At 38.5% G+C, this 108,188-nt stretch overlaps 1 protein-coding gene across 3 annotated transcripts; it reads left to right on the top strand.

The window, feature by feature from the left end:
• The first annotated feature begins 1,825 nt into the window (after window positions 1–1,825).
• Window positions 1,826–102,416, top strand: WWC3 (WWC family member 3). 3 transcript variants are annotated; one of them, XM_084227184.1, is made up of 23 exons: window positions 1,826–2,216; window positions 40,325–40,434; window positions 45,175–45,378; window positions 48,453–48,529; window positions 50,667–50,746; window positions 56,880–57,009; window positions 62,433–62,582; window positions 64,586–64,659; window positions 73,617–73,859; window positions 76,785–76,874; window positions 78,024–78,598; window positions 84,510–84,630; window positions 85,391–85,465; window positions 86,493–86,579; window positions 88,921–89,113; window positions 92,738–92,905; window positions 93,503–93,654; window positions 94,326–94,485; window positions 95,617–95,781; window positions 96,899–96,991; window positions 98,016–98,243; window positions 98,991–99,118; window positions 99,927–102,416. In XM_084227184.1, the coding sequence occupies exons 1-23, from the start codon at window positions 2,008–2,010 to the stop codon at window positions 99,991–99,993; spliced, it is 3,579 nt and encodes a 1,192-aa protein (XP_084083310.1). In that variant the 5' UTR covers window positions 1,826–2,007; the 3' UTR covers window positions 99,994–102,416. The 3 variants fall into 3 exon arrangements, with proteins under 3 accessions (XP_084083310.1, XP_084083309.1, XP_084083308.1); XM_084227183.1 differs by having other exon boundaries at window positions 1,893–2,216; window positions 84,510–84,558; XM_084227182.1 differs by having other exon boundaries at window positions 1,893–2,216; window positions 92,738–92,887.
• The last annotated feature ends 5,772 nt before the right edge of the window (window positions 102,417–108,188 follow it).

Genomic DNA, 108,188 nt, shown 5'->3' with positions numbered 1-108,188 from the left:
AGCAGTTTGAGGTTTTTCTGAAACAAAAAAAAATCCATCGTCTCCAAAGGGTAATACAGACATGGGCCATTTAGAATGCCTACCTCTGCTAAACAAAACTTCTGAAAATCTGGGAGACATACTTAAAATAATAGAAGCTGCAACCACCAAAAAATAGCTTGTACTGTGCCTTAACTCTGCCCTCTTTGAAATACTCTTCAAAAACATCTGTAGCACAGAAACAGCACCTTGCTCCTGGAGATACTACAGAACTCTTGGGTCCACATGAGATGGCCTGACAAGTGTTTGCAGAAGTAAACTCTGTTGAGATGAGCTGATGCAAACATAAGCTGTTATGCTTATAAATATCAGATCTACAGCCTTGCATTTGCTAAATTTTACAGCTTTACTACATTTTTAATCTACTTCACGTTTGCTCTCAGAGCTTCCTACACGGCTTTGCATTCATCACTAAACCCCCCTATTACTCTATTGCACCTCACGGCTGACAGTAACCCTGCTAAGAAAACTACAGTCCACTGCTATTGAAATAACCTACAAGACATAAGTAGAAAGTCAGATCTATTCTATTATCCATGCTGCCTCTCTCATGCACTGCTTTTGGATAACCAGTGGGTTTTTTTTTGGGGGGGGGGGGGGGGGATTGGGTGGAAGAGAAAGTTCTAAGAAGTCAGGAGCAAAAGTCCTCTAATTTCCTGCACTTATAACCATACTGCAGCAATTAATGTTCATAGAGATGTAATTTAAAACGGTGAATGCAAGTGAAACATAATTGGAATTGCAATATAATCCCTGGCAGGGTATTGCCAATTTCAAGGGGCTGAGTTAAGATTGTTTGAGAATATATTGTTAACCCCCTAGTTTTCAGAAGCTTAGGCTGCATTACCTTAACTCTTTATTTCCAGATTTTTAAAGGTTTAGCTGAAGGCAGCATCCTGCCAAGGCAGAGAGTTCCATATACCAGTTTTTAACCCTTTTTTAACAAAGTTTAATGGAATGTATTTCTAGATGATAGCTGGAACTCTGCATTACAGTCTCCAGCAGGCTCAGGTCAAATCAGATACGGCTGGTTTCTGCTCTACAGAACAGGGTTAAAGGACCAAGTCAAGATGTCAAGCAAACCATATCTGTAATTTTCCACCCTCCATTATCCGACCATGGATACAGCATGATCTCCGTGACTCGTGTGGTCTCCAGGACCACTCCACCAACATCTTTTGAGCCTCTCTAGTGGACTCCCATGCCTTTCCCATGTCCCTGCGCACATCGTGATTGCTCAGCACCTCCGAGGCATTTCTGGCGGGCACCGGGAAAAAAGATAACCCAGCGAGGGCCGGGCATGGCTCCCCTTTTCCTTCACTCCCCCCGGCACCCCACGGGCCGTGGCAGAGCCGAGGCCCCGAGGCAGGACAGGACGGGCCCCGGCAGGGCCTCAGCCTCCTTTCCCCGGGCCCGGGGCGGAAGGCAGCCGCCCTCTCCCAGAGCCGACGTGTCTGGGTCTAGGCCCGGCTTCCGCGGCGCGGGGTGCGGCCGGGCCGGGCCCCGCCGCTTCCCCCGTGCCCCACAGAACGGGCCGGGGCGGGAGGGCTCCGCGGCGTGGGAACAGCCGGGCGGGGCGGAGGGAGGGAAGATGGCCGGGGCAGGCGCCGGGCGGCAGGCGGCGGCGGGGCGCTGCTGACCGGCGGGCGGGGGCGCTCGGGCCGGGATCGGGGGCTGGGAGCCGGGGCGGCGCGGGGCAGGTCCCGGGCGGGGTTAGGAAGCGCGGCGGGGCTGGTCCCGGCTTGGAGCGGGGCTGGCGCGGGGGAGGATGAGCTCGGCGCGGCGCAGCCGGAGCCGCCCGAGTCCCGCTCCCTGCGGGGCCGCCTGTTAGTGCTGGAGGAGGAAGAGGAGGAGGAGGCGGCGGCGGCGGGCGGCCGCGGCCCGGACGGGACTGGAGCTGCCCCGGCGGCGGGCGGGGAGCGGCTTTCGGCCGGAGCAGGGCGGCGGCGGCCCGGTGGCGGAGCGGCCATGCCGTGGTTGAGCGGCGGGCGGCGGCGGCGGCAGCAGCAGGCGGCGGCGGGACAGGGCGGCGGGCCGGCAGCGGGCGGACAGCGGGGCCGGGAGAGCTCGGAGCTGCCGCTGCCCGCCGGCTGGGAGGAAGCGAGGGACTTCGACGGGCGAGTTTTTTACATCGACCACAACACCCGGCAGACCTCGTGGATCGACCCCCGGGACAGGTACGAGTGAGATCCGGGAGGAAAGAGGGCCTGAGCCCCGTTCACCCGGGGCCGGGCCTATCGGCGACATTTTTCTTCCCTCGTCCGCGGACGCCGGCAGGGTGTGGGCGGCCGGGCCGGCCGTGCCGCGGCCGGCGGGGCAGTCGGAGGCTTCGGGTCGGCGGCCCAGGGTGAGGGGTCTGTCACACCGGCCCTCCGCTGCCCATCGTGGGGGCAGAGCCTCTACCCTTGCTGCTGATGGGTTTGTCGGAAGTGTTTAATGCTACATCTGATCCAGAAAAAAAGAATTGAGGCTTTCTGCCCCCCACCTCCCCGTGGTGGGTGCCCGGACTAAGCGTTGTCTCAGTGCGGGGGGAGATGGGGAGGTAGGAGTGCTGACACCGCCTGTGTTTATACTGCTCGCGTACGGGACCAGCCCCGCTGTAACCGAGCGGCTTGGCCATCCTGATTTATTAGCCGGGCTGAACTAATTGGCAGCAGCAGGCTGGAGGCATGCTGGAGTAATTTGGTAGATTACCTCCTCATAAAAGATAACGCTGCGTGGAGGTAAGCAAACTGGGAAATTCCTGCACTTAATTTGACAAATACGCGGTCTGCTGCAAATTAGCAGCAAAAATCTGCAGCTGCGTGGTGTCCGGGGCAGCGTCTGCACGGCCCGGCGGTGCGTGGGGAGACCGAGTTAGGCCTTTTCTTCTCACTTAGGGTGAATAAATACGGGCAGGTCTTACTGCTGTATCAGAAATGCTTTATAAGCAGTGTTTAGGCGTCGTGGCTGAAGTCTGGTGGAAGCGTGGGCTTTGCTGCGGATGCTGCCCAGTAAAGGACGACCTCGCTTCAAAGCGGTCGCCTAAAAATTTCCACGCGGAGTTAGTGGACGCAAGTGTCAGTATTTTAGGTGTCTGCGAAATAAGAAACATATGTCTCTATGTATGCTTTTCTATATTAAACAATGTTTTTATAGTAAGTGAAAGTTGGACAAGGACAGTTTGAACCTCAGCCAGAGAGAGCTACCTTGCCAGAAGTATGCCTGGAATGTTAAGCAGGCCACAGAAACATTAAGCGCAGTCTGGGTTAAAGACTGTAGTAATTTGAGAGATTCCTGTCGTTTTGCACGACAATGCATAATTGTTTAAATGGCCTAAATATTTACCTACCGGATAATGTTTTATCTCATTATGTGAACGCACTTATGCATGCACGTAGTTTTTTTGCTGAGATGTTAAGTATTTGTTAATATGCTTTAGATAGCACATTTTTTTCAAAGTCTGAATGCATGTACACTTCGTTAGGTTAATTTGAATACCGTGTTGTAAAGGTAATCGATGTCTGTTGCTTCTCTGCATTTCATCCTTTCCATTAAATTTCAGAGTATGCGGTTTTGTCTTCTGTAGTATCTTCTATACAGACAATAAAAGAAATTATTAGCCATTTGCTACAGTGTTAAAATTGAGCTACTGTTCAACTTATGTAATATTGCTAAAATTATGGCTCCATGTTTGGAAGAAATAATTGAAATGCCACACGTTGCTTGAAATTTTGTCTAAATACTTCACTCCAAGGTTTAAACTTAGATCTGTTTTTCACATTGGTTAAGGACAGGCAGTAGAGCAAAGATTGAGACATTTGCATTGGGGCAGATAGAAAAGAGATGCTGTTTTCATGAGCATGTTATCAGTAGTTTGTAGAGAATTCAAGTAGCAGGAGCTGGTTCTATGACTGCAGAGTTAATCTCTGGTTGAGAATAGACTACTGTTGTTATTTTAGTGAGATGTCTGGGTTTTGCATGGCAGAAAGCGACCGGTCTTTTTGGGTTTCATTGCAGTTATTCAGATTCCCAGAAAAGTAGGAAAGGATCAAGGTAGTTGTTTTCTGAGGAAGTTTGGGAAGGAAAGGTAAGAGCAGCAATGAAGTAGTATTGAAGCTATATTTTTGCAAAAATTGATTAACCTACTTGTGTTATATATACCTCAGTATTATGAGTTAGGCATAGAGTGACAGAGTTCAGCCCCCCATTTCTGTGTTTGGGTGGTTTTATTTCTACCCAGGAAGAATTGGACAAAGACCTCAGGCCATGCTGCACTTGATCAAGGGCTCTGAGAATCAGCACCTCCAAGCTTTCCTATGGCTAGTAGTCTCTAAGCACCCCCCAGGCTCCTCTTTCCATCTAGCTGGCACTCAGTAGTTTGTTTTTTGTTTTTCTTTTCAGGACTCCCCCTGAGATTTCTGAGCCTTTTGTATAGTTTGGTTAGTGAATTTGATTTGAAATAATTATTCAATTAAAAATCCCACCACAAAACAAAACAAATTTCCCACCCCTGCCCCAATGTTTTTCCCCATTGAAGCCAAAAAGACAAAGAAATGCTAATTGGAGAAGTGCTCTATAAAGGAGTTTGGGAAGGAAAAGATGATGAGTGTAAGGGGGGCAAGTCAGAATAATGAAGACTGAGAAGGGAAAAAGGACTCACAAGTGGTTACCTTATGATTTTCTGTGGTAAGAAAAACGAGGTGAAAGTGATAAAATGAGCAGATTTGGGAAGGATGTTATCTTCAGTATCGAATCAGTGGTTAGGTTCTGGAGGATACTGTGTTGCTCTGCATGGGTTGTGTGTAATGAATGGATTGAGGATGGTTGTTTGGCTGATCCTGTAGATCTCAGAAGGCGATTCAGTGCGTGTTTTCATCTCGTGGTAGTAGTCATCTTTTATCTTAATAGATTGTAAATTCTTCAAGGCAGGGAACTACCTTTTTATCTTGTGTTTGCACAGTACTTGCTACATTGAGATTCTGTTCAATAATGGGATTGTAAATGAATTTATAAAAGACTGTGTTTGTGGTTGATATTGATGATCCTTATGGCACCAGAGATCTTATTACTGTTGCTGTTTGTTACAAGACTGTTTTCAAGTGATTAGGGCTTAGAAAAAAATCTTGGAGTTTGGCAAAAGCTTTTGAGCTCATGAATCTTGCTAGATTTGCTGTATGTGGAAACTTCACCTAAAATACAGCGTTGGTATTTTTTAATAACTAGGGAAGATGGAGTCTTTCAGCTTCTTAATGTGACTTGTCCTGGTGGTTTAAAGATTTGAATCATATTCTTTTGGAGTGAGGATTTTAGACTTAAGAGGTGTAGGAGTGTTTTTGCATGGAGAAATCACCCATTTGGACCAGTTGGGGAAGAATGATAAAATCAGTATGGGCTTGGTGAAGACCTAGGTTTTAGCAGCTGCATGTAACTTCCTGCAACATGGACTGCTGGTACTGGGGAGTTTTTCTGTCCTATGTCCTCATTAGCATGCTAATTCTGAGGCCTGATTGTTGACTGATGTGAGCACAGGAGGAAAACCCTGGCCTTGTAGAAGAGGTGGGTTGGAACAAGGAGTGTGGGATCAAATGGGGTTGGCCCTGGAATTTGACAGAGAAGGGGGGAAATTTGGTATGTTTTGAAAGCAAAGCAGTCAGGAGCTAGGGATAGGGAGAGTGTGAATGGCACCTGAAGTCTGGGAAGAAATAAGTAGGGGAACTGGACTGAAAACCAGTAGAGCAGGGAGCAACAGGTAAAGAGAAACTGGTCTGGTGAGGGTTCAGGGTGTGAGGCTGTCAGCTCTTTTCTGTACAGGGAACCCTGAGGGAAAAGAAGAAACACTGGGTTTGGATGAGGAATCTTCAGGGTGAGCAAACACCACGAGGGGCAGTATGCAAAGTCTAGGTGAAGAAGGGAAGATGACTTGAAGGTGAAATGTAAGAACTATGTGTGAGATGTGAGTATGGGGGTCGAGAAATGTAAGATGTGCTGGACAAGGAGATTATTGAAAAGTCAGAATTGTAGAGACTGGAAATAAGTAGGGAAGGCTAATGGGTTTAAAACAAGGAGTCAGCTTGCCAAAGTCACTAGTGGCAGGTATCTGTTGTTAGGAGTGCAGAGTAGAAATATTTAAGTGAGTACTGGGCAGGAAAGTCCAGAAGTGCTGACTGCTTTTTGCTGAACTATTTCAGGACTCCTTAGTCTCATAATTTGTTTGATTTTAGCAAGTGTCTGTATTACCCAGTTGGTTGACTTCTCCTGTTGGGTGAGACAAGTCTGCTACTACTTTTGTGGCCTCAGTTATGACAAGTGGCACAACAGGGTGTTTAAACACGTGCTGATGCAAAGCTGCATATTGTGGTTTCTCTTTCCCCAGACTGGCTTTATGAAGGAATAAGAAATTGTAAGTAAGAAGCCTAAATAAAAAGCATATTCATGTCAGATATTCAAATCTAGAAATTTCCAGACTTTGGGTCCCTTAGCTACTGCTTGTTTCATATTAAAAGAGCATTTTTAGTGACAAATTATTTTCTCATAAATTTTCTTGCCTTATTTGACACATGTAAAGGAGCAACTCTGAGGGCAGATGGGAGAGCTGTGAAGTGATGAGAATTGCTTCTGGAGTTTTTTGCCCAAATTGGAAGATGGGCCTTTAGTGAGGCAAGGGGTCTTTTAACGTGCCACCATGAGATAAGGTTAGAAAGTCAGTGACCACTTTGTCAAGGCAAGAGGATATTTCCTAGTGTATTGGAATTTACCTGTACAGTTGGCAGTATTCAGCAATCCAAAGACAATCATAAGAAGCATTAAATTTTTTTCAAAACCAACATTTTTCTGGGTCTGCCTTAAACCCCTATACTGAGGGTTGTAATTAGTGACATTCATTATTAGAATTCCAGTACTTATATTCCAAAACATCAGACAGATGAAGGCAGCACCATAGTTAGTACCACTGCTATTCTTGAATGTCGCCTTCAGGTTTGTGTAAGTTTTCAGACTTTTCTGGTCTACTTCCTGTTGTGTTTTGATATTCAACTCCGTCAACTCATAGCTTTGTTTTGAGCTAATACCATTTGTGGAATGGGAAGAAAACAAAGTGGTTGTTGATCATTACTTTAGTCTTCCCTCAGAAAATGTTTCAATGACTGGACAAACTTAAATTATATGTTGTATTTGACTATGATGTAGGTTGTTAATATAAAACATAAAATGAAACCTGTAAGGTACAGAAATGTATTTCTGGAAGTGATTCTTTGAAAATGTTTGAAGTGGAGCAGAACTGTTGAATGCTAATTTGGTTGTGATTTTATAAATTTGCTTTCTAAGCTGTTGTTACCAAGCTCACAAGAGATGAAGAAGCTTGGAAAGAAAAAAAAAGAGATGTTGAATGAGTATAGATCTGGAAAATATGTTCTCTCATGAGAGGAAAGGAGTTGAATTTATTCAGTTGAAGAGGTGTTTAAGAAGTGATTTGAGTACTGTTCATAAAAAGTGATGATACCAGAGACTTCAGAAGTATTTTCTTTGGTAGATTTGTAATAGCATCTGATAGACAGAAGTTAATACGAGAAATATGCTATTATTTTAATCGTAGTAGATATTAGATGTCAGAGTAGTTTTTCCACTTCTTTACTCTGTAGCTGAAATCACCTATTTTTTCCCCCTATTTAAGTCAGTTGTCATTTGAAGTCTCATTTTTATGACCATCAATTTTTACTGCGTCCATTGCATGTTATAGCATTTAAAATATATGTAGCCAAGTATATCTCATAAGGGTTGGCAGAGCAGCCATCCTTTCATTAGAAAGTGGAGAGCTGCTCTATTTGGTTGTTTCTCTTTATGTACCCAGTAAGAAATCCTATTTATTGTCATTACTTCAGGCATCTAGGTCACAGCAGTTGCATCGTTTGATTACCTCAAGTTGGCAATACAGTGGACTTGATAGAATTTATATAAAAAGCATTGCATATAAAACAGTATTTGGGATCCAGATGTTTTGAATTTTCTTTGTAAATGTCAAGCCTGGATGCAGCCACAGCGTGGATGGGAAACCTGTGCAGCTGTGTAGACTGCTCGCCTGACATGTGACTGGGAATACATGCTTCAGCAAATGGTGTTGAGAAAGGGCTGCAGCGCCCTGAGCCTCTCTGGGCAATGTGCGCATATTTGTGCTTTAGCTCTTGCTCAGATAAATTCAGTAGTATTTTTAAGGGCATGCTGTAGCTGACACTTGTTTTGAAAGCTTCACATGTATATATGCCATGATAGATCTACTTCTCTGCCTTTCATGAGGGAGATGCATTCATTTTTTTTTTTTCATCCTATCTGGTAGGTCTTCAGACTGATATTTAACTTCATATTGTGTGTGAATCCCATGAAAATGTTTCTGATTAAGAATGCATGAAGACACAAGCATCCTAGAATTAATGTTACTTGGTATTACCTATGCCCTTCAAGCTGAGTCTTTTGTTTGATTGGTAAATTCGGATTAGGTGTTAACTTGTTACAATGTTAATCAGCTGAGTCATGGTAAATACTTCTAAATTACTGCTTTTCCCCCTCTCCTCCCTTAATCTCACCTGTCTAATTTAAATGTTTTAAAAAAGTAACGTGACTTCAGATTTATATTGCTGCTGGAAAAGCAGTGCCTGTATGAAGTGAGTATTCATGATTTCTTGTGATTTAGCATTGTTATAAATAAGTGCTACATCTCCAATCACTGAGTATTATAAATGTTTTTAGTAGTTTTTCAGTGTCTTGAAAAGTAGAGGTAGAAGACATCCACTGATTCTTTCTAAGATGAAAGGTTTTCTTTATAGTACAATAATTGTGATTTACGTTTTATTTAATTGGCTTTTGCTAGTTAAAATACATATCCTTTGAAAATCTGGTTTAGGCAGCCTAAAATTTCAAGACCTAATGCGTGTGTACTAAAGCATCAAAACATCTATTGAGCCACAGAAATCTCATTAACAAAAACAGCCACTGCTGTTAAGCTTCTTGACATTTGTTAAAGGTGAAGGGGTTTTTTGTGTGTGGAATTTCTACCTCTTAATGGAAGTATTTTCAGCAATTAGATATGTAATGTAGACGCCTGCCTTATTGTACTTGTGTGCATGCTAGAAAGGACTAAATTAGCAGTTGTGTCTTGAATGTGTTGCAGCAATGTGGTGGCACATGTTATGAGGGCTGTTTCTTGAAGGCTTCTGTGACATGGTATTGACTCACATCTGTGTTGGTTCTTGCAAATTAAGAAACCCTGTTCTGTTGGAACTTGTTTGTGCTTGAAACTGTCAGAGAAGGTACTTTGCTATTTTTATATATATAAATTAGTGTGTATCTAAGTTGGTAAAGACATAGTCGTTGTATTTATTGTAATTAAGCTGCACCATGCATTGTAAAAAGAAAATTGGGTGTTTGCATTAGCATATGTTCTAAAGAGTATGGGGAGGGAAGTCTCTGCTTTTCAGGATCTGCACATGTGAGAATGAAAGATTTGAAATGTCAGATGGCTAGGGCTGGGGTTTAAGTTCTATTATCTGGAGAAAAAAATCCTATTTAGGCTCCGATGCTAGTGATTAGTTTGAGAGATAACAACGTCATGTTTTTAGCAAATATAAATATAGTGACAATGCTGTGTAAACATAAGAACAAATGACTTGTAGGCAGTAAAAAAACTTAGAAACTTATCTGTAGTAGAGCCCTGTTAACAAACTTCACAGAGGTGCCTGTTAAATATAATGTTCATTTATAATTTTGTGTTGTTTGTTGGAAGGTAGAGCTTTGTGAAGTTGTAGGTGAGGCCATACAGGAGTATTTAGTTGATACATTGTTGAAAAAAGTAAAACTTTTCTGCCTACAGTTAAAAATAGAACTTCCTGAATATCTTATCTGCTGCAGATGTGACAGTTCACATTCACCAGCAAAGTCAGCCAGTATTGCAGCTTTTAAGTAATCTTCAGCTTGTTTCTGGTTGAAAGAAGCACGCTAGAGAAAACACGCTCTAGGTATTTTTCCTACCTCATTGCCTGCTGTGGCAGGGCAGGGAGCACGCTCAGCAAGGTTTGGCAATACAGTGCTCTTGAGCTAATAATTCACTGCTGCCAAAACCAGTAATGTCCTCCCTGCCAAACCACATGGTCTCACCCCTCTCTTGCACTGGTACTCTTGCTTATGTGACCTTGCAGTAAGAAAAATGAGAAAAAAACCCAACCCCAAGCAGTATTCCATGTCTCTTTTTTGGGGAAGGGTAGTGTTCAGCTGGTTTAGTTCCCTAAGCTGACTTAACCTTTGGGGCAGATGGGTATTTAAGTGGTTTATGTCAATTAAGTTGGATTCAATAAGGAATTGGATTAGGCAAAAGTGATGAGTCAGTTTAAAACCTTCTTTGAGTAAATCCTCTTTGTGAATGGCAGGCTTGACTACTGATTTTTAAAATATTCCCATAGTAAAACAACACAGCTTCAAAGTTACCTTTTAAAAGGAGGGAATCAGTTCTCAGACATAAGGTGGATGCTTAAAGGCCAACAGAAGGAAAATAGGTGTCCGAGTCAGTTTTTTAGAGTAGCAGCAGTCAAGTGGACATTATGAGGTGATAGAGGTGCAAGTAGCAGAACCAATTTGGGGACTGAGCTTGTGGTATCATCAGCAGCTTGGTGAAGTCAGTGGTGAAACTGCCATTGCTGACAGGGAACAAAGTTGATGTGTGAGGAAATTGGACCAGATGTGTGTTTGGGAAGCGTGTCAGAGAAGTGAATATAAGTTCAGGTAGGTGTGGGAAGGATCTTGACAGTGGAGCACCTCCAAGGAAGATCTCAGTCGGGTGTAGAAGTGTAGGGTGTGACTGAGGAAAGGATGGAGCATGAAAAGCGTGTCAAGGTAACAACAAAAACCACAGAGCAGCTATTTGGGTGACACCAAAAGGTGGTTTTGTCACAGTGTTTGGAGTGAGAACTCATCAAAAGATCATTACAGTGCATATGGGAAATTTTTTAAGGGAGGTGAGTGTGTACAGGTGGAAATTGCCAGGTCATAGAGGAGGAGGTTGTAAATATTAGGATTAGATGAACAAGATTTTTATCTTTGCTTGTGGAGAGGACCAGGGACTCTGATGATGTGTTTTTTTTTTCCTTGATACCAATCTAGCCTATTTTGTGAGAGTAAATTCTTCAATTCTTAGCTAGTCATTAGTATCAAGGAATGGGGGTGTAGGCTTTGTTCTGCCATGGTACACGGTCTTGATCATTTCTTTTTCTGTCCCAAATAGGAAAATAATTTGGACTTAGTACAGGGAGAGTGTGCTAAAAGCCATTTAATACTGTAACCCACCTGGTGAGGCTTGCTCTAGGTACATGTTGCGTGATCAAATAAGCTGTAATGTTTCTCTACTTTTCTGTGAGTGTTGGCCGGAGTAGGGAAAAGCCTTTTGCACCCAGTGATGAGCTTGGTGGTCTCCCCGTGGTTTGCAGGATGAAGGCAGTTCTGTGCTGTACTGTTCACTCTTTGGCTGAAGGAGCTGGTTGCCATCAAGGGCTGAGTTAGTAAATAATCAAAACCTAAAGCAACTACATTTTTTTATTTTTGTTTTCAAAGACTTTTCTATTTCAGTATATTTAATTGGCAGTGGGACAAAAATAAAGTGCAGCGATATCAACACCCTTGAACCAGCAACAGAGAATCAAAGGCTATCTTTCATAGCGCTCTGAAAGAGTTATTTTCAAGATGAAATATCTATGGAGAATCTTGTTGAAACTATTTTGACTTATATTGCACTTAGGCTGAAACTCTTTTGCACAATGAGTGATTAGGGTTCTTTATGGCAAAATGCAAAGTTTGGTATTGAAGCTGAAAATGTATAATATTTCAAAATTGATTTATTTAATGTTGTATTGCAGTTTAAACAGCTAAAAATAAGACTTGCAAAAAGCAGTAATGCACAACATTTTCTTAGAAAGCGGGACCTATCCATGTTTGGGAAAGCAGCTGAAGTACTGCATAATTATCTAATTCTATAGCATAAACAAATTGTGACCCACTTCTCAAAGGTGGAGACAGTCCAAAGTTACTTGACTTGAGCAGCAATTCTATGAGTGCTTGAAAGAGAATTACAGAATAAAAAGTGTGCTACATTTTTTTTGGTTTTTTTTTTTGGGCAGTGTAGGGACAGTTAGGAGATGGAGAAGGAAGAATGTGTGTTTGGAAATAACTGTTTGAACACTTGTGTGTCTTTTGCTTCCCCCAGATTACATCTTTTGGATAAGACTAAGAATCACAGTATTAAAGATATGACAAGGCACATAGGTAAAAATTCTTCAACCCCAAACTTCAGAATAAGTTAACCACAAAACCCAAGAAATAATTGATTTAATGACCATCATGCCTTCTGGATCAAAGATTACTTTTAGTAGTGTCTAAATAGCCTTTAACACTATAATTGATGATTAACACAACTTAACCTGATGATCATCTGTTAGAGATAGCATAACTGACCTCTATTTCATATAGTTAAAAAAAAAAATTGGAGGAAATGGTTGGAGATGAAACTGCAATAGGTAATTTGTCAAAATTTGGTTTAAAAACATGTATATTCATATTATATATTTGTATATATTTGTTTTCAACTGTATGCAGTGTACTGATTGGCAACATTTGAAAAAAAGTGTATATTACTCTGTGTTGGTTTGACTGGTCTTATTTTTGCTTTTCTGCCAGCTCATAGTTTATTCAAGGGAAAGCCTAGTGGTGCTCTTGTGGTTATGGGTGTACTGAGATTTGTGATAAACAAGCACCATGTGCTCAAGACTCTGCATGGGCGTTTGAATACTACTTTTGTGCTTAATGTAGCTGCTCAGTTGTGACAAATTATAGAATTATTTTTTTAGAATAATGTTTACTAGTACCAGCTTGCAGAAAAATGGTTAAAAATGCTGTACTATGAAATGATGGGCTTGTTTCTTGCTTTTCTTCGAGATTCCTCTCAAGTAATCAAATGCAATCCATGCCTCAATAGACGTACACCTGTGAGCTTCCACTTTGTTAATTTGATAATGCTTTGCAGGCTGAATTTTTCTATTAAAAGTACTTTGAAAATCCATTGTAGACTGTTTCTTAATTGCAATTTGATTTTGATGCTTATGTCTCATCTGTATGGCAAAAGACATAGTTTTAACTAGATCTCCATATTTCGCAAAGGTTTTAAAAAATAATTTTCCCCAGAAGGAAAGCAAAAGCATTTTAATTAAAAATGGTAAGGTTTTTTTTTTCAGCTGTATTTTGTATTTGGACCGGTTACCATCATTTTGTGTTGGTTGTCGGGGAGCTTTGGGAGTAAATGTCATGTCATAAAGAGGAATATCTGTTTTGAAAACTTTTTAGATTTCACACAATTCTCAGTCCTTGGAAATGCAGCTTAATGCATGCATGGTCCAATACTTTAATGTCCTTGTTTATAGCTAGGACTGCAGAAGGAAGCAACTCCCCAGTTACCTGCATTACTGCAGGCTGCAGCACGTATTGGAGTTCAAGAAATGAGATTTTTTATGCCTTTTGCCTTAGTCAAGGGAAGCATGTAGGGAGGTGGAAGGAGAGGTCCTAGAACTTGCCTTCATCTCTTCTTTTGTGTTGCTTGTATTTAATAATCTTTGTATATTGGGTCTTGTGTACTGATGGACCTAAACAGCTTCTTGATTTCTCATAACACTGTGTAATGCACTAAATTTAAGTAGTGTTTTCTTTGATCTTAGTGAATGGGTAGTTTCAGCTAAGTACCTTGGAACTGATCTGCAGTGTGAGTATGATTACTGTTATTGAAGTGTGTTACTTAATGTCTTCTATTCAGGAGCATGATGATGTTGTTGAGGGAATAATTAAGTGCTGATATTTGTCTTTAGCAGAGTTAAAGTGGTAGGTTGGTATATTTTGGTGTGTTCTCTATGGCTTTGGTGGGTTGTTCTGTTTTGGTGTTTTTTTTTTTTTTTTTTAATAGAGTACTGCTACAATTTTTTTCCCCAAGAAATTGTGAAATAAACCCTTTAATTTTTGCTAAATAAAATCTTTCCCTTTAGCCTATTTTTGGAGTAAACTGTCAAGAAGTTTATGATCAGGCTGACTCTTGGATTCTGATAGATTGATGGTGCAATGAAAATACTGTATTTCCAGTCCCAGGAATTATTTTCTTACTGTAAAATAAGCTACTTTGTAAATTCCTGGTTGTCATCTTTGGTAGTTTTCTGTATACACTTACATGAAGTTTTGGTGAAATACTAGAAACTTCTTCAGTTGGACATGATAGAAGGCGTTTGGAGCAAAGAGCATTTTTAATCCATAAACAAGTATCCAAACACAATTGTGTAGGAAGGAGTATGTGAGTGGTCTGTACCATGTCATTCAATCACCTGAAGTTTCAGGCAACTTACCATCTACAATATTTGTTTATGGCTATAATCTCAGTGCTTCTCTTAGTAAACATAATTCTGATTTTACATCTGGAAGGTTGGAGTTGAGAAATGTTTGTGGGGAGTGATCCATGGAAGGTTTTCTGAGCCATGATTAGTTTTGTGGTTTTTTTGTTGGTTTCAGTTTTTAAAGAAAAGTCATAGTAGTGTTTCCTGTAATTGGCTGTAAATGTCACTCAGAACATCCTTATTCTTTGTACTGAATCTGTTCTTAGGGATTCAAGGCCTTTTAGGAGATTACCAGCCACCTTAATTTTTAATATATTTCCAGAAATGGCTTCTGGAAGTTTTGGCATAGATTTTGATATCCGAACTTTTTGTCTTCTTGGAGTCATGTGCTTAGAAAAAGGACTTAAGTTTTCTCAGAAGAAAATATAAAAAACCTGGAACATTTCATAGAACTTAGATGTAAACTTGTTTTAATGCTAAACTGGATTATAGGGTGCTTTTTAAAATTACTTAATAAAAGACAAAACAGCAGGTGATTCATATGAATTGAGATATATGTATTTTTTTTAAAACTAGTGTTCATAAAATTTGTCATGTTCGGGAAATGGGCTAAATGTTTGGGAAATGGGCTAAATAAAACTCCAGTGATTGTGGAAAGTAGTTCTAGTGTGCAAACTTCTCCCGCTGAAATACCAATACTTGTATGTAGAGTGAGCTCTCTTGTAATATTGTGTTAGGGAAATATTTCTGGGAGTAATCTTGTGTATCTGTCCGTGCCTCTTGAGGGCTTCTGTTCGGTTACAGTGATGATGTAGCTGATCTTCTCCGGACATCTGCCTGCTAGGAGTGAGATGTGTCCTCTGCACTGTCTCATAATCTGCCAACAGCCCAGAGGCACCACTGCACTTTCATTACTCTTGATGGGACTCCGTTTGGATTCTTGAGTTAAAGACTTTCTTTTTCTGTTTTCTGACTTGTAGAAAAATTTTTGGCCCTTACCTGTTTCTTTTGGAATAAAGTATCTGAAAGGGAATATTGGTAATTTATTTTCTTCTAATGTGGAATGGGTTCAGAATTTTTAAAAAGTTTTGTTGCTTTAAAATATAGCTGCCTCATTTTATCATTAAAACATACTGCAATAAATTTCTGGAATATCTCCTTTGGGGTAATTATGTTTGGTATGTGAACATCTGGAGTTTTTGAAGTTTTGCACATATGACTGTTTGCTCACATGGTCCTTAAGATATTTGTTTTATTCTTTCTGAAGTGACTTGATAAAGAAAAACATGTTCATTTTTTACTTGAATCACAACTGTAAGTTTATTTTCTTTACATTTGGAATCTATGGAGCATTTATAAAAGGCTTTTCTGTTCTCTTTAAAATACAAATTACCCTGTGTCCAAAACTCTGATTCCATTTGGAACACCCTGAAAATGCAGGTAGTGTCCTAAATGTGGAAATTTTCTCCCTACCCTCCAGTCCTTGAATATGGTTCTTTAAAATGCAAGTATTTTGCGATCCTGTGTTCATTTTTTTTTCTGTCTTTTGCCTTTTTATGGATGTGCTCAGAAGCTTATTTTTCAAAGTGGATGAAGATTTAAATACTAATACCTATATCCAGAAATTTCTAGGTTTTCTGTAAAGAAAAAACCCAGATGTTATACAGACTAATGGCCCCTTAATGTAATATTAGTATGTGATGTTAGAAGTGAATCAGTTCCGCTTTATTGTGATTTCTTTCTCAAATTAGTTATATATTTTTTTCCTCCCCATTAGCGAAGATGGTCAGTTGTTCAGATTTTTACGATAATAATTTCAAAATAGTTATGAGAGCACTTCAGTAAAAGAATTTTTAACTGTTTTAAGGTACTACACTTGGTAGAATTTAAAATACATGAGCTTTGTTGTGCTTTGGGGTTTAAGTGTTTGGGGTTTTGTTTCTTTTAGAAGATGGAAATCTGTGCTATGAATAGAGTGCTATTACAGAAGATTTTCCTTGAGTCCATGTTATACTCATTTTATAAACTCTGTGTATGCTAGCAGGCACACTTAAAATGTTGGGGGTTTTTTTTCATGGCAAAAATAGCTTGCAGCTTATTGAAAAACAAGGCAGACCTGTGCCTCAAAATCCAAATGAAACTGCTGCTTGGATGAGGCTCTAAAGAGGGCATTTATATGTTGTGGAATGAATGGCATGCCTGCGCTAACTCCCGCAGGCCGGATATTTCCAAGGTATGCGCTTTTTCCCCTTTGGATCTGAAGGTTTCTCCCTTGGCAAGGTCTGAAGGACCCCTGGCCTTTGTGGGGAGGATGAGGTGGGGAGTGGGGCTGGCAGGGGAAAAGTAAAATGAGCAAGGTGACTGTATGTGTGTGATGCTTTTTTTTTTTTTTTTTTTAATTTTCCACCCAGACTGCCCTTTTTGTGCTTTGTGAGCTTGTTGTTTCTCTAATCATTGTTCTTTGAACAGTGTAGTTAGGAATTTCCTGTTCACGTTTTACTACAATGGTTTGTTTAAAATGATAGACCGCAGTCTTTCCTGACCTAAAACTAGATTAGCCTTGAATGTCGAAAAGAAGTTGGACAAATAAAGAGGATAGGCTGTATTTGCTTATGTCATGGAGAGAGGCCTTTTAACCATGGTCTCAGTTGTATCAAATACCACAAGTCATGTTTCTTAAATATTTATTAAGACAAATAAACATAGTTATTGTATGAACTGGCAGGTTTCCAAATTTTTGTCTCTTTGATTCTCATGGGTGGGTTGCTTTTAATCAGGAGAAGTATTATTTAGTCAAGACTGATATCTACTGGATTACTGAATCCAGCCATAGCTCAGTTTTCTCTTCTCCTTTGATTTGTTACATTTTTGAAATGCAACAAAATAAGCCTCAGGAAAGTTGAAGTTTTAAAATACTAAGCAGCAAATTTTGGGAAATACATTGTGTGCCTGTGATAAGGAAAGTTTAGTATAGCCTTTGTATGTACTGCCGTATGATTGCTTTCAGATTTTGGAGGAAAAAATATCCCAAGACCAGCAGTTTTAGATGTACCATGAATTGTAGTATCCTTATTATGCAATTTATGTTTATTTAGAGCAGCTTCCTTGTATAACACTGCTAATCTGTGTCAATAGGGCACACCTATAATGATGGAACAGTACAGGTGGTAAGGCTATTGATTTTTATCTGGAAAGATATAAAATTTCAGTGTTAAAAGCAATATATGACCTTGACTTTGGGCTTCTATTTTACAGAAAAATACTGTATCATAAATAATAGTATGGTGTGATACAAAAATTTTATTCTGTTTTGGGGGAACGGCATATTGAGCTGCCTGAGTTGGGTACTGAAGTCATCAGTGACAAGTGTCAAGCTCATGTACACTTTGTACATTGCTCTTGGGTATTTTTAATGCAAGATTGGCTGTGATCATGTGCATGTGAAATTCTGGTAAACCTGCTAAATCACTTTTTCAAGATGGCAGATGTCAGATTTGTAAGGTTGTGGAGTCTCAAGCTGATATGATACACAGACATGTCATTACAAGGGTGTTGCCAGTTAAAATACTCAGCTGTTATGGTATTTCCAGCTTAGCATCTAACTTTGTTCCATGCAGCAAATAGTCACATAAATAGGTCTAACTGTGGATTTTTAAAGGAAATATTTAATGTATTTTTAAAGAAAATAACATTTGGAAGGAAAAATATTTGGGTAGCTTGTCTAGGGTAGGGCAGGGAGATGCCTTGCAGGGTACAGAGTTTGATGTGCTGAAGAAGTTCTCAGTAGATGTTATATGGAAAATGTTACTGTTTATAGAAATCAGGTATTTCCGTGAGTACCGGAACTGGTGAAGCTTGGCTTCCTGTGGGTTTGAGTCTTATGACCAATTGACTTTGGAGTCTGGGAAGGTGAAAGTCCTTGGATGCTTTTTGCTCTTTGTTTGGGCTATTTGCATTCACTTGCTCCTGAGCAGATTTTCTGATACCTGGTTAGGTGTGAACATACATTTCTCACTTTCCATTAGACCTCCTACTTTCATAAACTTTCATAGGTATTTGAATTATGTAGGGGGTTTCCCTAAAATTTGAAAACTCATCAATGGGAAAAAAACCCCAAATAGATTTAATTATTGTGTTATTAATGAAAATCACATATCTTTTATAGGAGATGGGACTATGAGCCCTTGATTTCTTTTTTTTTTTTAATGACCCTGCTGTCAGCTAATTTTTAGTAGCCTGTTTTGTTTGAAAACAGAGCCAGTTTCTAAAAACCAAGTGATGCTTTTACCTATTAAATAGTAGAAATACATTTTGAGATTAGTGTGCCAGGTTTTGTGGTACAGACTTGGACCTTAATAATTCTGTGTGTATGTGCAGTGGATGCACTATTCATGCACAAATGAAACAAAGCATTAGATTTAATTTTCCAGTGTAGCTGTTAGGCTCAGTTGTATGTGCTTGTCGTGGTTTGAGAGGAAGTAGGTTTTTTTGGGATGCTTAAACCAATAGGTGCTCAGATTTGAATATTGGCACTTGGTGTGGCCACTGAGGACGTGGATACACAGGGGGGTTAAAAGCTGAGAACTCCCGGGGAAAACTGTCTTGGTTCCGGTCCGTGAAAGAAGTCAGAGCTCCCCTGCCCAGCTCCGAGCTGGGCAGGCAAGGGGAAGCCACGAGGTTGAGGTAGACCTGGGGCCTTGACAGAGAAGGGAGGAGAAGGCCCAGCAGGATAGAAGGGTGAAGGAACCCTGAAAGCCATCGGGCAGCCCCTGAGAGAGAGAGAGAGGGAGAGAGAGCTGGTGTCTGTGCCTGTGCCACCTTGAGATTTGATAGCATGGCCAGCCGAGAAGGAGAAGGGGGGTGCAGTGAGAAGGTGCCCAGCAGGGCAGCTGTGGGAGTTCTGGACAGGCAGAGCCTGAGACTTTTAACCCTTTTTTGGATGATGGGAACCTTACAAATGCTGATTCCTCCTGGAGTCGAATGAGAAGAGAGATATAGATGAAATAACAGGAAATAGGCAAGTGTGATGGAAGTCCGTGCAAGTGAAAGATGTCAGAAGAGTTGAGAAGAATCATGGTTGGAAGGAGGTGATGGAGTGGCCTTTGCCTGGACTTTTCTTGTATAGTTATGGGCAGAGCCACTTTTCCTGTGACACAGAGACTGCATTTAAGGGAGGAGCAATAGCTGAGAGCCAAGAGAGTGCAGTGATGTGATGTGAAGGAGTGGCGGGAACAGAGACGACGGGCGAGGAGGGTGGTGGTGGTGCCCTCCGTCTCCAGGGAAGAAGAGGAACATCTCTGTTCTCGAGACCCCTTGGCCCCAGGGGGTGAAATTTGGGGGGACAGGTGTCCCAAAGGTGAGAGACTGTGCTTTTTTGGAACTGGGCAAGGCACCCTTGAAAAGGAAAACCTTAGAAGCAGCTCTGGTCCATGCACAGTGGTGAGAGCACTGGGCATGGAAGGAAGATGTCACAATGGCAGATGATCTCCAGAGGGGAGGCCATGTGTGACAGGGAAACACAAGAGGTTTCAACTGTGTTTCCAGGGGAAGCCCATGGTGCAAGAGGGACTCCTCTCTCCTTGATGAACTGAGAATTGATTATCTAAAAGATGGTGATGGCCTGAGAGTTGATGATCTGAGGGGTGGACAGATTGGCAATTTGGTGGGGGAGGAGGAGGAATGTGATATGTAAGGTTTTCATTCCAAATTCTGTATGTTTCTCTTTATATATAGTTGTAGGTTAATAAAGTTCTTCCCTTTTTATTTCTAAGCTGGAGCCTGCTTTGCTCTATTTTCTGATCACATCTCACAGCAGACACCAAGGAAGAAGTATTTTCTGGGGGCACTGGCATTGTGCCAGGCTCAAACCGTGACAGTGCTTTTAGGTTTCTTTTCCTATATGCATGAGCAAAAAGTGTGATCTTTAGTAGAGAGCCAGAGTCCTGCTGAAGGTTTATCATTGAGATTCCTGCTGCTAATGTACCTCCTGGAGCTGTTAGTAGTCTTTGTTTTGTTCATAAGTATCAGAGATGTATTGTGTGAAATACTGTCAAGGGCAGTGGTTGCCATTGGTTTCACTGTCAGCAAAAATTGTTCACTTTAGTTTTGACATTTGTGAAGCGCAGGTTTTCTACCTGGAAAAGCTCAGTAAGTTAAGGTATGAGTAAACAGGGCCCTCAATCTTCTGTATGAATGCTTTTTGTGTAGCAACACAGGTGAGTAGTTTATTCCACTAGATGAAGTAAGTGAGGTGAATAAGGTGAATAAGCAATTTCATTATGAGACGCTGTCAGTTGTGTCTAAATGCGATGTTGCAGATTTGGCTCATGCTTTGAGCTGGTTGTGAGCCAGTGGCTGTGGTTAATTCATCACCAGACCTGAGCTAACAAGCCCTGTGTAGGTTAGGTTATATTAGATGGAGCTCTGTGCCACGCTGAAGGAGCTGGAAGCTGCACTCATGGGAGCCACGGCAAAGCTGCTTTGAGTCTGCTGGAAACATCCTGTGTAGACAAATGTAGAAATGTTTGTGTGAGGTAAATAATTTATAATATGAATTTACAGTACCTTTACTGTAATGTTACTTTCTTTACAGAAGTCAGTCAATATTACTTTGTGAAAGCTGTAGGCTCTAGTTATTTCTTCTGGGGTTGTATTTATAAATAATGCATAAAATATATATTATCATAGGATATATCACCAGTGTTAAATGGATTGATAATGTTCTTGCCTCTTGATTTACAGTAGTACAGCATCTTATATATAATAAAGTTATCTTAAGCAAAGATCTTTGAAATAAAGCCATGACTTCATTAATATTTCTAATATGATCAAATCACTTGGAAGGCTAAGTTGAGTCTTCCCACTCCTGTGCCCTGAAAGGAGGTGGAGAAGCATGTGCCGCGATGCAGCACAGCGATGCTGCCATGGTGCTCACAGAGATGCTGCTGGAGCTCACCATCCTTCTATGGAACAGGCTGGCTGTGGCTCTGATGGGCTTAGACTGCTCCCAGTACTGTGAGAATGCGTTTATGTGCTTACAGGAAAGAAGAATGCCAGAGAAGAAAATGGAGACAATACTATGAAAGTATTTTTGTCATTATTTGGATAGTTGTATATTGTGTACAGTCAAAATTTACCCTCACAAAAGCTTGCAGTTGGCAGCAATGTAAAGGGAACAGTGCACTCTGTGCCATTAATATGTGTGTGCATGGGAGAGCACATGCCTGATCTAAAAGGTGTGTTTGAGAATGCTTTTGTAGTTCTCTTGTTTTGGAAATTGAAGATCAAAGCAATGTAGGTTCAAAACAACAGAACAATGTGCTGGGCTTAATTGTACAAAATGCATGAGGATGAACTGTTACTGAGGGCAAGGCAAGTTCATTTTCATGGTTACTTTTGAGAGAAACAAGAAATTAATTTTATTTTTATGGTGGATTTCTGAAGACAATTATTTCTTTTTTTCTTCTCAACATTGATTTTGGTGGATGCTAAAAATTGCTGGAAGAACTTATCCATTCTTACAATATATTTAATGCCTATTAAATTAAATCATGTGTTAGAACAAGCTACTATTTGAAACGGCATTTGTGTAATTAGTTTTCCTTTTTAATACCAATTAGAGTCCATAAACTTTTTTTTGCTTACTTTTATGCTGTTCTTGGATTGCCTAAGTTGTTACATTATGAAATTGTTTTGGCTCAGTTGTCAATAAATTGTGTATTATCCTTTTAAGTATTCTGAGTTTGTATTATGGCAACAGCAATGTTACCCTGTCCTCTGCTTCTGTTAGCACTCATTTTCTACCAAGAAGAAAAGTGTCCCTTTTATGTGTTTGCTGGAATTTTGAGAAATGCAGATTACTCAATCAGTGGAAATGTGTGTTTGTACGTGGGTGTCTTCCCTCGGCATCACTTTAGTGCCACCTCTGAAAGCAGTGTGGTCCAGAGATGTCTTAGGTGGTTGATGCGTTGCCTTGCATGGTCCTCTCTTTGGAGAGTTTGGGCTTTGGTTTGTGGGGAGTGTGTGGGATTGGTATTCTTGCCCAAATCAGCATTCCACTTGAGACTTGACGGGTGTTTTAAATTGGTATATTTGTTAATGCTTCTTTGTTGAGAGGAGTTAGAGAAAACTGTCTCCATAAAACTAATTTTTAAAGAAATTAGAAGTATTAAGTCATTGTGAGTAAGATTCACTGCTCAGTTTATGGCCAGAGGGTAGGAGGGGGCCTAAACCAGTCATATCTGTAAAATTCAGGCTTTCACTAACATGCAGCACAGCAACAGGGTTTAACTGGATATGCAGTGATGTTCCTTGCCTCAGAAGGCTGTTGTGAAAACCAAATGAAGATGACCAGATAGGCTGAGAAGACTTGCTGCAGAATAGTTGTTAGAAACACCTTGTCAGTTGCATGGGGAAGGAATAGATTTAATGCAATATGATAATAATTTATTTAACTGGTGATATTTTCATTATATTCTAATCAGAATTTGAGGGCAAAAACTTCCTTGTCAGGGAAGTAAACTTGAGGACATTAAAAACTTAGGTCTTTTGACTACGATGAAGAATAGGGAAGGGATGAACGTTTGCTTGTCTTACGGCTTCTGTCCTTAGTAGTTCCTTGTTGTGCTGTGGTAGTATGAATTCAGAAAACCAAATCCTGTGAATAAGAAGTCTTTTGGATTTCATGCTCTGGGAGGAGCAGAGAGTGGCTATGTATGTAAGCATCTGGGTTCACTTATGGAAGTAAGGCCTGCAGAAGAAAGCTAGACGAAGGATGATGGCAGAAGAGAGGCTTTCCTGGCAGCAGCAGTCTAGGAAATGGTGAGAAAATCTCTTCAAATTATTTGTTCAGTTGTGGCATAAGCTACAGGATGGGGGAGGAAAGAGGGACTGCTCCTGTTTCTTTTTCCACAGCTGTCTTGGAGAGGTTTTCTTCTTGCTTAATAGATAATGTTGAAAGGTTTTTAGAGAATGACAGAACATGAAATTGTGTGGAGAAGGGAATGTAAGAGTCATTACCATGTTTTTCTGGGATTTCCCTGTCAGGCTTGTGCGCTGCCTTCCCATACGCCATAGTTTCCCTTTCAGTTCACTCAGGTTTCCTAATAGCGTTTGGGAAGCGGGGGTAAGTTTTGAAGTCCTGCTCTGTTAAACACACTTGAGTCACAAATTTTTCAGTGCACATCTGGAATAGTAGTTGTGGTTCAGTTTGCTTCATGCCCTCCTTTTACTGGATCTCCTGAAGCATTGCTCATCAGTCCAGCTAAGCAAGCAGGCTTAGAACACTTCTGAAAACTGTGGATTTTTTTCTCTTTCAGGTTACTCAGAGATTGAGTCAGTAGATCTTTCAGTGACTGGAAATAGCTAGTATTGTCGGGAAAAGTTTGTTACCTATCTAAAATTTTGCTGATTAGCTCCTAAGTCTAGGAGACAGTCCTGCCTACCATCCTCACTTCAGAGATGGGGTGGGGGAGGGGGGGGGGGGTTAGGGGCATTGATGGTTAACTCTTGCATATGAATAGTTTTGAAGAAAATAGGTGCATTGGGGTTAAAGAAACTGAAACTTTATATGCTTCCTCTGCTAGTAACATAGAAGGCTTGAAATGCAGGGAACAGTTACTCTGACAAGATTTTGCATAATTTCTGTGATTAAATAATTTTCTGTATTTTAAGTAAAGGAAACGTATGTCCCTTCTGCTAGAACTTAGAATTCTAGTATGTCAGACGTAAACCCCATTTCTCTTCTGAATGCATCTGTCCAACCTGCTTGTTACTTAGTACCAGACAAACCTCATGGAAATGCAGATGCTTTTCTTTACCTAATTCAGTTTTTCCTGCTGCTCATTTAATCTGCATTTCTGATGTCTTTGTGGCTTTTCTGCGGTTGCATGTGAGCAAGTGCTTTCTGTATTAGACTTGATCTTATATGAGTAAAAGAAGAGAAGCTGGGAAGAGATTTAAATTGCAATTTCTATGGAAAAATAGTGTTTAGGGAATATATAGTTGAGGATATGACTTAAAACACAGTAGCTTGTTTCATTTGCACACTTTTTTTTAATGATCAGTCAATCATTTAATGTATTTTAGTAGTTAATTTCCTTAATGAAAATCTAGTTATTTCCTGCACAACTCTTGTGCTTGGGTTTATTTGTTTTTTTTTTTAACAATGTTAACAGGTAAATGGATTAATTAGTTGATTCCCAAACATGTTATCTGTGTCATTATCTTATCTTAGGTCTTATCCTTTCATGAGCACTGGAGGAAGTATTCATATTGGGGATTACTCTTCCAGGAGGCTACAGTACCACTCTCTAGCAATGCATATTCAGAGGTGCTTTTGAGGTTTTAGTTTTTCATTTGCTGTATACTTTTAAAATAGATTATGTTCTTCCAAACTTTAGAAGGCTCTTTAACCTATGGATCCTGGTGCCTCATTGTTTTCTTCCTGAGAAGTTTTTGTGATGCATCTGTGTGTTTTTTTCATGTTTATTAATATTGCATAGCCAAGCATGGACCAAGCATTGTAAAATGCCAGAATTCATGTCTGCATTGTCATTGTTGTGAAACTGTTTTTATGTGGCTGTTCTGATTTTTATCTGGGTGAGTTTTTTTGTTCTTCTTTCTTCCCCCCTGCCCCCCAACTTGAGTGAGGCTTAGTGCAAGTTAGGCTAGTAGTTTGTTACGAATAGTAGATCTTGCTCACCTCATGCCTTTTCTGCATTGCCTCTCTGCTCATCTGATAGCAAAATAAACTCCATTCAGTATCCTGGGACACCCCCCTCCCCCCAACTAATTACTACTTTCCCCTTTCTCCATTGCTTTTTTTTAAGTTCTGGTGAGTTGAAGCATACCTACTCTTAGTTTACTGGTCAGATGAGTGTTAGAAGTAGCTGTGCTATGGGGTGATGGGATTGTGCAGATTTGGGCAGTGGAGGTGGACACATTGGAAGGCAGCAGGGATCTCTCCAGTTCAGTGGTACCAAGCTGTTAATTGAGCTTGGATACAAAGCTGCAGGTGTTATTTATGGTATAGTTGGAGAGCACAGAAGAGAACAGTGCTATGAGCAGTGTCAGAGCTGACGGATGTAGAGGCTACTTTGTTTCCCCATCCAGCCAGATTGGCTGTGGCCTGTTCGCACTGCTGCTGGTCGGTCCCTTCTGCTTGAGCTCTGCTGTTAATCTTTCTCCTTGAGTATCCTACTTCTCTCTCTGTGCTTCCTTGGAGCATTCATTGCTTTCTGATTGGCACTGCCTCTTCTTCCAGCATCTGGTTCCCATGTTCCTCATTCTTTTGTATCCCTTTGTGTCTGCTTCCTTTTTTTCCTCCATGATGTTCAGGTTCTAATAGGTTGTAGTGAGACTGGAAGGAGAAACTGACTTTAGTCTCTCCCTGGAAGGAGTAGGGTTGTACTGGAATTGTTTTTCTGGAGCTGCTCCTTGCAAAAACGAGGAGCAATCCTCTTGGATGTCCTGGAACGCTGGAGTTAAATGTCTGTGTGGCCAAGAGAGATCCTGACAGGCTGGAATGCGTTCAGTGGAGATTAAATCTGCAAAGACCTGAGCTTCTGCGCTTCACAGAGTTATGATGAGCATGTTTAACAATGTTTCCCCCTTCAACTCCCTTGTACCTTCATCAGGCTTGAATGTTTTTCCTTGGAAGTAGTAGGATATCTGCAGAATTCAGGTCCCAAGGTTAGCCGTGCTGAGATTCTGTGAGATTGATACAAGAATAGAAGCAGGGGGGTGGGGAGGGACTGGACAGCGTTTTTCCTGTGCTTCATTGTTTCAACTGGCAGAGCTGTTTTAATTGACTCTTACAAGAGATGAGAAGGAGACACACCCTCAGGAGGGAGAACTTCAGCCAAGGCAACTCTAGCAGAATAAAGAGCAATAAAAAAATTGCCTAATGAGGGAATGCCTAACGAAGCATACCAGACTTCATAATGAATGGGTGGCACTGCTTTATAGTAATGTGCAGATGATACAAAATCATATTGCAGCAGACTTTAGATTCATGCTACTTTTTGGTTGTTGATAGTGCTTCCAGATAAAGAATTTAGATGTTTATTCTGCAAGGTACATTTTTTCAATATTTACAAACACTTCTGTTGTCACTATGGAAGGTATGCTCTAGGTCACCTATGAGGTTGGGCTAGGTGCAAGGATTACCAGCTGAAGTTTTGTGGCTTGTAGTATGCAGGAGTTGAATTAGATGATGACAGTGACTTTCTCACCTTGAAATAATGACCCGGACAACTGGGGCCACTCTGTGCTGCCGTGGTGGAACTTTGGGGCTTCCTGTGGCTGAGTTCCTCAAAGGCTCAGGGCAGGGAGGGAGGGAGCTGAAGCTGTCTTTCTACAGCTCTTAAGCTTTGCTTCCTAGTAGTGGAGCTGCTTTTGGATATGGTGAACTGAGCACTGTGCACTGAAAATATCTGCATTTACTAAGTGCAAAGGAATGCATAAATATAGAAAAATATGTCAGTACAGCTTATTCCCAAAATATGTTACTATGTGGTGCAAGGGAACTTTGGGTGAGCAACTTCCAAAAGGAGACTTTGGAAGAGATACCTCCCACTTCTAGAGAGGCTTGTCATTTCCAAATGATAATAATAATGCAGACCACAGAAGCCAGTTTCCTGAGTTGCTGTAAATGTGTGTTTTTAACACTCCTTTTCTAACACAAATGTAGGAAGCTGGCAAAGTAGCTATTTCAGTGCTCTAGAAAAGTTTAAAGTGAAATAATCTAAGGAAACGGAAGCCTCTATTTTTAACCTTCTCCGTCATGGGAGATGGGGCGGAAGAAGAGGAGGCCATCTGCTGTTGAAGGTTCTTCAACATCTTACTGTAAATTTAATCAAATTTCTACTGCTGTTTTAATGAAGAGGTATTTGTTGATGTTATGTTCAAATTAAGATCACTGTAGGTTTGATGGCATGGTCAGTCTTCTATAATTGTGCTTTTTCTCCTGTTTACTGGTTTTTACTTTCCCATTTTCTGGTATATGTGAAATTTTATACAGTAAAATAACTCCCAACACTGCTTGTGCTGTTTTATGGTTTATTTTCATATATTAAAAAAAAAAATTCTGAGAGTTTTTTTGCATTGGTTTTGAGCAGATTCTTCTAAGGTTTTTTTTTTTCATACTGCATTATTATAATTCATTAGAAGTACATTATTTCACTGTATTTCTCTGGATTTTTTCATGAAGTATTTTTTCTTCTTGTATATACATAAAAGCATGAAGTTATGAGTAATTCCTCTTATTGCTTATTGGGAACTTTATTAGTCTAACTGGAAGCTCAGATATAATACATTGTACAACTACTGGCAACCATAGAAGTAATAGCATCAAAATTTGTAAGTTCAACCTCTTAAAAATGTTCAGAACCTTATGTTCACATGAACATAAATCTGTAAAACTGACTTTGGGATAGATTACAAAATTACTAATATTGATTGGGGAATATACTGCATTAATTTGCAAGGTCAGCATTAAGGAAGACTGTGGAAAGCAGGTGTATTTGGAGAATGATAATAATAGTAGGAAAATTGCTTATTGGGAGAACAGGGGCTGGGCTAGGTTTTCCTAAAAGCTTGAAAGTTACTGTCTGACAAGGGTGCTAACCTGGAGTGTGGAAGCACTCCTAAGACTTTAAGTGCATGTCTTAGAGATTCTTCTCCACAACATCTGTGTTAACATTATATATATGTAGATAACATGAATTTCTGTTTGTGGCTGGTAGATTGGGGCTGTTGAGAATCAAAACTTTAGGAATTACATAAATGAACGTGTTATAAAGTGTAAATAACTTGACAGCTGTATCTGTATTTTAAAGGCAAAGAGGGAGCTGTGGAGAAGGAAGTGTAGCAAGGCTGCAAATCGTTGGAGAACCATTGCTTTTTACCTTAGGCAGTTATTTGGCTTAAAGAAATGATTTTACTTTGCAGGGGGGTTGTTGCTCCATTGGTATAAAAGCAGCAAAGGTTTTAGGGCGATGAATTTTCTTCTGTTAGGTCTCCTGATTATGTTTGGAAAATTAGACACATTTTAAGCACAGTTCTCTTTAATGGGTTTATTTTTAGACCACTTCTAATAGGTAATCATTAACTGTTTTTGTAATGCCACTTAAAATATGGAGCTTTGAAATAAATGGGTATTGAGGATGCTAACATATACAATAGTCACTAATCACCACTTCTAGGCAGCTGAAACATGCATCCATTTATGCTTGACCGAGGGTCTGTTACTCCTGGAAGGGTGGAAAAACCTTAAGTAATGAGGTGAGTGCTGGAGATCAGTGCTTGCGAGAAATGGACTCTGAAACCCAAAAGCATCAAAGATCTTGTCAATGTATTTCCACTTCAGTTGCTTAGTGCTACATCAGGCTTAGTAACTGTTCGGGCAAGTGATCGAAACAGTGCCCTTGGATGCAGTGTGCACGTCACGGTGGTTGCCCTCTTTCACCCTCACATAAAGTATTGCTTCATTAATGTAGTTCCGAACTTAAGAAGAGGAGCAGTCTGGAAAGCCTTCCTTGCAAATCTGCAGTGCAGCTTGGGCAGGGGGCTGCTGCTGTGCAGTGTAATGTCCTCTCTGGTTGCAGGTTTCCCTCTGTGCTCATGGGCTCCCACTCCACTGAGGGGAGCTTGGAGCCAGAGCTGTGGCCTTTTACAAGGCAGAATTTCTCTGCTTTAGAAAGAAGTCAGTGCGTGACAGCTCAGTAGCATGTTAGAAGATATAACATAGAAATGGTACAAAAGAGTCCATAAAATTTCCAGGAATGTGATAATTGAATATGTTTGAGAAATGCCATATGTGGTACTTTTAGGAAAAATACAGGACGAGCATAACGGATTTGCAAGTGTGATGGAAGTCAAGGAGGAGAAAAGCTGTTTTGAAAGATTTAATGAGAAACTCTTGTCTTGAATTTCTAATATTAGCTGGCATTGTAGACTTTTCTGGGTGTGAGGCCTTTGTTTACTGTTTTACCTCACAATTTGTTTTGAATAGGATATATGTGAAGTCATGGTATGCATATTCTTTTGGCACTTATCTACACATCACTTTGTTCCAAGACTTGAAAAAAACGGTCTCTTGAATATGTATTATTCCAACTTTTTTTTTTTTTTTTTTTACTCAGGCCAGTTGCATTTACTTTTTCCTCCCATTGTTTGTCAATTTCTGCTTAATTTCTGTAGAAATGGTTTCTGGTAACTTTCAACATACATTACCTTTCAACATACATTTTCTTTTTTATTAATATAATTGAATAATACTTGTTGGTGCAAATACTTTTATGAAAATAATTTCAGAAAACCTTAATTGAATATACTCCAAGTATAGTAAGTTTTTTGAGGATTGGGGCTTAAAATATTTTAAAACATCAAATTAACTAAATTTTCACTGAGAGTAGTGCTAGCTTTGTTTGTGCATATAGGCACATGGATGTCTGTTTCTATTGTCATTAAACTTCAATTTACCTGTAGGGGAACATTGTTTCTTTCACACTACAAAAATAAAAAATCCCTTTAGCTGATGTTTGTTGGCATGTTTTCAGAATGTTGGACCTTTAGTGTATGAAAGAGATTTTCACAGTGTCATGGAATATGCTGAGTTGGAAGGGACCCACAACTGGATTTTAGAGTCCAGCTCTCAGCCTTGCACAGAACTATCTCCAAGAGTCACACCATGTGCCCAAGAGTATTGTCCAAATGCTTCTTGAACTGTGTCAGGCTTCATGCTGTGACCACTTCCCTGGGGAGCCTGTTCCAGTGACCAACCACCCTCAGAGGGAACCTTTTCCTAATATCCAACCTAAACCTCCCCTGATGAAACTTCAGGGCATTCCTTTGGGTTCTGTCACTGATTACCACAGGGAAGAGATCAGTTCCTGCCCATCATCTTCCCCTTACTATGAAGCTGTACACTGCAGTGAGGCCTCCCCTCAGTCTCCTCTTCTCCAGACTGAACAGACCAAGTGACCTCAGCTTCTTCTCATATGGCTTCTCCTCAAGGCCCTTCACTGTCTTTGTTGCCCTTCTTTAGATGCTTGCTAATATCTTTCTTACATTGCAGACCCAAAACTGCCCCCTGCACTCAAGGTGAGGCACCATAGAGCAGAGCAGATCAATCCCCTCCCTTGCCCAGCTGGCCATGCTGTGCCTGATGCCCCCCAGGACAGGGTTGGCCCTCCTGGCTGCCAGGGCACTGCTGACTTTTATTCAAGTTGTCGTTGACCCGAGGCCCCAGGTGCCTTTCCACAGTACCACTCTCCAGCCTCTTGTTCCCCAGTCTGTCCCTACATCCAGGGTTGCCCCATCCCAGGTGCAGAATCTGGCACTTTCCTTTGTTGAACTTCATACAGTTGGTGATTGCCCATCTCTCCGAATTTGTCAAGGTCTCTGCAGGGTCTCCCTGTCTTTGAGGGAGTCAGCAGCTCCTCCTGGTTTTGTATTGTCTGCGAACTTGATTGTATCCCTTCCAGTCCTGCATCCATTGGGTTGTAATTGCATTTATACTTCAAGATTCTGAAGTTAATCTCTATGCATCTTCTACTACTTGCCTTCTAGTAAGCCCAAAGGCTACCAGCTAATGTAAGATTTTCTGTGTTGCTAAGACTTGTTGAAAGTGGTTTAAAGAGTTCACAAAAATTTTTCATGGTGCTTTCTTTATTGAAGAATGTCTAAGTTAAGCTTCAGTCATTTAAAACTTGAATGGTGTTTGGACCATTAAATCAATACATTGTGTGGACAAATCACTTGTGTGTGTGTGTGTATGTGTGCACATATACGTATATGCACACACACATATATTTAGTTATTTCCAATCTGGGTAATTGGTAAAGAAGAATGATAAATTTAAGGGAGAGGAACACCTTCAGCGGTGAAGAGATAGCCATTATAAATGTAGAGAAACTTGAATTACCATTGGCTGTTAGAAAGTTGTAGAAAAACCTTTGTTATAATGTTTGGGCCAATCACGTAGATGTCAAAATTTTGAAGAAAAGTTTAGTCTAGCAAGGTCAGACTTGAAGGTAACAAGATAGTTAATGCTGGTGTAATCTTTCTGGATATAGGACATCTGAGGTTTGCAAGAGAGTATAGTAGGTGGGCAGACAGTTTTGAAGAACTTTACACTTCTCTACTGCACTAGTAAGCAGTACCAGTGACAGCCAGACATTTTAATAAACTGGTAGTGAAAGCGGCAATGTAATAGTGAGGATGTTCTAATCTGTTTTGGTGTGAACTTCAAATGATCATGCAAGAGTCCTCAGGAAGTATCCAGCTGCATGATAGTGTCTTGCATCATTTAAGACCATTTTACTTCTTACTGAGATGTAAAGCTTCTTTTGTTCCTTTTATTCTAACATGTGGAGCTTCATGGACTTGAATTTGGAGTTTTATGTCCCATTTTTCTGCTGAGGACCGTTTTCCTGTCTGCTACATTTTCTTCCTGCTTTGAACTCCTCCCTTGATTCTTGTTCATGTGCAAAATGCTTATTACTAAGAACTTGCTGGTAAGATCTTGCCAGATGCACTTTTTCACCTTTGCTCGGGTGACTTCCATTAGGAAAGTGCAGGTGTTTCCTCCTCGTCTGATAGTTGCGTACAGAAGTTGTGACCGGCAGTTGGAAGTGAATATTTTCTGTGTATAGGCATACACTTACACACAAGCACATGTACACATACATACATACATACATACATACATACATACATACATACATACATACATACACATACATACACTCCTCTGTGTAAGGGTGAAGCACTTACCACCTCTCCCAGTGACTCTTCTACAATGGTTTTGTTACCTGATGGGCAGGATCGTGGTCAAATAAGCTAGCTGCAAATTTATATTCTCAAACCAGAGGAATCTTTGCAAAACTAAGGTTACAACTGTCAGGCAGTTTCTTAGACAGGACTGAACATAGAAATCGGTTTTAGTATATTCTGAGGACATAGAAATATGACAGCTGGATGACTTGCTTGTCTCCAAGAGAAGGTTGCAGAGTTGTGATTTGCAGGATGGAAGAAATAAATGGATAACTATGTGCCTGGCCTTTACTTACTGGGACCTTGATTATCAATCAGATGTAGTTGAAAAATGCACAGATTTTGGAGAAAAGTTATAATGTTGGTTCAGAATCAGTGAAACTAGAGAACTGCATACTTGCTTGCTCCAAAGCTGTGCTGTGTCTAGACACATGTAATGGCATGTTAGGCTTCTTACACAAATGGAAGAATTCAGATTGCTTCTCGAATTTTGAAATTCACTGTTAAATTTTCTTTATCATTTAGTTAAGGCTTTTGATTCTTACTAATTGGGTTTTAGGGTTTTTTTTGGAGTCTCACACATTACGGAAGTCCTTGAGAAGATCTTGTAAATATTTAGAGATTTTTGAGTAGCACTGGCAAAAGAAAATTGTAAATATTTTGCATGTTACTCTTTCTAGCAAAGAGCATATTCAATATGAAGGTGGAATTTGAAATCAGAAACTGTAGTTTCCTAATTTCCCCTCCTTAGCTGTCTTATTTGCCACACATCCCCACTGTTTTCCTCTTACAGTTTATACCCGGCTTCCATATATACTTTTATCTATGTTCTGATCTAGATGTCAAGTCATCTGCTGTCCAGTCTGCTTTTCTTCAGCCAGACCCTCCAGCAATTGTCTTTACCCCACTGTTAATCTTAGGATTTGGCTGGTGACGTTGTACAGTTGCTGGTCACTTCAGGCTATCTATGTGTACACAACAAAATAAGTTTTAAAGCATTCATGGACAGTCCTACTTAATCCCTCTGTCCATTTTTTACTGTTTATCCTCTTAAAAAAACCACAATAAATTGCAGATACAAAAATAGTTTTCTTAAAAGCATTGACTTTTAACCTGGCTATGATTTTTGAGAAAGGCATTTTCATTGTGTACATGAAATATTTTCAACAAGTATGTCCCATAATATTTGTGTTCTGATTTTGGATATGGATCATAGCTGCTGTTAAGAAATGAATAGCTGCTGGAAGACTTGGCTGCTTGTGTGGAACTGTTTCAGCAGTTCCTGAGCAGCCAGACAAGTTATGCGAGAGCTGCAGTTGGACATAGCATTTTATGTTTCAACATACTAAGCCAGTAGTTTTCAGCTGTTTTGCTTTTGGGGATTATGAGAAAGAGCAAAAACCAAAGTGTGTTATTTGACTATTGGTGCTTGCTAGTAAATGTTTATTTTTTTCTAGAATAGTGAAAGATAAGAGAGTGTCCTTGGGTGCATTTCTTAGAGGTGCTTATAGACAATGTAAGCTGCTATTACTTCTTGTATGTCAACAAATCATATAGGTTTTCTCTTAGCTGTGTAACTTTGCATACATTTTGAATCACAAAATCTCATTGTTCAGATTTTAAATTAAAAAAATGTCCTGATAGTGATCATACATTTTCCTCACACTTCAAGATGCTGATTTATTACTGTACAAATGGCTAGCTAGTGCCATCCTGTGCCTTGTGTTCTGCACATTGATTTGTGCTGTGTTGGCTTGTAAATTGAAGCAAATATGCTGATTGGACAGTATTAACACTCTGTCTATTTGCTGTAGAGAAAAAAAAAAGAAAATAATGAAATATAATAATAATAATAACATAAATAGATGCAAAATACAGTGTGGTCTTAAAAAGACTGAATTTCAAGTGACCTTTAGAAGAGTTGGTGCTGCAATTTCCTTGCTGCAGGGAACCTTTTTTTTTCCCAAGGAAATGTATCCCAGCAATGGCTCTGAACACGTTACTGTCTTTAACTTTGTCCTGAGCACACAATTTCATTTATGTAAGTTTCAGTCTGTCTATCTGTATTGTGGATTTATTTTAAGGAACCATTTAGTAGATGTTCAGTGAGTTATTTTATTCAGAGACTGAGGTTAAATCACGGAGTAAAATTAAGCTACATAAGTTGGATTAAGAAAAAGGTTAAAAGAAACTTGTATCTTGAAAAAATACATATACTTTGGTGAACTTTGTTGTACTTTTGACTAAGCAGATGGTATGTAATTTGCCAAACTTTATTTCAAAATCCAGTTCGTTTTTATGACTTGGCTGCTTGCAGAGAGCTGAGTGGATGGAGGACAGACGAGGGCTAAAACCATGGTTTACTCCAGTGCTGCAATAGTGGATCTGGAGCTCATGGTGGCATTTGCTGCGAGCAGCCCGTGCCCGACTGGCGTGCGCTGCCCGGGGTGAGGCTGCGGGCGTCTGACTGGTGCCTGTTCCTGCCCTGCGGAGGAAGCTGCTTCCCTCGGCAGCTGGCCAGTGTGTGCCTGCCGTGTGCCTGCCCTGCTTGGGGCAGTGTGTGCCTGCCCTCCTTGGGGCAGTGGCTTTGGGCAGTGTGTCCCTGCCCTGTCCCTGCCCTGTCCCTGCCTTGTCCCTGCCCTGCTTGGGGCAGTGTGTCCCTGCCCTGTCCCTGCCGTGTCCCTGCCCTGCTTTGGGCCGTGTGTCCCTGCCGTGTCCCTGCCCTGCTTTGGGCCGTGTGTCCCTGCTGTGTCCCTGCCCTGCTTTGGGCCGTGTGTCCCTGCTGTGTCCCTGCCCTGCTTTGGGCCGTGTGTCCCTGCCCTGTCCCTGCCCTGCTTTGGGCAGTGTGTCCCTGCCGTGTCCCTGCCCTGCTTTGGGCAGTGTGTCCCTGCCGTGTCCCTGCCCTGCTTTGGGCAGTGTGTCCCTGCCGTGTCCCTGCCCTGCTCGGGGCAGTGCCTGTTGGGGAGGACAGCCTGCTCGGAGTCATGGCCCAGTTGTGACCCTCTCTGTCACAGAGACGGTCTTGCTGCCCAGGCCAGAGCTGTGGTGGTGGAAGATGTCGAAGTGCTTCCAGGACTGCAGTGTAACTTTTAAAAACAACATAATAACAATCCTCCCGTTCTCCCCCTCAGTGTAAGCAGCTCTTCTTGCCAGTGTCTGTGAAACAACAAAAGAAGAATCTTCCATTCCTTCTCAGTTTCTTGGTTAGGTTTGTTTGGGATTTTTTTTTTCTCCCTCTCTGTGCAGTTGGAGGGAAATAAGAATCATGGTACAAGACAAGAGGGTTAGTTGAACTTTATAACAATATCTGTAACTTAAATTCACATTTGAAAGGAGGTAAGAAAAAAAAAACATTGAAAGCTTTAAAGTGTGTGCATGATTTCTCATTTTGCCTTTTCTCTTTCCTTGTGACACTTCTGTAATATACTTGGCGTAATACTTTCCTTGGAGAAACTCTTGCTAGATTTACCAGATTACTAATTCTTTTCTAGTTATTCTGTTACTAATTTTTAAATTGCATTGTGTTCTTCAGATCTCTAATGTGAATTAACGCAGTTTCCTAGTAAATTAGTAATACATTGTAGATCATTGTATCTGCATTTGTCAGACAAAAACATCTATCCCATTAGATGACAATTCAGACTGAGATGAGGTTTAAGGAAATTTTTCTCCTAGTTGTTTGTGGAGGTGTATCAAATTTTGTTATTTTGTTATATTTTTGCTGCCATTGGACCTGACCAAAATCAGAAACAAAATTAAAAACACTGTTGACAGCTGCTATTCTTGCATCCTTCTCTCTCTCTGTCTCCTACAGACAGTGACTTTTGTTCAGAACTCAGTGGTTCTTTTTCATAATTAGCCCTCATGGTTAATGCTTTCCTCTTAATCAAGGCCCACTTTGAAAGGTGTGGTGACCTTGTTTGTAATTTAGGTGTCTAGGCATTGTTTAAAGGAGGGCAACTGGTTTACAACAGTTTCTACTTTGGAACACCTTTTCAATTTCCTGTTCAAGATCTTGGAAAAACAGGCTGTGTTTGTCTTTATTTAGTTCCTCCCAGGGGAAGTTTTACTCAATTAGACCTAGGGATTTCAAGCAGCCAGGGTCCTTTAATGTGGCATCGGGGCCATGGGAAGACTGAGGATCTTATCTAATATTTTCCAAAGCCTTGTGCTTATAGTGATCTGGTTCTGGTTTTGAAGGTCTATGACAATGGTTTTGAAGGTCCATGACAATGAAATTGCCCTATTCTATCTGTGAAACTGTGCTTTGGAGATGTGAAGTATGTCTTTCCTTTGGACCGAGAAGCTTTTCTTTAGAGTTTGAGGTTTTCTGTGAGTTTTTTCTGGGGGAGGAAGAGGGGGTCGAAATTAGATGCTGTTAATAATGTCTCTGAAGCTGAAAGCACTTTTGAAGTAAATTATCTAAAATGGTATTTATCCGTTATCTTTTAATGCCTTTTCTTCTCCCTATCCAGTTCCATGAACTGATGCATTCAAGAAATACTTGTTTTGCTGCCACATATTCAGAAAGCTGTAATAATGTGTTGTGGAATCCTTTGTGTTGTAGTGGATAAAGATACAAAATATGTATGCAAGGAGGAGAAAAAACTTATTTTACCGTTTGATTTCTGTATTCTAACTGTTAAGCTTGGTAATTGATGCAGAGAAAATGTGAATAAACTTGCATTTTCAGATGTGTCTGTTGGATTGCGTGCAAATACCCGGCTTTTATTTCTTCTTGATGAAAACATATAATTTGGGCAGAGTCAGAAGTGACAGATCCGAGGTGCATGACATTGCTCAGAGATTTCTCTCTGGGCTTGATATGCTGTATTTGGATTATGAAAGCTTTCTGATGTGGTTCTGTATTTGCTTCTGAAGGGTTTCAGAGTCACAAAAGATTGGGTGCCTGAGGATTGAAGAGCATCATTACTTTTGGAAAGGATAAAGTCATTTAATCTGATGTTAAGGTTGGTTTTTTGATCTGTGCAGAATTGGTCCCCATGGAGAATTGTTACTTGTTCCTGGTCTATAGGTGCAGTAGCTGCAAAAACTTAATGCCATGAACTGGTCCCAGAGGATTTTCATCTTCAGCTGAAAGTTCAGAACCTTCTTATTAGTGTCTGCCAGTTGTTTTGGGGCAAACAGGATGTGATCATGGGTGAGTGTGTTAGTTACTGTTTAGTACCCTGATCAGATAAATGCCTTAATTTTTCTTTCCTGTGAATAGCCCAGTTCAGGACAGCCCTCTTTTTGTTTCATCAAAGATGGCAGCATTTTTCTTGTGTCTTTGTGTTTATAATGCTTTGAAAAGTTTTTCATTTTTATTTCAATACTTTGAAATGTTTTAACTGATGTACCTTGTACAGTTCTTTATAAAAAAGTAGAAAAGATCTCTTTATATTTTATAGACCTTAAGCTAATTAAGAACAAACCCAGAGGGTGAAGCAGTATTTACAGAAGATACTTAATTTCAGCAGTCAACTGCTGTAATTTGTGGCTGACCTCCACTGTAGATATCTGCATCTCTTCTATTTTGTCTTAGTTTCCTTAACTGACTAGAAACAAATCTTGTCCTCAGAGTTGTGCTGGTTAAACCAGGAAGGTATTTTTTCAGTTCACTTTGTCAAAGCAGTGCAAAAAACAGGCATAAACTTCCAACTCTTAGTTTTGTGTCCTTGGCTGAAAGTCCAACTACATAGGTCTAAATGTGACTGGATTGAGTCAGTATGACATTGTGCTTTGTCTGAAGGGAATCCAATTTGGAGCAACTTTGATTATAGTTTAAAAAGAGCAACATCAACTTAATAATGCTCTGAATATCTGGAAGGCAGCTTTTTATGTGTTGGGGTTTTTTTTCCTACACGTTTTCCTTCAAAACTATTAATTAAACTGTTCACACATGCTTTTATAATGCTGTAATGAAAACTGGTTAGACCAGATGCATTGGTTTTCTTCAGTCTCCCTTTTCCAAAAAGTGAACATTGTCCTTGTCCTGCAAGTCTGAGTCCTGGCAGGATCACAGAGAGCATTGAATTAAAGTTTTTGTAGTGTGAAAGGTTAGAGTATCATGTGCAGGTTTTATTTATGAATAAAGGGTGAGGGTATGTTTGTGTAAAGGCAAGCAAGTCTCATAACTCATTCCAAAGAAAATCTTGTCTATAGTGCGGTAATTTAGGACCTGATGTCTAGACTACTTTGAGAAATTGTAAACATTATGTCTTCAGAACAAGACTATGGGAGTGCAAGAAAAAAATGCTGCACTTTGTATGTTTAATATTTGACTGAATTCCAGGGAGATCAGGAGTATTTTGGCAATATTTGGTCTGCCTGACTCCTAGATGAATTAATGAGAGTGCTTATGTCAGTTCCTAGTAACATTTTCTTTCTTGAATAGAGTGTCTCTGGATTTGCATAATTACATGATGTAAACAACATATTTGTCAGTAATGGAAAATTTTTACTTTAAATAGTGGTGCGCAAGTTTATGTACATCTTTTTTGTTAAACTGTTTATACATGTTGGAGAATCAACCAAGTAGGATCAAGCTGTTATTTGACCTGGGTAGCTTCATCTTCCTACTGTTGTGCAGAGCTGTTGAAACACAACATTGAAACGAGTAAGGGTATTTTAAAAATTATTCTGTTACAGGTAATTTTGAACACTGTAATCTCAGTCACTGTAAAATAGTTTCAGGAGGCAGGTAAATACAGTTCTTCTGTTTGCTGTGTGCAAAGTTTTGTGTTGTTTGTTGGTGGTTGAATGGTGTGCTTACTGCACCATTGGGCTAGCTAGAATGTAGCTGTAGTAGTATTTCCATTATTTTAAGTCTTGACCACTGGATTGTTCTGGTTTGTTTTATTTTGGGGTGGAAGAGCTCAGACAAAGTTACTGTGCTATACAGGTGTTATCAGATGAAGGGCAGTTATGAGTCCTGATGGTCTCTCCATTTAGCAGTGTATTGGTAAGCATAGTCCAAATCTGGTGTTAGAAGACCTTAATTGGGTATTATAACATACAAGTGGAACTACAACAAACAGTATAATGCTATAGATTATGCTCAGCTTAAGTCAGTCCCTAAATTAATGCATGTATTTAATGTTTGCAAAGTTGTTATGTTGTAGGTATTAGAAGTGCCTCAAAAAATATGTGAGAAAGATCTGGTATCTATATCCCATGTGTACTTGAAATTACTTTATTAGTAGCTTTTCAGTAAATGAATTTTGTGACAGCTTTTAGAGGAAAACATTATCCTAGGGGTTAAGTAAAGATTAAAATGAATATTTGGGCAATGAACATGATTAGACTGAACATAAAAGCTTTTATATTTATATAATTTATTCTTCCTAGTTTTTTTATATACCTTGCTGTTCTAGAGCAGTGTTGGTTTAGAGTCTTTCTGTATAATATGGAACAGAGTACTTTCAGTGTCCTTGTCAATACTGACATGGCTGTTCCAGTTTTCTATTACCCACTGATCTATTAAGACTTTGTCTAGCAAGGGCTGTGATATTTTAAGCTGCTAGATAGTAATGCTGTTACTTATTAAATACTATTTCTGGTCTAATAGCTTCAGAATTTCTCAGAGACATTTGTTTGTCTCTTCCTTTTGAGGGAAAGGAAGTAATTTGGACATGTCTGGACCAAGAAAATATCATTAATTGTTGGAAATGTATAATTGAAAAGAGGAAGTCTGTTATAAGGTTCTGTCTTGAATTTTGTGGGGTTTTTTTGTAAAAGACAAACAATTTTGCTACATTGCCACCTAAAGAAGTTAAAACCTATAAAGCTTCTAGTAGTTTCAGCAGTGGTGAACTCTAGCTTCACATTTCTTTCTTTGCAGTATGGGAGAAGAACTGGCAGGACTGCATGCCATTATAATTAAATTGTTATACATAGAAACTAGAGGGGAGAAGCTTGTCTTACCTGTTTGGGGAGTATCTGTCAGCATATTTAAATGAAAATTTATTTTGAAACTGTATGTTTGTAATTATCAGCACATTCCTAAGTAGCATAACTAGTTTTTGATCAACTGGCTCAGGTATCTTCAAAACATGTAATAACATTCATTGCATTGTAAACTTTGCACCTTTTTGTATTTATTTGTGTTATTTTTATTTTTACAGGATTACAAAGCCACTGACGTTTGCTGACTGTGTTGGTGATGAGCTTCCTTTAGGATGGGAAACTGTTTACGATCAACAGATTGGAGTTTATTATATGGACCACATAAATCGTGAGTAGAGATGTGATTGTTTTGAGGAATGCTAACAAGCTGGTGTTTCCTCTTGCCACTAACTTTGCTTCCTATACCATTATACACCTTGTGCTACAGTGAGAAAATGGATGCAAATAATTTCTTGCTGAATGTTTCCTTATCTTTCATATGGGGGCAAAATTGTAAAAAATTCCACTTGTAAAGAATTTTGCAACCTATAATTGAACAGTAGTGTATCAAAATATTTTGGTTTGCTTGGTCATACTGTGAAGTATTAGTAATTTTGTTGCTGCTTTTTGTCATATATCAGAAAGACTTTTGTGTTATATTTTTACATTTCCTATTTTTCCTGTCATCCATAGTTTACTCTTCTGCATTGAAAACCAAAATACATTCTGAGAGAAGTGTGCTGATTTTTGATCAGAAGCACTGTGAAATACAGTAATCTCATTCTTGCTTAAGCAATATATATTTTATATTTTAATACAGTACAACATGCTATCAAAAAGACAACAGATGTTGTCTTTTCCTTTTGGAAACTAATTTTGAACACTTTCCCTTTTGGACTATTGCTGAGCTTTGTATCATCACTGTGGCACATTTGCCAGTTCTACTTTTAAAAAAATGTCTTTATAGCTTTGTACTGCTGCTGCTGTTACTGTTGTGCTATCATTAAGCTTCTTATCACCATTGAGTGAATGCTTTCAGATTGTGGGAATTGGCAGTTGGTGGGACTAAGAAAAGAAGAAAGTAGTTACATGGGCTATCACAACAGTGGTAAATAGTATAATCTGAAAAACCAACCTCAATACTATCTACTTGAAATCTAGTCAATTAAAAAATGAAAGTGTAATAATAATTTTGGGCTTCCAGCCATCATTGGAATTACTTGTGTATTGTGGTTTCACAATTACTTGCTTTAAAAAACCTAAACAACAGAGTAATAAATATTCCCATGGTATTGTTTGACCTATACATGTACTTATTTGTTGTGAAATTCAACAAAGATCATTAACTAAATGATAAAATTTGAACAGCTGTTAATAACATTAATCACAAGGATAGAGAGACAAGAAATTCAAAGGCAATAAATACAGACTGTTAGGTAATCCTTACAATAACTCTGTGTTTAAAAAAAGTATTAGTTTAAGGATTGCTGTCATGCTAACTTTAGTAATGTTGAAATTTAATAAGAAGTGAGGATTACGTTGGAGTACAGTAATGGAGTGCACTTACACCAAAGTATGTGCATGAATGCATATATTTTTAAAAAAAATAAGGTATTGACAACTCTCTTAATTTTTATTTTTTTTTAATTTGCAGGTGGGTTTAGAGTCCCTGCAGAAAATGAGTAGAACATGAATTCCTATTGTAATGCCTTAAAAAAGCTTCTGATAGGCCTCTGTGATGGGAATAACAATCACCATCACATGTAAAAACAGGTCTTCCTTTTGCTTTTTGAATTTCGTTATTAGCAGCTTTACCACAGACGTCAAGTTTGAACTTACTGAAGGGATATTAATCATTGTAGGCATGTCAGATCTGGCTTGTGTTTTTTTCTGTGCAATTGAGAGCAAAAATTGTAGAAGAGAGTCTTTGCAAAGAGCAGCTGAGTTCCCAAATGATCAGTGGGAAGACAGAAATAAAATATGAATATTAATAGGTCTGGAAAAGTAAAGCTAATCATATTAGGCATGAAATAAAGTTAATGTACGAACAGAGGGATAGAAGCTTCATGTGGACAGTGCTGAACTGAGTAAAAGGAATCATTCAACAATTAACAAGGTTGCAAAATTGGCCTCTTTCATGATAACTAATTACTTGCAGCCCACAGATATTATCCTAAATGGTAATTCAGCTGTCACAGTGAAATGGGTTTGTCACCCTTAGGCTAATACTGTGCTTTCATATACCAGCAAGATTTATAATAAGAGGGAAGAAGAGTTGATATTATAGCTGGATAATTGTTATTCAGAAATTAGTTGGACACTTGATGCAATTTTTAAACTGTGGACAGCAAAGGAACCAATCAAGACTGCATAAATTTCCTTTGTAGAAGTGAGAACTAATGAGTAGACAATCATGTGCATCATGAGTTGGTGTCAGACAAGTGGAGGAGATGGGCTTGGAGCTGAAGAAATGTTTTTCTGAAATGAGTATGTCTAAACCACTTTGAATGGCAGCTTCAGGAAAAAGCATTTGGATTGTCTTTTGTGGCTGAATGGGTTAAATGCTTAATGCAGCATTGGAGTTCTGTGTTAATTGACAAAACAGAAGTGCCTCAGTGTCAAGAAATACTGTGAGAAAATGCAAGGGATAATTCAAAGAGAGTTTTCTACACTTACACTTACCAGGGTCCTCTCATGTTTTGTGTACTCTCTCAAGCTTTTTGCCCTTGCGCCTTTTAAAAGAAAACAGCAATACTTCTGATTTTTTTCTAAGTCTTTTGCTATGTTTGTTTACCCAGGAAGCAAGAAAAAGATTCCTAGGCAATAGTTTTCCATTTAAACTGGAAAAAACCCAAGGAACAGAAGAATCTTCTGTAAATCTCAATGGTGCTTCCAACCCTGATCTCCATCTTGTTCTGTAAATTCAATACTTTGTTGACACCCTTACTAAGCTGCTCTTGGCTGTTATCCAGCCATTGCTTAAAAACCTTGGTGGTTGCCAGCCACAGAATTCCTTTCCCTCCTCCTCCGAGTTTTGGGAGCCTTTGAAGTCTCCTCTAAGCAGTTGGGCATTCCCCAGTGAGGGAATAATATATTCTCTGCATTTGTCTGAGACTGTTCTTGAGTTACTATAGTGGGTTTTTTAAAAATTGGTTGTAAAGAAATGAAGGAAGTTAATTTTATCATACAATGTAGCTTTAGTCTTGTTATGTGGCAAACTTGTTTAGAAATCCAGGGCAAAGTTTTCATAAACCAGAAAAAAGCAGAACTTCCCATGCACTAAAGTTTTCTACCTCTAATGAATGCTGCTAGCTTTTCAGAAGGCTTCTGAAATAATTCTGTGAGAGATGCAGTGCCGTGAAGTATAGGATCTCAGAAGTTTAATGTGTGATAGAACGTAACACTTTAGCCTGGGTTGTTTTTTGAGATTAGGACTAATAATTTACCATTCAAAGACAAAAACTGAATCCTAGTAAGCCTGTCTGTTTTATAAATATTTACTGATTTCTCATTGTTTCCATGGAGGTTTAGCAATCTTAGGAATATTAGAATTTGCACAGATTTCAGAGGTGCTTATGAACAAATGAAATAGCAGTGGAAATTGAAATGCCCTCAGTGAAGGGTGGGCAGCAGTCAGAACTCTGTTTTCTTCTGCTTGCCCTCCATATAGAGAAGGATTTATAGCCACTCAACAAGCCAAAGCACATCCTGTCCTTGGCAGAGGAGATATTTTCAGGACACTGGAGTCAGAAGGGAATCAAAGGGGTCCCTGGGAAGTGGAGAGAAATTGCAGAACTGTAGGCACTATCTTTATACTGTTTCAATGTGAGGAGTTGCAGGGAGAGAAAGGTACAACTATTAAGAGAAAAGGTTATTTAGGAACCTAATCTGCAAATCTGTTGGAAGCACTGGTCTTTGATGAGCTTTCTGTTTTTGTTTATATACTTTTCAGATGGCTCTCAAATGGTAGAGCTGCTAGCATGACCTTGACACCATTAGCGTTCTTAATCTGTTGTGTGCTTAATCTTCCACAGTTTGGTATTTCATCACTGGCACCAATATACTGAATTATGTACTCATGATTAATGCAAAACATAACTGGCTTTCATCTCTTGTAAGAAACCAAGTTTGGAAAAATTGCTAGGTGCTTTAGCTCCTGACTGTGCCGAAGGTTTTGCCAATACTTTGAACACTGACATTGTGTCTGCAGCAGCTTTTCACTGCTAGAGCTTCAATCATCAGAAATTAACGTTACATTTAAAGACAAGGCTTTACATCAACATTGTTATGTAAAACATATTATTTGACTCACAAAACCCCCAAAATCAATCAGTACGTTTTTAGGATTTTAATGTGTGTCATCCTCAAATGCCTTTGCAACTGCAAAGAGATTGTTTTGCAGTAATAACCTTGATAATCAATAGATATGGGAAAGATTTGTTTATTTTGGTTTTGGTGGAAGCTTGTTTTTGGTTTGTGTTTAGTTAAAAACGGTTCACATCCTTGCAAGGAAAAACATCAGACTGCTGTTTCTTAAGACAAAAAAAAAAAAAAACAAAAAAAAAAAAAAAAAACAAAAAAAAGTGAAGTGATTTAAAAGCTTTATGGATTTGAGCAAGATGCTGACTTCTCTGTTGAATTACCTCATTCTTAACTGTGCAGGAGTAGCCTCTGTCCTTTTAAGATGTTATGCTTGTGAAGTTGTGTGCAGTATCATAAGTTAGTTCCAGCTATTTATAGACTTACAGGTTAAGCATTGAGATACCTTTAATTTTTCCTTGTGGTTCTGGGTTTTTAGGTAATTCTTGGAATTTTCAAGTTGGCTGTGAGGGAAGGTTAGAGACAAATTACTGTTTTCTTTGGGTTTGCACTGGTTTGTAAAGAAAAGAATAACATTTAAATGCCTTTTATATTTGAGAAGCCTTTCCTGTTCTTTCACTCTGCATCCTTCCTTCTCCTCTCCCAGCTGGAGTGATTTAGTTCTGTAGTGTCAGGTGTGCAGGTTGAGAATGGACATTAACAAAAATAACTTGGACTTGGTGGCACAAAGTGTCATTTTATTTTAATGCTTTTACTTTTCTCTCCTTAGAGCTCACACAAATTGAGGATCCAAGGGAACAATGGAGAAGGGAGCAAGAACGCATGCTGAAGGAATATTTAATAGTTGCCCAGGAGGCACTCAATGCCAAGAAAGAGATTTACCAAATAAAGCAGCAGCGTTTTGAACTAGCCCAAGAGGAATATCAGCAATTGCACAAAATGTGTGAGGATGACAGCCGTTCCTATGCCAGCTGTGAGTTTACTATCTTTTCTTGATATTACCCACCTGCTCTCACAAGATGTGGTGTAAGAAATAGTGTGAAGTATTTCCATCACCTGATTCTTCTCTGAATGAAGGTCCTGACTACAGCAGTGAGGTGCTGTCCTTTGACTCTGCAGTTCAATGTCTTCCAATTCCTGTTACAACTATTACAACAGAGATTTAATAGGCATAAATGTTAGCATTAAAAAGAGACGTAACTTTAAACAGGCAAATATTCCAGCTGGTATTTCTGCCCATCTTGGAGCCACAAACAGTGATGCTTCCTGCCAGGCAACAAGGGCTGAATGTTGCTGGATCAGCTGCCTACCTGCACTCCTAAACTCAAAGATTATTTTCCACTCAACATAGGAGAGAGCTGTCAGTTTAGGGGAAGCCTTCCCTGGATCCATAAGAGTTAGGGACAAGCTGTTTTGTTCAAGAGTACCTCTGACCATGAACTAGGAGACAGTATTTCATTAGTTCACCTCATTCTTGAGTGCCAGCCTGTGATACTGATGTTAGTGATAGAGAGCTTTAATTTCCTGCCCTTTTCAGTCTTCAGAATGAAGTCTCTGGTAGCTTGGAGTAGATAATACGCTTTTTCTGAATTCTGAAGATGTTGCCCCACTGTCATGGCTGTTGGTTGGTGCAGATGTCATTGTCAAAGAGTCAGCCAGACTAGTTCTAAGAAGTGGATATACCCAACAGCCATATGGAAATTAGTGGAGTTTTACTGTTGTTTTTTTTTTTTTTTTTTTTTTCAATTCGAGTTTTTCAGTGGCTGTACAGTCATTGTTTTAACTGCAGGTTTGCTGTTAAATGCCAATGATTTAAGAAGAATGGGAAGCTCTGCTTTAGCCTTTTCTGAAAATGTTCAGGAAATCTGACTGTGGAAGGGGGTTTACAGCAGGTGTCTGGATAGAAGTGTTTAGCTACTGATTCAGTTGTATTTATTAATCCAAGGGAATTCATACATGTGCCAAAATCCTGAATAAAAGATGTTTTCTAGAACTGAGGTGTCCCAGATGGTTTGGACCAAGTACTCTGTTACTATTGAACTGGGATTCTCATCTTTTTGTTTAGTTTATATATATGCATTCTGTTATTCAGTTTGTAACATAACTGAACAGTTGTGACTAGTCTTATTTCCCTCTCTCATGTTCAAGTTTCAGAAGAAGTAGCAAGATATTTTCCTATTAAGAAAGAATTTTTTAAAAAGAAACAATTGTGTAAAGTGTGTTTACCAACTACTTAAAGACTTGGAGTAGAGTAAAAGGTAGTGTCATCAGTATTTTTTGAGATTATAAAACCTAAATTGACATTTATTTGAAAACCTTTCTAGGACCTTGGGCTTTTTGTTTTATTTTTTAAAATTTGTAATAGTTCTCTGGGATATTTTGTTGAATTACTTCAGGTGAATATACAGAAAGAAAGTTCTGTTGAAGATTAAAATATACTAGAAAAAGATAACCTTTTTCATATTTTTGAAGCTCTTAGATAAACAAGTTATTTGAAACAGCAATAAAATATGACTGAAAATGACAAAATTTGGGGTTATCTGTAATGAAAGCAAATGCTATGCCAGTTTACTTATGTTTCTCAGTCTTCTGATAGTTCAGGGTTTTGTAGGTATATCTGGAGTTGATAATGAGAATCTATAAGAGAATTACTCAAAACATTTGCTTGTTTTGAGGTGGAAAAATATTTTAATTTTCTACAGATGTGTTAATATATTTTGTATTGGTTTAAGGTCATATGCATTGGTCTTGAGAAAATGGGATGGGCTGATTACTCAGACGATTTAAAAATTTTTTTTAAATATCCTTTTTGGGATTAATCATGCTGTCAACTCAAGATTCCCAAAAACTCCTTCTCCACTTGTTTTTCCTAATTTGAGTCCTCCACTTCACTGTGGGATGCTTGTCTCTCCTTTTATTGTACAGAAATATTAGACTTCTAATATGAGTGCAATTACATTACCAAAGTTGGGTGCTTATATAGCCAATATCTTTGCCTCTACCATCACTTGTTTCAAGTTGTTGCATTTAAAGAACTCAAAGTTCAGATATTGTTTTTCTCCACTTTGCTTGTGGGTGCTGCCATTGACTCAGTGTCGTGTGCTTATGTGTGGGAGGTGAGCTCAGTGGTTGTGGGTTGGCAGGGAGGTGCCCGTGCAGCAGTTTTGTGACTCAGTTGTGATCAGCACTGTTTAAAAAAAAAATCCATAGAAAATCCTGGATTTAGAGAATTAGTCCAGACATGACTACTCATTTTGGCAAGTTCCTGCACGCACGACATGACCTTGGCATTGCAATATTCTTTAAAGAGTTGAAAGGCCCAGTGCAGCCCCAGACACCGATGTGGGTTTCAGTGCAGCAGCCTTCAGCTCTGCAAAAGGATGGAAGGTCTGACAGCACAACCCTATCCATTCACATACCAGGCATTTTTCAGTGGGCCAGTGTTGCCTTGAATGGTTTGCTCCATAAATCATGGTTGCTCTTGCCCCATCTATCCTCTAGAACCTTTAGTTCATCTGTGTAGGCTTTACCTTGTAATGCCACAGCTTGAAATTGTTGCCTGACTGTAGACACTCTGTGTTAAGAGCTCACTTGCCAGGGTTGGTTTGTATTTCAGTTCCCTTCACTGTTGCTTTAGAAGGCAGCTTCTCTCCCTAGCTGATATAATTTTGTTCTGACAATAATTTTTTTTTAACTTTAGTCCCTATCATACTGTTAATTCAGTGTACCTAGGAAGTAACTAGTAATTATTAATATTTCACAAATTGCTTGCTTCAGTGGATTCCATCATCCTATTACAGAAGCTAATTGCTTTTAGGAAGTACGTGGTGCTGCTATATGCAATTTTTGGTGGTGTTTGGGATGAAAAGAAAGTTTCAGGTGGGCCAAACGGAAATCTTCAGTTGTACTTCAGCAGAGGACAATTTTAGAACCTAGTGACTTGTAAGAAAAAGAATCAATGAAATGGTTTATCAAATAGTGCCACATCTTAACAATTGTATCGAAGAAGGGGGGAAAAAAGTAAAATACTGTTTTCCATCTGTTTAGCATTCTCTGGATTTTCAGCTAATACCAAGTATGACCCATATCAGATTAAAGCAGAAATAGCCAGCCGTCGTGACAGAGTGAGTAATCTTTTTTCATTTTGTAAAAATATGAATTAGGCATGGGGAAGGGAGGGAGGAAGGGTCTGTTTTTCTTTTACTTTAGCATTTACACTGAACATTGCATGCATTTATTGAACGGTATTGAAAAGTGCTTTTTTGTTCTAACCCGTTGCTCTGCTAAAACAGCTCTGTATTAACTGCATTTTGGTGACTTGAGAAGTAATGCTTTTTCCATGCTACAAATGCAAAACATTTTTGTCACAAATGTCAGAGGCAAGCTCAGCCAGGCTTTCAGAAATTGCTTTCTCTCTACAAAATGCCACAAGTAGTAAATGCTCTGCAGCCAGATTCTTTCAGTTCAAACCCACTGTCTTCATACCATTTACTCATTTTCAGTGAGGTTCTGCTGGGCTGCAGGTTTAGCCACTTATTTGGAAATCTCTTCACAATTCAGTAGACCTATTGGCCACATAGAATTTTTCAGCTGATTGACCAGAGGTCTTTTATGAGGAGAGGGAAGTTCAAGTATTCTGACAATGATAGGCAATTCTGTAACAAAAATGTTCCTTATTTATGTAATAAAAAAAAAAACAACTAAAGTCATGGTTTTGGTAAATAAGTATTTTAAAAAACACTTATCCTTGCAGGATAGTGTTCTGTTTTTGTTATAGTGACCGCTTTTCACATGAGTGCCTCTGAAAATAAATCCTGTTCACCACCCTTCAAAGGCATTTATTCTATCTGTATATATTTATTACATGCTGACTAGTGTTTGCTTGTTTTACATACTCTAAATGTCAGCGTATTCTAAACAAGAAAACAAGCCTTATTTATTTAAGTCATATTTGAAGAAAATAAAGAAAGTTTTCACTTATGACTATTTTCCTCTCTTCCTCCTTAAAGAAAATGACCAAGGATACATAGGCTATTATGTTCAAGTGACTGTGTGCATAGTCATCGAGTTGCTTCAGGAAATAGAATGAAATAGGCATTATAAACTTTTTGTGTACAGGATATTAGTGATGCATTTTCTCATTTTACTTTTGGTGAGTGTTAAAGGAGCTGGTGAGGATATAGTGCTTAGGGGGTCATGCTATGAATTTTGATGAAAGGGAGAGAGCCATGCTGGATGGACTCTGACAGTCCTGGTCTGCATCCTGGTACTGATGCAAAGCCCCATGCTCTTGGAATAGAGCTGAAGAAAAAATTAATTTTTTAATTCTCTGTTTTAAAAAATCTGTTTTGTAATGATTTTGTCATTTACTGATGTGCATGTGAAAATCAAGAGCGCTCTAGGTAAATTCCAGCAAATATCCTGAGTTTGGTAGCTTCAGAAGAGAGAGCTTTTTTTCCTTCCATCCCTGCCCCGCTTTGGGCTCGCAGTTCAGTCTTAGCATCACTTCCACATACTGAAACATCCCTGTTCCCCTCATTTGTCTGCTGTCTCTTGCATTCTCCTCTCCATGTTGCCTTCAGTTATCTGTCAGCTTTGGAGGGCAAGAAGCTCTTTCTCTGCAGATCATGCTTGGCTCTTCCATGGTCTGCACAACCTATTCAGGTAACTGTTTCCATAAAACCACAAGAACAGGTTTTTGGAGACATCTTTGTGATGTCACTTTGGATTTCTGCTCATTAGTTCGACCAAGATAATTGACAAAGGGGGTTGAGAGGGCAGGATAAAATGAAAATAACTGTGGAAAGCCGGGCTACCATTTCTGGGAGAGAGACCAGTTCTGGTGGCAGTAATTTCGTTTTTCTGGATTGAAAAATTAACAGCAATGAATGTTTCGTCTCTTTTAAAGTTGATTAAAGAATTGAAGACACTTGAGAGTTGTCTTTGTTACAAAGGGAGAAGAAAATTTATATGGGTTGAAACTTGCTAGCTGTTAGCATAAGCTATTGGAGAAAGAAACCTTATAGAATAGATGAGGAAATTAATACTTCGAATGTTTTGACTGCTTTTTGATTGGGCCTTATGATATTTAAGAAAGTCTTCTGTTGTTTTAATGCACAATTTTAAAGCATAAAAAGAGGAGAGAAATTATCACTTCCAGTTCTTTAAAGTAGCTTAAGATTTTATATTTAAAAACCAATTATTTTTATTGTGGAAGTTACTGTTACTTATTTTTACTTTTAATTATTTTGTATTATTCAGCTTTCTAGGCTGAAACGAGAATTGGCACAGATGAAGCAGGAGTTGCAATATAAAGAAAAAGGAGTGGAAACTCTGCAAGAGTAAGTTAAGAGTTTGTGGGAGGATCTTTTTTTGGGGTTTGGGTTTATTTTTTAATTGTCTTCAAATGAATTTCAAAGAAAAGTGTTGTCAAAAATAAAATGTTAAAGGCTTTGCTTCAGACTTTCTGCTGTGATAGTGATTCAGGGTGAGAACAATGTGAAAGGGTAGAAGAGTTAAACAATTGGTTGGAGTTGTGATTTTGTAGGTCAACATGCAAGAATAGCTTTATAGGCCATGTTCTTTAACTTTTCCTCAAGATATTGCCAAACCGGAATTAGATTTTTAAAAATATTTCCCAAATACTTTCTGGAGATACTTACTTCCTAGAGCACAGCCCAAAGCACCATGATGTTGAGTAGTTTCCCCATGGCAGTATGTACCAAGGCTTTCTGGCTGGGCACAGAGCTTTTCCTAGAGGGAATTCTGTACACCACAACGCTGCTTCTCCCTGTTACCTGATGGTCAGGCCATCTCATTCTGCACTGTATGGCTGACTTGTGCTTTTACTGTAAATTTAGTGGTCTGTGAGACCTTGGATCGTGTTGCATGTGTGCAAGATGTCTGCATGTAAAAGTGACTCCTTGTCTCCTCCCAGTAAGGAAAGGAAGCTCAGGGCAATTTGCCGCTGCTCCCAGGGCAATTAGGCAGCCCTGTTGTTTACTGTGTGCACAGTGGTGTCAAGGGTTGTGAAATGTTGTGGTGACCCTCTCCCTGCCACTCTTCCTGCAGGCCATCTGATGGGAAGGGAACTGCGTGACTTCCATCTGTGCGTGCTTAGTCACCTGCACACATAGCTCATACACGGGATGCCCAGTGGGATAGGGAGAGAGGTTGCCAGGCCATGCAAAAGATGGCAGGTAAACACAGGTGGTTGTGGCTTCCAGATTCCTTCAGCAAGGCCAATGGCTAGACCAAGAGCTTGAACAGCACTTGGATCTGCCTTGGATATGTGGCTGTGCGTTTAGATACCTTGGCCTTTTTTACAGCATGCATGCGAACAAACTGCCTAATGCAGGAGCTTCTGGAAAATGTTGTAACTGTTGCATGTTTAATGGGTTTTGCAACATAAGTGCAGCAGCTGCAGAAATATTTTGGAGCTTTGGATTTATTGTGTTGGTGCTACAAAGCATGGGCTTTCACTTCAGGAGTTCTGATGAAATTCCAGAGATCCTGGAGCAGTTATTTTCCAATTTTGATTGGTACTATGATAACAAAACAAATTAAAGGAAGATTCTCAGATTTAACTTTTAAAAAAGAAGGAATAACCAATGCACTTAATATTTTTGGTATGTTTGATTTGGTTTTTAATAGCAAAATTTTGTTTTTTAAAACAAGGCTGTTTTGCTTTATAGTGCATTTAGAGAGTTTCATAGGAGAAATGTTTTCAACCAAAATACCAAAATTCTTAATTGGCAGATACAATGTATCAAATTATTAATAAATGTATTTTTATTGAAGGATTTAGAGGTAGTTGGGGGAATAGATCATGTATGATATTAACTGAAAATTAGTAGAATAAAGCACTCAAAGTAGTTGCAGTTTCAATATACTAAGTAATATTTTAAATATAGTCAGCATATCGGTATGGTGGTGTAGATATCTAAACAGTAACAGAACAAAACCAATTTTCTCTTATGATTCTTAATAATATTTTCTTGGAGTAAGAATTGCTATTCCATTTCTGCTTTTTTGTTTTCCTTCTCTTGGTTATGGAGTTATTTTAAGGGTATAGGTTCAATTATTTTGTAAAAGGACTAACCACTTAACTAGGATGATGAAAGTATTTGAAGACCATTTGAAACTCAAGATTGTTTTAATTAGTGTAATTCATTTAAGATAGTCCAGTAAAGTAGTGCAACTTTTTGAAAAATAGAGTCTGCAAATGATTAAGAATACAAATGTTAGTCTTGGATTATAGCCCAAGTCAAGTTGCCCATGTTCCAGGATGGGGTTATAGGAGAGACATTCAAGAGAGGAATTATTTTAAAGCATATCTGATTAGTCAGTGGTCACTCCAGGCATGTAGTTTAGAAGTTCAGGCATGACAACTCAGGGCTTCAGTGCTGCTAATTGCTGCTGTTGCTGTGGTCACCCTCTGTCCCATTGATGCACTGGGTGGCACTTGTGTTTGCTGGAGCTGGGGACAACCCTTTGCCTGTGAGTTACCTGGAGCTGTGCTCTGCTCTCTGCAGTGACTTCTTCACTTGTGAAAGAGACTTGTGGTTTTGTTTTTGTTTCAAGCTTTTAGGTGTTTTTTTTATTTGCCCTTCTGGTGAGATACATGTGGTTTTTTTAGGAGTATTTTGCTTCTAGGAGGAAGTGAGCCAATTTGGAGAGTACTTAAACTAACAGCTGAAGAGAGGATCTTCTCTCGTCTCCTTGCGTAGTCAGTAGACAAACTAGCCTGAAAGCCTAACAGTGCTCAAGCCTGTCCCTGTGCAATCTCTCCCCTACCTCCTGTATTTGTTGGGAGAGAAGGGTCACTCAAGTCAAGTACCAAGGCTGAAGTAGTTTAGTTTTTCCATATCCTCAAAGTAAGTATATTGTCTGAAAAGAATTTCATTGCTCCTTCTTTAAAACAAAAATGCTGAGTTTTTTTGCTCTGTTCCCCCCCTACCCCGCTTCCCTTTCCCCTTAAAAGTTTATTGCATTTCAGACATTTCCCACTTCTGTTACATTTTCTGAAGTTTTGGTCTGCGTCATTCTTCTTCCTTCTTGTGCAAAGTCAAATCTTCAAGTAACTGCCAAACTGCAAATGGCATGCATCCTGTTCAGGTTTTTTAAAGGCATGTACATCACTTTATTTCAAGTGTAAGCCAAGAACAACATTAGGAGCCATCAAACTTGGGGCTTTACTTCTGGCTGAATGTTTGCTTTGAAACTGTTACCAAAATGGCATCATGTGCAGATATTGGAACTTGCTGCCAGGTGACTCTCTGCAGCCTTGCTTGGTATAGCTCTCAGAGAAGAGACAGTTTTTATGGAGAGGACGGTTGGGTTACTCAGTATTTCCATCATTTTATGTTGCCGTCTGATTCAAATGCCTTTGTTAAATGCAAATCTCTTACATTGACATTTTCCATGTACAGTGTCTGCCTTGGACTGTGTTTTGTTTTCTGTTCTTTTTAATTTTAGTAAAATGGCTTAACCATCTTTGAGGAGAATGAAAAGAAAACAAAACCACAAAATGACTATAGAAGTGGGGTTTTATGAGTGGAGACATGATTGAGGGGGATTTCAATACCTCTACAACTTCAATACTGTCAGAATTCCAATATTCATAGAGCTGCAACTTTATATCAGGACTGTACTTTCTACAGTTTCATCTAAATTTGGCAATGTTGTGTGTGATAAACCTTTGGATATGGGTTTGTGTTTGCCCAGTGGAGACTTTGTAGAGCTCATTGTTTAAAGCCTGCAAAGATCCCCACCCTGCAGGATGGTGCATCTTGGCCTCCACCACCTTTGCCCCAAGGTGCGTCTGATCCTGTCCCAGTCGAAACTTACAGGGTTAAATATATGCCTTTTCAGGAGCAAATTCCTTCCTCTGGCCTGGCAACAGGGACTGAGAAGGAGGAGCAGTTCCTTCTCCCCTGTGTTTTCAGTGACCCTACTGCTCCCCAGCAGGAATTTTGGAGGAAGAAGGCGTTTAGCAACAAAGGAAATGAAAACTTGGCCAGTTGGCCAGGAGAGCAGAGTGAATGCTGCGAGAAGTTGGGAGTGACAAGAAATTAGGACTGGCTAAACAATTTGTAGCTACAGACTAATTTAGAGGTTAGGAGGTCTGACAAAAACTTTAAAATTAGATTTTTGCTGAAGTACAGGCCTGTGCTTTGGTGGAGGAAAATGGAGGAACATGGAATCTGCCCCATAGGACTGAAACAATGACCAAACATTAATAGTCTGTGTATACTAGAAACATCTTCATATCTTTACAGTCTTGCGTGTTAGTTGAATGTTCTTGCTATGCATACAAAGGTCTGATCTATATTTTTAGCATGCTATTTTCCATTAATAAAATGGGAAACTCCTGTTAACTCTATAGATTTCAGAAATAGATCTTTATGAAAAAAGGAAAATAATTAATAGACAATAAATAACAGGTAATTTTGTTAGCTACTTTAGTCAGTTTGGGTTGCCAGCAATACTGATTTAAGCCTAAATATTTTTGGCAGTAGGAACTTCTCCAATTCTTTCCTTAAACAAATACCAATTCATAAGCTGGGCTCCAAAGTGGCGTCCAGGAACATGAATATGTGGATAACTGGACAGAAATCTGGTTGAAATTAAATAATTTCCTTTTCCTGAAATGCCACCTTAGTCCTGGCAAACAGTATAATGAGCAGTTGTGTAGAAGGCATTTTCATGTCTAATATTTGAATATAGTTCTTAACTTTACAGTTACCTTCATATAAAAATGTGCTATCTTTTATACGTGGCTTTTAGTGAGTTGGATTATCTGTTTTATCCTGGTTTTATCTGCTCATGATTTTAACTAAAAATTAGTGACGACTCAAAGAAACATTTTGAAAACAAAAACGAACAAACCCCCAGCTTTTATACACATGACATTTAAGTCCTTTCTTGTTCTTGAACCACTATTCATAAAATATTATATGTTTTCTTATGTAACTTGGGGAAATTTGTGTTCAAAGAAAAATCTTGAAATTCGGACTTATTTTGTGTCATCTCCAAAAGAGTAACTGTCAGAAAAAAACCAAACAAATTAAAACTGTATCAATCAACCTGTTTTTTCCCTAAATATTGTAAGCTACACAATAAAACCACAGGATTTTCATTTACTCCTTTTGATTTTTCATTTTACAGTTTTATTTTAAAACAAGTAATCAGATGTAAGGGGAATTGCACTGCTTGTATTTTAACTGGCAGAACAGGCTGAGAGACTCTTGTTGACACTCTTAGTTTAATGTAATAGGTATCTTGAAACTTGTTAGTTAGTCTCAATATTTTTAATAGAGTTTGGGTATGCTTCCTCTGCATGTATAGCATATCCTCTCCTATTGCATCTTTTTGTAGATTGATGTCCTTTGTCAGGAATGATGTGTGTTTTTATCTTTAATTCTGTTAACCTGACATAGCTTTTCCTGAAGCTATTTGTTCTTATCATTGGCCTAAAGTCCTTTACACTTACCACATTTTCTCTATATACATTCTTTTCATGCTAGATTAACAGGAAAATTTAGTTTTCCATATTTTAACAGGAACTTTACATTCTTTTCTATACTTGCTGTAAATAACTGGTTAAAACTCCATAGCCATTTGTTGTAAATCCAAGACCAAATAGTTCTTCTGATAAGTTCACTATAGTCTCTTGTCTTGTTCTTTATCTATTGATCAAAGCAAATTATCAAGATGATACACTGGACTAGTCTTCTGTATCCTGATATGTTGTCCTTTACTATTGTGAAATGGTGGAAAAAAGGTTGAAAACTCAGCCAGTGAATGTTAATATGTCAAGATGGAAACATTAGTATTCAGTACTTCAGTCTTCTGTCATAACTTGTGCTCCTGTTTCTTGCTTAAAGGTGTAAAATCTTCTGGGATGTTCCCATATCATGTTTTTCAGTGCGGAATGATAATGTCTTATAGATATCTTATGGAAAAGATAGACAAAGATGCCTATAATGGCAGGATAGCATTTGCAATAAAATTTTAGGCATTAAAAATTTCTTCCTGAAAAAATGAAATGTGTTTTTTAGAAACTTCTAAAGCAGGATGAAGTAGAAGCCTTGGAAGAGATACTACAATATGTGATGCTGCATGAAAAATATGACAGCCAGACTGCTCAACCTTTTGAGTTATAGCTATCTAGGTTAGTTTTAGGTTCATTTTGCTTTTGGTGCATGAAATCACCCACAGACATTACTCATAAGTAAGCTCTGCATTAGGATATTAAACCCAGGAAATCTGCTGCTTCTGCAGAACCTGGGTAGATAATTGCTTTGCTTTGTCTTTAGAGTGGTCTTGGCACTGAGCGCTGTGTTAATTCCAAGTAGAGTATCATTTTATTCCTGGAAATGAATGGTACAAGAATAAACAAGAGGTCTTAAAAAGTCCATGTGCTTTCTAATTATGTGAAAATTCCTAAATTTGTCTTTATATTTTCAACAGAATTGATCGTAAGATGTCAAATGCTCATACAAATTACAGACTGGATGAAGCACAAGCTATAATGAGTGAACTTCGAACCATAAAGAAAGCTATATGCACCGGTGAAAAAGAAAGGCAGGACCTTATGCAGGTAAAAAATATGCTGCTAAATAGTGGTAACCTACCTCTGTTTTCTTGCTTGGGATTGCATTGGGTTTACCAAGTTTAAATAAGAAAGTGGGATGGCCTAAATTGATTTTTCTGTTTGATAATTACCAATAGCAAGCAGTTCAAAAAAGATGAGTACTCATTGTCTATACTGCAAATACAGGACTTTATATGCATTTCATATTTTTGTCTTAAGTTTCATTTATCTCAGTGTTTCATTGAATATAGCTTTCTATTGTTGCTATATTGATAGTTGCTATGTAGTAATTACATGGTATTAAGAAAAAGCCTTTTTGATTTGTGGTAGTTTTAATTTTATTTTATGTCTCTTTGTATTACCTATAATGAAATAGGATTGAAAGTTCATGTGCTAAAATGCTTATCCTTGTGTCAACTATGTTTTTCCCTATATATGTATTTCCCCACACTGGATCTCTGTCACTGTCACACTTTTTGCCCCAAACTCTCAAGTTTGCGAGTATATCAAGGCTCTTGTTAGTTTCAAAATGTTCTCACAAAACCTTCAAATAGTATGAATAAATACAATGTATATGCAAGCATGGAATTGATGAATTAGAGCATGAGGATTGAGGGGAGATAGAAACCTGAGTAGTGAAACTTCTGAATGGATTCTGTGCCCTGCCTCGAGCTCTCAGTTGCGTGTATGTTATTAATGCGATAGGAGCTTGATCAAAGAACCATGATCATCTGCTGCCAAGGGACTTCACTCCAGACCTGCCTAAATATGCTGCATATACAGAGAGGTGATAAGGACACTTCTCTCCACCCAGGCTTCAAGCATTTGTTTGGAAGAAGGCATCTTTGTTACCTAAACTAGTGGGACCATACTAAATTACCATTGCCATGCAAACATTTTCTTTCAGTTTTCTCTGCAGTAGTGTTTTTCAGGTTTTTTTTTTTTTCTTTTCAGTTGTTAAATGATATGGGAAATTTATAATCTACATATAATGAATTTCCATAGTTATGCAATTATTAAGTCTCCAGTGCATTACACAAAGATCATCTGATGGACCACAGATCCTTGTTCAAGTAGACAGAACACAGAAGTCACTATGAAAAGTTTCTGCCTTGGCAGCTTTTAGCGTACTTGTAATTTTGGGCTGGCCAAGTTTTAAAGTGATTCTCAGTCTTCCATGTGCCTAGCTAGCAAGAACTGATTAGAAAGACAGTTCTTCATGGATGCAATAACACACATTTTATATGTGAGATCTTGGAGCAGTGTAACTACTGGCCTTGTTTTTACTTCTCCAGTAGATTTTTTTTACCTCTTTTCCTTATATTTTCAGTCCTCAGTTGCAGTAAATCCAGCTGTAAACATTGAGATGCTTTGAAAATCGTATTTGGTAAACCAACTTTAAATGTGCTTGCAGTTTCTTTAAATAGTGTTGCAGGAGTTAGAACTCTAGGATCAAGGATTGGGCAGTGCTGGCAGGACCAGAACGTCGTTGTTGCACAAAACAAAATCAAAAATGAAAGTGTTTCATCCTTCTTCATGGTTTTGTGATATACAGGAAATATAAGTCTAGGAAGTATCTTTTTTAAATTAATGACAATCTTTTGTGGTGGAATCCAATATTCCAACATTAGAGTATGTGCAGTCCAGGAGAATGTAGAAAGCAGTTGTTCCACACAAGTGTAGCATGCAAAACATTTTTTCATGTTTTGTTATGATGGCTATACAGAAGTAAATGCCAACATTTACAAGGTCTATAGTTGTAAAAATGGTGTATTTTTGCCAGCCTACTCTGCTCTGCAAAATATCCAGCTCTTTTTAAATTTTGACTAAAAAAAGTTACTTTTGGTGTCACCAAAGTAATCTGTGCTATGCCTTTTAATAACTATTTGAATATTATTGTCATAGATTTAGTTAGCTTTGTCAAATGAGTACAAGTCTATTTTAAATGTTTCCCTAATAGGTTCAGAATTCAATTTTTATTTTCCTATTAATATTGGAGTTGTATTGTCCTTGAAAGCACTACATTTTAAAGCTGCTGTTGTTCAGAAAACCTTTCTTAGGACATCTTTTTTATTTTGAAATTTGTTAATAGATGATTTAGAAGTAAAGTGTAAAAAATGTGGGTATTTATTTCAGAGAAAGGAAAAAGACTTAGTACTTTTTAATTTAGATCTGGCCAGTGTAAGCAACAGACCAAAACATAGTAGAAGTGACTCAGTCTTGTGTAGGTGCTTGGAAAATTGTAGCTGTTGTAGAAGTATGATAATTGGTTCAGTTGTGTGGGTGGGGGGTGGTCAGATTTAAATTGGATGCTGTGATTACAAATAAAGCAAAGTACGCATTGCTACTGCTCAGAAAAAGCGGGCAGACTTCTTATATAAGTTTGAATAATAAAGGTATATGGTTAGGTTCCTGAAAGCAGCATGTTTATTTCTCCTTCCCCAGCTCTTTCTTAATTTTGTTTCTGCTCAGTGTGTGTATGATTTTAAAATGTCATCTTTGGAGAGCAGTGGACTTTGGTTTTTGTAGGGTTTTTATTTCTTCTTTTTTCTTTTCACTTTGTTACCAGATAAATTGGCTAAATAGGTTAGATAGGAAGTGCACTGAAATTGTGCAGAGTGCTCCCAAATCAGATGGCAACAGATAATGGTGACATGACAGTGCTCATTTCTCCCTTTTTGGGTAAGTCTGGGCTAGTGTGCCTAGAACTTCACATTAACAGGAGGCTTATTTGGCAGTTTCTGTGGGATTGCCATAAACAATCCTTAAACTCAAGATGAAAGATGGATTCCTCTCTGTAGCTGGGGAGGAAATTACTCCTACTGTTTATAATAAAAATTATAAATTGTTTCTATCTAAAAATGTGCTAACTCCGGTTGTAATTTTCCATGTTAGGGTTGTTGGTGCCTGTTTTCACTCATCCAGCTAGAAGGACTTAATGCATTTATGCCTGCCCTAGGGCACTGTCATCTGTGCATGTAGATGTAAGTTAAGGTGATGCTGCTTGGTGATGGCCACCTGTCAAATGCTTTCTCATTTTTAAGTAGGGGCCAGGATTCAGCAACTGTGTCTGGATAGGAGGCCTGGCCAGCAGCCAAGTAGCCCTTCATTACCTGCCAGGGAGAATGCTTGAGGGCATCAGGAGCATACCAGGACTTCATAAAGTAGTTGAAATACAGGGAAAATTTAGATTTCAGTTCTGGCATCAGGATCTGTGGTATTGCACATACCTGTAACATAATATGTGTTAGCCAAAGATGGCAGATGGAACGTAACTTATTAGGAGAAACCTCAGGCTTTCTGAATCCTGAGTTTTTGTTGAGACAACTGGCTATGCTTTTCTGGGAAGAGGCCATGATCTGAAGTTATTATTTCTATGTTACAAATCCATTAGAGATCCCTCTTGATTCTCCATACAGCAGGAGTCTTGACAGGACTGGATGATTTCCAGTGAGTTTTGAAGACGAGAGTTAGACAGGAGTCTACAGTTTTCATAAAGTAAAAGTTGTGGGTTTTTTTCCCATGTTGTCAAGCAGTTCCTTTCACAAGGATAAAGGGACACTGGCTAGGGTTATCTTGGCAATGTAAATTGAAATTGCAGTTTTCAGGCTGAGAAGAAAATATATTTTATCCTTCATACTAAAATGACTCAGTTCAGCTGGGAGGTGGCAGAAGAATTGGCCTTTTTGGTGGACCCAAGACAAGTTAAGCTTCTGGAGGCAAGTGGTGGTAGCCTTGTTCTACTGCCAGCACATCTGGCATTGCTCTGTGCTGACCTCTCTCCTTGCCAATGCTGCTTGTGAAATCCCAGCCCCTCTCAGACCTGTAGAGAGCAGACAGAGACTGAAGAGGGAGCAGCACAAGCTGTCCCATACGTGGGATGTACCATGTGCCATTCCCTAATAGGAGGGAAACAGTGTGTGATTTAAAGGGCTGTCAGGGAGGAACACAGGGCCCCACTCCTGTGGCTGGGGAGCCCACTTGCTCACTCATCCTGTACCAGGCTGGGTGTTATCCCTCTTTTTCATTTCTGGTGGAGGCTGGCCAGGGGGAGGGGCTGGTATACGAGAGCAAAGGGAATGGACCACGTATGATGGAAATGGAGGCCATCAGAAAAAGCTGCATTTTCTGGTTAGTTTCAGGCCTGCTATATTTCCATAATCCTGGATGCTTCCTAGGCTCTGAAACCAGATGCCTTCATCTTCAGCATGGTCTTGCTTTTCTTGTCAGTAGCAAACAGTTGCTGGACTCTACTAATTGAATTTGATGTAAGAAAAAGCAGCATTGCTGTGTTACTCTTTTTAAACTAGAAGACTGAGAAATCTCCTGACAATTGGTTATGGACAGTAACTTCGCTTGTTGCAAATCACTGGAAGTCAGAGCCACTGAAATTCCTGACGACCGCCCTTTTCCCAATGCAATGTCCCTGACTGTAATTCAGACGCTAGAGTAAGCAGTTTTAGTAAGTTTCTTATGTGTATTTTTTGAACCAAATTTTTTGATTGTGTTATGATTTGTAGATTACTACAGATCTTCACATTTCTGATTTGGTCATTTTCCCCTCACATTTTTATATTGTCCTTTTCCCTGTGAAGGATGGATGAGAGGACAGAATGTTTTTCATTTTTGTGTGATGTGTAATGCATAGGATCTCTGTCATAAATGACAGCTGGTGATTTTGTAACTAATACTACATTAATTTTTGAGCAAGAGAGAATGCACAATGAGAAAGTAAAAGTGATACTAACAATTTTGTTGTTTTAAAGGTTTTTCGAGAGCCTGTCAGCCAAGCTTATATTGTCAAAATAGTTATTTTTGTTATTTTGTGTGATTCTGTCATATTCCCCTTTCCCCTCAAAGACTGATGTTTCTGCTTTACTCTGACAGTTTGTGTCATTGTCTAGACATTTCAGCGATGTCCCTTGCTTAACCCAAAGTGTAAAGTATCTCTTAACTATGTGAACCCTGGCTAGGAGAGCACAGGGATGATATCAGCTGTCATAAAAGTGCCATCAATACAAGGTATTCATCAAGTTGGATGAGATAGCAGTAGTGACTAAGGAATGTAACCTGTGCAGAAGATGGCAAAAGGGCAGGTGAATCACATTTGTCTTCCCTATCAGCTAATGTGAAGTTGACAGCTGCTAGATTTAAAGAGCTGCAAGCCATACAGAAGATAAAATATTCACAGATCTAAAACAAATAATATAAAGTCTGCTTACTGTTACATGGCTCTTTTAAAAGGAGAGGTTTATTCCAAAGCAAACCTTTTGCATGCTGGTAACACAACAATGAATTTTGCTTTCTGTAAGTAGCTCTGTATAGACAGAGCTACCAGTCTCTTTAAATAATTGAATTTTTTTTCTGTTATTAAAAAGTACTATAAAAACAATTTTTTCTAATCTTTCTAAATATGTCTTCTCCTTTAGAGCCTGGCCAAATTAACAGATGGATTCAGGAATAGCTGTTGTATTACAGATTCCCTGCAGGATCTCCAGCACAATTCTAGTTCACTCAGTGACTCCTGTTTACCTCAACAACACTGTGATGCTTGTTCTCAGACTGACATCACTGGAGAGGTATGTGAGTGTTCCTATGTGAAACGTTTGCAGTACAAAATTAGCTGCTTTTGAACTACAGCGATACAGTGTTATTTACTCTTTTAATTGGAGAGGTTGGCTGGTGCAGAAGGAAAAATCCAAAGCATTACTGGTGGTAAGGGAGTTGTATTTGCTTGTTGTTTCCACTGCGTGCAAGCAATGGGCTTGGGAGTTCTGCTGCGTGAGCGTGGCAGAAGGATGCAGGGGCGTGCCCGTGGGCAGTGGCAGATAAAGTCAGCTCCTGAACTCAGCCAGCCCAGGGAAGCACTTCTTGTGTTACCACTTTGGTGACTGCAGGTTCATCTTGGTGTAACAGCGTGGACCTCTTCTCTTCATGTTCCCAGCTCTGAATTACTGATACTTGTAATAAGGCAGGAAGGAAGAAAATTCTTTTGCCAGTTTGAAGTTGCAGCAGAGACATGATTTTGCTTGAGATGTTAGCATTGTGGTGGTAGTAATAGTTGTGTATTTTTTTAAACTTTATTTTTTATATCTTGTTTTTATCATGCTTGTATTCATTGTTCATATACATTGATGTGTAGTAGATCTCTGCTCCTTTCCTCAAAGACAGGAGTAATACTTTTTAGTCTCAAAGTATTTTTCTTAATCAACAAAACTTACGATGTAGTCTATTATACCTTTGTGCTCAAATATGCCTTTAAATATGATATTTGAGGAGGACATACTGGCATTCCTTGGAAATTGTTCTATCTGAATGAAATTGTGTACTCCAAATAATAGTAAGTAAAAATTCAGCTTGCACTAGTACTGTGGCAACGCAGTTGTTAGTCAGTAATAAAACATATGCCTCTGTGGATGACTGACACCAAAGCAAGAAGGCAACTTGTTTGTAGTTTGTTAGTATGGTAGTTTAGATGTTAGTTTACATTTAGTTAGAAATCATCTCATTGTTGGCTTTACCATCCTGTTTCTCATCTATTATAATCCTCCTTCACTGCTGGCTGGTTGTCAGATTGGATGTCTCCAGAAGGTCCCTACAGAAGAGGGAATCTTGTTTTTGAGAAAACTGAGCTGATGCTAGGCTGTCTTTCAGGGTGTTAGGTAGATGGTGTCTTCAGGCTGTCATTTTTCAGATGTGTGCTGGATGGGATTATTGAATTCTGAAACAAATGACCAAAAGGAACACAGGAGCATTTTCCCATTTGCAGTACACAATCTATGACAAGTACACTGTGGAAATTATGTTTATCAGGTAAAGGCTTTCTGTAAGGAAAACAAAAATACATAATTACCTGAATCTTTTCACAGAACTATTGTTAGTGCCATGTGAGTAGAAAAGAGAGGGAGTTTTTACCCATGGGATGATGGGGTCAGAAAAAGCAGCAGCCAGAGGAGAGCTCTGGAGGTGCAACAATGCTCTTGTGTAGGAGCTTGGGTTTTAACTATTAGACCATACACAAACTTCTGAGGAGGGAGGTGCTAATGCCCTAAAACAGAAATTGCTGTAGCAACACGATACAGTGGAGTTGCAACATAAATGCACGTTCTACAACTGCTTCAAGGATCAGGTGGGGTTTTTTGTAGTTATGTTTAAATGCACTTATGTTGTAGGTGCTGGGTAACACATCGCAGTACAGCGAGTGTAATCTGAATTGCTTCTAATAAAAGTATACATAAAATAGCAGAATATTACAATTAAAACACTCTTTGTCTTGTAGAATTGGATAAAGTTGAAAAGCTTTGGCCATTTATAAATGATTCAATATGCTAACCCTTGATTTCCATGTTAATTATTTATTGAAAGGGCTTATTTGTCTTCTCTGCTTTTAGCAATAAATTAGTTTTGCATTTTAAGGCATAAAATTGATTTTAAAAATTCTGTTACTACTTTAAGCATAGAGGTTTTTTTAATGAGTCCAGTAAGGAAGAATAATATATTCCTTTCATTATTGTGATGAGATTGTTTTTAACTTGTTTTTTTCTTTCTTTTTCCTCCTCTCCTTGCTCTTCAACTCTGCAAGTTTGGGTTTGATGACAAAACAAGACTTGTAGACAAAGTAAGGCTGAATTGGCAATATGAAGAGGCCAAGAAAAGGTAATTAAAGATAAATCTAATGTGTTTTATATTTACTTTTGTGATTAAAGTTTTCAAAGTAGAACTGGACCCAGCCTCCTAGCTGAAATGTCTTTGGGAAGACTAATTTGCTCTCTATTGAGTAGTTCACAGATAAGACCTAATCATCAGATTATGATATTTGTTTGCAGAGATAAAGCTAAATGTCAGCCCTGTTCGATGCTTGTATAAATGCCAAATCACAGTAGTTCAATTAAACTATTTTACATTTTTTCACCCTCTTTCTCAAACCTAGATATAAACAGTCTAAACTTAAACTAATCAGGCTGGTCTGTCAGGATACCCAAAGCTTTGCATACCTGTGTCTTAAGTTCAGTGCACTGAAGCCATGAAGAAGAAAGAATGCTGAACTTCCTGTGAGATAAATGAAGATGTTCAGAGCTGAACAAAAGGGTACATAAAAATAAATGTTCAAATTGGAAAAAAAGTCTGATAAAAATGATAAAAAGTGTTACTAGTATTACTTGAAATAGATTGATTCTTCACTAAGTCCTTCAGTCTAAATGTTTATTGTAAGTATTTCTTTGTGGAGGCCAGTCTTGCAGTGTTTTTTCATTTAGCTTATTGAAGTTTTAAAAGTACTTAAAGTACTTTTAAAGTACTTATCTCCTTAAATATTTTAGTGGGTCCTCATTGAACCTCATTGTTTTCAAACTATTTGCCACATATTCAGGACAATAGTGTGGGTACAGGTGATTACTTGAAGTCAGTAAATTAATGCACTTACAATTATTTTGATTTGTTCTGGTAGAATATTCTGTTACTTAATTTGACTGACGCGTAAAAGATTCAATATCGTTAACTTCAAAAACCATAGTTTTAAAATTTGTATAAATTAGGATTTCTTTTTCTTTTCAAGGTGCTCTATTCTGCCAGTTTTTTACATCTCTCAGAACAAGAATTAGAAGTTAAATTCTTTTGCCTCTTTTTGTTTTTTTTTTTTATATCATGGTGACTTTTTCTTTGGGGGCATCTGTAATGCTGTCACATGTCTTGGCAAGAATTGGAAGTTTATAGGCAGTACACCATTTTGTTGTTCTTGGAAAATTTACCCACATTTGGACACAATACAGGCTTCAAAAAATTAAGTTGGTACAAGCAAGTTAGGTAAACACAGCTAAATCTTCAGGATTTGTAACTTGAATGGAAGTCTGTGTCGTACATACTGTGTGTAAATACCAGTGACTATTACCTAATAAAGGTTAAATAATTGGGGGAAAAAGAACAAAACAAAAATGTGTCCTGTGTTTGCTCACAGGCTAACTTAGTGCTTAATAGTCCAGTGATAATTTAGCAACTTAGAGCTGCTGAAACAAGAATGATGGAATTTAGTGTTACACTGTTCAGTTTAACAGAGCCACTGATGCTGTGAAGATTGTATTAAAATATTTTTAGTTCAGCTTTCTGACATAGCTTTTGTGTGTTTTTCAGAACAATTCTCTTCTTGTTTCTTTATGACAGGGAAAAGATGTTTTTTCGGAGGGGGTGAAGAGGTGTTGGGTTTTTATGGGTTAATTTTTTTTTTAGTAGCAAAGCATTTCTCAGCTGAAAATGCCAAACATTTGTTTCTGCATGGAATGCAGTATTTCTGAACATCAGAAGTGAGCTGGTGTTTGATCTTAATTAAGTGTAGAAAATCTGGCTAACTAACCTTCCAACGAGAGAATGGTGATTGCAGTAAGAGTAGTTTTGCTTTCCCAGGATAGCAGCTCTGACAATGGTCTGTTATTTAGCAAAAGCATGTTAGTTGCTTTAAAAGAGTAGCCTTATTCTGCCCAGTATGTTGTACGGAAGTAATCAGCTTTCAGCTTTTGAGTGGAACTGCACAAAGCTCATTGCCCCTACCAGTTATCTCTGTGGTTGCATTCTTCATTTATCATGCATTCCTTCCCCTTAGCTTGCTGGCATTTCTGTAGGGCTTTTGTCTCTACTAAATATCTTTGTGTTCATTCTCCCTTGGCTGGTGAAATATCTACTGTTACTGCACAGTGTGGGTGACGGAATGTGCTGCAATGGATTAAATCTACAAAGTAGAAAATTAAAATGCTACAGTATGTCACAACTGTAAGGCAGTATATTGTCACTGCTTGCTTGTCAAGTGGGTGTTGAAACATACAGCTAATAAGTACAACTGACAAACTTTTAATGGGAGACTTAAAATGCACTGTAGTAGAAAAGTACGTCCTTTCCCTGGAAGGAAAGCAGGAAAAAAGGTCCACAAACTGAAGGACAGAGTGCTACATTTTCGTTGCTCTTGTGAATCTAGTCATATATAAGCAGAATATTTGCCTGATGTAAAGTCTTTAAAAATTAAAATATTCTCTGTATATGGAGTTTAAGCAAGGAAATGCAGGGATTTTTGAGTTAACTGCCTTGAGAAATTCAGGAGATGAGACTCAGTGATTGCAGAAGCGTTGGCTTGCACTCCCAAAATAGCCTTCCTCCCTTATAAAGGATAGTTTTATTTCAATTCCTCCTTCAAAAATCTCACTGACTGCTGAATGGTTTGGTCTTCGCATAAATTAAGACATTCACATAGCTTTTTTTCCCCTCCATCACTTTCCCACTGGAAGGAAGTTGGATGATTTGCAATTTAATTTTTCCCATGGGTATTTCAGATGTTGTACACTGTGGGTTCTGACATTTCCAGCATGCTGGGGAAGAGATCCTCTCCCCTGTTTCTGATCCAAGCTCTTGGAGGAGTTTTGTAAATTCTGCTTTTTAACTCACCAATCATGCTGAAAAGAGGCTCAATCACTTTTCTTCCGCTCTGTACTCTTCCCCCTCTCCCATTATTTCTAAATAAACTGTACCTTATTTCCATGAAATTTCTCCTCTCAGATCTGCCAGTGTGGCCCTCCAGAGAAGCAGGAGGGGGAGGGAGGACAGTCTTTTTGAACAGACAGCCCCAAGCTGCCTGGATAAATACTGTTTTTAGTTTCAGTTGCTATTTCAGTGAGACCACCTCTCATGAAAGCATTTGCACACTGGAAAATGTAGCCCTCCAGCACTTTTCTGAATATACTGCTTCATAGCACGAGAAATCAAAAGCAAATTGTTTTTCTTTGATAACTCTTAGGTTGTGCAGTTCAGTAGAATGATTACATGAAGTATATTAGCAAATGTTCATGAAATGTCATTGCTGCAGTACCTCATATCTTGTGAAGTGTGTTAATCAGTAGATGAAAAAAAATCCCTCCAATAAGAAGCAACAAAAGTTTTAGCTGTGGGGTTTGTTTGTTTGTTTTTTATTTTAATAGTCCAGTCTGATGGTAGCTAACTTTAATGAACTAAAAATACATTCAAACATCTTCAACCAGCTTACCTAGTTTGGATAGTATTTATTTGTATCTTTTGTGAACTTGAATTCAAAGATGTTATTTTTCCATTCATTTCATAGAGGCATGCAGTGGCTGTCAAGAGATTTATATTAGCCTTGAAAAAACCTTTTCCTCAGATATGCTTAATATTTCTACAGTTGTCTTTAAGGATGTTACTTCTTTCTGTTCAGTATAGTTTGTTGCAAACTTGTTTCATTCTGAAAATTAAATTTCACTTCAACCTTTAAAATCACTAGCGTAAGCAGAAGTGTGTCAGAGCAATTTGTGCTTACAGTGACAAAGTACATGTTGATTGGATATTGATAGCAACATTCCAGTACTAATACAATAACATAGTCAAGTAGTTTCCTTTTAAAATTTATTTTGTATAGGCAGGTTTCAAAGTTTAATTACTGATTCTCTAGTGAAATTCAGTGGATTTGTATGCTTTATTCTGCTGAACAAATCTGAAAATCTGATTTAAGGATGAAGTAATTTTTTTGATAGCACATAAATACCTGGCTCAGCGAAACCTAAATCTCCCAGTGTTGGTTTTTTAACATAAAATATTTTCTTCGGGTTATAAAGGGAGCTTGGACATGCTTTTGAATGTCTTTAAAGTTTTGTACTATTTCACCTGAGCATTTGGGAAAACTTGCTTTTGGCAGATTTTTGCAATTTTCGTAAAATCTGCAAAATGCCCGTGGACTCTAATGGTTTCATGAGTTTCTTAAGCCAATTTAAGACCTTGTTGTTATTGAATGAATTGGGTTGTCAGGAAGGCTGGGTATTGTACAGAGCCATACTTGCGTTGTGTGCCAAAGCTGCAGTGGCACATACTTGCAGGAACAGCCAAAATAGACACAGTGGAGAAATTTTATGAGCATTTGGCTGAGTTCCCCAGCTTCTTGTTCTTTCCATTTCTTTCTTTGTCTTTTTCTAGAGTTTCCCTCTTTGGATATAAATCATAATCCACACTCAAGAGGGTCTGTAAATACCAGAAATTACCAAGTTCTTACACCCTTCCTTATGTGTCTTCAGTCCCAAAGCCACCTCCGTTGGGTATTGCATGTGGGAGATGTTTCCTGAAGTGTCAGAGAACTGGGTCCAATTATAAGCCTAGGGAAAAGAGTAGGCAGGGCTAATTTATGTGATCTAGCCACTGTTTTCTTTCAAATAGGAACTAGAGTATTTTCTTTATTTTATCCCCCTTGGTCTTCTCATACCACAGATAACAGAGGTCTCAGTTCTAGAGTGTTGTGGTATGTCAGCCAAAAGCCTAGGCCTTTAAATGTAGAGGAGTATTGTTGGGTTTCCTTTCTTCTCCTTGTAAAATTTAAACCATGGTAAGTTTGAAGAACAAGTGCCAGCTATAGGATACCCGTAATTTGTCCATTTTACAAGCATGAGTTAATACCTTTGAATTGGTTCAGAGTATTTCCCTTCCCAAGACGCCTGTCTTGTTTATAGTCTGAGTAAGAATCTAACATGGGGTAAATTGTAATTGTAAATCACTCATCTCACAATGAGTGATTTTGACTCCCTTCTTATGCTCTATTTAATAAATATCCTCTTGAGCTCAGCAATATGACTTCATTAGTGCTGAAAGTGCTTGAAAGTGATTTTCTGGACATTAACAAAATCTTTAAGGTTCCCCAGGTATTTTCAGTGAAGGGTTGCCCTGTTTTGTCAGGGGGAGAGGAGCTGTGCAGAGCTATAATGATTCAGACTTGCTACTAAATTTTGTTAAATTATGTCTAATTAAATTTTGGAAATACATGCCTTTTTTTTCTCATGATGTAGTTTGCCTAATAAACTAGTGTCTCTACTGATCTTCATCCTCATGCTGTGTCTGCATTGTCTTGAGTGAGACATCCTTCTAGATACCTAAGCATGGCCATTTTCAGGGCAAGTGTGCCATATCAAGTCAGTGTTTGCTTAAGATCATCACCAGGTTAAACCTTTGTCATCCCATCTGTGCCCCTCCCTTAACAGGAACTGTTATGTTCATCTCAATTAGAAATTTTTAAAACCTGAATTAAGCACCAAGTTGGCCTGCTTACCTAGGGAACCAGTCATTTGATACCACCTACTCCAGTGAGGAATGCAAGCTCCCCAGCACTTGTTATGCAAGGATGGGAATGGGCAAAATGCCTGGAATGTTGATGGCTCAAAATTAACAGTTTTTTCCACAGGAATATGTTAAATGGCTGGATCAGTAGGGACCTCAGTATCTGGCATTAGGCCAGATAAAAGCACTCTTTTGCAGTCACTACAGTCAAGAAATAGTATCTTTAAAGTACTCATTTGGAAGGAAAAATGTGTTTGAAAAACAGAGGCTTCATTAAGGATCCTAAGTTTTTTTTTTTTCCACTTTAGGTTGCAATCTATGTCAAGTCATTGATTTAAGTGGATATTTTAAGGCAGGTTAATATATGCACTGAGTTTGACAACAGCCATTTTCTTCTAACACAGCAGCAGTGAGGATGGCTGGTGTAGTACAGGCATAAAGTCTGGCATAGGCAAGCATAGTGAAATGGCTTATTCATGTATTTATTGTGATTGGAAGAAAAGTTTGTGTTTGAGGAGAGAGATTGCAGTTATGGAACATACTTAAAAGGACTTTTTTATTAAGTTCTGAGAATAACTAAACATGACTACTCTGATTTTTTTTTTTTTTTTTTAATTTTGGGTGAAGGAGACCATAAAGGCCTTAGGGGTGTCTTCTATCCACTGAGATAAATATTCAAAAGTTTGTCACTGGTAACTTCTTGGAACAACTTACCATACAGAGGGATTCCCCAGTGGAAAGCAAGCAACACAATTGCCCCAAAACTTCAGTTCATGTGCAGGAAATAGAGGTTGCAGAAAACTGGCTTATTGGTGCTTCAACAGATTCCTGTGTTATATAGTCTTTTGTGCCTGCTTTTTGTGTAAAGGGAAAACTGTAGAAACAAGAAGAGCTAGCTGAAAGAGCTAGCTAAGAGTGTCGAGGGAATCAAAGTAAATACCTAATCAGATTTTGGAACTCTTCAGTGATACAAACCTTGTCCACAGCAGTACTTTCCCTTCTTTAATAACAGTATAATTAAGTTATTGTATGAGAACTTCCTACTTTCAAAGGAATTGAAGGGAACCATAACAGAAATTGAAGGGAAAAAACAAACTTTAAGCTGGAATGTCATACACAAAGGGAGTTACATGCTCTCAGCAAGCTCAAGAGTCTAAATTAAAACCTCTTGTGGTGTTTTACTCCACAGACAAGTGGAATCACTGATTCACTAGCACTGACAGAGGGGGCTCTCTTCCCTGATCATACTTCTCTCTTCCTTGTTGCCTTATTAGTGTTCATTTGTACCTGTGGTCTGCTTCTTAATCAGCTCCCCCTGCAATCTAAAAATAACTAGCAAAGCAATTGAGAGTGTTAAAATGCAGGAAAGGGTCAGTCCTTCTGCTGTCTTATGAAGAAACACAGAGACTTCAGATGAATCTCATCTTCTTTTGTCTACAAGCTGTGTAAAAGCTTATGAACACAATCAAATAGTCCAGGCTCATGTGATTCACACTTGCTTGCCAAGCTGTGATAACTCAATTGTACCGGAATTCTGTGATTCTGTTGAAAGGATCTTGAGTCCTTATTTGTTTCATTTGGCACTGAACACCTGAAAATCAAGCTCTATGTTCTTCAGGAGTGTTTACTGAATATTTAACAGCAGAGCAGCCTGGGTAGGAGAGAGAAGGGATCCTGACCTTGCTTGCTCTTCCTGGACCTGACATTTGGTCAGTGGGGCGAGGTGCTCTTCAGGAAGCTGCATCTGGAATTCATACACAATAGCTGAAGCGTGAAATATGTAGACTGTATGTATCGATCCACAATAGTGCCTTCAGTAGCTATTGGCAGGAAGTTTGTTATTAATGCAAGGAGGAGGAAATGGTATTGAAGGGCTTGATAAAGTATTCTGCTTTAGACAAAAATGTGACATAATACCCAATTTCTTTACTTGCTGAAATGAATTCTAAGGGGGGTGGGGAAATTGCAGTGAAATTCTTGTTCATATATGGATGCAGTCACTGCAAAATTACTTATATTGATAGTTTAATCCCTTCCCCCAATAATAAGATGGCCAAATACTTCCCAGATGTCAGTAGGAGATAAACCTTACTGCATGAGCTTTTGTTTTCAGATGAGAGAAGCGTTGTCTTTGTCATATCGATGCCTTTTCTTTTGTTCATAATACATTAACACACTGTGAATCTTCTGTTTGTGTGTTATGTGCCTTTACCTTGCTTTTTTGTTATTAATTTTCTTTCTTACCAGATATTTTTTGAAAAAGATTATTTTAATTAAAACCAATGAGCTATATCCCACTTTTATGGCTGACTTCAAAGTGCCTTTGTTTATTTGTTTATTTATTTGTTTTATTATGTGCCCTATTTATTTAAAGGGTAGTAATCTTCTAGAGGTACTGATCTTTGTTTGAATGCTACCATTACAAAGAGAAGATAAAACTGAGGTGTAAACTGCATAAATGTTGTACAGTTCTTGAGTTTCAAATGTTCAAAAATCAGAAAGCTAGATTTTCTCTTACCTCTAATTTTAGCTGTTAAATTCTAAAGTGTCTAAATTGTCATTGCAAGACAAACATAAATACCTAACAGTAAGTGTTCTCCCTCTTATGCCAAAAGAAACATTCATGAAATGTCTAGCTTTAGTGTTCTTGGTAATACTGATAGGAGTTCAAAATTTGTTTTTAAAAGAACATTTTCTTAAAATGTCAGCTGTGGAATTATTCTTAAAACTGTTGTTTCATGTAATGGTACAGCATGTTGAGGTGCAAGAAACTACGTCTAACTATAAAGTGTACCAGAGAAAAAATCCCAAGTTAACTTATTTAATTGCATATTTTATGATAGAATCATGTAAAGCCACTTGTATTTTGTAACCAGTAAATCTTTTTTTCCAGGCTGATGTTTCTGTTTTAATGGCAGCTTTAAAATTTTTTAAATTTGTTATTTAGGGTAGCCTAATATTTTCGGCCCCTTGAACCATTCCTCTACGAGGTGGGACATGATTGTATGGACCTGTTGTCCCTAGTTAAGTGTCTCACCTTCAGCTTCTTCAAATTCTTACTGCACTTTTGAAATCCCAGTTTAAGATCTGATCTGTAGAAGAAGGATGAATAAGAAAATGTTCAGCTTCATCAGCTGTACAGGCAGTAAACTCGAGCTCTAAAATATTAATTGATTTATTACAAAATGAGAACGGTGTGAAGACAGATATTGTCTATACAGTAGATAAAAACACTGTAGTTCTCGCACATCTACACATGTAGGAACACTTGCAGTTGTTTGCTGTTTTAAAAATACACAAAACAATTAAAGAACTTCTAAAACCTATCAACCAAAGACAACCCTCCAAAAACAAGCTCACCTCAAAACCCAGAAAGAATCCTCCCAAGCCCCTCTAAATCCTCCCAAGCCCCTCTTGGTTTGATATCTATAAGAAAAAAGGCACAGACATTAACAGGCTTCACGTTCTGATATATTTCCTTTTGTCTTCTCTTCTGCATTTTGAAATATATTTATTCTCCTTTAAAGAGTTTCGAATATACAACAGCAGCTGGCCTTGCTGGATAATGAATCCTGGCCAGGAATGGCTGAAGCAGACAGGGACCGTCTTCAGCTCATCAAGGAGAAGGAGGCTCTTCTCCAGGAGCTTCAGCTCATCAGTCAGCAGAGACGATCCCCAGAAGACATTGCACGTTTGGAGGAAGAAAAAAGACGCTTGGAGGATGAAATTCAGCGAGCTCGAGCAACATCTGCTCATGGGGCCACTGAAAGGTTTGGGAACTTGAATTGTTTTCTCCTCTATTGTGAGATCTATGTAGGTAGCTTCAAAAGGAAAAGGAAGGAATTTCATTGTGTTTAAGAAAAAAAGTAAGTTGCTAGGAAAAAAATTAGTTTCAAAAAAGTAGAAGACCACTCCTGTCACTATTTAATTCTATCTGTCTTGAACTTTTCTAAAGCAGAGTCGCAGGGATGTCGACTAGGTTGTTTTCCTTTCATTCATCTAAAAATTCTGAATAGAAAGAAGAAATCTGAATAGAACCTTGAAAGATGCTTGGAATAGGTCAGAGTGATACTGTCTGATAATAGAGACCTGAATGACAGTACTTGGATAGTGAAAGATTTTTCTGTTCTTTGCAGTGGAGTAGTAGTCATCTCCAAAAGCATCAGAACAAAGATTCTTTGCTATATTTAGTTTCTGGCCTATAACAAGAAAGTTAAATGATTATGGTTTTGCTGCCTTTTATATACATTTCCTTTTCATTTGCAATCTCAGTGGTGGGAACATATTCCACAGAGAACATAGTAAGCAAAGTCATTCTTGAAAACTTAAAAATCAAGTTATATATAAAATAAACAACCCAAAAACATATTAGTGGAAACTCAGTGTTTATTTCAAAGTTGCTTAGCTTTTCCTGTAGCCATAGAAAAGGACAAAACCTCTTAATCTCTTTTTACCATAGACTGCTTCCAGTGAAAGCAAGAAACTGCTTGTTCTTGCTTCTCATAAATAGTGGTAAAACCTCAGCTTGACACTTCAGGAAAACCTACAAGAACCAGCTTTAATGTGATCTGTGTAAAGGTTAATATTTACACAATTAAGACACTTTAAAAATATTTGAAAGTGCTTTCCATGTACAGATTTTGACAGCTTCAGTTTCTTTGAAAATGCTTACCTCAGACAGCAAATTCAGGCAATAAATAGAAAATTCACAGCCAGCCTACAGGTCAGTGTAATATATTTTGCAATTTTTGCCATATCATTACATTCGTTTTCCAGCTTAAACTGACAGAAAAGGGAGTTCACTTTACTCTGTCGTGTAGTAAGTTTTATTTGTTGTTTTTGAGCTCTCATGTTAGGTAGTGCATACTGTGTTGGCAAGAAGGCTAAGCTATTTTTCCATGGCTGTGGAAACCAGCATTCTACTGTGGTACTTGGTATTTCAAATGCTAGCAGAAAGTTGAGCAGAAGTTAGAATAATACTGATAGACACTCTTTTTTATGACAAATTGGAGGAAAGCTTAACTATTAGTAGCCCTGATTTTGTTTTTTTGTTTTAGACTCAGAAATAACCAAAAATATTTCTAATTCTGCTTTTGTATTTCCACTTTGTTCTAATTGTGAAATACGAAGGTGTTTCTTTCTTAAATAATTAACACTTCTGTTACTGAGTTTTAAAGGCACTGAGTCATGCACTGATCAGAATGAACTTAAAATCTGTATGACAGAGGGTTTTGTTCTTTGTTTTTTTTTATAGTGTTGTTTTTGTTAATATTGGCTGACAGCCTTAGTTGGAGGCATTTCTTACCTTTTAGCACAGGTACCTACCCTTCAGCATTTATCACTATGGACTGTAGGTTCCTAAGTTTGCTTTTTACTGTAGATGGTGTGAATATCTCTGCTTTCACCTGCAAGCTTTCGAATCAGTTTAGTTTCTTGTGTACATTTGTCCTTTTCTTTTTGGTTCCTGCATGCAGTGCCTGTATGGTGTAAGTTTGCATAGCTGGGCTGCAGCCTTCCTTGTGCCTCTAGTTAACCTGGCCTGGGGTGCACAAAGGGAGGAGAAAAGCTTGAGAGGTGCTGTTTTATCCAGAAGAACTGGATAAAACAGTTTTATGTTGATTTTAAAATCCTTTCTGTTGATTTTTAAATCCTGTTCATCAACATGTTGCATTCCAACAGCTGTCTTTGCAGCTGAGGAAGGTCTGAGGCAGCCCATTAACTTTGATCTGCTTTCTCCAAACTGTTTGTCAGAATCTCCATTTCCAGCCACCTTGTGATGTAGGGCTGGAGCTGTAACTTTCCTGGACATATAAAATGTACAACACAAACCAGAATACTACTGCTGATATTATCTTGAAGTTCAGTGGTTGGACTGGGAAAAACAAAACATCAGGAATATAATCCTAGGTCCAGAAAAAGAGTAGATGGTAGATAAAATCTATTATTTGAAATTCTAGTAATGTCAGAATACTGAATTTAAGATATCTTTTAGGTGTGTGAGATCGTGAGATTGATGGCATTAAAGTTACATCCCATTTGTATTGTGATAGTGGTACTGACTAATTCAGCTGCTTGTTATTAGAATGGGTAAAAAATAAGTTGCAGCTTGAGATTTTTCTCATAACGTTGTAGTTAAGATGCTGTACTGACTGCTTAAATATAATGATAAATAAATGCACCTGAAACACATGGAACAAAAGCTTAGATTTGACATAGGTGGTTATGCTTAACAGAAGTCCTTCAAAAATTTTCTTTTTATCTTTGAAATTTTACACTAATTGTCTTGGAATATTTTTTTTTTTGCGACAAGGTGGAAGGGCACAGTATTTTAATAGCAGAATCAGGTGGATGGCAAGAGAAGAAAAATAGTCTTGTAGAGTCTGATATTTTTACCTAGGACTTCTTATGACAACTAATTGCTTTAATGTATTTTTCAGCATCATGACTCTTACATTATGATTCAGTTACTTTTCTTGTCTGTGAATTCTCCTGGAGTCTTCGTTCTTGTGTTCTTGCTGGAATTACCATCGTTGCATATGAGAGCATAAGTTAAAACTTTTCATTAAACAGTGTAACTTTTTTTCAGTATTCCAAACCTCAATACATTGATGTTTTTCCACACTTGGGAAGTTTCTAGCACTTTTTGAACACTACTGTTATGAAGAAAATAGTAATATGTATGTGTTTAATTATAGGATACTGTTACAGGAGAAGAGAAATTGTTTGCTTATGCAACTAGAAGAAGCTACACGTTTAACCTCATATTTACACTCCCAGTTAAAAAGGTAAGTTATGTAAAACCAGCAGGTTTTGAGGGAACTACAGCAGAGAAGAATATTAATAATGTATGAAGTTTATATTTTATACTTCTGTGTATGTATGCCAAGTAAATTAACTTTTCACTACATTTATACACTTTGCTCTGTGGAATGTGATGATTTGAATGGAATTTTATAAATAGTAATAGTAATGGCTATTTGGGGTACGTCATTAAGTGTAGCTGGGAATTTTATATGTTACCTTGCTTTCTGAAAAGGAGATAAGTTCTTAAAATCTGTTGTAATATTGTTACAGTTTCAGTATGGGTAGATACCATTCTTTTAAGTTCTCTGATACCTTCTAAGTATTCTGATACCTTCAGAGGTAGGGGGTTTTGATGCCTGGTAAGATGACAAAATTTTGCTATTTAAATATGAGAATGTGTTAAGACCCACACAGTTCAGAATGTTTTGCATATTCACACTCACAGCTGCCTTTTGAGATGCAGCTCTTGGGAATTCCTCAGTTTAACACCACAGCAGCATCAAAAGCTCAGTTCCTGCTGAGTTCCTGTCTCACTTCATCTCTCTTTCTGGCACTAATATTCTTCTCCCACTTAACTGAGAATGGTAAGAGGAAGTGGAATAGGATTCATCCTAAAGTCTTTTTATTTTGCATTGGAAAAACCTGTGAGAGTGAGACTTACACAGCAATTTGTTAGGACTTTGCAAATCCCTTTGCACTTCTTCTCCCTGGATTGTTTATGACCAATCAATAATGTAAATTTGAACTGGATCATGGTCATTGATCCTTCCTGGCTTCACATTGAGTTTGCTGAGCTAGAGCCTACTCTGGCCTCTTTTCTGCCAAATCACAACTGTTTACATGTGGGATGAAAATAGGCTCATCCTACTCTTGGATGTTGTTGGACTGTTGTCTTCAGGCACTTAGCCCTGATCTGTCACATGTACTGCTCTAGTCATGGCTGTGCTTGAGACCAGGGCTAGAGACATGAGCTAGACTTTAAAATGCCAAATCATCCTTTCCATGTCACCATACTGAATACATTTAAAATTGCTTGTGTAATCTGGATTAGTGTTTTAATGTCTGCATTGGTAGTTCTGATTATATTTGAAAGGACATTTTTGTGTTTTCTCTTTCTTTGCATGCCATAGTCTGTCAGCTAGCACCCTCACCATGTCCTCTGGCAGCAGCAGGGGATCCCTGGCTTCCAGTCGAGGATCCTTGGCCTCCAGCAGAGGCTCCCTCAGCTCAGTCAGCTTCACGGACATCTATGGCCTTCCCCAGTACGAGAAGTCAGACAGCGTTGCAGACTACGGGCAGCACTTGCGCTTTGACATCATTCCCTTCGAGGCTCTGACCAAGGACGTGCCCTATGCCGATCCCATCGCACACCCCAATTTCAACAAGCAGCGCAGGTCTCTGGACACGCCGCAGTCCCTGGCGTCGCTGTCCTCGCGGTCCTCCTTGTCATCGTTGTCTCCTCCAAGCTCGCCTCTGGACACCCCGTTTCTCTCTGCATCACGAGATTCTCCATTGGCTCAGATGTCAGAGGGGTTTGAGGAGATTGCAGGCATAGGAGCCCTGGAAATGCTCAGGGCTCAGACCACAGCTTTGGGTGATGATGATGCACAAGGCACGAGCTCATCTCAGACGTCTGCTTACCCTCTGGACAATGAAGGGCTGCGAGAAATGGGACCACACCTGACTGCTGTCCAAACTGGTGGAGGTGAGTTTATGGATGTTATTATTTTGTCTTAGAAAATGTCACACAGACCTAAGCATGCCAGCACAGTAGAGATTGTTCCTGAGTTAGGCTTATTTTACTACCATCAGGTAAAAATTGCATGGCTTTACCTGTTAAAAGCCTGACCAAAACACAGACGAATTCCCCAAACCCAAATTCTAGTTTTAGGGCAAAGAGGTGCAAGAATAGAGAAGTCCTCGTCAATAGATCTTAGAACAGCAGTGAATTGACTGGAAGACAGGGAATGGAATATATACTTTCATTGGAGTGTAGCCTTTCAAGGACCTAGCAAGAATGAGTAAAGTATTATTAAGAAAAAGTATGGTTTAGTTACTTCTGAGGCCCCCAGCTGTGCTGATGTTGCCTTTATTCTGATAGTGGAAAGTAACACAAACCCAGGAGAGATAGGAAATAACCAACAACTGTCCCCTGCAAAAAAACCCCCAAACACAAAACATGAGGTGATGCTTCTGACTGCCCTTGAAGGCTGGCTGACTACATGCTGAGCTTGTACATACTCCAGCCCAGGTTCCCTTGTCCAAGTTCTGTGAGGAGCAGAAGCCACCATGGCATGGCTGTAATGAATGCCCAGTGCACTCATGAGTAGGTGCTTCATCAGCAGAGGACCATCTTTGGTAGGGGATGTGTGAGATGTGCATCTTGGCTGGTTGTTTCTGAGCACCCGTGTGTGCTCTGATTGCAGAGGGGTGATGGGTGCAGCTAGCACAGCACATGCACTGTTGAGTTTTCCTTTCCTGCTGGACTGTCAAATTGAGGGACTTGCTTTAGCTTGCCTTGGCAGAAGCTTCTGAAAGCACTGCAGTTGAGAAACATAAATTCGAGAAATCAAAAGAGGAAACAGAAAACTTCTGAAAAAATGAAACAAAATTAAAAGTCTGAGCATACAGGCACATGACAAATTTATTTTCCTGTTTTGACCCCAACCAAATGAACTCCTCTTAATATGAAAAAGATAATCGTGATAACATTTTTGTGTGTTGACTTGCTCACTTTTTTAATAATACCACACTAGTAGGAAAAGGCTTTTAGGGTTTAGTTTAATATTAAATGTTGTGAGTCCCATCTCATTTCTATATCCAGAATTCTGTGTTAGCGTTGTGTAGAATGTTGCATTCGGGACTCATGATGTCAGGAATAATATGAGCTATAACCAGAGACTGGATCATATTATCCTACCAAAATCTTACTTGGCAAGTGATAATACAAAGGAACATTGATGGTATTTACAGAAAACCTTTCAGGTTTTCATTTTAAAAAAGAAAACATTGCCACAGTGCTAAAAAGCCTGTATTGTTCAAAAGCATTTGAGTCTAGACTTACCTACTTTCCTTAATGCAGCTAGCACTGCCAGAAGATACTGCAGCAGAATTTACTTTTACTAGCTGTAAACATTTCTAGTGCCCATACTGTAGCTTTCAGACCAAAATAAACAGAATTCCAGAGACCAGCATGAAAACTTGTGCTTAAATTAGTGCTGTGAAGAGGCTTCCTGAGGCTTTCTTTAAACCTCAAATCAGACCACAGCATGTCTTCACCCATTGTGGTAAGTGAAAGTATCTACATAGTTCATTTATAGCTCGTATGTGTTTGTTTCCTAGAAGTGGAGGCCTAGTGTAAGGGCCTAGGCAGCAATACAGGATGGAAGGCAGCTTCCTGCTTTGATTTTCCTTTTCTCAGTTCTCTGCTTCTGTTTCTACACATTTCACATTTGTCTGAAAACTTCTCTGCATAACCTGCTGTTAGTACTGGGGTGTCCAGCTCCTAGCCCAGAGGTTACAGCTTTTCTCTATGTACAATGGAGTATTTTGTGTTGTTTTTTGAGGAAGAGTGTGTGGTTAAAAGGTAGCCAGGCTGCCTTCTTTTGAGGCTTTTTTATTTTTGCTATTTGCATTTGGAAACAATTACTTAAAAAAAATTAACGTTGCTGATTTTTGCCTGGTTTGAGTTCCACACTCACTAGCTGGTGGTTTGGAATTGTAATGCAGTTGTTTGCAAGTAGCAGTTGGAAGTTTTGAAAGTATTTTGGTTTTGTACTCTTTTCCTGGAAGAATTGGATGGCGCATCCAGGCTGCATGCCAGAGCTGGGAGCTGGCAGATGCTGGGGTTTTGGCTTTCTGCGGGGTACCATGCAGTGTACCCTGCTGCTGCCACCCGATGGCCTGGCAGCAGAATGCTGTGCTGCAAAAACAGGAGGTCTTGGCTCCCACAAACCTTTGCTCCTTCTCTAGGCAAAGCATGAGGTAATTTTGGTAATTTGCAAATAATGGGGGCTGGGAGGGTTGGCACTGAATAAACTGCATGAACTTTGCACTGATGCAGCACTTGAGCAGGTTCAAGGGGCTCTTCGGGAACTGCAATTTTGATGTTCAGTTGCTCATATGCTGTTTTATTGTTCTGCATCTGTCACAGGGTCACATTGTTTTCATGTTTTCATAAGTTTTCATGTGTCAAGGGAGGGAATATGCTTGAAAAGTTAAATCCATCACATTTATAAAGCTGTGAGTGGGAGGAAACGTGTTAATAAAATAATAGGCTTGAATATCTTCACTATCTCTTCTATATACCAAATCTTTCAAATGCTAAATTTCTTTAAATGCCTAAATAATATCTTGTTTATAAAATATTGTCAGAGATCTAAAGGGTGATTGGTCACTGTATGATTTTGTCTTGTTTCTCATGCGGCACAACAGAAAAATTTACTGTAAGTGAACCTGAAATTTCTTATTGTGTGTTTTTCTGTGTGATGTGTTGGTTGTTTTCTTTTGGGGTGGGTTGTTTTGTTTTGGGTTTTTTTTGGAGTTGCATGAGAAGAATTGGGAGATTCTGCTACATTTGGTTTTGTTTGATATTTTGCTGTATCTGTTTAATCATTATGGCATACTTAATTTTCTTGCTATGTCAACTAAACAACACATTCACAGCTGTAGTTAAATTCCTGGGGAAAGTGTTATTTGACCTTCAGCTTTGTTATATAATAGTAATGTCTCACAGCCTTGTGGTAGGTAAGGTCTGGTTTTGTCTCAGATTAGTTTTTATGAGAGTGTTCTACTCTTTTATTAGTGCATTTTGAGCTGACATGCAATATTTCTAGTCACCTAAGCTTGTGAAACATGCTTTAGATTTATTTATTTGATTTCTTAGCAAATGAAAGTTTGGACAGCAAAATTTGCTTTGGAGTTCACTTTTTCAACTAATGATAATGAGAATGTTCTTTCATTCAGGGCTGTCCTATATTTATCAAGCTTTGGCACCCAGTAGTTCTGGAAAAAAAACCTGATTTTGTTATTTAAATAAGAAAATGTAAGGTAACGGTCTGTCTTAGAAATCTAATTTTTAAACAGTTCCTTAGCTTCCAGCATTGCAAAGTCTGTGTTAAACTTTTATCTTAAACCAAAATTTGGTGTGTCTTTGATTTTGACCAATTTTTCCTGCTGATTTTTTATGCTCTCCCCCCCACTATGTCAAGGGGATATTCTGTATTCTAGTGTTTGCATCTCTCCCAAAGTTGTTGTGATTGTCCAGAGGTTATTGAATGCTTCTGTGGCCTGCAGACAGTGAGCAAATCCCTGTCAAGTTGCAACATTGTTGTAATGTGTCAGCTTTTCATTTTATTGTATTGGTGCTTGAGACCTTCCAGCCAAACTGGGAACATGAGCCTCCCAAGGACAGAGTCCAGATGATCTTTCCTTGCTACGTTTATATGAAGTGTTCATGTAGGGAGTGAGCCAAGGGCTTATTTGCAAAAAGAAGTTGTTGTAGTATAACTTGTTGAAATTAGTACAGAAATTATAGAAGCACTTTAAAAAAAACCAAACCTTTTGTGGAGTTCAACCTCTTTCCAGTGATGTAAAATTTTGGAGAAACTTTAATATGTAGATGCCTCTACAGATTGCTAGTGCTTCATGATTCTTATGATTCTTCATAAATACCAGTGACAGAATATACTTCATAAATACCAGACAGTGAGGTAGGCTTACCAAATCAAAAGTCCTTGGAAAAAAAAAAAAAAAAAGAAAAAAAACCCAACCAAGCAAACAACCCACAAAACCACCCCTTCTGTACAAGTGATAAAGAGGAGAGCGTGGTTCAAATACAGTTTTTGCTTTCTGTGTGCTCACTTGAACTTGGCTCTCATTTGTGGTGAGGATGTCATGAGTAGCACTGCACAATATGTACAGGATGTACAAGAAGGGTGGGATGGGGAGGAGTGGTGGTTCTTTCCCTGGGTGCAGAGACAAGTACAGGTTGGGCTGTTCCTAGCCAGCAAATAAATTTCCTGAATAGTGACTAAAGGTGACTAAATCCTTCATTGAATTTGGAGGAGAGGTCCATAAGGCTACTTATGAATCCAAGGACAGAGACCTGGCTCTGCTGATATATAGGAGTTTTAGCTCCAAAGAGGACTGGGTGATTTTTGTAACACCTTTGGTAACATGCTGCTGTTAGTGACCTGGTAACAGGAATGTATCTTGGGCTGGCACAGAACCTGCTGGGTTTGGTGCACCTTCTTTGCCAGTTCCACAGTGGATTAAAGCTGACCTTAGCCAGAGCCTTCTGTTGATAGCAGCAGCGTGGTTGTGTTGATCTGCAAGAGTTTTATCAAGTTCTCCTGTCCTGGTGGTGCTTGGGTGGGAGGTGAGGTGGTCGCCATGCAGGGGGGTGGCTCATGATAATGTGCAACAGAGGCACTTAACAAGTTGTTATTTTGAGTAGGATATGCTTCATCCCTTGTTGGGGCTGTAAGCTGTAAACGTCAGCTGATGCTTGTCTCCCATGCATTGTGCTACTGTCACTCTGCTGGAACTGTCAATGCTTCCATGCTATCTTAAGTTTGTAAGCATGAGCAGAAGCAAATAAAATGCTTTCTCCACTTTTGAAGTGCCATCTCTTTACCACTGCTTTCCTGCTTTGAGGACAGTCATTGAACCTTAAGCAAAAGAGGGTAAAAGTTCTTCTCTGCACAGTGAAGAAACTGCACTTCATAAGTCTGTTTAGTGGTTTTCTCTAGGACTCAAAGGAAAACAACCTCAAGTTAGGAGATATTGTTAAAGTGTTGAAGCCTTTTCTATGCAGTTCTTGAATGTTACTGCTTGTGCACATACTTTAAAGGATCGGTAGCTGCTATGCCTACTTGCCTGTGCAAAACCCAGTGTATAACATAATTTTGTTGGTACACTTAAAACATGAAAGTTATTGCTGAGTTGCTGTTTATTGTGTGGCTGGTGATTCAGGGAAGAGTGGCAAAAAAGGTTGAACGTTGCTACCTCCTTCCCCCAGTCATTTTTCAAAGTAATTCACCAAGAATTTGAAAAAAAACAGTGGTCTGAGTGAACTGGAAAACACTGGTTCTTTTTGATAATGCCTCTCAGACTGTAAATAAAAGCTGCTATTATGTGATGGTATAAACAGTATGCTTTGAGACTTTGTATTAGGAAACAAATGAGAACAAAACCTCACATTGTATTATCAGATAACTTTAAAAAAGAATTAGTCTCTGTGTTTGTTTTCAACCTATTGTATATTCACTAGGTAAATCTGAAAAGCTTAGGATATCATGTGTACATATGTGAATTAATGTAAGTCTTCCTTTAGGAAGGAATTACTCTACCAGAAAAACATTTAGTAACAATACAATTGGTTTATACTTAGTCTTGTCACAGAGCAATTAGCCACAAACTTCCTTCCTTAATTCTCCCACAGAAAATCTCTAGTCAATCCTATTCTAGGCTTTTAACTTAAAGTTAGAAGAAAAAAAATCAGTGAACTGCATTTGTGCTGTTTTGCTGCTAGTTTTGATACCATACATGTTTCTTGTTTAATTTTGAAGAATTGCCTTGAGCTGATGTTGTTGTCCCTTTTTTTTCCATGGCAGCTGTAACTCTGCGCGGAGACAGCGGCAGAAGATCGGAGAGGAGAGCCAGGCGAGTTTCAGCATGTCTCTCAGATCATTCACTGGCTAGTGACAGTGGCGTGTTTGAAGCTTTAAGCAAAAGGTCAGGTGTATAAATGCATAGTAAGCTGGAAATATTCCTGTTCTGCCACACAGCCCAAGAGACTTAGTTGTGAATTTATGTGTAGGCTTTCAAAATTGCTACTTATTAGTAACATAAAACTACTGGATGGCATGTTTTAAAGGAAAGAAGCTTTTTACATGCAGTCCATTGTCATCTTCAAGTGCCAAGTCGCTTTTGCTTTTTTCTTTCTGACATTTTAACATCTTATCTCCCTTGAAAGATAGTTTTCTCATCCTGTTAGTCATAAATGAGTAATTTTATTTCAACCATCTGTAACAAAATAAAATTATAGAGTGTGACTTACAATTCTGAGTATCATGTAATAAAAGTATAACGTCAAGGTAGAAATTTACAAACAGTCAAAAGCCAAAAACCATATAGATTGACCAAGTGATTGAAGGATGTAGAAAGACATGTTACTTAATATAACTGTTTTAACACAGGGAGAAGTAACTAGGAAGAAAATAAGTTTTGGAGGATGCTAAAGACAAATGGAAGACAAAAAAAATACTAAAAGAACCTTAATATTTTGAAAGACTAATTCTAAAACCTTAATTTTTACAATTGTGAATTACTACTACTGTATGTTTTTATATAGATGTCTCAATTCCTTCTACATTACCAGTCCCTCCTGTATTGCTAAATAATTGCTTACATCCACAAATCACAAAATAAATGCTAGTTCATCATTTAGCAGCTGTGGTCACTGTGTAGTTTACAGTACTTTCTGTTCCTGCAGGAATGAAGACCTGGAAGAGCCTGTTTATGGTGATACTGCCAGTAATGAAGAGCCACAAATACATGTTGGATTTCTGTGAGTAGTTACTCCTCTTTCTCCCTGTCAACTCTACAGGAATTGCTCACTACTTTTCTTGCTTATGATTTTTAGCTTTTTAATAAACTAAATCATGGTGGAAGTTTTTAAGAAGTTTCTGAACTGGCAGCTAAAGCTCAGTGGTTGTACAGATTAGTCAGTCATGTGCCACTTTATGTTGGGGATATGGTTTAATCAAAGTTCATGCAGTGTCCTTTCAGTGCTGACTGTTAGAAGGGCCTTCATTACTTCTTTCAGTAGCATTTCTTTTCATTGTCTGGGCCATTAATGTGGGTATGGGTACAGGGATATGTCTCTGTAAGTGAGACCTTTTTATGCCAGATAAAGGAATATTACCTTAGGAAAATCACAGGTGAAGAGACACAAATACAGTACAGTCCCAGCTGTACAATACATCTTTGAAATCCCGTGCCTATGGCATGCTCTTGTTGGTAGTGGAAGTAGCCTGGGGAAGGGCAGACTGTTGTCATATAAGACAGGGTATCATATCTTAGCCCTCCAGAATCCTTTCTGCCCCTTGGAAACGAATTCCTAAGACTGGAAGTTTTTAAAATATCAACCAGGTTTGTTAGTGGCATTTTAAAATTTGTACTGATGTGAAAGAGTAGAATTTTAAAATGTGTTTTCAATAGCCCATCCAAATAATGCAGATGGATTTGTCTAATTTAACTGATATGTTGTTACACATGCACACACACAAATGCAAATGGTGTAACTGTTTAAAGTTAAGAATGACTTTGCTTTGTTAAAACCTGTTTGCTGTCAAGAGGCATATTAAGGCCTCTTGATAATTTCTTGAACTTGTTAATTTCAAGCTGAATAATATTTAGTTCACTTAGTTCTATTAACTTTGTTACTGTAGCTAACGCTCTTGACTGAAACTGACTTGTGCAAGAAATTTCTTTAACAAAATGTGCTTTTACATTCTTTAAATCTGTTTAGTCTTCATCTTTATTTATGCAAATTATCAATGATTGGTGACTAACACAGAAAATTTATTTTCCAGGCATGACAGTGGAAGTGAATGTCTCCTAGTCCATGTATTACAGCTGAAGAACTTTACTAGTCTAGTTCTTAAAGAAAACTGCAAAATGTAAGCTTAAATTTCACCCAGAGTCATCATTGTTTGTTTTATGCTGCATTTATACACATCATAGATTTATTTGGCTTCATTCAAAATAAAGCCATTTTTGGAGAAGATGGTATGTCTTAATTTCCATAAGGAAAGGGTTAATGTTCTGGTCACAAAATATCCCTTTTATACAACTCATGTCAGAATATTCAGGTAACAAGTGTAGTCTCTGTGCTCTTTCATGTTTATTATGCAGAGGAAAGTTTGTTCAAAAATATCTGTGATATTCCAGAGTATGCTTAGTGTATTTTTCTCAATATCTGTGGCAACATCTCAGTAAGAGGTCTGCCTTGCCTTTTATCTTTAAGAGAGAAAATCACACCAGAAAACATGCTAAAAACAGCAAAGGATCTGCAGGCTTTTGTGGCCTGTACAGCTCTCCTTGAGTATCCATGAAAGACCTTCTGATAACACAAGTACTAACTGAGAATCGGTACAAAAGATTGAATTTGTTAACCTCTGACAGCTTGTGCTACTTTTTCAGATTTTGTATTACATATAGAACGGAGCTTAGTTTATTCTAATAAATGTTTCTTACTTAATCAGTCTTGTCATATAATACTTATATCTAGAGATATGCATCTTGACATATTTTAAAGAAATTCAACATGTAAAAATTGTTGATCTTTATCTCTGGGAGAGGTTGTTTGAAGGCAGGAAAATGGAGGTATGATAACATTATTGTATTGTTAAATAAGTCATTTGGTGGGAGGTGTTAAATTGAAATAAATCTCCCTGAATGAATTGTTCTTCGTTGAGAACTTCACCATGCTAAATCTGCAAAACTGCAGTGGAAATTTTTCATGTCAGTTAGTACATTAGTGTTGGGTTTCTGCTCTATGTCAGTGTGAGTGCGAGGGCACATGATAGGGAAAAATGTGAATATTGTGTATTACTCAGCCATGATGCCTTGTCATCAGAAGAAGAAGTAAGCATCATCTGAAGAAGGTAGTAGAGTTACCGAAGAAAAAATTAGTCCAAAGGGTTTGTTGGACATTATCATCAAGGCAACGAGGCATCTAAATGACTCAAAATGCAGTTCTGTTCTTCATCCTTCTCAACCCTACCTTTGCTGTAATCAAGAAATTGCATTGCTGCAGGGTTAATTGATTAGTCTAGTCAAAAAGTAGGTTTCTATTACCAAAAAGCAGAAGAAGCTTTTATCGAGTTATAAACTCGATAAAGTAATAAACTCCTCTGTGCAACTGTACATTGATTGAATCAGGTGCTGTGGCAGCTGGGGGGAAGTTTACCTACGGCAGCCAGGGAGCAGGGGAGCTCCTGGATCTCTGCCTTTTTACAGGACAAGAATTTGTTTAACTGATGCTTCACAGTCCAGTGTGCTGCAGTTCCACCATAAGGCGCTCTTCCAATTGTCCTCTAACCATTTATTTGCCTGCCAGTGTCACCCCTCTTTGGTGGTGGCATAAGAGTTCCTGCAGCCACGTAGTCAACTTGAGTGAACCTCTGAGCTGGAGTGAGTTTTTTTAATCCTGAAGGCTTTGTGGGTTTTTAGCTAGGTTAGTTTTTTAACCCAGATAAATTTTCTAATCTGGGTCACAACACAGTTGCATGAAACTGTTTGCTGGCCTGAGGAAAAGAATAGAATATTGCAGGAGCTTGGAGAGCATTCAGGACAGGGAGAACATGGAAACAATTCTCTAAGTAGCTCTGCTGCTTATGCTGTCAGATGAAAATGGTTGTTGATTTTGTTTGGCTTGGAGTCTTAAATGATATGGTACCACATATTTGAATTTGTCTTTTGAGACTATAGATAGATGCAGTGACTGCAGATTGCTTTTGCCATCTGAATTTCTTAATTTCTTAAGGAGAGGAGATTGCTTAGTGGGCGGAAGAAAGAAATGGATTGGTGACAGTGACGGGACAATTCAATTGCCTAAACATAGGCATGTGTTTCCATTTGAAATAGCATAGCACAGCACCTGGCCTCCAGCTGCTGCTGCTCAGAGGGAGGCTCTGTGTAGCTCTCCCATAGATCCTCTTATAACTGCTAGCTCGTTTTAGATGCTTTGGATACCTCAGGGCAGCTCAAGTGCCACTTGCTGCCTCTGCTTAAGCACCAAGTTAAAAAAAAAAAGTTTTTGATAAAAAATACAGCATTTTGAGATCAGCTTTGCAGATCTGTGTTAGAATGCAACGTAAATTCGGGTGATGAGGAGATCTCAAGGCAGATTCTTAATGTAGAAGTTCCACTGAATGTTTTTGCTTAGCTTGATTTTGAGAAATGCAAAATGGCTTTCTTTGTCTGAATTGTGCTATTTGTCTATTTTGTTGTTCCCAGTCATGTGAGAGTTTATTTGCCACCGCTTGAGTCAGGCACACCAACCACTTACTGCTCGAGAGCTTTGGAATTCCAAACTCCGTTAATATTTAATGAAGTGTTCCAAATCCCCATGCACTCAAGTGCTTTGAAATTAAAATCACTGCAGCTGTATATCTGTTCAGTTGATCATCAGCAACAAGAAGAACTATTGGTAAGTGGTTCTGTTTCTTAAAAGCCATGTGATATGAGAAACTAAAGTTACCTGAGGAATTATTTTTTAAGATTAAAAAGAGAACCTAACTATTCCATAAGAAGGTCTGGTAGAGTTACATGTTAATGTGTTCATTGCTTCACAGATGTCAGTATAGCTCTGTAAATAAAGAGGTGGGATTTTAAAAAAGACTTAATCTGACAGCTATTAGACTACAGTTTCCCCAAGACTTAGGTTTCTGCATGATACTATGGTGCCTGTGTGGGGAATCTGTACTATTCAGACCGGTTCCCTCTAAAAAAAAATAACAAATAATACAGACACCTTGTTATTATATAACATAGGGTGAAGAGGACTACTATTACATCAGTCTTAACTTTGTTGCAGAATAATAGTGGCCCTGGAACAGTTCTGTTACTTCAGCCTTTTACTTTAACCTGATTGAGATATCATGTACTAACTAATGTTAGCTTCATTTAGCTATTGTCAAATACAAATATGCATAACTAAATCTGCCTTGGGGCTGATGTCCTAGCTATTTTGAAGTGAGTGGGCTGTCTTTGCAGTGGGGGGTTTGAATGGGTTAGTAAAAAAAAAATTTTAAGCCTATCAAAGAAGTTAAGAGGTCATCTCACTGTCATGCTGGGCTGTGGATAAGAGGTGTTTATTTGAGCAAATCTGGTCAAGAATGTGTGTTTGTTAATCCACCTTTAAATCTAAGTAGCATCTCATATAAACAGGGGTCTTAATGTTGATAGAAATCGACCCAAGGTCTTGTCTGCAGTAGGAAGCTTTGTCTACAATGTAATTAAAGAGAAAGGTCTCAAGAACAGGCTGGATATATTGGTGTGAAATGCTTTATACTGGTATATCCTGTTCCTCTGGGAAGCTAAATAACTATTGAAGTCTAAGGTATCTTTCTATTGAAACAAATGCATCTAAATTTAGGGTACTTTTATTCTAACTGCTGTTACTGAGTTGCCAAAAAAAAAACAGGTCTTCAGGTTATCTTGGTAGGAATTTTTTCTCTTTCATGGTCTTCAATTGGTTATGTCAGAACTATCTTTGTGAGCAGTAATTGGTAATATAGTTTAAGGTAATTCAACAGTACTACTCAAAAATAGAGAAACAGTGCCAGTTTCTTCAGAAAGGTGCATTGAAGTATTTAAACATTATGATCATTGTTTTCTTCAGCTGTAATTTGAGAATGAGCATTTTCTCACATTGAGACATCATTTGCTACCTCTCTTTGGAACTGCTGTGATGGTGACTGTCAGCAAGGCCTCTGTCTTTCAAGATGCCTTCCACTGACATTACAGTTTTCCCCATATATTTAATAATGTATTTATTTCTCAAATTCTTAATGATTGCTTTCTTTTCAATTAGGTTATGCCAGAGTAATATTTTTCTAAGTTCAAAAGCCAGGGTGGAGTTTATCTTAACTTATATAAATACTTGTACCTATCAGGGAAAAACGGAATAAAAAAATTCTGGGAAATATTTCTGTTATAAAGAAATAAATATCTACACTTGTGGGGATTGTTCTTCCATTTCCTCAACCTATTACTCTTATGCCTTCTATGGCTGAAAGATCTTTTTCTGTCTTAAGTTGGCTTATTTCTTCCCTGGTGGCCTTGTCAATGCTGAGATAAGGGAATTGTTATTTCCCATGATTAGCATATATAGCTCATGTTCAAAGTAAAAGAAGTATGAATGTCTTTCTTGCAATCACCCAGCATTGCTGCTTCACTCCCAGTTTCTCATCTTTTACAAGCCTGACCAGTTATTCCCTGTGTCTTAATTTATTTGATTTCTTCTTGAGTGTAACTTTTTTTTGCATTTTTTGTTTTAATTTTGGAACATCTGTCCCATTTTTTAGCATGATTTTAAAATCCTGTTTGCTTTCTCATAAAGAAATATATCTGTCATACATCACAGAGATATTCATAACTGCTTTTACTGTTCTGCCATCCAAGTCATTAACAATTCATCAGAACAGGCATGTGATACACCTCGGGTAGACCCACCTTGGTTTCTTCATCCTTTTAAGTAAGCTCCAGATCTTGAGATGGACATGAAATATTGATTAGTCCTTTCAGTACTGATAGTTCTAAATTGAGTTTGATGATGATTTTCTACTCACCAGCATTCAATCAGTCAGGAATTACTGACTCCCTTTGTAGAGGCAGCTTCTTTGGCAGACTTGCTTAGCTGCCTAATGAATGCAGTGTATAGGCAGTGTCTGGTGGCTTAAGAGTCAGCCTATGCTTCTTCCAATATTGCTGGCAGGAAAACAGTTTTACTCTCTACCTCCTTAACTAAACTCAGGGTGTCTTAAATATTTTCCAATTCTGATGCAAATGTGTGAGTATTTGATGCACATTTATATCTTCCACTGCATCAAAGTGAGTAGATAATTAGAAGACATCTATGTTATACAGAAAAAAGAAAAGGCATCTCTGTAGCCTGCGATATATTGACGTTAAATGACTTTCTCAAAAACATGCTGTATCCCCATGTCACATTATTTTGTTAGGCTATTGTCCTCTATGCACCTGTTTAAACAGAGCCCCAGGGAACATTTGTCTTGGGAAAACAATGCAATGATTTATTTTTTTTATTATTGTTTTCTACTTAACTGTTTCTTTACCTGCTTAAAGTTGAATGCACATTCTGTCTACATTTCCTACTGCCTTTGTTGTTAGAATCATTGTATACAATTGCTTGATTTGTAAGAGATGAAAGCCATTTTTACAGGACTTTTCCAGTGATACAAAAGAAGAAATTTTTAGCATGTGGCTTATAAGCATGGAAACAGCTTATGCTATTGCTGCAGAGATAGCCAGGGAAACAAAAAACAGTACTTAAAGGCTGACTAATATAATTGATAGGTCCAGCTAGTGAACTGATTGAAAAAACCAAATAAGTAAATGGGTTTGTTCACAGCTGTTTTTCAATTAGGCAAACACCACTGAGAAATTTCTTACATGCGCTCTCTCTGATGTAGTAGGGCTACTTCAAAGTTTGAAATACTTTCAGTGAGAAGCCTCCATTAAAACTATTTTTACCTGCATCTGGGAGATGCAAGGATGACCTGGAAAATAGAAAAATGGCTTTATGGCCCATTTGACTATCTTATGACATAAATAGGCTGGGGAAAAAAAATTGGTTTACACAACATTTTTATTTCCATTTTAAAGATGCCTCTGAGGGCTGGAGAATGGAAGGATATCAGAATACAGTTATCTCAAAAGCCCATGAAATTAAAGTAATATTATTAAAGTGATCTTAATTTAAGCAATATAAAAATCAGATTCGTAATTTGGAAGAAATATTAATAGCTATCGGATGTCAGTTATATCTACATCAGTCATACAAATTTTATTTTTCAACTTTAAAAAATTACTATTTACTCCAATTCTGCCTGGTAGTAAAGAAGAAGAAAGAAATTCAGAATCTTAAACATCATAACACAAGAGAACAAAACTGTCTCTTTAGGAGACAGTAGTATTTGGTGAAGTGGGAGTTTTACACTGTAAGTAAAATGCTCTTTAAGTAAGAAGGTGTCTATCCTGCAGAGTATATGTATCTTACTGTGGTCAATGCTTTTTTGTTTTCTTACAGGGCATTGCTCAGATAAACTTGACTGATGCAGAGAGTTCTGGTGAGATGCAACTTCACTGGTACCCTGTTCAGATCTTCACTGGTTCAGAGCCCCAGAGAGCAAAGACCAAAAACCAATGTGAAGACAGTATTCCTCAGTCTTCTGGAAATGTAACTACAGTTAAAGCAGTATGGCTCTAAAAAAGTGATTTGTTTGTTTGACCAGCAGGGTGATTGTGATCTTACCTTGAGTGTAGGTTTTTGAGTTATCACAGGAAGTAATAACTTAACTCTTGGGGCAAGAGCTGGGTTTTAGAAGACTAATTGAAAACCAGATCATGTCTGGGCAGATGCTTGAAATACTACCCTCAATGCATGTTTCCAGTCCAGTTAAAACACATTAAAATTTTCTGCCACCGCACTGGAAGAGGTTGTCAAGAAAGGTTGTGCAATTTTCATCCTTGAAGATGTTTTCAGTCCTTGACTGGGCTCTGGACAGCCTGAATATGATGCCTTACTTGCTTTGGGCAGCACATCAGACTAGGTGACCTCCAGAAGTCTCTTTTGACCTAACTTGTGGATGATGCTCCACAGTCAAGTAAAGTCTGCCCAGTTTCTGTGACAAGTTGAACACCACATAAGATTTTTTTTTGTTGTGGTTTGGTTTTTTGTTTTGTTTTTTAAGGAACATACGATGGCTTTGTTTTCATTTTTTCTTTGAATAATACACATTAAATACATTGGTTTGTTCAAACAGATTTAATTAAAGTCTAATTTATGTTTCAGGATGCAGTGACAGCCCTGTTAGCTAGGACCACTGCCCAGCTGGAAGCAGTTGAGAGAGAGCTGGCAGAAGAGAGAGTGAAATTGGAGTACACAGAGGAGGAAATCCTGGAGATGGAAAGAAAAGAAGATCAGGCAGAAGCCATATCAGAAAGGTAAAAATGGTTTAAATACCTCATCCAACAGATAATTACTAATACTTCCTCAAAGATATTTACACTATTGGTATAATCTGAAATAAAGCAGGAAAAACAGTAGGTTTTTATTCTGAGATTTACTTCCTGTTAGTGCTACAAGTATAAAATTCTGTTATGTGATGATCTGCAAACAGGAGGAAACCTGATTTGAATAGCTGGTTGAAATTATGGAATTTGGGGAGTGGGAAAACGTTATATCAAACATAAACTTTGCTAGGGAGGCAACTGTAATGAGTTTGTAACAGCCCTGTATTGAGAAAAATAAGTAAAATTTAGTGTTGACATGGGACATTGTTAGGGTTGCAGTTTCATTCCTAGTGATACTCCTGGTTTGTTATCTGACTTTTCTTGTTCTTTTTGTTATTGCTTTCTTAGTACTGTTACAAATACCAGAACACATGCCTTAAGAAAATTAGGGAAGGTGAATTTTTTTCTGTGAAATGTATTTGCTTATTTGCATTTGCAGAAATGCAAGCGTGCTATGTTCCTGTTGAAAATACTGTATTTTTATTGGAGAAATAATACTCTAAAATTATAAACTGGCTTAGATAATGTAATACCTAAATGTAATGCATAATTGCACAGGTTTTTTTAATACCTGCAAAATTATTGTGATGTTCTGACTTTAGGAGCTGGCAAGCAGAATCTGTTGACAGTGGATGCAGTAATTGTACCCAGACTAGTCCTCCTTATCCAGAGCCGTTCTGTGGGGATCCATTGGCTGGACACATGTTTGCAGCTCCAGCAGGCCAGTACGGTTCTGGAAAAATGCAGCCTCCACCACTGAAGGTAATGAGAGAAGACATTGCAGCACAAAAACTGCCACCCTGCCTGGCACAGTGAGCTACTGCTGTGCTTGGAGTTGGAGTCTGAGTTGGGCAGGAGAGAAAAATGACAATGTCATTGTCAGCAATGACATTGGGAACTCCATATGAGTGGTGACTTTGTGACAGCTGTATGGCTATTGAGTTGATAGAAGTTCACTCTTTAAGGCTTGTTTTCTTACTACTGAATTTGGTTCTTATATCAAAAGGCAAACTATTTTTACTATGGCCTTTATCTAATCTATAAATAGGCACTGGTATCAATTTCTGCATTTACCTGAAATTTTAACAGAAAAGATCATGATCAAATTCCAGTGCTCTTACTTCTATAAGAATTTTTAAAGGAATTGTAAAAAAAAGAAATTTTAGGACTTGCATTACTATTTCAGTTTTACAATAACGTGTAATAATTGTGCTGAAACTGATGTATTTAAAATCTTTTGTAGTCAAGATAGAGACACTGGAAATAATCCTTCACAAGTTGAAATCAGCAGACTTCCATTGAAGTAGAGGAACATAAGTTGTTTGTGTTGCCTTTAGCAAAGATCACACCTCTTATGGAGGAGTGAGTTTTCTGAAAGTTTAAAAGCTTTGCTAGAGTAGCCTATGTTTTCTGTCTTTCTGAATATTTTAGTGTCCTTGTATAATTGTGAACAGTCTTTCAGTTCCTTTTTTCTTCCTTGTCTTCATTTAAGTTTCTCTAGTTTTAAGGTGGTTGCTTCAGAGTCACTGTGCTTATTGAAAGGTGACTCAGTTTTCTTCTGCTGAGGCTGGAGATCAGGTGGTAGTTTGGGTAAGGCCCAATTGCCAATCCTGAATGCAGTCCTTGTGCTCTGCAGCTGTGCTATAACTGCATCTCTTAATTGTTACTGCTCTAGCAAAAGCTTCTGAAAGGTGATCTCACAATTTTGAATGACCCAGTTTTAAAACTTTTACAAAAGTGAGGTGATACATCCTCTAAGTGCTCATTAAAATTTGAATCTAGCTAGCAGGGCAAGTTGTTAACTTTTGATATTGTTGAAATGTCTGATTGTCTTTGCTAGGAGAGAGAAAATAAGGAAGAAATTAAAAAAAATGTCCTTTGTTGAAATTTTAGGTGGATAAGGAAACTAACACTGAGGATCTGTTTCCTGAAGAAGTTGCTATTCTTCCAAAAGAGAGAACCAGCCGCAGGCCACGGGGTTCTGCTTTTGTTCGCAGTAGCACAATTGTTCGTTCCCAGACCTTTTCACCTGGAGCACGAAGTCAATATGTTTGCAGAGTGAGTAAAGCTTGAAAAGGAGGAGGGGGAAGGGGTCTCCACACACAAGTCTATTGTACATTTTTGATAATTTCACTATAAGATTTCATTGCATTTATAAGAGACATATATTACTTTTTAATACTAATGAATAATCTTTAATTGAACTTAAACAATGCAGTGGGGAAGAGCTTCCCTGACTCTTTTAAAGAGTTTTTAGATGGATGGATTTAATTTGAAATTTAAGAATATATGATAAATTAGGTATTAAGCTCTTTTCCCTGGCAACCTTAGATGTTAGGTGTAGATGGTTGATTTTACAATGTTATCTAATGAGGTGTATAAGCAGTTAGCTTAGAAGCCATGTTTAATTTTCACATACATAAAAGTTTGAAAAAGGGCACTGAATGCTTAATCTTTGGGCGATTGCATAAATATTCATATGACTCTGATTGCTGTCACGAATATCAGTTATAAGGTGCCTGTTACTGTGGGACAAAGGATTCCTGGGTGCACTGGTGCAAGTAATTGAGGGCCAGCACAGCAGTTTTCAAGGTCACATTTATTGTTCGCTGCGTTCAGTGGCAGAAGACTTCTAAGCAGTTGGCTCATGGTATTGCAGATCCATACATGGGTATTGGCTTTGCAATATCATCATTGTATCAAGATTGTGCTCTTTCATAAGCTTCTGAGAGTTTGAGTTTGAAAATTCAGGAAATTATTTTTAAATTCTGTGCTCACTTAACCTGCACTTACTTAAAATCAGATGCGGGGAGAAAGTGGGAGACTGTATTGTTTGTACCCATGACAGTACATGTTTTAGGATGAAATATTGCTTTTGAGTCCTCCCTCCCTCTTTTTTTTAGGTTAGATTGTCTTGGTTATTTAGTAGAATAGAAACTTACCTGTAAAACATTGATGGTTTGTAAGTTTTCTTGAATTATTGTAACTACCATATGAGCATTATTATATATAAATGTTTATAAATAACTGAAAAAAATTTGGTTGCTTAAAACAAGATCGTTTCAGTGTATTTTAAAAAAGAAATCTTAAAGGCAATAAAAACCAAACCAACCCAAATTTCTTAATGAAGATGATCTTGCAAGCAACCTTTATTTTCAATGTCTTTTCTAATCAGCTGTATCGCAGTGACAGTGACAGTTCAACCCTGCCAAGGAAGTCCCCTTTTGTCCGGAACACCTTGGAGAGGCGGACTCTGCGCTATAAGCAGGTATGCCCAGGAAAATGACCTTTAGCTTTCATGAACATGCTGCACCAATGGTACTTTTATACTTGAGAGCTTTAGATGTCTGCAGGTACATTCTGATCCTTTTAGGAAATGTACAAAACTTCTGCAATGTAATTGGGGCAGGGTGCATGTTTTGGGTTTGTTTTGGACTTTCTAAGCTAAAAGGTAGACATAAAAAAGTTAAATAAAGTTGTGATCAATTTTGAAGAAGGGGAAGAAAGCATGGCAGATGAAAATGAGTTTAATGGGGACTGAATTTATATTGATTTAGATGTAAAGTTTCTTTCAAAATCTTTCAAATCTACTGTATGATGCAGGGTGCAGGTTCAGAGATGTGTGTGTGAATGTGACATTAAGACATGCATCTCCACTCCCATACAGCCTAACAAAGTATTTGAGACCCAAGTATTTAGGAATGAATAGGTTAAGCTCTCCTTTTGCCCCCATGCCACCCTCCTGCTGTCAAACAAGTGGGCAGAGAAGGGGAGATGAGGCATTAATGTTGTGTGTATAAATGACATAAAATTGTCTGGTCAGCAGAAGTTAATGCCTTGCTGGTGTAGGCAGGTAGACACCCATGCCTCCCATTTTGATTCAGAATGTATCTTAAAACCAATATTGAATGAAGCTCTTTTAGAGGAGTCTTGCTCAAAACAGTATTTTTCTGATGTCATTCAGTTTTTCCTTTTGCATCTTTTTTATTATCATCATAACATGGAATTTTAGGCCATAAACTTCGTTAGGTAAATATTTGTAAGTTGAAAGGAAACTGTAAAAGGAAGTAATAGAAAGTATTAATTGAAAAACTTAGCTGTAGGGGTGTTCTGTACTATGTTATCTAGCCTTTTCTGGGGGATGTAAATAATCTCCAAAACTTCCTTTGGAAAAGACTTAGTGTGTGAAGTAAGTACAGCACATGTATGGTCTATAGAGCTAAAGAAGGACCAGTAAACTATGTTGAGAGTAATATATTGTGCATTTTATTTGAATCCTATTAACTCAACAGTCCTGCAGATCATCTTTGGCTGAACTTATGGCAAGGACATCCTTAGACCTGGAGCTGGATCTCCAGGCATCCAGAACTCGACAGAGACAGCTGAATGAGGAGATATGTGTTCTAAGAGAGTTGAGACAGCGCCTGGAAGACGCCCAGCTCCGAGGGCAGACAGATTTACCCCACTGGGTCCTTCGGGATGAGAGATTCCGAAACTTGTTGAAGGAAGCAGAAAGGCAGGTATGGTAATATGACACAAGCACTCAGTTTGCTCAGACGGTTCTTGTTCCAAAATGTTTTCATTTTGATAAAGATGTCTAAAGAGCTGCTTGTACAGAATCTCAAACAGTGAATGTTCCTTTTATATTCTTGAAGTTAGCACAATAAAAATTATTACATTGATTTAACAATCAAACTGTGTATTTATTTGAGGACAGTTTTTGGAGACTGGCATTGTTTTCCAGTGGCATGTTTTGTTTTGGATTTTTGTTTATTTGTTGTTAATTTGTTTTTGTTTAGTTATTTGTTATTGGAACATTAATAGTTTTCATTCTTCTGGTATTTAAAAGAAATTTTGTCAATTTGATATTTTTACAAGTATTTGGAATGTTCCCTAAGTATGTAATTTTTTTTCCCTGTTCTTGGAGAAAGAAGTTGTAGAAAAAGGTGGAAAAACTGTTTAACAGACAGAATTGACATTGGATTATCAGAGATAAAATCTGAGCCCAAATTTATAGTAAGATCTTGTTTGACAGATCTATGTGCAGTAAATTTTGTTAGTTTAATACATGTCTTTCTGAAGAGCATTAATAAATGAAACAATTCAGTCTTCTGCATTTATAGTTCTTAGATGATCAGCTATTTCAGACAGTGTACTAGTGTGGTTTCACTGTGGTGGGTGGGGAAAAAATTCATTCTTTTACTCTGTGTGTTCTTGTGTTTCATTTATTCACATGCCCGTTTTAAGCATTATGTTCTTGTTTTCAGACCAGACAGACCAAGTTTGAACATCACCAAGAGCAAGCAGCTGAAAAGATGCTAAAGAAAGCATCAAAAGAAATATACCAGTTGCGTGGGCAAAATCAGAAAGAACCTATTCAGGTGCAGACTTTTAGGTAAGTAGTAATGCTCACTGAAATAGCATAGCAACAGTTCTTTAGTCTGGTTAAAGCTTTCTGAAGCACTTAGCTTAAATTTTGTGTCTCTTTTGATTTTAATCAGAAGTAATTAACCAGTAATTTTAAACTGTATCTGGATTTGGACATGAGTTCTATCTGAATACTTTGTTCTGCAAAGAGCCAAAGCTAAGGTAAAATTGCAGTGTTACAATTTTAGTATACATGATATAAAAAAAAAATTCCAAATATAAACATAGCTTAGGTAATTCTTCCAACTTAGCCTAGTTGCTATGAAGTCCAGTTCTTCAATACAACACTGTGGACATAAATAATCTGTTTAATGCAATACATATAAATTGCTAGTAACACACTCTCCCTAAAAATTACTCAGTAATACTGGAATTTTCTTTCAATAAGCCTTTTCTTTGGACTCTGTTTCCAGAGTTGCCATCTTTTTTTCCCCTTCTTTTCTGTAGACATTATTTGCAAAAAATGCAAGGGGGAACTTTGCATTGCAGAACTTGTCCCGTGAAACCTTTCTACAATTAACTATGACTGAAGTTCAGCAAGTTGTATAAAGCTTCCACCCAGGTTTTTAAGAATAGTAGTTGTCTTCAATAGAATGCCAGAAGTATATAGTGAGGTTTGGTAGTTTTTGGAAGATTGTTGTACTAAATAAAAAGCCAGTTCATAAATAACAAATACTAACCATTAACCAGAGTAAAGAAACCATGTTCTTGTGGGGAGAAGGGGGAATGCAGGCATAACTTTATTAACTTCTTTTTTTCTCTTGTTTTGGCCACAGAGAGAAGATAGCTTTTTTTACAAGACCAAGGATTAACATACCTCCTCTGCCAGCTGATGATGTATGACATGTTGCATTGTAAACATGAAGTATTTATCGCTTTTATTTTAATGAAGTTCTTAGATTAGACAAGTTTCTTTAAAAAAAAATGTGCAAAAGCTAATATACACGTTTTGTAAAAAATAAAAAAAGTTAAAAAAAGTAAACATAAACAAAACATATATATAAATATATATACATATATATTTTATAATAGTGACTGCAACAAGGCTTGGTTTTTCCTTGTTGTGAAACTGACATCTCTGAAGACAACTTATTTTATAAAAGATCGACTATCCTGTTAAGAGCGTGTACAGTTTTTATGCTGTTTTATTTGACTTAAAGGCTGGAAGACAGAAACAAAGTGAGTTCAGGCAAATTCACTGTAGTGTAATTTATTTATAGTGCCTTTTTTCCTTGAAGGAAAATACCTACTTTAAGATGTATTTTAAGACTGAAATTTTGTTCCTCAGTATTTGTCATACAGTAGAATGGAACCATTGAGCTGGTTTTGTTTCTGATACCTGAAATGAAAATACTATGTTCTAAAATTGTCACTTTTTCAGCTTTATTATCTGTAGCTTATTATGTACATTGTATTCTTTAGCACTGTCTGTGTTATAGCAAAATATTATCACCTGCAATGTGTTTAACACTAATTAGAAAAGAGATGCTAAATGTTGCAGAATTCATTTGCATGTTCTTACTGTGCACTAATAGTTTGTTTTCATTTCTGTTGTGTCTAAAGTATCTTTATATTCTTAACTAGATCCTCAGTTTAAACGGGGGAAGGAAAAGGGTGACAGGTCTTTGTTTTGCTGTTTAATGAAAAGGGAATTTAAGGAACAGTTTGAGCTAGCTGTGTGGAAAGCCTGCTAATGGACTGTTGCAGTAATTTCTACAGTTTTGCAGATTCTCATCTGATTCAGGAAAGCACATACGTTATGATTTCAGACAGCAGCTGCTTTAAGTAAGGGTGTTTAAACACATGTTCATCCTAAAGGATGTGCTTTGTGGTTACTGCAAGCAAGTTCTGTTGAACAGTGACACTTTCCAGGAGGAAGGTGTATAATTCTGGAAGGTACAGCTCACTTGATTGCTAGTTGGACCAGCTAAAATCTGGTAAGAAATAGCTTTATTTGTAACCATCCATTTTAATGAAAGACTGTCACCCTAAATTCCCGAGAATGCCAGTTTTGTGTCCTTGCATCCTGCAAGTATGTAAAAATACTTCTTTACTAAGCTACTATAATAGAGTTTCTCATATTTTCCCAATTATACATTACCTGCAAAGAGAGGTGCCCAACACAAGACTGACTTTGCAAATTACTGGAATATCCCCGAAGGAAGATCATGTTGTCTCTTAATTAAAGTTCAAATTGGTTCCAGAGTTTTCTATGTCAGGAAATCAGAACAAGGGCCAAAAAACAAACAGATCTATCAGAATATTTTCAAATATTCTGTAAGTAAGTTTTCTTTGTGAGTTTCAAGAACTTAGACTCTGTTACCTGATCAAAGGTCAGGAAAACCTGGAAGTGAAATTGAATTACTTTTACTTATCCACACTGAGACAAAAAGTAACGGGGAAAAAAGATTGTAAGCATAAATGTTAATAAACACAAACATTTAAGGTAGTATTTCCTGTTTCCTAATATGGCCTATAGTCATTACAGGCATCAAGTGCTACAATCATACAGCAATTTATATGAAATTGAAGTATATTTAGCATTTATTGTGCTATTCATCCTGTTTTGCCTGTAAGTTTTGGTGGGTGTATATTGGGTTCCTTGGGCACAACTAGACTTATTCAGAAACTATGCAGATTAAAACCAAATCTTGTGAGAAATTTGTAGTGTTTGGGTAAAAGTCTAGGGCCAGCAAGCTTTTCAGTGCTCATTACTTTAAAAGACCAGTTAGTCAGAATTTTGTTTCTCATTTCCAGGGGAGGCTGTCACACAGTAGTGTTTATCCAAAGTTACCATGCAGTGACACCACAAGTGCTTGCTGTGTATTAAGAACAGACAACACCATGTTCCTGTGAGGCTGGTCAGATATTGGAAGGGGTTGTGCAGAGAGGTGGAGCATTCTGTCCATAGTGGGGATGAGGACTTAACTGGATATAGCCCAGAGCATCCTGGCCACATTAGGCCTGCTTTGAGCAGGGACTGGGGAAGGGACCTTGTTTCCACCCTAAATTGTTCTGTGACTATAACCAAGGGGCAGTGTCCAGTGTTCTCTCTGTCAGGGGGTTTTTAAATTGTGACTGCTGTGAGATGTTGTCGGTGTATCTTGTGGGTCTGTGATTCTGACTGCCAAAATGAGTTCTGTCTTGATGTGGTAATGAGTTATCATATTCAGTATTCATCTCTCTTTGTTTTGTCACAGTTCTGTATGATTGTGTCATTTTTGTATTATTTGAAAGTATTTCTTCTATAAAATAAAATAATTTGCCATAAACAGAAAAAGGGTTTTCTTGTATGTCAAAGATATTTCTTGAATCTTTTATATTTGCCACATCACTGATGATTTAATGAAAAAAAAATAGTATTTTGAATAACACTGTAATTTAGGTTAATGTAATGTGTTTTCAAATAAAGGTAAGAGAGAAAATCTGGGATACTGAAGATCTGGAGGGGTTATACTTAAGACCTGAAAGAGATACAGAGTGTAAGGAAGGGCAGATATGCTCTTCCATGTGCTTATCACTCATGATAAGTTGACAGCTGTATCAGAAGTTCATAGTTGAATATTTCCAGAATTTTTGGGTAGCTCCACTTAAAACACATTGAACTGCCTTTTCTTCATAACAAACATTTGCACTTTCTAAATTAGTGTGGAAAGCAAGTTGACATTATTAGTTCTTAAATAATATCTTGCTTATGACTAATTCCAAGGTGGAAACCACTCAAAAAAATACTGGTTGACCTCTTTTTTTTTAGGCTGGTGCTTGCTGCTGCTTTCACAAAGGAAACATTAAATCTGCATAATTACAGAACAGCCATTTCTCATTTTCCCTCTGCAACCTTAAGCTGCAGGAGCACAGGCAAAATCATAGCAAGGACATGTGACTACTGTCTCTCCAGTATTTGCAAGGCATCAAGGGTATGACAGAGTTTAGGTTATTTTTAAACAGTCTGCTAGAAATAGGCATTTGGAACAGCAACCGTCCCTGTCTCGCTGCCGCCAGGAGCAACAGCAGAAGCTGTAATGGGTATGTCGGGTTGGCTTCTCTCTTGTAAGCATGAAATCTTGGTTGTGTTTCTTGCTGCAGTTCTTTTAAGCCCTTTGCAGGACTTAAAGGTAAGTGCAGTATAAAAAGAATAATTTTTTAATGAGTTAGATGAACTCTGTCTTTTGGTTTTTTTGAGAAGAGGGCCCATCACAGCTTGTTTTGACCCCATACTCCTTTGTGACTTATAGTGTTGTACATCTTTGAGAGGAAAAAGCATTTGCAGAGACTTGAGAAACTGCAGGCTAACAAAAGCAAGAAGAGCCTTGTCTAAAACATCATGTGAAGAATATATTTTTTTCTCTGAGATCACTCAATTGATTGAGTAGCATTGGAAGAAAATACCAAGGAGTAAAGTTGACTTGGTTTTGGAATCTGTAAATGTCAGTTAAATCATTTGCTTGCACTTGGAAAATTTACATATTGCTGGATTTCAGAGCTTCTTAGGAGCTGGGTCTGGTTCCTTACAATTTCTGAAAATCTAACATTTGAGCATAGATATCTATTGTATTTCAATAGAGAATCAGGTATTCTGTCCCTTTAGTTTGTCTGCAGTTTGACCATCCAACTAAAAATGTCCTTGCAGCAGGAGATTTAATGAGATCAGCTGGTAATACACAAGATAAAACCATGAAATTATTTTAGAAATGTCTGTCCAGGAAAAAAATGTAGGATTGAGACCCTAACACTCACTTTTTAAGCACACAAAATTACTATTTTTTGTCTAGGGCAAAGTATTTGTGTTCAAGTGTGTGTCTTTGGCATGGAAGTTCCCAGGTGTAGATATTCCACCAAGTACATGCTGTTTCCTGTTTTCCATATTTTCCTCTCATAAACTGATTGAAGGAAATTACAGTTGTATTATCAAGAAAATAAATCAAGTGCTCAGTGTTTAGCTTCCTTCACAAATTCAATTGACCTATTAATACTGATTTTAATGGACACAAAGAATAGATGCCGGCAGGAAGCTGGCACTTGTATCACTTTTCCACATTTCACTGGCACAGTTATGAAGGCCTGGGGCTGTTACTGATCTATCAGTGGTAGGGGATTATGATCTGCAGTGCTTTGTGTGAAGGGCATAATCAAAGCTCTGCTCTAAAGGCATGACTCTTGCTCCAGAAAGGTGTGTGAACTTCAGGAGAAGCAAGCTAACTGTTCAAATTTCTCAATAAAATCCAGTGTGTGGCTTGGCATAGGGAGTCCCCATCAGAAATACCTGGCACCTCCATAAGTTACTGCTCAAGCACACTGGGACAAAAAGGTCTTCCAGAACTGAATTCCTTCAACTTTGATGTGAGTGCAAGTCACTTATGTGCCTTCAGTCACCTGTGGGTATTTTCATGGGTGCTTGTGCAAGACCTCCCTCTACTCAGCTGTTGCATCTGCTTGGAAATACAAAGCCCCTGCCTGGTTACCTGTAGGGGTAAAACCAGTCTGCACAATATTCAAATACAGAAAGGTGAGCTGTAAGGTGAATATCCTGAAATACAACATGCTGCACATGTACAAACATGCACAGTGTCTTCAGAAAGAACAGTTACAACCTCTGCCTTGCAGAATGCAGCCCTAGTGGCTTGTACAAAATCTGTGCAGTCAGAACTTTGGCAATTCTTACCTTGTAGAAATCAAATAAATTGCTGAGTATGATAAAATTCTTAAGCACTCCCCTTGCCCCTCAAAAAACACAAAACACCCCAAAACCAACAACAACCAAAAAACTCCAAAAACAAAAACGGCAAGATTACAGTTGAGATGCTATACAGTTAACCAAAATGTGAAAGGCTAACTGCCTTTTAGGAAGTTCTAGGTTTTCAATATTTGGGAAAGCTTAAGCAGATGCTTTGAAAGGAAAAGTAGCCTGGCATATAGGAGAGGATCTTTCAAGCAGTGACAGTTGCGCTGAAGACAGAAGTGGAGGGATGGATGGAGGGAAGAATTAAGAAGTGACAGTAACAAGGCTGAAACCTTTGAGGGAGGCTTGCAAAGCATGAATATGACACAGAAGATGGAGGGAAGTCAATTTGGATAAGCGTGAAATTCAGTGCCAGAAAAACACAAGGGATGGTGAAATTGCAGTTTGTCTCATTTCCAAGCTGCTGTGAATATGTATTTCACAGAGCAGCAACCTGGCCTGCCGAGTCACCAGGAATACTTGCTGGCATGCACGCAGCATACTTCCTATGCTTTTACCTCGTGAAAAACCCGAATGTTGTGCTGCTGCATAAAAAAGATGCACAGAAGGACTGATTAGCTCCGGTTAGGGAGCGTTCCGGTGGTGACGGAGCGGGGCAGGGTCAAGAGGCTTGCGGTTTAATCCCGCAGGATTGCAGGCTGGTGCGTGTGCCCGCTCAGATATCCTATAGACGGAGGATGCAGTCACATGATTGTTACTGCTTCCTCCCCATGACATCACCGCTGCTGCAGCCATACCGCCCAAGGAAGGATGCTATTAAAATCATTGGGATTGGGCTAAATGATGTTGCATTGCAGGTAAGCAGCATAATTCTTCGAAAAAAAAAATAATTTGCTCTTGTGCTGCAGTCGTAGAGCCCCAGCTCCGTCGGGCAGGGTTTCTGCTGGAAAATAAAGCGGCACATTTCCTCTGCAAGCAGAGGGTTTGCAGGTGCAGAGGCTGCCTGCTGGCTCTGTGCTGATCTCCCGGCTGGCATCTCCCCTAGAAATGCTGCCAGATGGAGCTTTATAGCTAAAGAAGGCCCTTTGTTCCCTGTACTTTCCAATGGCTCCTTCGGGTGTCGGCGGCATTCTGTATTTACGTGAGCAGCCATCATCATTCAGTCGTGCAAAGAGAGCAGCAATAGTGTTTTGCTTGCATCCCCTGCCTTTTTTTCCCTGGATGCTTAAAGGAAGTTGCTGTTGTGTCTAAGCTTATAGAAGAATGAGGATTAACTTGCTTGAGGGGTTAAGAGGTGCATTTGGGGAAAGAGGCTTTTCCTTTATTGTTAATTTTTGCTGATGTGGTTTCAAAGCACCTAGTCTGACAGGTTTCCTGCATAATTTGCTGGAGTAAGAGGTCAGTTTTTCCTTGTCCTATATAAATGTGAAAAATCCTTTTTCAAAAAGAACGTAGGAGACGACATGTGGATATTTTCCTCCCTTGCAAAATGCCGATCACCAAAAGGCTGAAAAATCCCAGGCAGATTGTGCTTTTGGACTTAATATTTGTGGAAGCAAAGTCCAGAGTCTGTTTTCCTGGTGTGGATGTTTAATTATGTGCTCTGTACAAATACATGACTTTATATCTGTAAAGGGAAAAAATGGTGATTCCCTGGGGGGCTTTTTTCTGTATGGCTTTTAAAAATATATTTTAGTGTTTTAAAATTTTTAATTTTTTAAAAGCTTTATTCTAATACAAATGTTATAGTGTGAGAAACTAAATTAATTTTGAGCTAATTATGGTCAGAAAAGAAAATTATATATATTTTAAACAATTGTGATAAATAATTCTGTGCCTTTGCCAGAGAACAGAGGATGACTAAGCTGCAGCTTCATCAGGCAGAGAGTCAGGTGACTTTTTACTCCTGGTCTACGGGAAGTTTTTTTTTTCCTTCCAAATCCTGTTCTTTGTTCAAATAAATTTTTCCCACTATTGGAAAAATGTGAAAATTTGCATGCCTAGAGTCTCTGTGTGCTCACCCATACATTATGGGGATATTTTGGGTCTCCTGCGCTGAAGTAGATTGTACATCCTAGGGAGGGCTGTTCTGCTTTCCAGGGATCAGGTATGCAGTTGTGTCAGGATCAGAAAATATGGTGTGGTGGGGGGAAAAGTAGATAATGAGTTATTGAAATACAAAAATACAATGGTTGTTCCAAACTGAAAAGAAAAATAAATTTCAATTTTATTTTTCTCCAACAGAAACCTCTCCTGTTTTTTCAAGACTGAGCCTCTAAATGATAGAAATACAAACCTGTTGCTGCATGAGGTGATGGGGGCGGGGGAGAAATTGCATCCTGTCAGTGCCAATGCTGGGTTTCTTCTCCTTGGTTCCCTCTGGAGTCAAGGCTGGCTCAGTTCTCTCCAGCACTGGCTGTGAGCCAAGCTGTGCCCTTGCCCACCAGGATCACTGAGTCTTGGCTCTTTGCCCGTGCAAGGAGCAGAGCAGGGCTGTCACACTTGGGTCCTGCAGATGTGAGGGGTTCCCCCCTCCTCTGGATCCTATGGAAGTGCCCTGTGGAAATGTGTGCCAGGCAGGGGTTCTTCTGGCTTCTCAGTTTGAGTCAGACATCTTCTGTGCAGGAAGACGGGGCACCAGCCTGATATGTATGCTGCAGGCCCTCGGAAATTAGGGATTTAAGTGCCCTAAGAGTTACTCAGCATAACAGGGGGATCCTGGGGTCATCCCCAGCTGGAAGGGGCTCTCCCTGGCAGCACTGGGATGCCATGCCAGGGCTCCAGCACATGGCTGCAAGAGTGCTCAGCCCCTGTGCCCACAGGGGCCTCTCACACATGTTGCACCTTTTTAAAGGTAGTGGCTGGTAGCTTTTAAACAGGGGCCAGAGGAGAAGGAGATGGGGAGTGTTGACCCTGGGTTAGAGAACTCCCTCTCTGCCTGAACAGAACAGGCTCCTCTGGAGCACTGTAACCTCCTGGGGCTGGGAACTGCTTCATCATGAAGCTGTTTGCTGACCTGGAGGGCAAAGTGAGCAGGATTGTGACTGTAGCCCAGTGCTATAGCAGGGGAAAAGGGGATGCTCCTGACCCCCAGGCTCCTCCACAGCCCAGAGGCATCTTGCTTGTGTTGGAGGTTGGTGTTGTGTGGTGTTCAGCCTCTCTCAGGCTTGAACAGCTCCTAGCTCAGCATGGTGCTCAACCCTCAAAAGGGGTGTGGTGCACAGAGGTGCCAGTCCTTTTCCTGTTTGCTTTTGCCACCACGCTGCAGCTTTCAGGATACCCAGCAGGGGTCTGGGGGGTGTGTGTGTTAATTTTTCCTCTTATGAGAGGTTGTAGAGAACGTGTCTGAATTCATTTT

The sequence above is a fragment of the Fringilla coelebs genome (assembly GCF_963513975.1).
Source record: "Fringilla coelebs genome assembly, chromosome: 2".
Lineage (NCBI taxonomy): Eukaryota > Metazoa > Chordata > Aves > Passeriformes > Fringillidae > Fringilla > Fringilla coelebs.
This window is presented reverse-complemented; position numbering and strand designations above follow the sequence as displayed.

Excerpts from the sequence above, each read along its gene's own strand:
- WWC3 (XM_084227184.1), top strand. The coding sequence starts at position 2,008 with ATGCCGTGGTTGAGCGGCGGGCGGCGGCGGCGGCAGCAGCAGGCGGCG. Across the intron at positions 45,379-48,452 it reads CAGCCGTTCCTATGCCAGCT|CATTCTCTGGATTTTCAGCT; the intron begins GTGAGTTTACTA and ends CCATCTGTTTAG. Across the intron at positions 78,599-84,509 it reads TGCTGTCCAAACTGGTGGAG|CTGTAACTCTGCGCGGAGAC; the intron begins GTGAGTTTATGG and ends TTTCCATGGCAG.